This window comes from Chrysemys picta, chromosome 8 (assembly GCF_011386835.1).
Source record: "Chrysemys picta bellii isolate R12L10 chromosome 8, ASM1138683v2, whole genome shotgun sequence".
In the NCBI taxonomy this organism is placed as follows: Eukaryota; Metazoa; Chordata; order Testudines; family Emydidae; genus Chrysemys; species Chrysemys picta.
The window spans coordinates 19,492,286-19,601,212 of NC_088798.1; the positions used below are offsets into that span (position 1 = coordinate 19,492,286).

General features: G+C 42.8%; 2 protein-coding genes across 22 annotated transcripts; one reads left to right on the forward strand and one right to left on the reverse strand.

Moving 5' to 3' along the window:
- Positions 1–413: 413 nt before the first annotated feature.
- DNAI4 (dynein axonemal intermediate chain 4) lies at positions 414–30,509 on the reverse strand. 10 transcript variants are annotated; one of them, XR_010589637.1, is made up of 18 exons: positions 28,721–30,272; positions 27,289–27,478; positions 24,519–24,712; positions 23,035–23,141; positions 22,645–22,801; positions 20,482–20,621; positions 18,270–18,437; positions 16,287–16,484; positions 14,257–14,513; positions 12,681–12,767; positions 7,631–7,782; positions 6,596–6,753; positions 6,270–6,391; positions 5,311–5,409; positions 4,456–4,551; positions 4,325–4,370; positions 3,314–3,467; positions 414–645 (listed from the first exon to the last, which is right to left on the reverse strand). XR_010589637.1 is itself a non-coding variant. In XM_008166649.4 (17 exons), exons 1-17 carry the CDS (start codon positions 30,146–30,148, stop codon positions 601–603), a joined length of 2,511 nt encoding a protein of 836 aa, XP_008164871.2. In that variant the 5' UTR covers positions 30,149–30,509; the 3' UTR covers positions 414–600. The 10 variants fall into 10 exon arrangements, 6 of the variants coding, with proteins under 6 accessions (XP_008164871.2, XP_008164872.2, XP_023959615.2 ...); XR_010589635.1 differs by lacking the exon at positions 4,325–4,370 and having other exon boundaries at positions 30,093–30,283; XM_008166649.4 differs by having other exon boundaries at positions 4,325–4,551; positions 30,093–30,509.
- Positions 30,510–36,748: 6,239 nt separating this feature from the next.
- On the forward strand, positions 36,749–93,977 carry MIER1 (MIER1 transcriptional regulator). Of its 12 annotated transcripts, none has more exons than XM_042851351.2 (14): positions 36,838–36,978; positions 60,700–60,724; positions 62,657–62,695; positions 63,824–63,969; positions 67,513–67,683; positions 74,018–74,150; positions 77,263–77,327; positions 78,832–78,904; positions 83,193–83,344; positions 84,348–84,429; positions 85,330–85,424; positions 87,713–87,840; positions 88,886–89,025; positions 90,642–93,977. In XM_042851351.2, the coding sequence occupies exons 1-14, from the start codon at positions 36,970–36,972 to the stop codon at positions 90,965–90,967; spliced, it is 1,584 nt and encodes a 527-aa protein (XP_042707285.1). In that variant the 5' UTR covers positions 36,838–36,969; the 3' UTR covers positions 90,968–93,977. The 12 variants fall into 12 exon arrangements, with proteins under 12 accessions (XP_005300159.1, XP_042707290.1, XP_042707285.1 ...); XM_042851352.2 differs by having other exon boundaries at positions 74,018–74,132; XM_005300102.5 differs by lacking the exon at positions 62,657–62,695 and having other exon boundaries at positions 36,749–36,978.
- Positions 93,978–108,927: the final 14,950 nt, after the last annotated feature.

Consider the following 108,927-nt stretch of genomic DNA (forward strand, 5'->3'; position numbering starts at 1 on the left):
TTAAGGGTGAAATCTTGGCACTGGTGAAGTCTATGGGATTTTTGCCATTGACTTCAGTGGGGCCAAGATTTCACCCCTCAACCATAATTATAATGCAATGTCATATGTAGAGGAATGATCTCTTGGACTGCAATAGCACCTCCACATATGCTTGGAGAAATTCTGTGTGTTTCAAATTGTCTGTTATGAACTTAGTTTTCTGCCATTGTGACTCAAGTTTCCAGCCCTCTCTTTACTTGGAACTTTACTGAGAACTCTGGGGATCCATATGGGTAATGAAGGAGGACAGGATGTTTTGTTTGATTTATGCAATTGACTTGTGCATTGATACAGGAAAATATACTGGAAGCATAACTTATACTTAATTTGTGTGCAATGATGGGCATTTCCAGAGGAAAATTCAGGGCATTCAGTTTGATTCCAGATACATTTAATGATGGAAAAATTGTTATACTTTATTTAATACAATATAGCATTTTATGGTGATTTTTTTCTGCATAATTAAATGACCGGCTTCAGGATATACAGACACATAGGACATCATTATTTGTTGTCTTTTCCTTTGTTTACTGACTGAGAAGTATTATCAGTAAACTAGTGTTAACTGGCTAGAGCAGAGCCAATTATGTCATGTAAAGCATCCACCTGTAAAAGAAGAAAAAAGATACTGTTTTGCATTGTAATTGTGCTTAAGAAAAGAAGTGATCTAAAAAGCCCCACTTAGTCTTAGATTAATGGTATCCACATAATGGATATCAAGAAGAAGGGAGAAGTAAATGGCTAAATTAATGATGCTAGTTGCTTCCTTTTACAGACCTACTGTTTCCTAAATAGCACCTTTGGAAATAACGGGTGTGGTAGTTTAAAGCGATTTCATGGCAGGTAGGACTGTGTAGTGTGCATTTGCAACATCATACTTGACGGCATTAACTTATTCTTCTTTATAAAAAGAGGCTAGCCTGCAAGGTGGTGCCTGTTCAGTAGGGCAATGTACACCATGCTTCGAGTGAGCGGAGTCCACTGTGCTCGGCACTGTATATAACCCTAGAAGGACACACTTGTCCAAAGAGCTAACACAAGAAATAAGCAAAACAGACAAAGAGAAATAGTATCCGCATTTTACAAACAGGGACCTGAGGCGCACAGCCTAATTAAGTGACTTGTCCAAGGTCACACAGGACATCTGTGTCAGAGATGGTAACTTAACACAGATCTCTTGTCCCAATGCCTTAACTACAAGACTATCTTTCCACCTTAATTTACTGCAGAATTTTCTGTGCTTAAAAAATTTAGAGAAGTTTTGTACCTTATAGTGGTGATTGTGTAATAATTTTTTTAAGTGTAACAGTTATTCCTTACATTCTTTGGGGCAGGAACATCTTTTTGTTCTGTTTGCGTAGTGCCTAGCACAAGAAGGAGCCCATGATTAGGGCTCCTAGGCACTATGGTAACACAAATAATAATAAAGAGCTATTGTTTAATTCTCCAAGTGAGGCTCTCAGAAAGGTTCGCATTTTCTCTCCCCCAATATTACTTTACATACTGTTTTACACTGAAAGCAGTGTGCTTTACAAAGGTGGGTAATCACCCTATTTTACTAATTGGGAAACTGAAGCACAGAGCAATGAATTTACTTGCCCAGTGTTGCATGGACAGTGGGAGAGCTATGAACGGATTTAAGCAGTACAGTATAGTTCAGGGATCCAGGTAATGAGTCTGCCAGAGCACATGCAGACCCCACTGTAACATGGATGCACCAGTTATTAGAATACCCAAGACATTTGCAGACTGCTCTAGGAGGGATGAAGGAGCCAGGGTTGTTTGATTTAATTAATCAGCACATCCTCTGCCCACAGGAGAGATATGGCTGTTAAAATATAGGAGCGGGGTGAGCAGCAGAGATTCACTTCTGGGTGCATCTCACTTGAACATTGCTGCCTGTGTTAGCATGAAGTCGACAGTAGCTGTTCTGTAGGGAGATTCACTCAGTACTAATCCAAGGAAACTGGAGAGACCTGGATTTGGGGACAGGAAAGTCCTTGCAAGAGCAAGGCAATTATTTTTCTGCCAGAGTAAAGATAAGAACATAAGAACGGCCATACTGGGTCAGACCAAAGGTCCATCTAGCCCAGTATCCTGTCTACTGACAGTGGCCAATGCCAGGTGCCCCAGAGGGAGTGGACCAACAAGCAATGATCAAGTGATCTCTCTCCTGCCATCCATCTCCATCCTCTGACAAATAGAGGCTAGGGACACCATTCCTTACCCATCCTGGCTAATAGCCATTAATGGACTTAACCACCATGAATTTATCCAGTTCTCTTTTAAATGCTGTTATAGTCCTAGCCTTCACAACCTCCTCAGGTAAGGAGTTCCACAAGTTGACTGTGCACTGCGTGAAGAACAACTTCCTTGTATTTGTTTTAAACCTGCTGCCTATTAATTTCATTTGGTGACCCCTAGTTCTTGTATTATGGGAATAAGTAAATAACTTTTCCTTATCCACTTTCTCCACATCACTCATGATTTTATATACCTCTATCATATCCCCCCTTAGTCTCCTCTTTTCCAAGCTGAAGAGTCCTAGCCTCTTTAATCTCCCCTCATACTGGACCCATTCCAAACCCCTAATCATCTTAGTTGCCCTTTTCTAGTGCCAGTATATTATTTTTAGATGAGGAGACCACATCTGTACGCAGTATTAGCTGGTGAATAGAGGCTAGGGAGTTTGCTAAGGAGATGACAGCATTAATGTGAGCCTTTATTCTGGATGGCTGGGAGTGTGCATGCAATCCCTGCAGAGTCAGCTGGACATGGAGATTTACTCACTCTAGGAATAAAGAGTGTGTGTGTGTGTGTGTGTGTGTGTGTGTGTGTGTGTGTGTGTGTGTGATAAAACATGCAGACCACACCTCTGACTCCTTTCTCTATCCTGAAGAAGAAAAAAAAAAACCTTCTTTGACTCTGGCCACAGAGAATCAGTGGAATATGTGAACTCTGCAACTTTTGGGAGAAAGTCCAAACATTGTACCCAGTGGTTCCCCGCCTTTTCAATCAAGTGGAGTCCAAAGCCTGAATTGGACCTCATATATCCCTCTGGTTCAGAAATCCTAGTGTTTCTGCATGTATAAGAGCAGGAGACAGGTGTGCTTTGAATCTATTCATACATTCCATGTGTTGTTACACAAAACGTCTTTTATTAGCTAAACTTTTTTCAACCTAATTCTTTAAGATAAATGCTTAAAGAAGGAAGAGGGACGCAGATAAGTATACGGGCATCTTAGGATGAACCCACTTATCCTGTCAATCATACCTTATTACTATCTGAAGCAGTCATGTTCCTCAGCTCATACACACTGACGGTTCCATTACTGTCCCCTATTAGAATGCAGTCTGTGTTTTTAGCAAAAAGCACAGTTGTGAATTTCACTCCTGGGTTGGCAAAGGTCACAATCAGGGGGTCCAAACTGAAACCAAAAAATGAGATGATGTTAATATCTACTAGAAATGAGATCAATGGGGCATTTGTCTAGAGGACTAGTACAGGAATCAGCTAATCCTAGTATTGCTGAATCTTTACTTTTCACTTTTATTATCTGGGCAAACTAAAATCTAAAACTTTAAGTAATGGTGAAAGTGTATTTTGCTAGTTCTCTGATAAATACAACTCAAATCCCAGCCCTCGCTAACCAGGGTATCCGGGCTACCTGAAAAATCATCTGCTCTACTGCCTAATAGCTGGAGATTTTCAATTTTTTAGAATAGAAATCATTTGCTTTTTAGTGAATGATACACTGGACCTAGTTCTCTGCTGCATTGCACTTGGTACAGTCATTTACACAGGGCAAAGTGGGTGTACAGTGCTATCACCAGTGTAAGCGAGTAGATAATTCTGATCTGACACCCTTTTACACTCACTTTTCATCAAAAACTGAGAGGAGAAGACGGGGCAGGTGTCCCAACCCCCACTGGTGTCTGTTGCAAAAGTCCCAAAATGTTAAAGCTCAAGGATGTTTTTTAAAAACTCATGGAAGTGGTAGAATCCAGGACTCCTGTGGCAAAAGAGCAGCGCCCAGTTCCCTGAGCTATCCAGCCCCCAGCCCTGGATTGTCTTTAAACACTTTAGTAGATACTATCTGTTGCCTGAACAGTGAACATTTTAGAATGCAATACAATGGTATTACATCTAAATGCTTTGTAATTATAATGGTCAGGCACCAATTCCAACTGGGGCCTTTGGGCACTACCATAATTAAATATTTTATAAGAGTTAGTGTGTCTTTCTATTATTTCAGAATCCTCCCCAAGAAAAGTTATTACTTACGTGCTGACACTCATGTCCCAGATTTCCACTCTGCCTTCATTCACTGCTGCAAATACAAAGGCTGATTTTGGAGACCACATAATGTCATGAACAACATTAGTGGTGGAACTGAAAGTTAAAATGGGCCTTACTGAATCTTGGTGCCACAAAATAATACTCCAGTCCGCAGAGCAGCTTAAAAAGATGTCAGCACTGACTGGATTCCATGCTAGCTTGTACACAGGACCCTTAACGTTGGGGAAAAGGGAATTGCATGTTACTCCAAAGTTGGCAGGCTGGGATTTTCAAAATAGCTTAAGCAAACTAGGCGTCCAACTCCCCATTATTTTAAGTGCGAGCTGGGTGCCTCACTGCCCTTTGTGTCTTTGACAATCTGCCCCCCTCAGTACTGACAATACTATTATTTCACTGTCATACACAGCGTATTAGGACAGCAAAGATCCCAGGATGTGCTGTATGTTCTAAGACCAAAAATATTTTGTTGGTGATGGTGATGATTCAGTAGGGGTTTCGTTTTTCCTACTGATTCAGTGCCCTGTCAGAATGTTAGAAAAAACTACTCTTGGGAGTGCAATCTGCTGGACGAGACAAATCTGAGGTGCAGAGCAATTGGGGTTGTTAAAGCTCTTGTGGACATTTCACCATATTAACCCATGAGTTCCAGGTCAATGAGAACACTCATCTGATTATTAATTTTAAATAAAGCCGGGACTACATTTAAATTAGTTACAGCAAAGTTTTAAGAAAGGATTAGGAATCCTTAGAGAATCTATATATTGAAAAGCATAATTTCAAAAGAGTTTTGATGCTTTATATCTTGTAGCCTTCTTACTAAGCTAAGAAAAGAGGCTTTGGTTTTAAAATCTGTGTTGCAAGTGTGTCGCCGACTGAATATAACAAATTAAATAAACTGATTTCATGTAATCAAACATTTCTTCTGAGATCTAACTGATCCAATCACTTTTTCTGTTATTTATTTTACTTACCTTATGTGCTCGGTAGGTCTCTAGGAACTGCTCATTATATGAACAAGAACATTTGTGAATATGCCCTTCTTCTGTCCCAGCCAGGTATATATTAGTATTCTGAAACAAAAATCCAGATTTCTAAACTGGGATTCAACCTGTAGGATATTTATCCTGGCATATTTAAAGAGCTGTGTGGAGTTTAGGCTGTGAAATTGCTGGGAGATGCTGAGCACTCAAATTCCCACTGACTTCAATGAGAACTGTGTTTGTTCAGCTGCCCTTGGGATCAGGCCCAAAGTCAATCAAAGCAACGTAATTAAAACTGTAAAACTCACAAAATATAGGGGTTAGCTTGCCTGGTTTTCTCTCTGATCAGTTTTGGGGAATATTGTTAACGCTAATGTACATCAGAAGCATTCTATAGCTACTGCTGGAGAAACATGGGCATCTGCAGTGCAAGTCTCCCCTATACCTGAATCCTGATCTCCATTTTTGAACTGTTTGGGGGCTTTCATTAGCGAGTGCCTACAATGCAGAGATCCATGCAGTGAACTTGTGAGACAGGAAAAATTCACTTGGGGAAAAAAGAGATTTCCAAATGTGTTTCACTGGTGACGTAAACCAACCTTGAATAAAATCAGCTAAAAGTAAAAGGCAAGTGTATTAATCTTCTGGCACCAGACAGCTTCTCTTTTGAAATTTTCATTCATTCTTATGTGAATATTCACAGTTAGAGCAGCAGTTAGGGCTGGTCTAGCTTATGTCTCCAGAATCCAGGAAACTACTACAACTTAGTAGTAAACACATGAGGTGAAATCTTGTTTAAACACATGAGGTGAAATCTTCAGCTGTGATGGTATAGCTCCATCACTGTACACCAGCTGAGGATCTGACCTATAATGTTTTGTTCTAATATATAAAATTTCAGCCAACTGAATTTGAAACATTAATAATCACAATGGATTTCCTGAGCCTACCCTTGGATGAAAGTCAAAGCACATTCCAGGTGCCTGTCGAGATATCAGAGCTTCACTTTTCTTTTCTTTTTCACCAGTTAGTTTTTTCCTTTCACTTGCGGTTCGCTTCAGTTTCATCAGATCTATGCAAAGAGACAGTACATGGAATATGAATTTTGCATGAAAGAGATAGTGACATATTAGAACATTCTGAATAACTCATAAGTACTTCAGATATTTAACAATTCTGAAATGTTTTATCTATGGGCTGTTTACACAGGGAAATTGCCTGGAATAAGATATTGTGCAATAGCCCAGTGTAGAAAGTCCTGAGAGAATAGGCTTACCAGTGCAGCCTAGTCCTTTGCGTATAAGCCACTTGGTTATTCTGCCATCTGCTGAGATAGAGATTAATATCTCTCCTTTGTCATCTCCCGTTGTGCCTCTGTCCTGTTCGATCCACTTCAGCTGCCATACAGGGCCTATATGCTTATCAAAAGATTCACTGAAATAAAGGAACGCACAAACAGAGCTATAAGTTAACAGAAATAAGGGAGAATGCATTTTTTAAAAATTACTACATAAGCAACAAAACTGGTGTGTATATAACTTAGGAACAAACACTCTGGAGTGTGGGCATGTGTTAATTGGTTATTTTAATTTTCATGGGAGGTGTTGTTTTAATTTTCACGGGAGGTGGGGAAGGTCTAGATTGGATATTAGGAAACACTATTTCACTAGGAGGGTGGTGAAGCACTGGAATGGGTTATCTAGGGAGGTGGTGGAATCTCCATCCTTAGAGGTTTTTAACAAAGCTATGGGTGGGAAGATTTAGTTGGTGTTGATCCAGCTTTGAGCAGGGGGTTGGACTAGATGACCTCCTGAGGTCTCTTCCAAGCCTAATCTTCTATGATTTTATGAAAAGTCAAAGTTTTAAGACATGAATCTATTGTTTTGAAAAGTTGTTTTAAAAGTACATTTTAGAAAATATTTTTACATATTTAATTACAGAATAATGTTTAAATGACTGAAGCACTTTTCTTTAGGTATCCAAATCATTGTACTGGTGCTGCTTCATGGTTGGCCTAATCTAGTCTTTCATGGACATTTATATATATCAAAGTCTTCATGCCTGACAGTTTCTTTTCAAGTAAGTCCCAGGATTGTAGGTGGGTACAGTGTAAGTGTTTCAAATCAGAATTGAGACACATTAGCAAAGCTGGGAAGGGGGTAATTATGCAGCACTTCCCTGCCTTCACTGAATCCACTTTTTCAAGAGCACAACTGTTCACTCCTTTATTTAAATTTTAGCAATGGAATGAATGTCCACAACTAACAAGACATGAAAGAAGTGCAACAAGGTGGGGAGTTTGTAATCTTACCTGCTGTCCAAAAGTGCGGTGGTATTATGGGTCTGTACATTATAGATGGCTACTGTGCCACTGTACATTCCAACTGCTAAAAGGTTTGGGTTTGCCAGAGAGAAATCCAGTGCAGTAACACCATGATCACATTGATAAATACGCTCTGGCCACTGAACAGAAGAAAACAGCACATTTATTTCATTCTTCTATTAGCTAATTGCTAGACTAACCACTATTTTTCTAACGCTACAAATGCTTTACCAGGTTCAACTTTAAAACAATATTCTAAATAACTGAGACTATTATTTCCTGCTACGGTTGTCAAATTTGAAAGGAGCGCTGTGCAGAAATGTGACTTTTGTATTGTAAATTGAATTAGAGATGGGTTTAAAGTGAACTGTATAAGTGACTACAATTTCCCTGAACTTTGGAGGGTTGGATAAAGTGGGATAGGATCCAGATCCCCACTACAACCTAAACCTGACATTTGAAAAAAAGCAAACCACCACTTCTAATTTTTGCCCATCTCACAATTTAAAATCTAATCTTCTCTGCTTTTTATTCATGTGCTTTTCTAATCTGCAGAAGTTTAGTTGGAGGTAAACTAATGTAAGGTAACTTAGGTAGTTTAAGCCAGAGTGCTATGTTCATGCAATTTACCTTTTATAGACTGCAACTAAAGAATTGCATTGCCTACATGGACCAAATTTAGGCCGTGTTGTAAGAAGATGCAACTCTACTGAAGCCATTGAATTTAACCATTGTCATCAGGGTATTAGTCTGAAAATAAGCATGTTTCAATATATGTCAGCTCTTAATTCTGATGCTTAGGCACTCAGCTAATGTAGAGATGGGAGCCATATAAGTAACTTGAATATCGTTGATCTGTACTGTGTTAATTTCATGGTACCATAAACTCTGATGTGATAGAACATCTAAAACGTTAGAGGGAGGAAGGCACCAGTTAGAGGCTGATTCTGTACTCCTTAACTCCCTATAAAACCTTGGCTTTAGCCTGAGTAATGTTTATAACAGCACCATTATTTGAATTTGATTGTGAGTATTCATTTTTACTGTGTTTAAAAAATGAGATTTTCAAGAATCAACAATGTAAAGCAAATATTGAGCCAAATCATTTTAGACCTTTACAAAACCATCTAGTACATGGGTGGGCAAACTTTTTGGCTGGAGGGCCACATCTGGGTATGGAAATTGTATGGCGGGCCATAAATGCTTATGAAATTGGGGGTTGGGGTGTGGGAGGCGGGGAGGGCTCCAGCTGGGGGAGTGGGCTCTGGGATGGGGCCAGAAATGAGGAGTTCAGGGTACAGGAGGGGTCTTCGGGCTGGGGCAGGTGGTTGAGGGGGTGAGGGCTCCGGCTGGGGGTGCAGGCTCTGGGGTGGGACTGGGGATCAGAGGCTGGAGGTGCAGGAGAGTGCTCCAGGTTGGGACCAAGGGGTTCGGAGGGCTGCAGCAGGGGGTTGGGCCCGGGAGGGGGAACAGAGGTGTAGGCTCCAGGCAGTGCTTACCTCAAGCAGCTCCTGGAAGCAGCAGCATGTCCCCACTCCGGCTCCTATGCAAAGGCATGCCCAGGCAGCTCTGTGCGTTGCCCTGTCCGCAGGTGCCGCCCCTGCAGCTCCCATTGGCTGTGGTTCCCGGCCAATGGGAGCTGCGGGAGCCATGCTTGGGGCGAGGGCAGCGTGCAGAGTCCCCTGGCTGCCCCTACACGTACAGCCTGGAGGGGGGACATGCTGCTGCTTCCGGGAGCCATGTGGAGCGGAGCCAACCCCTGACCCCGCTCCCCGGCTGGAGCGCCGGAGTGGGGCAAGCCCTGGACCCTGCTCCCCAGCAGGAGTTCGAGGGCAGGATTCAAACATCTGAATGGCCGGATTTGGCCCCCGGGACGTAGTTTGCCCACCCCTGATCTAATATGATGCAATTATCTCAACAGTTTGGGTGTCTTCAAATTTCTCTATATAATCAGTTGTAAAGGAGCTAATAGTCACAGACACATAGGGGCAAGTCATTATATAGTGCAATTTGGATCTTGGGGTTTGAAGTGCATTTGAAGTGAAAATTAAATGTTATGGGAATAGTAAATGAATGTAACAATTCATTTCAATACAAATGTTATTGTCTTCTATCATATAGATCTGATTTTTACAGGCATTTCACCTTTTTTAGTTGCACTGCCCAGCTTACTACACTTAGGGCCAAATCTTGGTCATCTCCCTCAAAGGTAGTCTCACTGAAGTCAATAATATTTGTGTGCAAGCAAGATTTGTCCCTGAAGATGTAAGTATATAAGCATACCGGATTTTAGAACCTCTCTTCCAGGAACTGTCTAGCAATTACATACTGAAATTAGAATAATTTATAGACCCCGAGGTCCTGATCCTGCAAACTTTTAGTCATATAAAAGCTTGCAGAAATGGACAAGTGTATAAGAAATAGCATAGCTTTTAAAGAAAATAATACAATGATAATAAAAACACATTGCTTTTATTCCAATCCTAGATCTGAAATGGCGTCAAAAAGGAAAGTATGGCTATATCTATACTGACTTACAGTCTGTACTATGGGGTGAGTGTGCACCAAAATACTGCACTATAGTTCCCCAGTGTGGACATTCCAGGTGCGAACTAAAAGGTTCCTAAATTTCATTAATGTAGACCTGTTAACATAGCCCTCTTCGAGCACAAACTAGGAACCTTTTGGTTCACACCCACAGTGTCCACGCAAGGGCATTACAGTGCAGCACTTCAGTACACTCTACTATTCACATCCCCGTAATCCAAGTGTGGGGCAACGTAGACAAGGCCTACGTCTTACTGTCCGGATTTTACAGATGGGGAAATTCAGATCTAGAGAGATGAAGTTACTTGTCCAAGGTCACACAGCAGGTGCGCACAAGTGGCAGTGCTGGGAAGAACCCAGGCACATCTATGTACATCTCTCTCACGTATTGAGAAGGGAACGCCTCAGATTGGAGCAAAATTGAAAGAAGAGCGAGTTACAGCAATATCCAGTTGCCTAGCCAGTCAGGGCTGTCTTTAGACATTGTGGTGCCCTATGCAGCCCCCCTGTGGGAGGAGCGGGGAACAGTCTCCAGGCTTCCGTGGGGGGTCCCCAGGCCTCCGTGGGTGGGAGGGGTAGTGCCCAACATCTGTAGGGGGCAGGTGGGAAATCGCCCTCCAGCACAAGCCGGTGGAGCTGGTTGGGGCCGGGTCGCTCTACTTCCTGCCACTCGGTGAGTGCAGGGTGCGCCCGACCCCTGCTGCAGTCCCCAGGTATGTAGCACAGGGGAAGGGGTGGGGCAGGGGTGGGAAGGGCCAGGAGTGGGGCGGGGCTGGGGCAGGGGCAGCTTTCCTGGCCAGCTCAGCCAGCGGGGGGATCTGGCTGGAGGCTGGAGCAGCATGCAGCTGCGTAGGGCACCAGGAAATTTGGGGCACCAAATTGCCCCAAATCTCCTGGTGCCGTACGCAGCTGCATAGGTTGCATATGGTTAAGGACGGCCCTGTAGCCAGTTATTGTCTGTTCTTTACTCCCATCCCACAAGTATCTGAATAAGAGCATTTTCCCTGATAGGTTATCTTCTTTTTTATTTGATTTGGTAATGAACTCAGATTTGAGTTGGTGACATTAGAGTGTTTCCATGGAAATCTGCATCATGGCTGGGGCTGTGTGAAATATTTACAGTGAAGTTTGAAAACTTCAGGATGAGGTTTCTGCATTTTGTTTTGATTTCAGAAAATGTGATTTTTGTGAAAAATTGATAGTTTTCACATTTCTGAGTGGAAATTATTCTATATTAAAAGAAAACCCTCAATTTTCATTTTTTTTAATTCAGTCACTATTCTCACAGAAACATCACATTTTTAAATGTTATCTTTGAAATCTGCTGTTTATTGAAAATATCATGAAAAGTTACATTCTGCAGATGTTGAAATTAAATTTAAAATACTTCCTTTTTTTCATACAGCGCAAAATTTATTGCAGACGAGAAGATGGACTGGGAAAGGGAAACCCTAAATTTAAAATACAAATATCCTCAATTTGCAACTGTAGGAAGATTATGGGAAAACAAATGCAAGGTAAATAATTTTGGTTTTATATTGGAAATGCTTAAAAGAGCTTTCCCCACAGTATGAAAATCTTTATAGGAGGAACGACACACCTGGAACTAATCCAGGTAATAGCTAACCTGATTAATTCACAATCTTGGCTAGGGGATTGGAAACCAGATACAGAGCTTTTCATTCTTAGGTTGCCCAGTCTACGGTTATGACTGTGCCGCTTACAGCGGCACAGCCATGCTGCTAAAGCCTTGCCACTGGAAGGCACATAGAGTAGCTACTCTTTGTTGCCAGGAGAAAGCTCTTCTGATGACAAAATAAACCCACTCCCAATGAGGGGTGGTAGCTACGTCGGTGGGAGAGTGTCTCCTGTCAACAAAACACTGTCCACACCAGCGGTTTTTGTCATTAAAACTTTTGTCCTTTTTGGGGCGGGTGGCGGGGAGTGTTTAACGATGAAAGTGCAATGTAGACATAGCCTAAGTTGGTTTAAATTGACTGTTCTAACCAGCAGTTTGATGGTCTTTGTGACGTGAGTTCAGTTCCCTGCGGACAGATGTCCATATTACAAAACCACAGTAGAGAGGATGAATGGGCAAAGAGGCTAAGCTACTTTCTATAGATGCTTCCTCCAGGTGAAATCTGAGGCACATTGGCAGGCTACTGTGGAGGAAGTGTGCAGTACCCTTGTTCCCTTTGCTGTAACTGTCCTGTGAACAAGAGAGCTTTAGTCTCCAGTGTTTTCTAGCATCTTTCACCAGCAGTAAGGTAGTTTAGACATTTTAAAAAAAAGAAGAATTGTTAATTATTATCCATTTTCCAGGGATTTAATCTGGGCCAACAAATTAACATTACTGCTATATGTCTTGCTTTCTCAAGCAACAGGAAACTCAATGATCTGCTATTAAATCATACAAAATTATTACAGCAAAAAAAAATTATTAAAGTAACAAGAACTAAAATAAATTGTGCTTTATCTCTACTTGTGTTACCATAGGGTTCTTGAGTGACCAGCAGCAAGCCAAGCCTTTCTTCTGTTCTTGAAAACCAAACTGCCCATAACCAACAGCCAAAAGATCCTAAAACCCAAAAGTACAGATTGGTGGATATACTTCAATTAAAGCAGAAATTTAAAGCTAGAATTTTAAGTGGCAACTTTCTGCCAGCAGTTAAGTGCGCAAATCCTTCTACTTAGATAACTTAGTTCCAAGTACAGAGTACACAGTCTCAGTAATGTAGTCAGATAAGTAAAGTAAGGTAATTAAAGTAAATAAGATTACTCTGAGCGTCAAATTCTAATGTAGTAAGTGCAAGGCACTACTCATTATGCATGAATGAAAATTAATTGCAAGTGCAATTTTAGTGAGCACAAATTGTGCCCACAAAAAAGGGAGGCCCCTATAAAAATCTGTCCATTTTATATAGATGTATATAAAGTGTTTTATAAACTTATGTTAATGTGCAGTATTTGATACAATCTGGTAAATGTTTCCAGGGCTTAATATTTCAAGGAGGGAAGACAAATAATATTTTTATCATTGCCACTGCTCCTTACACCTTGTGGCTTATTAGTAACAAGCAAGAAACTTGGCAGCGAGGACCTTACTCTTCAACTCCTTTAAATTGTATTCCTCTACACAAAACAATCTTTTTTTGTGTGAAATGAGCATTTTGAAAATAAGCATCTAATGGTCTTACAATTCTTAGTTTGTGGCTAGTCAGTATAAACATATGGATCAGTACCCAACAGGCCAACAGATTTATATCAATTTACATCTGAGGATCTGGCCCAAAAAACTTTATACGTGGCCATATTTCCGCCCTTTTTCCCCTGAGGCAGTCTGATTGTTTTTATATTCCTCCTCCCCCATTTTTACCTTCTTCCCCTACATTGTTATTTTTGTTGTCACCATGGGAAAGCTAAATCAGAGAAGTGAGATGTATACTGCTCTGACAGTAGAGTGCTCTGAGGTCATTCTGACCTCCACAGGAAGTGAGTTCTATCATCTGAAAGCTGTGCCTGCCATTCTCATGAGTCTTACTCTCAAGGTTGTTGGTGTCCTCATTCCTGAGAAATGCAGTGATCTAGGGAGATCATTGTCACAGAGCAAGAGGTGGTCCCTATACCATCTTTAATCAATGCCATGAACGGTCTTAAAGATTAGTGCAGAGATTTTTAATTTGACCCAAAATTCTATAACCAGTGTAGTTATCTGAACATCCTGGTTAAGCGCCCTTTGAGACCAGTGCTGCTGAGAAGGTAAGCTACTGCATACTGAACCAACTGAAGATCTCCAAGGTAGATTTGCTCATTCTTAGGAATGGTGAGGTGCAATTATCTATCCTGAAGATCATGAAAGAGTGGATCAATGCGGCTAAATCAGCATATGGCAGAGAAAGATACAGACTGCAGGAAGCAGCCACCACCTGTCTGACCTCAGGGATGAATCCCTCCCTGTCACACATCTACCCAGCATCTGAAACCCTACTCCCAAGCTAGTATTTTACCTTGACAATTACTCATCCAATTCTACAAAAAAGGTTAGAAGAATAAATTTGGTAACTCACTGGGTTTAACTTGTTCCAAGCCATGCTGCTCACATTGTGGCCATTAGTCCATTCACATGTATAAGACCACAGTCGTTCCAGACTGGGCGGTAAGATTTCTTCTGGTGCTTCACTTAGATCTAACAAAATTGATGAACTAACTACTGTCTCCTTTTGCTCTTCCTCCTCTTCCTCTTCCTCACCCCCTTCCTCCTCCTCCTCTTCTGCTTCTTCTGTTTCTCCTTCCTCTTTGCCAGCATCAGATGTAAGAACTGGTTCTAAATGCAACAAATACAGTAGAATTGTAGTAGTACTCCACTAAGCTAATTCTGACCAGAAACACAGTGATCTCATCCCACTTCTCAGCAAAGATTTCATAGCAGAGCACTGTAATGAAGATTCAGAGAACTAATTTTTCAAAATTTGGCCAACATTTTTGTAGGATCATAGGAACTAGCATTCTGGATCAGACTAGCGATCCAGATAGTCCAATGTCCCATCACCAACTGTGTCCAGTACTGGATGTTTCATAGGAGGGTTCAAGAACCCTGCAGGAGGTAGTTATAGGTTAACCTACCCTCCCCCCAAGGAAAGTTTCCTCCTATTTACTGGTTAATCTAAGTTGTAAATTTTTCAACATTGATGCCAAATTTTATGGATCCAGGTTTGAAAATTGTCACCATAGCACATTTAATAGTTACTATGAAATGTTATAATTACAGTAAAATTGCATTTGTCAATATAAATGTGCAAAGTATACTTATATTTCATTTGTTAGGGGATTTTTTTTTCTGCTTAGTTGCCAGTTAACAAAATTTGCAAATCTGGAAGGGCTGTCAGGTTATTCTTGTGAAGTAATATGGATCCACTGTAGACTTTCAAATAGGAACTGGCACCTAACTCCCATCTGAGATTCTGAAAATCTTTCCCTTATCTACTTTCCTGATTTTTAAAGCATCAAACAAGAGCAAATACCTCTCTGGAATTTACGCTATTAGAGGATGCAATATTTGAAATTTTTGATGTGGGGATAAGTGGGGCAAAAGCTAAGTCTGCAAGCCCTTTAAAATGCAGGGTGTGTGTGGTGGTGGGTTTCCCCCCTCTCCTCCCTAAAAAATTGAATGTATTGCTTGTGGTCAGTGTTGGATTGACAGCTTGCGAAACTTGAAGCCCTCTGTCTGGTGAACAGGTATAACATAGGCCTCACTTCATATGTTTTTAATCCCTATTTTAACTGGACCTCCCCTAAGGGTAAGATGGTAGTTCAGTCTGTCCCCCGTCAGTTCTTGGCTTCTTTATTGAAGATTGCCAACGGTAGTCCAATAAGTGCCACTTATGATCTGCAGTGACTCCACCTTCTCATTTTGCATAGGCACTGAACAGCCATCAGATGATTAAACTTTTACTGCCAGTCTGGCCTGAATTTTAATCTGAGCTGAGCTGAAAGATTGTGTTTCTAGTGAAGAGCTGTAATACCAAGAAAACATACTAACCAATCATATCTAGCACTTTTCAGTAGTAGACCTCAAAGTGCTTTACAGAGGAGGTCAGTATCATTGTTCCCATCTATCAAATGGGGATAAGCCAAACCACAGGGTGGGGAAATGATTGGCCTGCAGTCACCCAGCAGGCTAGTGGCAGAGCTAGGAATAGATCCCTGGTCTTTTGAGTCCCAGCCCAGTGCTCTGTCCATGAAGCCATATTGTTTCTGGAAGCTCAAGATACAATGTAAAAACTAGTTTGATAAATACTGTGGAAACCAGTCTCAGTTTACTGCTGTTAATAGTGGAGATGAGCCAGCTCAAGAACCATTTATCCAAACCTTCCACAAAGCTCTGTGTATATTTTTGGGGGGGGTTGGTAAGATGGAGCATAGTACTGAACAACCCCAGTTTGGGTTTTGCAAATCCTTCCCCAACCTTTGTCTTTATTTAACAGAATTGGTTCCTCTGCCAAGACTTCAGAGTAGGGGCATCTTTACTTGGTATATTTGTTAGCATGCAAAATAGGCTCCTTCATATTGAGAATGACTTATCTGATGAAAAGTATACCTATAAGAACAGGAAGTTGCCGATAAGCTGCAAGTTTGGGCTGAAAAACATTCTCCATTAGAACCCTTTCCATAAAAAATAAATCCTGCTGAAATTTTTCTGATTTTAATATCGCTTCAGAATGGTCTTCCTCTTCTTCGTGGATTCTGGCAAGAATAACACTTTCCAAATCGATTATAGAACTTGAGGTTATGCTCTCTGAAAAACCAACAGATAATATTGAAAAAGGCAGGTTTAGCTGGATAATCCAATATATTTCACAGGCAAAAGAAGAAAAAAAAACCCAGAAAATCTTGTCCTCAATAAATATCTCCACTATTAGCTTTTTTTTAGTTCTTTAGTTTTGTTTTCTTTGTATTTCCAAAACTCTATCAAGTAGCCATGTAATACGAAGTGTCTACACTACAATCTCTTAGGGCTAAATTCTGCCCTAGTGTCTGTGTGCATCCCAGATAATGGGACCCATGTGCAGGTATCTAAAGGGCAGAACTTAACTAAGTTCTCATTTAGGATATACAAGTTAAACAGGTGATGGGATAGACCAGCAGCCTCTATCAGGCTAGGTTCCCATTCCTCGTTTGGGTGAGTAGGGTGGGCTGCTGGAATGGAGCCACAAGAGGCTCCACATGGTCCCTGCACTGGCTAAATTCTTGGAGCTGGGGAATGCTGGCCAATCAGCCCCTCTCTCTCTCTCTCTCTCTGGCCAATGCGTGCTAGAGATTCCCAAGGGGAAGGAACTACCTATTATCTCTTGGCAAGTGTCTCCCTCTCTTGCTACTAGGCCATCCCCCTTTCACCGCTGACCCCATGAGTTCCCCACACCCATTGATGTGCGTGGGTGGCATTTTTGTTTAAAAGAGAAAAACAAACTAACTTTAAGATTTTTTCCCACATGTTTTAAAAAGAAACTGTTTGTTTGTTTGTTTGTTTGTTTGTTTGTTTAAACTTAAATTTAAACTCAAACATTGCAACATGAGGCCCAGGACATAAAACCAATTAGAATATAACCATAAATACAAGTGAAGGTGACTATCCATTTCCATTGTCCATGCTGAGTGATGAGCAAAAGTAAACTGCATACATGGTGGAAAGTACCATGATTTTTTTTAGTTTGTTTTCCAGTTTTAATATTCTAAGGTAATATTAAAACTCTAATAAAGGAAATTTGATTTGACAGCTATTGTTTTTATTCTGACAAGTGTCCCTTTAAATAAGGTGACAGTCTTATGATTCGGCCTGTAAAGCTGCACCAGGCCATGAGAGGGATGGGTTAAGAGTGCTTTGGAGGCAGCATACTGAGCATACCCCACAGAGGAAAGTGTTTCACATCATTCAGTAGCAACATCTCTGGGGTTGATTAAAGGAACAGCCACGACAGGCTTCTAAGAGAGTCCTATCTGGGTCTCAGCTGGGAAAAAAAACGGTTAGAAGGCTTTGATGGATGTCCAAGACTCAAGGGAAGGACAAATGCTGTCCAATCTGGTTGGGTTTGTTTTGTTAACTGAGGACCTGGATGAACTGCAAGACTGCAGCCTATTTCTTGTAATATACATTATAGCCTTTATGTCTGGTAAAAGTGAGCATAGGAATTTATGGTCAATAATTGCTGAGGGTTATAAAAATTGTACAGTATTGTCTGAGAAATAGTATGTGACCCTGTTTGCCCATACCCATGTGTACCATCCTGAAGTATATGATTCTACAATGCGTAGCTAAGGTTGCAGAGAAACGTGTAATATAATATTGTATTTTTTTAGGTGTGGTAGTGACGATGTAATAAAACTCTATCATAGTTCTTACACAAAAGGGGACAGAGTTAAGGTTTTGTATGCCACCTTAACCCTGTTATTTTTTTACTTTAACTTTGAATGCTAAATTGTGCAGTTTGAACATGTTCTCAGTATAATTTTTATAAAAATACAGATAATCACAACTTTATAAGGAGAAAAACACTAGAAATTTAAACCTAGAAAGAAAAATTACCTCTATCTGTAGAAGTCGTAGACATGGTTCGTTCACGGTCTTTGGTCACATTAGATTTACTGCTACTCACACTTGTTGGTCTGCTACTTCTTTCCGTTATTGAAGATGTAAGTGTTGTTTCCAAGGCATTAAAGGAATCATACAAGTCCCAAGAAGTGGCCATTATCCCTAAAAATGAATTACACAATACCATAGCACAGTAAGTTATGAACTGACCAGTCAACCACACACCTCATTTGGAACCGGAAATATGCAGTCAGGCAGCAGCAAAGACCAAAAAAAAAGCAAATACAGTACAGTACTGTGTTAAATGTAAACTACTAAAAAATAAAGGAAAAGCAGCACTTTTCTTCTGCATAGTAGTTTCAAAGCTGTATTAAGTCAGTGTTCAGCTGTAAAACTTTCGAAAGAACAACCATAATGTTTTGTTCAGAGTTACGAACAACCTCCATTCCTGAGGTGCTCATAACTGAGGTTCTACTGTATTGTGCTTCTAAACATTTACTGTAAAGCACTAAAATGCAGGGAAATATTAGACTTTTTATAGGAGATGCCAAATCTCTTTGGTAAAATGGTACAGAAACAGTGTCAGACAAGTTTGCAACAACAGCAACTGTGGGGCTGTCGTGGGTGTACTAACGTCGACTGTGTGTGGGGTCTCCCATCAGTGTGTGTGTCCATCTCCTATTAAGAAACTTTAATAATAATACTTAGCATTTATATACCCATAAGTCTTTATGTATTCAACTTTACAAAACATCAACTAATTGGAATGTAGAATAATCAGAATTACAGATGCATATAATGTGGAGAATATACTGCTAGTTCATTTCTGTATCTAATCTATACACATATATGTGAACATCTATATGTCCTCTCTACTTTTTCTACAATACTATCCTTTTACATGTAGTTTATATACATTAAATAAATCAAAGAAATAAGATGTAGAGCACCATTCCCCACAGCCATTCTTTTGCCTTCTTCATAAAGAAAATGCCATAAGTGGGTGATGAAATTTGGATAAACATCTAAACGCCTGCACACTTGTCCAAATTTGTCTAGAAAACTGAGGCAGAAGTCTTGTAAGACAGTCTTCTCCTATGTTTGCCAGGACTTCCTGGTTTGACTGAGATTTGAAATCCTGTGAAAGAGCTTCTCCATGCTACCATACTGTGCTATCTTCGCCTAGAGCTGAAACCAGAGCCACTGGAAAAGTTAAGGACAAAAAAGGAACAGCATTTTCAAATCTCAAAAAGATGTTTAGTTTGAGTTTTAGATAGTTTTGCCTTGCCAGAAGTACTCTGCCTCTGTGGTGCTGAGACGGACAGAATACAAAGGGGGAGAGCTCTTAGCAGGAGCAACTACTATATCCTTTCAATGGATGAATGTGCTGCTCCCTGGACCAGTTTCTAAACGCTAGGAGTAGTAGGTGTAGAAGTGAGGCAGGGGCCCTGCTGATGCTGCTATCTCATCTCCTGCTGCCACATCTCTGTTGGGATGCAGAATACTTCAGGCCACTCTACCATACCTTCATCTTATGCTCAAGAAATGCAAACACTAACGTTCTGGCTGGCTGCTGCATGGGTGTATAAGCAGGGAAAGGACTCCCTGATAGAGCTGCTCAGGAACTTTTTGACAAAACATTTTTATGGAAAAAATGCTTATTTGACTGAACTAAAACTTTCTGCAGGATAGAGAAATTGAGAAATTTCTCATTGCAAAGAATATTTGTGAGGTTTAGGAAGTGTCAAAACATTCCACTTTGACATTTTCTAAACAAAAAATTTCAGTTTTCCAGTTTGAAACAACCCTTCAAAACATTTTGATGGACCCAAACCAAATTTTCTTTTCAGATTTTCAGACTGCAAAAATTTGAGACTTTAAATTTTCATCCCAATTTGGGGTAAGAAAAATTATTGAAATCACAAAAATTTTGGCAGGACAGGAAAACCATCTCCCACCCAGGTCTACTTCCTGAACTCTTCGTTAGCCTGCTTATACACCTGCACAAAAGTAGCCTCGACCAAGTCGCGTGGTCTTTCTTTAATTTTAGTGTTCTCCTGAATATGTTTCATAAGTAATGAATAATCTAAGTTTAATCACTAATAAGTCACAATAATAACAATTAGCAAATGTACAAAATGTTTAATGGGAAAGGGCTCTTAAGCAACATTTGCTATATTTATCACTTTTTTGAATGATAATTTACCTTTATCCTCCATGAGGATTTTCTCACATTGCACTTCTTTATTCTTTGGTGCTCCATTAAGCGTTTGCATCATCCTTTCCACAAAGCGATCATTACCAACTCTATTTTTACAAAGCTCAATATAATCCTTGTTCCGTTCCCTTTGAAAAATTACATACATGTTAAAAAAAACCAAATCTATCCATATTAAAACTACACATTGAACAGGACATGGTGTTTTCAACTAATGTCTACTGCTTCTGCCTGTTTCAATTAAAAAGGTTTTATTTGGCTCCAAATATTCCCTTGCAGTGGTTGCTACCCCAACTTTGCCACACTGTTTAGATCAGAAAAGTATTATAGAGATGGGCCTGAGCCAAAACACCAGATCTAAACATCCTTGAACTTTGGGGAAATTCAGATACAGTTCTGAAATTTGTAGCTCTGGCCCATCTCTACTACAGAGTGAAACTAACTAGATGCTGCCTAAATACAAAAGTGAAAGTGATTAATCTATATTGTCTAGTCTCTAATAACTGCAGAAATAGTGAAGAGGAAATGTCTTTTTTTAGTTCTTTCAGTTTTAATACTCAAAAGGCAGAAGTGGATTATACTAAGCCTGAATCTACCAACAGTTAGGTCACCCTCCCCCTGAGGAGTGGGAGATTCCTCTTCAAATTCTTTCTCCCCCATCAGGCAGAAAGGGAGTTGAACCCAGGTCTCCCACATCACAGATGAGTGCTCTAACCATTGGGTTGCTAAAACATGTATAATGGGTAGCACTATCACCACCTGCTTCTCCTTTGGCCAGATTTTGAATGGGACGCAATCTTGCAGTCAGTCTCTGAGCATGCCTACCAGGTAGGGCCTCGCAGGCAATAAAGGTAAGCCTATCTTCCCTGGTTTGGTGAATCACTCTGGGGCTTAAGTGGGAGATAAGCACCTGGACACCTACACTGAGGCAGCAGTGTGCATACCCAGAGGCAGACATTTAGGCAGAGGAAATGTTAATTCTGAAAATGTAGGTGCCAAGTTCGTTTAGGCACCTACAGGGAATGGCTGGTGTTTGTAAACCCCCAAATTTAGGCACCTAAGTCTGGGGTTTAGGCACCTACGTATCTTTGTGAATTTAGCCTAAAATGCCAAAGTGGGAATTAAGTAGGTGCAGCGGAGCCTATTTAGGCTCTACACTTTAAAAAGGGATTGGGTTACTTTAGTAGTAGAAAGAGACAGCAGCCTCAGGGAAACATAAAGATTATCTAGTTTGTTGGTTTATACATTTGTTTAGGAATTACTGACTGAAAAGCTACATGGAAAGCATACATCCAGAGTCTTTTACCAAACTTGGGGGGTGGGGTAGTGTTGTTTTTTAGTAAACCTGAACTGCTGTAAATAAACCAGAAATCCCAGAACAGTTTTTCTGTATCAAAACCTAACTCCTGTAGGCTCTCTAGCCATCTAGAACCTGATCCTCCCACAAACGTACTACCAAGCACAGCATTTACTACAATGAATAACTGCCTTAAATGCAAGTATTTGCAGAATGAGGCTCTAAATCCTTTCTACAGGTTGTTGGTAGGTTTGTTTTTTAAGAAAACAAACATCCTTTTCTGTGTTACTAATACCATATAATGTTTATCTGAGTGTGTCCCTTTAATGTTTGATTTAAAAGTCTGATTTTCCTATGTTTACATAGCACTGCTACATAATAAATGCATTTTAAGCAATAAAAACTGCTCCTGTTCTTCCTCCTGGCATGATAATGGGGCTCCAACTGATGGTAAATAATTAAAGATTGACATTTGTTTTTGAAAGCCTTTTTACTTGGGTAAAGGGAAATGATTTTTTAAAATAAAACATTCATTTTAGTAATGGGTTTTGTTGTCACTAGGATACTACCCACCCCTGCTTTTCACTAACTGCTTTATCTGCCCCAGTAGGTGAAAGGTCTAAAATTCAGTCAGCAAGACAACGTAAAGGAGACTAGCTTGTCATGTTTAGAGATGGAAGCGAGTACAGTATGGCATTTAGACAAAAGTCAACTTGTGAAATATAGGTAGTAAAGACCTTGATCCTGTATGTTCATGAGCCCTTTCAACTCTCTGAAGTCAATGGAAATTGAGGGCATTGAACATATTGTGGCTCGGGATACCGAAGTGTGTGTGAAATTGTAAATATACATACTGCACTTTTTCAGCATCTTCAGATTCTACAGACATCATGACAGTTGGCATGTCCAATAGCCAGATAGTTTCTGTCTCCGTGAGGTAAATATCCACTCTCTTATCAATGTCTTCTTTTGTCAGTTGTTCTTTTATCTCATCTCGCCTCACTTGTACATCTGTCAAATTATATAATGTGAAAATGAAAATATTTTTCTGTTCTAAGATCAAAAGAGGAAAACTTAACTGTAAAAAATAATAGTATTGACTTGGAGTCACATACTGTGGGGCACTGAGTTCCTCGAGGGGTGCTCAGCACCCCTCAATTTCTACCGACTTCAGGGTCTCCCAGAATCATGCTTCAAAGCCAACAGTATGAATCTCTGTAATTACAAAAGCACATTTTCTTTACCAGATAAGCTAATAGCTGTGTCTCGTCTAGAACCAGGCTCTACTATTTCATCTGCCATAGACTCAGTTGTAGATGATGATTTAGAAATACTGCTACTTCCATATGTCCTTTAATAACAAAGAAATATACAGAAATAAAGTCCAGATATGGCAATATTCAAAATAATACAAAAATAATGAATTACTGGTAGTAGGATAGCCAAGTCACATTACATAGTGATTGTGCATACAGAAAATGCTTGTGTCGCAAGAGAAATCCTAGAAAGACACTGGAAAGAAAATAATGAATTTGTTTAAAAGAGTTAATAAATTAAGACTTCATCTGAGAGAGTATCCTATGGTACTGAAAAGATGATGGGGAAGAATTTAATAAGGTCTGGGATCCATTCACCACAGCACGCGTAAGGCAGTGATCTCAAAGCACAGTGGTTATTGCCATTTCACAGCTGGGGATGTTGAACTCCGAGAAGCCAAGGGACTCACCTACAGTGACACCAGGACTAGATCCCTGACCTCTTGAACCCCAGCCTCATCCAATCTCCAGGCCACACAGCCAATGGTGCAGTTAGAGCGGCAAGGCTGGCTGCGAAGTGTGGAGCAGGGATGCCGGAACAGGAGGGGGCCAGGGAGCCATGCTCCCCCCACCTTTTAAAAAGGGGAGGGCTATGCCCTCCCACTTTTTACTAGCCGTAAGGGCGAGCGATGTTGCTGTGTGATGCTATGAGCCCACCACTGTCAGGTGAGAGTCTTCAGCACTTTTCACTATCAATCCTTTGAAATTTCTTTGAAATATATAAGAAAATATCTTGAAAATCATATACACTTAATTGTTTCATTGTGTTTTTTCATTTTGCCTTAACAGTGATAATCTATGTGTAAGGAGTGGTTGTGATGAAGGTTTTTTTAAAACATACTTGTGTATAACAGTTTTCTTAGTATTTTTCCTTTTCCTCAAAAGGTGTGTGTCTAAAACTATATAAGAATATAATGCAGCGTAGGAAAATAGGCTAAGGAAGGTGTGACTGACAAATTATAGATAGATTCCATTCTATTGGTTATTATTCCCAAAATTTAAAATGCAAACCCTTAAGTTTATGCAGTACTGCAATGGCAACTGAGGGCTAGACACACAAAGTGGACTGGACTGAGCCTCAGTGTTGCAACACCTAACTTTAGGTCCCTTTCCGCTTAGTGGAATCCACGGCCCTGAATTAAGCACATAGGCTCCCTGTACGATACATAGGGAGAGTTAGGTGCCTAAGACTGGGATCCACAAAAGCCAGCATGCTGAGCAGGGATCCACCTAAGCTAGCTGACAGGAAATGCCAAGGAGATTGGAGGGGCCTTAAAATAATTTGAGGAGGGACTGGAACCCCGGGCTCCAATTATTCCTGGTACTAGCACTTCTGAAGCTTACATACATGGCCATTCTGGAATCCTGTATAGCATGGGCCAGGATTTGACCCAAGGAATGCAACAACCTACCTTGAGAATGGACCTACTAAACTAGCATTAACTCCAGATGTCTGATGCATGGATAAGGAAGACAGAAAATCAGATCCAGTGGCCCCAGAGAAATCCTGCGTTGATAAGATTTTGCTTTGTCTGTGTAGCGAAGCACTTGGTTCTGGATGATAGAGTGGCCGAGGTGTTACATCCTTCCCTTGCTCATCAAATACCTGAATATTTAAATAACAATAATAAAAATTATCTTGTGTTCTCTAAACAAATGAAAATGATATGTAGCTATGCAAGGTGTGTGAGGTTAATATCTCTTATTGGAACAACTTCTGTTGGTGAAAAAGACAAACGTTTGAGCTACAAATGCAGCTATGCAACATTTAACTTTATTAGTATTAGAAGGTACAGGAACATTCACCCTAGTTGTTAACGTAGGGAGGAGCAATGAAACCTCTCTGTGCCAGCATACATTGAGAGGGTAGATGTTGTTTGTACTGACACTCTCCCTCAAGGGGTTCAACTATGAGAGGACATCTTTAGTTTCTGCCAAGAGCTTCTTAGGAACTCTGCCAGTAGAGGCTGTTTCAGGAATATGCTGAGAAACTACAGACACCAGCTACTTGAGACACACTTTCTCCCTGATCACCACTGCTGACTTTTCAGGCTGTGCGGCTTTATAGTAACCGTCCTGATGAAGAAATCTAGCGGACCTAAATTCTGGCAAAATCTGGTATAAATCAGAGGCTAGCTGGTTCACAGTGCTAATATTATGAAATTATTATGCAATTTTATTAGTCCCTCCCCTAAAAAAAATCTTTCTTCTGCAAGAAAATATACTGTAAGTGGATTGTAAGGTTTCTAAACAGAATTTTCTTGATACTTTATATTGGAATTTCTTCTCTATGTCAGCTAAACAAATACAAATGCTCCTGTCAACATATCTCATGGATTTAAACACAGGTTATTTTCAACTTAAGAAGAAAACTGTTGCTCTAAATGGCTGATTTTTCAAATCAACACAAGCCAGTAATGGAAAAAGTAAATTTCACTGCTCTATAAATATATGTATTCCTTGGCTATTTAAGGAGTTATTGCGTACCCCTGTAAGTCAGTTAAATCTCCCTACTCTAGCCTCCCATTTATAAAAAGGAGATAATACCTCCCCACGTTGAGTGCTATGAGGCAATTACGATTTGTAAAGTGCCTTGGCAATACTGGATAAAAGCTTTATAGCTGGGGTTGGCAACGTTCGGCATGCGGCTCGCCAGAGTAAGCAACCTAGCGGGCCGGGCCAGTTTATTTACCTGCTGATGCGGCAGGTTCGGCCGATCGCGGCCCCCACTGGCCGTGGTTCGCCGTCCCGGGCCAATGGGGGCGGCGGGAAGCCGCGGCCAGCACATCCCTCAGCCCATGCCGCTTCCCGCCGCCCCCATTGGCCCGGGACGGCGAACCGCGGCCAGTGGGGGCCCTGATCGGCCAAACCTGCTGCGTCAACAGGTAAATAAACTGGCCCGGCCCGCTAGGGTGCTTACCCTGGCGAGCCGCATGCCGAACGTTGCCGACCCCTGCTCTATAGTAATTCAAAGCATTATTATTACAAAATCAAAAAAAAAATGTTTTTTCAAAAGAACGTTTTCTCCACTTTTTGTTTGTTTAATTAGGAGAACAATTCTTAAATGTTTGTGAAAGATGGCATATTAACAGAACTGGAACCTGACATTCTCTAAGGGTAAAAGTAATTCCCATGCACAGTGTCCTATGCACAGCCTTAGTGTCACATTCGGGGCTAATGAAATGGATTAGATCCATGTAAGAACCCTGCACTAACAGAGAAATGCATGTATATAATATGCTTTAGCCTAGATTGACAATTCTTATCAGTCTGCATGCAAAACCTTAGTTGGATATTAATATAACATGCTGAATTTATAAAAGTTATCTTTCATTTATTTGATCTGGAATCAAGCTTTCCTTGAGCATGTAGCGGTTTGTTTCATCCTACAACCAAATCAAGGCAAGCAAGTATAGATATGCTAGATGTAGCAAATATTTGCTATATAAGAGGTGACAGAAAAAATATTTCTCTTTTTCTTTATGATGGATGAATGCATAAGATTAAGGGGGGGGAATTCTCCTTGTTTTTTCAAAAGCAAAAATGGTGGTCTCATCTACCCTGTTTTTTCCCCAAGACTCCATGGGCACGGAGAACTAGCTATCTTATGACATCAAAAGTACCAGTGAAACCTGTGCACCTGCAAAAGAAATTTATTTTAATCACTATTTTTTAAAATCAATTTAACATATATGACTGATGTCCTTTTGGGATAAAAGATCTTTTGTTAAAGATTAAACATTCCTGATCCTTAAGAGCAAGGGAATCTCCTACACTAGTTCTCCGGACTTCCAAGGAATCCTCCAAAGTGTCACCTAGAAAAAAACAGGGAAGACAAGGCAGAAACTCTGTAAGTTAGAAAATAAAGGAGAGGGAAAATCTCAGCCTTCCTCAGTATATCGTAAAGAAGCAAAAAGGGCACAGATACTTTGTTCCTTTGAGGGTCACTTTTTAAACACTGATCATCATCCATCTTTTCCAACGGGTTTTCTCACTTTCTGGAATATCTGCACTGGCTTCCCCTTTTCCTAGAAAGCTTACCCTTGTCACATTCAGAGTCAGAGTTACCCTGTCACACTGCCCTCTTTTCCCTCTGCAATCCACCCAAGCTTCTTTCCAGACAACTTTTAAGATTAACAATTAAACATAATTAGAAATATTTGGTATTGAAAAGTTCATTACCTGAATGGTATGCCTACTCCCTATGAGAGACCCCTTATCCATGGTTTTGCCATCAGAAGCCATCAGTATGCTTCTTCGACTCAATGATCCAACTCTGTTTGGGTTGAAACCACTAACATAGCTCATTCGTCTTTGGCTGCTAGTTCCTGAAATAGATGTCCTCTTCATATTTAATTCCAGCTTTGATGTCCTATTTCAACCAAACAAAATATGATCAAGAAATTTAAATTGACTATTTAGCAGATGAACAGTATAAAGCTGTAGTGAAATTGTGGATGTCTACTACAAAATGTCAACTTCACAAACACAGAAGCAAATGTTAACTGTAAAATAACAGAATAGAAGAAATGCTAAAGTTCTTGTCTCTTTACGGGGCTAAGTGTGGTGAAAGGCAACTGGTATGGAAATGAAGGACCAAGAAGCACAGTCTTTGGATTAAAATGTAGGATTTGGATTCAGGCCACATAGGTACAGTTCTCAACTCTACCAAAGATTTTCTGCTGGAGTTTGGTGAATCATATATCTGTGCTTTTGTTTCTCTATCTGTAAAATTAGGGTTCCCTCTTTCACAAGGCAGCTGTGAGGTTTAGTCCATTCATTGCTCTAAAATGCCCTGAGATCCTTGTGTGGAAGATGCTAACTGCAAAGAAAGCTTACTGGTAGCTAGGTACTCCAGGGATGGGTGCACTTGAAACATGCCACATAGATCAGATAGGAGAGAGATCTTGTAAACTAAGGTTTCAGAGTAGCAGCCGTGTTAGTCTGCATCCGCAAAAAGAACAGGAGTACTTGTGGCACCTTAGAGACTAACACATTTATTTGAGCATAAGATTTCGTGGGCTACAGCCCACTTCATCGGATTCATGAGTAACCAACAAAACCCCACATTCTCAGTGCAGATTTATAGCACTGGGATGGAGCCTGGTCTGCCAGGATTAGCAGAGACAACCACTAGCTCGAGCGCTGTCTGCAGGGCCGGTGCAAGGAAGTTTTGCGCCCTAGGCAAAACTTCCATCTTGCGCCCCCCCTCCCCAGCTAACCCCGCCCACCCCACGGCAGCTAACCCAGCCCCCCACCCGGGGAGCCCGCCACCCCCCCCACCTGGGGAGCCCCCCCGCAGTAGCTACCCCCCTCTGCAGCTAGCCCTGCCCGAGGAGACCCCCCCTCTGCGGCAGCTAACCCCACCCAGGGAGCCCCCCCAGCTCACCTCAGCTCCGCCTCCTCCGCTGAGCACGCCGGCGCCGCTCTAATTCTCCTCCCCTCCCAGGCTTGCGGCGCCGATTGGAGGAGACTTAGAGCGGGGGCTGTGTGCTCAGCGGAGGAGGCAGAGTGGAGGTGATCTGGGGCAGGGAGCGGTTCCCCTGTGCATCCCCCCCCCCCCGTTACTACGAGCAGCCCTCCCCACGCCCCTTTCCCCCCTGCCCCAGCTCACCTTCATTCCACCTCCTCGCAGGAATGGCATGTTTGTAGAAATTTTGGTGGTGCCCAAAACCCGCCCCTGCCCAAATTCCACCCCCCCAAACTCTGCCCCCCACCTGCCTAAGGCTCTGGGAGGGAGTTTGGGTGAGGGAGGAGGTCTGCGGTGCAGGCCCCAGGCTGGGGCAGGGGATTGGGGTGCAGGGTGCAAGCTCTGGGAGGGAGTTTTGGGATGGGAGGGGTGCAGGGGTGAGGGCTGTGAGGAGTGGCTGCAGATGAGAGGTTTGGAGTGTGGGAGGGGCTCAGGGCGAAAGTAGGAGTGTGGGGTGAGGGCTCTGGCTGGGGCTGGGAATGGGGGATTTGGGGTGTGGGAGGGGCTCAGGGCGAGAGTAGGAGTGTGGGGGGAGAGGGCTCTGGCTGGGGCTGGGGATAAGGTGTTTGGGGTGGTGGCGGGGCTCGGGCAGAGGGTGCAGTGGGGGGTTAAAGTTCTGGCTCGGGGTGTGGGCTCTGGGGTGGGGCAGAGCTGGGGATGAGTTTGGGTACAGGCAGGCTGCTCTGGGACAGGGGCCAGAGAGGATTCCCCCAAGCCCTTTCCCTGCCAGCAGCAGCAAGCTCTGGGGGAGGAGTCCCCCTTTCCTGCCCCCCCAGCAGCACACTCACCCCCACTGTCACTGCATGTGCTCCTAGGGTCCCTCTCAGGTCCTGGAATCTCCCTTGCCTCCCCCACGGTGGGGCGCTGCGTGTGCCTCCTCCCCTGCTGTTGTCCCTGACTGTAGCCTCACTGGGGGTGAGGGATGGGGGTGCCTCCTTGCCCAGCATGGGGCAGGAGAAGTGACTGTGGGCAGGGGGGTCCCCTGTGCTGCTGGAGGGTCCCATTGAAAAATGAAAGGGTCTGAGGGGGAAGGGCAGGCTCAGAGTCAGTCTGCCCTGGCAGTGGAGTGGGGGGGCACTAGGACCCTGCGGCAGCAGTTGTTGCAGAGAAGCAGCATGGAGGAGACAAAGACAGACAGGCTCTGCTCCTGGACAGAGACTGTGGGGGGGAGACCGTGAAAGGCGGGAGCAGCAAATCGGGGCCAGGGGACACTCGGGGAAGGCGTGGGGGGGGGGCTGCAGGTGGGGCTGGGGCGGGGACACACAGCCCCTGGACCCCGGCTCTGAATATTGCTGGTGCCCGAGCACCATGTGGATCAGCTTTTAGGTGCCCCCAACCACTAGTCGCCCTAGGCGGCCGCCTAGTTTGCCTAAATGGTTGCACCGGCCCTGGCTGTCTGAGCAGCCGGGGCTTGCGGAGATGACAGGCCCCCAGCCTGCCTGCTGTGTCCTCTTGAGCCCACTGCCCAGCGCCGGTGGCCAGTGACCGACACAGGACCCTGCAGCGGGGCACTCACAAGCTGACCACGACGCTATGCCTCTTGCCCTTGCCGGCCTGGGTGGAGGAGGACATGGTGCTGGCGGGGTTGGGGGATGGGGCTCGGTGCCCGTGTCCCGGAGGGGGCGACTCTCGATACAGCTCCGGTCCCAGCGGCCCTGCGCTCTCCTGCTGGAGCCCAGAGGCAGCGTGTTTACATGGTAACCATGGCAACCGCGGTCCAAAGTGCACCCAGTTGATTGGCTGGCAGAGAGGGACGGAAACACAGGGTAGGCGCTGCAGTGAGGTAGGTTGTTCATGACTGGCGGCCTGCCGTGGCTCGCGGCTCCCCCACACAGGGGCCAGGAACCCCCCTGCCCCCCAGTCAGAGATAGGAGCCCCACACAACAGGGGCCAGGAGCTCCCCCCAACACCGGTCAGGGTCCGGACTCCCGCACAGCAAGCGCCAGGAGCTCCCCACCCTCCCCCAACACCGGTCAGGGGCCGGGCAAGCGCCAGGACAGAGCTCTCCCCCCGCCCCGCAACATCTCAGGGTCCGGACCCCCGCACAGCAAGAGCCCCCCACCCCAACATCAGTCAGGGTCCAGATCCCCACACAGCAAGAGCCAGGAGCTCGCCCCCCACCAGGGTCCAGACTCCCGCACAGCAAGCGCCAGGAGCTGCCCCCCCCAACACCGGTCAGGGGCCGGACCCCCGCACAGCAAGAGCCCCCCACCCCAACATCAGTCAGGGTCCAGATCCCCGCACAGCAAGAGCCAGGAGCTCGCCCCCCACCAGGGTCCAGACTCCCGCACAGCAAGTGCCAGGAGCTGCCCCCCCCAACACCGGTCAGGGGCCGGACCCCCGCACAGCAAGAGCCTGGACGGAGCTCCCCTCCCCCCAACCCAGGGCCGGTGCAACCATTTAGGCAAACTAGGCGGCCGCTTCTTCGGATGCATATCTACTTGTGGCACCTTAGAGACTAACAAATTTATTAGAGCATAAGCTTAAGAAGTGGGCTGCAGTCCACGAAAGCTTATGCTCTAATAAATTTGTTAGTCTCTAAGGTGCCACAAGTACTCCTGTTCTTTTTGCGGATACAGACTAACACGGCTGCTACTCTGAAATCAGGAAAAGGCATTTCAAAAATTCACAGGGTTTTAAAGCCGGGGGGCTTCCCGTCTCCAGGAAGGGGAGTTAACAATTGTGACCAGGGCAGTCAGTGTCAGGCATTGTTAGACAGTTGCCGGAGGACTGTTAGGGTATGTCTATACTACGAAATTAGGTCGAATTTATAGAAGTCGATTTTTTAGGAAGTGATTTTATACAGTCGATTGTGTGTGTCCCCACTAAGCGCATTAAGTCGGCGGATTGCATCCACAGTACCATGGCTAGCATTGACTTCCGGAGCGTTGCACTGAGGGTAGCTATCCCACAGTTCCCGCAGTCTCTGCCGCCCATTGGAATTCTGGGTTGAGTTTGCAATGCCTGATGGGGCAAAAACATTGTCGCGGGTGGTTTTGGGTACATATTGTCAGTCGCCCCTCCTTCCGTGAAAACAATGGCAGACAATTGTTTCACGCCTTTTTTCGGTGCGGACGCCATATTGCTTTCAGCAATTGGACTGCTAACCGTCGTCATCGAACGACCGCTTCCGCTGCCACTCTGCTCTCCTGTCTCGATCGATAGCAAATTTCTCCATGTTGGCTGTCATGGGCTCCCGCTTCTGCTGCAACTCTGCTCTCCTGCTCTTATGAATTCACCTCGCAGGTCCTCTCGTTGTTCTCTATAAATATCTATTCTCGTTGCCTCTCTCTATAAATATCTATTCTGTCATCCACCGCTTCTGCTGCAACTCTGCTCTCCTGCAGATGCCATACCACAGCAAGCATGGAGCCCGCTCAGATCACCGCGGCAGTTATCACTGTTGTAAACACCTCACGCATTATCCTGCAGTATATGCAGAACCAGAACCTGCAAAAGCAGGCGAGGAGGCGACGGCAGCGCGGTGACAAGAGTGATGAGGACATGGACACAGACTTCTCTCAAATCACGGGCCCTGGCAATGTGGACATCATGGTGGTTCATGCTGTGGAATGCCAATTCTGGGTCCAGGAAACAAGCACAGACCTCAGTGAAACCAATATTCCCATAGTTATTACCGCTTGCTGTGTGCTCCACAATATCTGTGAGAGTAAGGGGGAGACGTTTATGGCCGGGTAGGTTGAGGCAAATCGCCTGGCCGCTGATTACGCGCAGCCAGACACCAGGGCAGTTAGAAGAGCACAACAGGGCACGCGCGCATCAGAGAAGCTTTGAAAACCAGTTTCATGACTGGCCAGGCTACGGTGTCAAAGTTCTGTTTTTCTCCTTGATGAAAACCCGCCCCCTTGGTTCACTCTACTTCCCTGTAAAACAACCGCCCTCCTCTCCCCCCTTTGATCACCGCTTGCAGAGGCAATAAAGTCATTGTTGTTTCAAATTAATGCATTCTTTATTAATTCATCACACAAATAGGGGGATAACTGCCAAGGTAGCCCGGGAGGGGTGGGGGAGGAGGGAAGCACCAGGTGGGGTAGGGGAGGAAGGAAGGACAAGGGCACACTGAACTTCACAACTTATTGAATGCCAGCCTTCTGTTGCTTGGGCAGTCCTCTGGGGTGGAGTGGTTGGGTGCCCGGAGCCCCCCTCCCCGCGTTCTTGGGCGTCTGGGTGAGGAGGTTATGAAACTTGGAAAGGAGGGTGGTTGGTTACACAGGGGCTGAAGCGGCGGTCTGTGCTCCTGCTGCCTTTCCTGCAGCTCAACCATACGCCGGAGCACACCAGTTTGATCCTCCAGTAGCCTCAGCATTGCCTCCTGCCTCCTCTCATCATGCTGCCACCACCTCTCCTCTTGCTCCAGCCGTCCCTCCTGTCCTCGCGTTCATTTTGTGCTTTCCTGGACTCTGACATTGTTTGCCACCACGCATTTTGCTGGTCTCTTTCAGTGCGGGAGGACTGCATGAACTCAAAGAACATTTCATTGCAAGTGCGTTTTTTTCGCCTTATCTGCGCTAGCCTCTGGGACGGAGGTGATAGGGAGAGCGTTGAAATATTTGCAGCTGCAGTAGGAAAAAAGAGGGAGAGTAGTATTTAAAAAGGACACATTTTAGAGTACAAGGTCACATTTTGCCTCTTATATTGAGGGCCTGCCGGTTTGGTGTGAGAGATCACACACACAGGGCTGGGCAACAGAATTCGGCTTGCAGGCAGCCATGGTAAGCCACAGTCTTTTGGCTTCTTTAAGTCTTCAGGGCAAATTAATCATTAAACATGCTTGCTTTAAAATCATGTATTATATTTACAAAGATACACTCACGAGAGGTCCCTTCTCCGCATTCAAGGTTCAGGAGCCCGCCTTGGGAGGGTTGGGAGGGTATTGGCTCCAGGGTGATAAACAGTTCCTGGCTGTCGGGGAGAATGGTTTCTCTGTTTGCTTGCTTGCTGTGCGCATTCTTCAACCTCCTCCTCATCATTTGGGGGAGGGATAGCTCAGTGGTTTGAGCATTGGCCTGCTAAACTCAGGGTTGTGAGTTCAATCCTTGAGGGGGCCATTTAGGGATCTGGGGAAAAAATCTGTCTGTGGATTGGTCCTCCTTTGAGCAGGGGGTTGGACTAGATGACTTCCTGAGGTTCCTTCCAACCCTGATATTCTATGATTCTATGATCATCATCATCATCTTTGTCCCCAAAATCCTCATCCTTGTTGCGTGAGACTCCCCCCTTGCAGGAGTCCACAAACAGGGTGGGGTAGTGGTGGGGGCACTCCCTAGAATTGCATGCAGCTCATCATAGAAGCAGCATTTCTGGGGGTCTGACCCAGAGTGGCCATTTGCCTCTTCGGTTTTTTGGTAGGCTTGCCTCAGCTCCTTAGGTTTCACACAGCACTGCTGCGGGTCCCTGTTATAGCCTCTGTCCTTCATGCCCTTGGAGATTTTTTTCAAATATTTTGGCATTTCGTCTTTTGGAACAGAGTTAGGATAGCATGGATTCATCTCCCCAGACAGCGATCAGATCCAGTACCTCCCATTCGGTCCATGCAGGAGCTCTTTTGTGATTCTGGGACTCCATGGTCACCTCTGCTGATGAGATCTGTACGGTCACCTGTGCTGATCAGCTTGCCACTCTGACCAAACAGGAAATGAAATTCAAAAGTTCCTGGGGCTTTTCCTGTGTACCTGGCCAGTGCATCTGAGTTGAAAGTGCTGTCCAGAGCGGTCACAATGGAGCACTCTGGGATAGCTCCCGGAGGCCAATACCGTCGAATTGCATCCACACTACCCCAAATTCGACCCGGCAATGTCGATTTCAGCGCTAATCCCCTCGTCGAGGAGGAGTACAGAAATCAATTTTAAGCGTCCTTTAAGTCGACAAAAATGGCTTCGTCGTGTGGACGGGTGCAGGGTTAAATCGAGCTAAGGCTGCTAAATTCGACCTAAACTCATAGTGTAGACCAGGGCTGAGTCGACATAGGTAACACAGTGTCTACACTTGTTCTGCATTGATCTGAGTATATCAACCATCGCTCAGTGCTACTCAGGCAGGTGGTGTTACTATGTTGGCATAATGAAGCGCTCACGTTGGTAGGAGTCAAATTTTAATGTAGACACATACACAAGTAGATCAAGGCAAGGCAGCTTATGTTGATGTAATTTGTAGTGCAGACTAGGTCTAAATGTTTGCGGGATTGAGGCCTAAATTTGCACCACTGCTTAATCTATTTGGGGGGAAAAAATGGCAGTGACCAGATACAAGTGACATAGGGAATCTAGAATAAAGAGAAATAATATTAATAGAAAATGTGAGTGTACTTTTTAGTTTGGTTATATTTAATTTATATTTGTCTGTTTTAAGCCAATTAGTTATATTGTACCTCATGTAAGGTCTTTGTTAACCTTCCATTTGTACTGGTTAATATAATCTTGTGTCAGTCTACAGAAAACATCACTGACTTCTGCTGAGGTACTATCAGGGCAATCAGGCTTTGCAGCCCTAATTGGCATTTATAGTACGTGCATGAACCAGCTCACAAAGCAAACATTCCTTACAGTGCTAATGAGCTCCCCAACAGATTATGTCACAGATCCTATACTCAGAGTATCGGTAAAATTTGAATTGTGATTTTGAGTCTGACATCTATTTAGACATTTTTTATAAAATTGATTGTCCTAAATTAAAGCAAGTTATTATAATTCTGTTGTCCTTTGTCTTAATTTATTACAAAAGTAAACAAAGCTTAGTTGTTGCAATTTAAGACAGATGCACATCCTTTTGACTTGTACCTGGTGAGACTCTATTTACTGGTGCCTTACACTAGGGAGAGGAGACCGCTCTTACCCTTTTCCTAGCTGTTTAGATGGTAAATTCTTTGGATAATGGACTGTCTCTTACTACATGTTTGTACAGTGCCTAGCACAATGACGCCTCAGTCAGGATTGGTGTCTGTAGACCAGGGGTAGGCAACTTATGGCACGTGTGCCGCCTTTTTCAGTGGCACTCCCACTGCCCGGGTCCTGGCCACTGGTCTGGGGGGCTCCGCATTTTAATTTAATTTTAAATGAAGCTGCTTAAACATTTTAAAAACCTTATTTACTTTACATACAACAATAGTTTAGTTATATATTATAGACTTATAGAAAGAGACCTTCTAAAAACGTTAAAATGACTGGCACGCGAAACCTTAAATTAGAGTGAATAAATGAAGACTCGGCACTCCCCTTCTGAAAGGTTGCCGACCCCTGCTGTAGACACTACACAGTGCTGACAATGGTTGTGGTTGTATCACAGGTATTATGATACTTTACTTATAGCCCTAGCTCCTGGAGTCGTGTTATTACATGAGACTCTCAGATTTGGTTTTTCCTTTTTGTAAAGCAAGTTTCTGGTCCTCGTGGTTGTAGAAAAGGCTTAAAAACATGCAATGAGTGCATCTTAAGGACAGAGGAACGGAAGGCAAAAAAAGTCCCTAAATTCTAAATATATATATTTTAAATCTAATTTTTAAGCCGATTGCATGATTGTTTGGGACCTGTCTCATGATTTTTGAATGCTTGATGTTGGCAGTACTGATACTGTAAATAATAATTTGCTGGTGATTTAGACGAGCATGAACCCTGTTTGCTGGTTGGTGATTTGCATCGGGAGTGTATGTGTGCTGGTGATTTGTATGGGAGGTGAATGTGTGCTAGTGATTTCACTGGGAAGGGAGAGGGGGAAGGGGAAGTATGTGTGCAGGTGATTTACAGTGCTTGGGGGAAGGTGAGTACTGTTTGTCCCGGTGTCTTGACTTGCATGGGGTCGGGTGGGATGTATACGGGCTGGTGATCTGCACCGGGGAAGGGAGAGTACTTATGCTGGTTATTCAAGTGAACCCTGTTTGTAGGTAACTGATGCCATCATTTGCGAGTGCAGTAGAGGGACCAGCTCTTTTGCTAGACTCGTGAGTGACACTGGGAGGGGGAGAGGTGCTGCTAGCTAGTGACACGGGCGTCCGGCACCATATGCCAACCGGAGCGGCCTTCGCACGCTCGTGCCTAGACGTAAGAGGGGCTCTGACGGCCAGAGGCCTGCACCGATGGGAGGGGGAAGAAGGATTTCCCTATTTGCTGGGGAGTAGAACCTGATAGGGCGGGGCTTTCTGTTCTCTACGTCAGCTGTTTGTGGTACGTCTTGGGAGCGCGCGGGCCCGGCCTGGAGTGTGCACTGGGTGCTGTCGGGGGCGCGCCCGCCGCCTGTACGCAGTGACGTTGGTGTCTTTGCCCCCGGCGGCCCCCTCCCCGGCCGCCGCACAGACCGTGACCCGCCGCCGCCGGTGCCGCTTCCTTCGCCGCGGCGGCGATGTGACCCTCCCTACTCCCTGTCCCGCCCGCCCAGTGAACATGGCGGAGGTAAGAGCCCGGCTCTGGGGCGGGGGGCTGGCCGGGAACTTGTTGCGCGGGGCTGCGGCCGAGAGGAGCTTCCCACAAGTTAGTTACCTGGGAGCTGAGGCCGCCCTGTATCTCCCTCATGGGCCTCTGCCCGGGACAGGGCCCCGCCCCTGGTGGCGGGGGGTCCTACGTCGGGACAGGGGGTTGTGCTTGGTGAGTTTAGGGGCGCGCCCCTTGCTGCCCCGGGGCGATACCGCGGGGGCGCGGCCGCCACGGGTTGGGGCGCCACCCCTATGGGAGCGGGGGGGCGCGGCCCGCCACGGGGGGTAGTGAGTAGGGGCGCCCCCCATGGGAGCGGGGGGGGGGGGGCGCGGCCCGCTATGGGGGGTAGTGAGTAGGGGCGCCCCCCATGGGAGCGGGGGGGCGCGGCCCGCTATGGGGGGTAGTGAGTAGGGGCGCCCCCCATGGGAGCGGGGGGGGCGCGGCCCGCTATGGGGGGTAGTGAGTAGGGGGGCGCGGCCCGCTATGGGGGGTAGTGAGTAGGGGCGCCCCCCATGGGAGCGGGGGGGCGCGGCCCGCTATGGGGGGTAGTGAGTAGGGGCGCCCCCCATGGGAGCGGGGGGGCGCGGCCCGCTATGGGGGGTAGTGAGTAGGGGCGCCCCCCATGGGAGCGGGGGGGCGCGGCCCGCCACGGGGGGGGGCGCAGGGGCGCCACCCCTATGGGAGCGGGGGGCGCGGCCCGCCACGGGGGGAGCGCCTACTATTAGGGAGGTGGGGAGGCTATGTGAGGGGTGTTACTCTTATGGCAGGAGTGGAAGCAGCCAACCTGAGGTTAGGTGGTTTATTCCTATGGCCGGGTGAGGGTGGGTACCTCCTGTGCCTAGAGGGAGGCACTGCTTTTCCTGGTGGGGAAAGAAGGAAGAGCTCCCCCTTACTCTGGGGTCTCCAAGTGGGGGGAATGGGGAAGAGCTATCTATAGTTCTTCTGTTTTGTGGGTCGTGTATGATGGGGATGTAAAAAGGCTCACTTGTGGTTTGTGTGGCAGGGATTTGCCTCTTCTGATGGTATATGAAAGGACAATGTTTTACCTTCCTTGGGGAATTGCTCATTTCATGTTCTGGACAGAGGCAGTAGAAATGTTGCTGAGATTTTCTTTGACTTGGAATTGGAAGTTTCAGCTAATATGCTGGTAGAACCATTTCAGTGAATGATATTGGAAATGTTCATTTGCAATTCATACAATAAAGCCATTCTTCTGTAAAGGGAGAGTGTCTTTAGAAACAACTGTCTTGCAGTTTAATCAACTCAGTGAGCCCCCTCCATCTTTAGAGTAGACTGTTTATCAGATCTGTTATCCTTTTTTAAACTATGGGTTATGAAACCTCTTTTTCATCCCTCTTATTTTGAGTTGGGGAGAGTTTTCTTTTTTTCAGTGTAAAAACAATGAGGAGTTCTTGTGGCACCTTAGAGACTAACAGATTTATTTGGGCATAAGCTTTCGTGGGCTATAACCCACTTCATCAGATGCATGGAGTGGAAAATACAGTAAGCAGGTATAAATGTACAGCACATGAAAAGATGGGAGTTGCTGTGCTTACTGTATTTTCCACTCCATGTATCTGAGGTGCCACAAGAACTCCTCATTGTTTTTACTGATACAGACTAACACGGCTACCCCCTGAAACCTTTTTTCAGTGTGTATTCCTTCTTCCCCTCCTCTGCCCCATGAAGATCTTGATTTGGCATTCAGACCCCTTCCTGCTGCAGAAGTCTGTGCTATAAGGTGCTCAATATGTTTATCATATCCTCAGTGTCACCACAGTTGGGAAATAAACACCTTAATTTTTTCTCTCAGTATCTTTGGGGGGGGGAGGGGGGTGGCAATGAAAGTCACAGATCTCCTCCCTCAGTATTTTCATAACCTGCAAGAAATTCAAGTATGTAACTCCCCTTCCCTCTCATATCTTCAAGGCCACAGAGATGTAGGGACATTTGATGTTTTGGACATAACAGCATTTGGGATCTGTGTGTTAAAATCTCACTAATTGCTTGCACATTTTGTCAATTAAATACTGGTCTTAGTTCTGAAATCTTTTGCATACTACACTGGTGTGAACTCAAGTTGACCATGTTGTTGCAGGAGCCAGTAACTGGTACTTTCTGCATTACTTTCCAAAGTTTTCTATACTGTATTTTCCATGTATATTTGCATTGCAACAGATTATACAATTTTCAGTTCTATGGGACTTCTGTTGCAGAGTGCATATAGATAGAGCTGTAGAAAGCCATCTTGGTGAAGGTGGTGAAACATGATTTTTTTAAATTTCATATTAATGTGCCTTGTTCTGGAGCTATACTTATATTCTGTTGGGCTTGATATTTTGCTAACGGATAAAAGGAAAAACTGTTCAGAGGCCACAGGAGAACTTCAGAGAGCTTTATTTTAAAACTGTTTCTAGAAATGTGGACTTAGGTGGAGATCCTCATCCTCACTCTGACCCTTTGATGGCATGTTATAGTGCTAGAGCAGCATAAAGGGGCTCCAGAAGCCCTGGATCAGGCTGTAGAAAGATTTCTGTGGTGCAGGAGCTAAGGAAGATGCTGCTGTATGCTGTCTTTGGAGGTGGTGGTAGCAGGTGTACTGGGAGCAAGGATGGAAGGTCATATCAGGATTGGGAAGCACTGGATCTGAAAGGGCAATTTTTACACTTCTGGGAGAATTTCAGATTGTATAGGAACAGTATTGAGAGATTTTGTTTGACTTCAGATTGGAAGTTTAGACTAAATTTGACTAAATGGGGGTCACATCAAGCAGCACTGTGGAGAAGGGTTGCTAATAACTTAGGCCCTGAGGGCTGTCTAAATTACACCAGGGCCAGGAAAAAGCTGAGGATCAGAAGGGCTCAAAGGTGTCTTAAAGCTACATTATCCCTCTCTTCCTCAGGCTGTGAATTCAGTGCTGACTGCAGTGGGGAATGCACTTTCCAGAGCGGATAGACAGATGTACTAGCTCTGCTTGAGCTAGTGTGCTAATAATAGCTGTGTAGCCAGGGGCCGCACAGGTAGCAACTCTGGGGAGTCATGGTGGGTTTATATCAGATGGCTGGCCCAAACTGCTGCCTGGACTACCCAAGGCTACACTGCTGTTTTCTGCACACTAGCTTAAGCAGAGCTAGTGCATTTCTGTGATCTGTCTATGTGCTCTGGGAAGCAAGCTTCCAGCTGCAGTGTAGACATACTTTAAGTGAGGAAGTATCATAAACTGTTGTGTTCAAGATACAAACAGCTAGCTTTTTAAGACCAAAATTATAGACTTAAAATGCTGAACAAATATAATATGAAAATGAAAAGACTTTGTGGATTATATTTAATTTAATGGAACGTCGGGCTTGAAATAGTTTGTTGACGGGAACTCATACCCCATTATGCTAGTAAATGGGACTAGAAAATGAAACTGATTTTTATCTGCAAAAGTGAAACTATTTTTTTTAAAGTTAATACTGGTTTGAATGTTCCTTTTTTATATTGTTTGGTTTTAATTACTAATGCCTATATTTATTTAATTTATAGGCATTTCTGTGATATCGGAGCACCTGACAAATTTTAGTGAATTTAGCCTTCCAGCTTTCTTAGAGTTAAAACTACTTCTCTATCTCAAAGAGCAGTGGGTTTAAAGAAACGTTTGGCATATACAGGAGAACCTCAGAGTTACGAGTACCTCAGGCATGGAGGTTGTTTATAACTCTGAAATGTTCATAACTCTGAACAAAACATTGTTCTTTCAAAAATTTATAGCTGAACATTGACTTAATACAGCTTTGAAACTTTATGCTGAAGAAAAATGCTGCTTTCCCTTTATTTTTTTACTAGTTTAACACAGTACTGTGCTGTATTTGATTTTTGGTCTCTGCTGCTGCCTGATTGTGTACTTCCGGTTCCAAATGAGGGGTGTGTTTGACTGGTCAGTTCATAACTCTGGTGTTTATAACTGAGGTTGTACTGTACATTCATTCGGTAATGGTATATATGCAATTTAATTCACTTTCCCTGATTATAAGCTTTTGAAGAGAAATTAATACCCCTTTGCGGTTCTGCATTTTTAATATGGGAAAAGGGGCTGACACAGGCTGGAAGGGTCTCGCTGTTAACATTTTACATATGTTTTACAAAAGGTTTTATTTTGATTGGGTATCCACCTTTTGAGTATTTAAGGTTTAAAAATAGATATGCAGTTGTTAATCAGAATTCTAGTTTAGTACAAAGGCTGTGGAGAAAGTGATGCAGTTGTGTCCAAGTGTAATTATACATGTACAGTTTCCTTAGCTAAAAAAGAACATAAGCCAGCCCGTATTAAATACCACAGCTTTTAAGACAGTATGCTTTCTCATTGATGTGCCCCTCCTTTCTCCCCTCCCCCCCCCCCCCCCCCGGGCATTAATGGTGTGATAAGAACCGTCACCTTTGCAGCACTTGGCATCTGGGACTGCCTTCCTATATGTGTTTCCCATCTATTTTAAGTCTCAGTTGAATACATGCATTTCCCCCTGCTTATGCCGCCTAACTCTGTATAATGTAATTCTGTGAAGCATTTTGTCTTCCATGGAGGGGAGAGGGTTCTAATTAACGTAACACAATATGCTATATGAAATATAGTAGTATTGTCACTTGTTTTCTTACAATCATATCACCTCTGGCTATGAGGTCTTTGGATTTCACAAGTTGAGGAGGGATGGGCCTGAACAGCATGAAGGTGGGAGACTTCCAAGGAATCACAGGATGGTACAAGAAACTTCAGTCAAGTCAGTCTTCAAGTGAAAACTGAATTAATTACTCAGCATGGTGTTCTGGGATATTGTGCTGTTGAAGGCTTGCGCTTCAGATGAGACATAAAGCAGAGGTTCTGACCAACTGTGATCATCAAATTCTTCATCACACTTTTACAAAAGTGAGGTGTCATGGGTAATTAGTTTCTGCTTATCTAAATTCCTAAGTAGTTGCAACCAGATTGGTTTGTTGAGTTTGAATTTGTGCCCATTAACTTATCTTGGAAAACTTACAATAAATATAACACAGCATTTTAAAATTTGATAACTGATAAACTGAACAAAATCTTGCCTAACCCTTTCCTCAGAAAAAGCCTAAGTAAATGGATAGTCTTTGAAAGTCATCAAAGTTGGGCTGTATCTGATCAAGGGAAATTATGTAATCAAGGGCCCTCTACTGAGTGCGCTGCATCCAGCCCCTGATGTACAAGCTCAAGTATCCTAACTGACCTCAGCTTTCTGGGAGAAGTGGTCTCTTAAATATCTGGTAACCAAATACAAAGCCTTCATAAACCGAGACAAAGACCTTAAATTTCATCTGGCGGTGACAAGGAAGCCAAATCAGACCCAAGCGTCGGAGTACTGTGTGTAAAATTCTTCAGTGGGCATCCATTTTTTGTCTTAGCTGAAATTTCCAAGTGGAGTTCAGATGTAGACCCAAGTAGTAATCTTACACCAGCCTGGAGGTACAAATCCAGCAAATGTTCAACCTTCTTGCCAAACACAAGTGGGGGTAAATGTTCTTGAACACTGCCATTACCTGAATAGACAGTAATGCACAAGGGCTCTAACAAGACTGCAGTTTGTATATCCAAGTAACAAAAGGAAGGCACACCATCTTGAGCAAAGGGTATATCGGCCATTTCAGATGGTTGTTTCCTCCAAGTCACCAATTAAGTTGTTGTTAACTCCCTGCACCAAGTACCGTAGATATGTAGTACTGTTGTAGCCTGTTAAATGGCTCCTGCATTCCATCTCTGAGGTGTCAGCAATTTAGTCATGGGTGAACTAACTAAATATAACATTAGTAAAATAAATGGATGAAAAGCTGCTATACATTCAAAACTTTGATGTGCAACCTGTTTGATGATCATATATTTGGGTATGGACACACCTGGAATAAGTCCATAAAACAGTGATTTTATTCCATGATGACGAATGAAGTGATAAAGGAAAGTGTAATTGTTACTGACATTTTGCAAGAAAAAAAAAAAACTTCATTATCGTATGCAGTGTTGTTGTAGCCATATTGATCCCAGGATATGAGAGAGACAAGGTGGGTGAGGTAATACCTTTCATTGAACCAACTTCTGTTGATGAGAGAGACAAGTTTTTGTGCTTACATAGAGCTCTTCAGATCTGGAAAATTTAGGGCATGTCTACACTTGCATTTTATAGCGCTCTAACTTGCTGGCTCAGCGGTGTGAAAAATCACCTACCTGAGCGCAGCACGTTTGAGCGTTTCAAAGGGCTAGTGTGGACAGGCTCCGAGTGTTCGGAGCTATTCCCCTTGTGGAGGTGGATTACCAGGAGCCCTGGGAGAGCTCTCTCCCAGTACTCACGCGTGACCACACTCACACTTCAAAGCACTTTGAAGTTTCTAGTGTAGATGTAGCCTTAGTGTCGCAGCTAAATATTGTTTATCATAATTGTTTATCATAAGTAGTTAACACGTTTCAAGGGACCATTCAAGCTGAAGTGGCCTGTTAACACCCCTCCAGTAATTAGGAGGAAAGGTGTGTTCTGTTCTGTGAGGAGCTTGTTTCTGATGAGGTTGGGGGATTGTTTGAAGGCCAGAATAGAGGGTTCAGTAAAGATTTCTTTCAGTATGAGGTCCCATATCAGCATGGGGACGGGGGGAGAGGGTGCAGGGACACATGGGGAGGAGGGGTGGCTTAGTGGGGGTGCAAGGACACAAGGGGACGGGCAATGTGCCTGACTGAGAGAAGCTAGGGGTAAGCCAGCATTTGTATGGTGGAGGCTCCCTAACAATCCCTCCCTGCCCAGAAAAACACCTGTTCCATACTTCTCCCACCCAACAGCCTTTCCAATTTGACACTCTGGTTCCCTCCTAGCAACCACTTCCCCCTCCCTCAGCTCTTCTGATACCCCTACCCAGCCTTTGCACTGCTTCTGAGGGGTGTGGAAAATACATTTCTGTATTGTAATTTAAATTATTATTCAGAATTCTGTATTAATATGCCTAGTAAAGAATCTGTTGATCAAAAAAACATTTCCTGAATCTTTTTTGTTGTCTGTATTGTTATAGACATAGTTGCTAACAGGTATTTTGAAATAAATTACCAAAATAATTTAAACTGGTATGATTATATTGGGTTGGTTTGAGAAATATGCAGAATTTTAAAATATTATGTTTGTTTTGGCACAGAATTTCCCCCTGGAGTAACACTTGTAATAGTCATTCTGGACTGTAGAAGAGCTTTAGTATTTCTTTTTTAGAAGCACTTCTCTTTGTGTTTCAGAAAACAGTGCAACTGGCAAGATTTCAACTAATAGGAATAGCCCTGTTTTTCTTGAAAAATGGCTGCCTTCTTTGGCCTTAGTGTTCTAAAGACTGCACCTCTGGCTTCTTCAACCTTAGCTGAATTTTGTGTGCATCCCATTTTGGATAAACGCAGTGTGTGTGGTTTTTTTTTTTTTTTTTTTTGCATCTCCTGTAAGCCGTTGGAGTCTTGGGTGTCATTCATTGTTTACTCAGAAATCTGTATCTCTTATAATAAGTATGGATACATTCAGTTTAGGATGCCGTGCCTGATTGGGCCATTTGCTAACCCACAGCTTCTGGAAACCAAGAAAGAATAGATTGCATGGAAAAGTTCTCTCTTGAATAAAACCCTCTGTTTGCCAGAAGCTGGGAATAGGTGACAAGGGATGGATCACTTGATGATTACTGTTATGTTCGTTCCCTCTGGGGCACAAGCAGGAGAGCGCAAGAGGGGAGGACTCCTGTCTCATGCTGAGAAAGAGGGACGATCATTGAGTTATCTTAAGTGCCTATACACAAATGCAAGAAGCCTGGGAAACAAGCAGGGAGAACTGGAAGTCCTGGCACAGTCAGGGAACTATGATGTGATTGGAATAACAGAGACTTGGTGGGATAACTCACATGACTGGAGTACTGTCATGGATGGATATAAACTGTTCAGGAAGGACAGGCAGGGCAGAAAAGGTGGGGGAGTTGCGTTGTATGTAAGAGAGGAGTATGACTGCTCAGAGTTCCGGTATGATACTGCAGAAAAACCTGAGAGTCTCTGGATAAAGTTGAGAAGTGGGAGCAACAAGGGTGATGTCGTGGTTGGAGTCTGCTATAGACCACCAGACCAGGGGGATGAGGTGGACGAGGCTTTCTTCTGGCAACTAGCAGAAGTTGCTAGATCGCAGGCCCTGGTTCTCATGGGAGACTTTAATCACCCTGATATCTGCTGGGAGAGCAATACAGCGGTGCACAGGCAATCCAGGAAATTTTTGGAAAGCGTAGGGGACAATTTCCTGGTGCAAGTGCTGGAGGAACCAACTAGGGGCAAAGCTTTTCTTGACCTGCTGCTCACAAACAGGGAAGAACTAGTAGGGGAAGCAAAAGTGGATGGGAACCTGGGAGGCAGTGACCATGAGATGGTCGAGTTCAGGATCCTGACACAAGGAAGAAAGGAGAGCAGCAGAATATGGACCCTGGACTTCAGAAAAGCAGACTTTGACTCCCTCAGGGAACAGCTGGGCAGGATCCCCTGGGAGAATAACATGAAGGGCAAAGGGGTCCAGGAGAGCTGGCTGTATTTTAAAGAATCCTTATTGAGGTTGCAGGAACAAACCATCCCGATGTGTAGAAAGAATAGTAAATATGGCAGGCGACCAGCTTGGCTAAACAGTGAAATCCTTGCTGATCTTAAACGCAAAAAAGAGGCTTATAAGAAGTGGAAGATTGGACAAATGACCAGGGAGGAGTATAAAAATATTGCTCAGGCGTGCAGGAGTGAAATCAGGAAGGCCAAATCACACTTGGAGTTGCAGTTAGCAAGAGATGTTAAGAGTAACAAGAAGGGTTTCTTCAGGTATGTTAGCAACAAGAAGAAAATCAAGGAAAGTGTGGGCCCCTTACTGAATGAGGGAGGCAACCTAGTGACCGAGGATGTGGAAAAAGCTAATGTACTCAATGATTTTTTTGCCTCTGTCTTCACGCACAAGGTCAGCTCCCAGATTGCTGCACTGGGCAGTACAGCATGGGGAGAAGGTGACCAGCCCTCTGTGGAGAAAGAAGTGGTTCGGGACTATTTAGAAAAACTGGACGTGCACAAGTCCATGGGGCCGGATGCGCTGCATCCGAGGGTGCTAAAGGAGTTGGCGGGTGAGATTGCAGAGCCATTAGCCATTATTTTTGAAAACTCATGGCGATCGGGGGAGGTCCCAGATGACTGGAAAAAGGCTAATGTAGTGCCCATCTTTAAAAAAGGGAAGAAGGAGGATCCGGGGAACTACAGGCCAGTCAGCCTCACCTCAGTCCCTGGAAAAATTATGGAGCAGGTCCTCAAGGAATCAATTATGAAACATTTAGAGGAAAGGAAAGTGATCAGGAACAGTCAGCATGGATTCACGAAGGGGAAGTCGTGCCTGACTAACCTAATTGCCTTCTATGATGAGATAACTGGCTCTGTGGATGAGGGGAAAGCAGTGGATGTGTTATTTCTTGACTTTAGCAAAGCTTTTGATACTGTCTCCCACAGTATTCTTGTCACCAAATTAAAGAAGTATGGGCTGGATGAATGGACTGTAAGGTGGATAGAAAGCTGGCTAGATCGTCGGGCTCAACGGGTAGTGATCAATGGCTCCATGTCTAGTTGGCAGCCGGTTTCAAGCGGAGTGCCCCAAGGGTCGGTCCTGGGGCCGGTTTTGTTTAATATCTTTATTAATGATCTGGAGGATGGTGTGGACTGCACTCTCAGCAAGTTTGCAGATGACACTAAACTAGGAGGCGTGGTAGATACATTAGAGGGTAGGGATCGGATACAGAGGGACCTAGACAAATTAGAGGATTGGGCAGAAAAAAACCTGATGAGGTTCAACAAGGACAAGTGCAGAGTCCTGCAGTTAGGACGGAAGAATCCCATGCACTGCTACAGACTAGGGACCGAATGGCTAGGTAGCAGTTCTGCTGAAAAGGACCTAGGGGTCACAGTGGACGAGAAGCTGGATATGAGTCAACAGTGTGCTCTTGTTGCCAAGAAGGCTAACGGCATTTTGGGCTGTATAAGTAGGGGCATTGCCAGCAGATCGAGGAACGTGATCGTTCCCCTTTATTCGACATTGGTGAGGCCTCATCTGGAATACTGTGTCCAGTTTTGGGCCCCACACTACAAGAAGGATGTGGAAAAATTGGAAAGAGTCCAGCGGAGGGCAACAAAAATGATTAGGGGTCTGGAGCACATGACTTATGAGGAGAGGCTGAGAGAACTGGGATTGTTTAGTCTCCAGAAGAGAAGAATGAGGGGGGATTTGATAGCAGCCTTCAACTACCTGAAGGGGGGTTCCAAAGAGGATGGAGCTCGGCTGTTCTCAGTGGTGGCAGATGACAGAACAAGGAGCAATGGTCTCAAGTTGCGGTGGGGGAGGTCCAGGTTGGATATCAGGAAAAACTATTTCACTAGGAGGGTGGTGAAACACTGGAATGCGTTACCTAGGGAGGTGGTGGAGTCTCCTTCCTTGGAGGTTTTTAAGGCCCGGCTTGACAAAGCCCTGGCTGGGATGATTTAGCTGGGAATTGGTCCTGCTTTGAGCAGGGGGTTGGACTAGATGACCTCTTGAGGTCCCTTCCAACTCTGATATTCTATGATTCTATGATTCCTGGCATTGGTCACTGTTGGCTAGCTGGACTTTTGGTTCTTATGGTATTTAAACAGCATGGTAACAGACACAATCTTTTCCAGCTGGAATCATCTGTAGATGCATAGTTTTGCTACCAAGGATGATGCCAGATGTCTAAAGTTTTGCTTGGACTGAGATCCAGGACAATGACAATCTTCTTACTTTGGAAAAGAGCCTCCTGTTTGTCATCTTTAAGATTTTTAGGTAGAAAATGAATCTAATGTAAAATCCAGGAACATGGATCCTGACTAACTCACAGCTCCAGCATGGACTCCTAATGTCTGCCACTCACACTTATTAACTTTGTCTTGAGAGCTGCTGTTCTTCTTACTCTTGGGTTCTGATAATCTTTTTCTGAGGATAGATCAAATCCTGCATCTGTGTTTTGAGTCCTTTCACCTAGCAGCCATGAATCTGATGTTTTAGCAAGGGAGACTATTGAATACTGATTTGGCAGTTAAAAACATCATGTTGCAATTTTATAAGACTGCCCAGCTTCCATTCTGAAATGGAGTAGATGGATATTCTGGATGGTTCTTTACAAACTTCCCGGTTCTTCTTTCTTAAATTTTTATCTTTGATCAAGATATTCTGTACTGTTCTACCCATAAAGCAAATTGAGCAGCCTTTGCAATTTACCAAGTTTCTCTCTAGTATTTATCTTATAATCTATCTGAAGCCTTTCCTTTAAAGGTGGTTATATTTATATTTGCCAGTTCATAAGCCTACATTGACATCCTCTTCTTCCTTTAACCAATTGAAATAACAGAGTATGAAGACTGCAATATATCATCTTCTAATTTCGGTAATTGAGTTTTCAGGGAACAAGAAGGCTTAGGATTCCACTTTATCCTCTTTCTAGTGTTCAGGTTTTTCAAAGACAGATGAGTGCTCAACCTGAAGTTCTTGAATAGATTCTTCTCAAAGTCACAGTTCAGGATTGAGACCTTTCATTCCACCATAGCAGCAATTTCCAAAGGAGATTTTTCTATTGTCAGGTGTTCTTCAGCTCAACAATTAATAATAATGTGTAGATAATTGATTTTTGCCAAACCTAATAATTTTTTTGTAATTTTGATGGATATTGATTTTAAGCATTTTAGTCTATTGATTTTTCACAATTGCAATAAACTGTGTGGGGGCGAGATAATTAATGACAGTAAGTGTTGAGATTCAAAACATTAAAACGACTGTTAAAACACAAATTATCAACATCACATGTCAAAATATCCAAAGTAAATATCCTTAAATCAAACTCTAACGTTCTCCAGCAGCATTTTTCTTGCTTTGCCAGTCTACACATTTTTGATGATCAGTGCAAATATTTTGTGTTGGTTTGTGTGAAATCAATGTTTACGGACACTTACTTATAAAAATCTAATCCTTCCAAACCTAATTATTATATGAAACCACACAGGAAGATCTCAGCTTCACATGTGGCTGACAATGTTGCTAGTATGTTGCCTTACTATTTGCCCTACCAAAATCCTAGATAATGTTGTGTTTTTCCTCAGGCAGAAAAGGATACATGTATACCCGTTCTGTGATAACTTTCTGGTCAGAGCACCCTTCCTGGAGAAAGCTCCCAAGCAGTTTTGGCACAGCCCAGATTCTCTTCTGAAACAACTCAGATTTGTCAGTCCCATCAAGAGCTGAATTACTCATATGGTTTATATTATTTATGAGAAGTTGTAGATACCAATCTCCATGGAAGTTTTTTTTCTACAAGAGGATGGGTTTCTGAAGCTGGTTGTGACAACAATAGTGTAATCGATTCTTCAGTCACATTTATTAGGGCTTTATCTCTGATCAGGATGGTAGTCTCTTGCACCATCATGCTGTTGTGAAGTTCTACATGTATCCTCTCTCTAGCAGTTTATTTTCCTGGGAGCACAGGACCAATCATCCTTGTCCTTGCTGGTCCTAGTGCCGAAGGAGTATTGACTGTCCCTCTCTAGGGGCTAAAAGAAAGCAGGTATTCAAAGGGTCACACTGTCTGAATCTGAGAGCATTGGTGGAGACCATCTATACTAGCTTCAAGAACAGGGAAGCTCCATTTCGGGACAATTTCATCCAAGATAATGTAAGAACAGAGCTTCAAAACACTACCAGTTGGTTCAAGCTTAGAGCAATCAGATATGCTCTAGGATAGGTGTGGGCAAACTACGGCCCATGAGCTGGATCTGACCCGTCAGGGCTTTGGATCTGGCCCGCAGGATTGCCACCCCCGTGGCGCTGTGGGCCCCATGCCGCTCCCGGAAGCAACCGGCACCATGTCCCTGCGGCCCCAGGGGGTAGATGGGGAGGGGACAGAGGGTTCTGTGCACTGCAGACACTGCCCCCCACGGCTCCTATTGGCCAGGAACAGGGAACAGCGGCCAATGGGCACTTTGGGGGAGGTACCTGCAGGCGAGGGCAGCATGCTGAGCCCTCTGCACCCACCCCACTTTCCCCCAGGGGCTGTAGGGACATGGTGCCGGCCGCTTCCGGGAGCGGGGCCAGGGTAGGCAGAGAGCCTGTCTTAGCCCCGCTGTGCAACGCTGCCACCCCGGAGCTGCTCCAGGTAAGTGGGGCCAGAGCCCGCACCCCAACCTCCTGCACTCCAACCCCCTGCCCTGAGCCCCCTCATACACTCCACACCCCTCCTGCACCCCTGCCCTGAGGCACCTCCTGCACTCCGCACCCCTTGCCCTGAACCCCTGCCCTGAGCCCCTTCCTGCACCCCAACCCTTTGCCCTGAGCCCCTTCCTGCACACCACACTCCCTCCCGCACCCCAACACCCTACCCCAGCCCTACATTCAGGGCCCTGCATACAATTTCCCCAGATGTGGCCCTCAGGCCAAAAAGTTTGCCCACCCCTGCGCAGGAGCTCTAACTCCTATCCGGATCAACCAAGATATACTTATCACCGATCCTAGCAAGTGTCTCTTCATAGACACCAACTAGGTCTGCTGTGAGGGGAATCCAAGCCTCTGCTGCTGAATTCCTGGGTGTTCTAAGCTTCTGGAGCCTCCGCAGCACTATTCCCTCCATTGGCCTCCCTGGCACGTTTCCTGGGCACTGACTCGTCAGCCACCTGCCCTAGGTCTCCAGGACCAGCGCTGACTCCCAAGATGCCACTTATTTGCACACACCTTGTCCCAGAACTCCATCTTAAAGGTGTGGTGCTTCTGGTTTACAGTTTAGCTGTTTCAGAAGCACAGAGCAGATAATACACACTCACATGCTTTGCACAGTCTAACACACTTATGCTCTCTTACTTGATCATGTAAAGCACTGAAGAGTACAGGTCATATAAAACAATAAATTCTAAATGCATGTTCCTGTCATTTCCTTATCACACTAGGATATTCTTTGGACTGGGGTCTGAGTCCTTTTTGTTGTCCAGAGTCCATGGGGCTATCTGTGCTCAGGAAAGTAAACTGAGTCCCTCTGCCCCGTGTCCCCACAGCATGGGGAGGAGGTGACCAGCCCTGTGTGGAGAAAGAAGTGGTTCAGGACTATTTAGAAAAGCTGGATGAGCACAAATCCATGGGGCCGGATGCGCTGCATCTGGGGGTGCTAAAGGAGTTGGTGGATGTGATTGCAGAACCATTGGCCATTCTCTTTGAAAACTCATGGCGATCCAAGGAGGTCCCGGAGACTGGAAAAAGGCTAATATAGTGCCCATCTTTAACAAAGGGAAGGAGGAGGATCCAGGGAACTACAAGCCAGTCAGCCTCCCCTCACTCCCTAGAAAAATCATGGAGCAGGTCCTCAAGGAATCAATTCTAAAGCATTTAGAGGAGAGGAAAGTGATCAGGAACAATCAGCATGGATTCACCAAGGGCAAGTCATCCCTGACTAACCTAATTGCCTTCTATGACGAGATAACTGGCTCTGTGGATGAGGGGAAAGCAGTAGATGTGTTATTCTTTGACTTTAGCAAAGCTTTTGATACGGTCTCCCACGTATTCTTGTCAGTAAGTTAAAGTAGTATGGGCTGAATGAATGGACTTTAAGGTGGATAGAAATCTGGCTAGATCGTTGGGCTCAACGGGTAGTAATCAATGGCTCCATGTCTAGTTGGCAGCCGGTATCAAGCAGAGTGCCCCAAGGGTCGGTTCTGTTTTGTTTTGTTCAATATCTTCATTAATGATCTGGAGGATGGTGTGGGCTGCACCCTCAGCAAATTTGCAGATGACACTAAACTGGGAGGAGTGGTAGATATGCTGGAGGGTGGGGATAACCTACAGAGGGACCTAGATAAATTTAGAGGATTGGGCCAAAAGAAATCTGAGGTTCAACAAGGACAAGTGCAGAGTCCTGCACTTAGGACAGAAGAATCCCATGCACTGCTATAGACTAGGGACCAAATGGCTAGGTAGCAGTTCTGCAGAAAAGGACCTAAGGGTTACAGTGGACACGAGACTGGATATGAGTCAACAGTGTGCCCTTGTTGCCAAGAAGGCTAACGGTATTTTGGGCTGTATAAGTAGGGGCATTGCCAGCAGATCGAGGGACGTGATCATTCCTCTCTATTGGACATTGGTGAGGCCTCATCTGGAGTACTGTGTCCAGTTTTGGGCTTCACATTACAAGAAGGATGTGGAAAAATTGGAAAGAGTCCAGTGGACGGCAACAAAAATGATTAGGGGGCTGGAGCACATGACTTATGAGGAGAGGCTGAGGAAACTAGGATTGTTTAGTCTGCAGAAGAGAAGAATGAGGGGGGATTTGATAGCTGTTTTTAACTACCTGAAAGGGGGTTCCAAAGAGGATGGATCTAGACTGTTCTCAGTGGTAGCAGATGACAGAACAAGGAGTAATGGTCTCAAGTTGCAGTGGGGGAGGTTTAGGTTGGATATTAGGAAAAACTTTTTCACTAGGAGGGTGGTGAAGCACTGGAATGGGTTACCTAGGGAGGTGGTGGAATCTCCTTCCTTAGAGGTTTTTAAGGTCAGGCTTGACAAAGCCCTGGCTGGAATGATTTAGTTGGGGATTGGTCCTGCTTTGAGCAGGGGGTTGGACTAGATGACCTCCTGAGGTCCTTTCCAACCCTGATATTCTATGATTCTGTGAGGTTGCTACATGCTCGGTGATCTTGCTCACTTCTGTACCATATCACCTCTTCCTATCTGGCTTGCTGTTAATCCCCACCTTCTTTCTCTACACCCCCCCCCCCAACTTCCTTTATTCTGTCTTTTGGTTAATTTTCTACGCTCCTTCCTTCAGATGAGTTAGCTAAACTGGTTTTGTAAGGTTGCAGCTCACTGGTTGTCCCAGATGTTAGCACCTGAATAGAGTAGTTTAGTCCTAAGCGCCCACCATTGTATCTTTCTTTCTGTATATCTGCTACTACATTTGCCCCATAGTAGGATGTTAACTACATTATCTGTGATAGTGCCATCTATTTTTTCTTCACAAATTGTCATCAGAGTAGGCTAGTTCTTAATAAATAGCTTGAAACAGTCAATCACTGGCTTCCTTCATGGATCTTGGGGGAGAATTAGTTTAGCTTCTCCTGCTCTCTTCAGTGAAGCTGAAACAAATAACTTGTTAGGGAAGTATTTTGTAATTTCAGCAACATTTTTCCTGTGTTCCTGGAGTTGTATTTTAGTCTTTGGGTAAAAGATGCCTCAAATGAGCACTGCAACCATTTGTCAAATTTCAGGTTCCCATCATCTTCTAAATTTCTGCTCATCTTTGCTATATTTGCAGCATTGACTGTGACAAAGCTGCACACTTGACACTTGAATTTTTCCCCACAGTTTGTTATAGCTTTTACTGCTGTTACTTTTAAGTATTCTGCTGTATGGGCATTTCCTGATGCATTGTTTGTTTCTATGAGACAAACAGCCCCTTCATCTGTTGTCGCACAAGCGCATGTTGCTGGATCATTGTGTATATTGCTCCACCCATGAAGACTACCATCATAAGACATGATAGGCAGTCCATAAAAATGGTGCATATATAAGTTTACTAATCAGTTGGTCCAGATTGTTCAGACATGTGCACATCATCTTCAGTCATTGCCTTCTGATGAGTATTTTTCATAATGTTGTTTCATTCTGACAGCGAGGCCTTCCATCTGTTTGTTCCACTGTTTGTTTGGTGCGTGTTCCTTATTTTACACAGAGGTACAGGAATTTCTTGAAAATATTCCTAGGTAGGGTCGTTTTTACGATATGCAGCCAGTTTTCCTGCAGTTCCCAGGTGTTGAAATCAACACTCTAGAGCAGGGGTAGGCAACCTATGGCACACTTGCCGAAGGTGGCATGTGAGCTGATTTTCAGTGGCACTCACACTGCCTGGGTCCTGGCCACCGGTCCAGGAGGCTCTGCATTTTAATTTAATTTTAAATGAAGCTTCTTAAACATTCTAAAAACCTTATTTACTTTACATACAACAATAGTTTAGTTATATATTATAGACTTAGAGAAAGAGACCTTCTAAAAATGTTAAAATGTGTTACTGGCACGCAAAACCTTAAATTAGAGTGGATAAATGAAAACTCGGCATACCATTTCTGAAAGGTTGCCGACCCCTGCTCTAGAGACTGCACTCTCAAGAATGTTGTCCCTTCTTCCCGCAGGGTCCTATTTTGACAATATGATGCTCCTTTCTAGTTCCACACTTTGATGCTTCTCCCTTGTTATATAACTCCCCTGCCCCGTCCCCACCCCCAAAAAAGCAAAATAACAATCCAAGACTTCGCCTCATGTAACCTGCATGCCTTTTGCACTGCAGTAGCTTTTGTTTAGCGACAGAGGAAGGCAGTTGAGAAATTAATTTGTTTGTATCTCTGTTCATGTACCCATGCAAGGAGACAGAGCAAGGCCATTTACGTGAAGTGCCCGGATCATCCAGAAGCAAGGGCTGGTGGTTACTGGGCAGATAACTGCTCTTTTTCCCATGAACTGAACAGTAAGTTTCATGGATTGTGGAATCATAATTGGAGAATTGAGCCAATCAGAGCTCAGGTAAAGAGATGCTCTAAAATAGGAGTATGAGACCACCCGGGTGTGCTCAGTGGATGAATCTGATGAGATGATACACGGTGTTTTCGAGAGTCAGAAACCAGGTTCCATCGCCTGTGATGACTTTGCCAGTCTCTTGTTCCCAGTAGCACAGTCCTAGGTCTCCCACAAGATCAAGACCTTAATACAATGCACTTACTGTGCCATATTTATAAAGCTTCATCTCAAAAGTTAGATGTTTTCCCCCGATTCATTCTTTATATAGAAAAGCAGCCTTTAACTCAGTTCTTTATAGAGATTCTCATGGATTCAGCATATTTTTTTATTTAAATAAGAGATTATATGTTTAGGCCTTAATATATTTTGTATTAAATTCAGATTTTATATTAAACAGGTTTATTTTTTTAAGAGAAACTTGTAATTTAAATAAAAAATCCTAACAAAAATCCATTTTTGGTGTGTGGGTTTTTTAACATTGATTTTTATCCACCCTGTGAGAGAGCATTCCACAAATGGGCCACTTTTAAGGGCTTAGTCTACACATTTGGCACAATGCAAAGTTGTGGATTGAGTCAAGGCAAGGGCAAAACAACGATTTTGAGTTTCTTGCAGCAAGATCTTAATATGGCCCTAAAAGTTCAAACTCTAAAAATCCAGGCAACAGCTGTTGTCTGCTTGCTATCTCTAACATGCTGAGGTAGAATTTCATCTCACTCAGGCATAATATTTCGCAAAGCTGCGTTGCTTCTCAACCCTTTGCCAATAAAGAGAAATCCTTCTTGGGACCTAAACCTTGTATTAAATGCCCAGACTAAGCATCCCTTTGATCCCCCAGAAATGCCCTTATTTTTTGTCTCAGCACACAGATATTTTGCTGAAATGGAAAGGAGCTAAAGATGGGTAGATTTTGTGGAACTTCATGGTTTGATCTGTAGTCAGTGCGTGTTCTCTTGTGGCTTATTGCGTTGGTTCCATGGTTTGTGAGGCATGGCATGTTGTGTAGATCTGCAGAGACTGTTTTTGGAGAACAGAAGTTGATTACTGGTAGCTGGACTTTTCTTTATTTATCCCCTCTTTTACCTTCAAGCAGTGAAACAGTCTTCTGTTGCAGTTCACAGCACTCTTAAGCAACACCACAGAATTTAAGAAACTGGCTAGTTTCTTTGTGTCTGAGAGCACCCTAGGTAGCATCAATTAAGCTGAGCTGTTTATTATAAATTAGACTTTGCTGCTACCTGCATTAGCCAGAGTTCCCACTTGCCACTACATGTGCCCATTTCAGATTTATACCACAGGCTCTCTTCTGTAGCTGTTTTAAGAAATGTATCCTTGAAAATGAGGCTTTTATTTAAGAAAATTCCAATCAGTAGTTTTCCCGCTCCCCTCATATTTACTTTGCATGGACTAAAATTTAATTCTGTCTACTCATTTCTTCAAGCATTGTTAACCAAGTTAAAATAAGCAGAGTTTGAATTTCTTAATATGCGGGCATACTGCAGCAGGTACACAAGGGCCTAATTAATTCACAATAATTGATGGACCAATTGTGTATTGCTCAGTTTTGCAAATTTAAAGTAGGCAATCATAAAAAGCAATATTGTTCATTGAATTTTGTAAAAGTAACGTAGTCAATAGGAAACCTCTTCCCATGCTGTGTGAAGTCCTTGCTGAAAAGTGATGGGAGAACACTGTGTTCCAGCCAGTTAAAGTATCTAACTGAAAATTAGTGAGATTCTGCTCTGTGTTTTGTGACATTGGGCAGGTGGTTTTAAAAGATGCCTAACAGTGCACTATGGATAATCAGTGGCAATCTATTGCTTAATTTGGATATTAGTAGATTATTAATTTAATTGCCATCTGTATGTGAAATATTTCAAGTGTAAAAATATAATTAGGCAGGCCAAAAAAAGAGTAACTAGCAAAATACACACAAACTAACAGCAAAAAATGAAGTACAGCAGAAGCAGGAAGCCTGCCAAACAGTCAGTGGGACTACTGGATGGTTGAGATGCTAAAGGAGCACTCAGAGAACACGGCTGTTGCAGAGACGTTAAGTGAATTCTTTGCAGTGGTCTTCACTGCATTGGCTCAGGTGTGGGAATCGCCCTCAGATCCTTTCTCTTTTAGGTGATGGATCTGAGGAACTGTCTCAGTTTGAGGTGTTAGTAAAGGAGGCTTTGGAACAGATTGATAAAATAAACAATAAGTCACCTGGACCAGATGGTGTTCTTAAGGAACTCAGATATGAAATTGCAGAACTACTGAGATATGTAACCTATCACTTAAATTAGACTCTGTACCAGATGACTGTAGGGTAGCTAATGTAATGCCGACTTTTTAAAAAAGGCTCCAGAGGCAATCCTGGCTATTACAAGCAAGTAAGCCTACCTTAAGCACCAGGCAAAATGGTTGAAACTATAATAAAGAACAACACTGTCACCAATGTAGGTGAACACAACATGTTGGGGAAGAGTGAACAGGGCTTTTTAAAAAGGAAATCATACCTCGCCAATCTACTAGAATTCTTTGACAGGAGTCAACAAGCATGTTGTTAAGGGTGATCCTGTTGGGATAGGGTACTTCAACCTTCAGAAAGACTTTGACAAGGTCCCTCACCAAATGCTCTTAAGCAAAGTAAGCAGTCATGTGATAAGAGGGAAGGGTCCTCTCATGGATCAATAACTAGTTCAAAGATAGGAAACAAAGGGTAGGAATAAATGTTCAATTTTCAGAATGGAAAATGGCAAATAGTGGGGGTCTCCCAAGTATCTGTATTGGGACCAGTCCTATTCAACATATTTTTATAAATGATTTAGAAAAGGGGGTAAACAGTGATGTGGCAAAGTTTGCAGCCAATACAGTACAGTAACTCCTCACTTAACGTCGTCCCGGTTAACGTTGTTTTGTTACGTCACTTATCTATTAGAGAACACGCTCATTTAAAGGTGCGCAATGCTCCCTTATAACGTCGTTTGGCAGCCGCCTGCTTTGTCCACTGCTTGCTGGAAGAGCAGCCCGTTGGAGCTAGCTGGTGGGGGCTTGGAACCAGGATGGGCCGGAAGCCCCCAATCAGCTCCTCTAAATTCCCTGTGCGGCAGCCGCCTAGCAGGCTATCAAGTGCTGGGCAGTTCAAGTGTCTCTCCCTTCCCCCTCCCCCCCCCCCCCCCACTGCTGTGTGCTCCTACTGCCCTCTGCCTTGGAGCCACTCCCAGGCACCTCCTGCTTGCTGTGCAGAAGGTGGGGGAGGGGGAAGAGGGGTGCTGATGTCAGGGTGTTCCTCCTCCCTCCACTCCTGTACCCCATCTCCACAGAGTGTGTGTGTGTGGGGCGGGGGGGAGAACGGGTCATGACAGGACTCAGGATGGAGGGAGCTTGCTGGCAGCAGTTGCTGTCTCAACTTGCTGATGTACTTTAAAAGGCAGTGTACTTAGAGTGGGGTCAGCGTACTTAAAGGGGTAATGCGCATCTCTTTCTCACACACATACCGTGTGTGTGTCTCTTACACTCGCGCACCACCCAGCACTTTGGAAAGTGGAGGGAGTGGTGTGCTCCAGTGGGATAGCGTGGGTTCATCATCACGTTCAGTTTCCACAGGGAATGTTTGGAGCCACTGCCATGCATCTGTTGTCTCCTCCCTGCATTTGTGCTGCCTTGTAGAGTGTGAGGCTACTTTAACAATGTGTTAACCCTTGAGGGCTCAGCTGAGTGTTAGTTCATCATTTAGCAGCAAGGCATTCCCTGGGAAATATCCCACCCTCTGACTCCATCAACCTTCACAATCATCATTGCTGTGTACAGTATTGAATTGTTTAAAACTTATACTGTGTTTATATGTGTATATAAAATTTATATATATGTCTCTTGTCTGGCAAAAACAATTTCCCTGGAACCTAGTCTCCCCCCTTTACATTAATTCTTATGGGGAAATTGGATTTGTTTAACATCGTTTCGCTTAAAGTAGCATTTTTCAGGAACATAACTACAACGTTAAGCGAGGCGTTACTGCATTACTCAAGATAAGTCCAAAGCAGACTGCAAAGAGTTACAAAGGGATCTCACAAAACTGGTGACTGGGCAACAAAATAGCAGATGAAATTGAGTGTTGATGAGTGCAAAATAATGTACATTGGAAAACATAATCCCAATTATACATACGAAATAATGGGGTCTAAATTAGCTGTTACCATTCAAGAAAGATCTCTTCGAGTCATCGTGGATAGTTCTGTGAAAACATCTGCTTGATTTCTTGACTGCTGCTGCACATCTAGCCGTGTTAGGAATCCTTAGGAAAGGGTTAGATAAGACAGAAACTATTATAGTGCCACAACATAAATCCATGGTATGTCCACACCTTGATTACTGCATACAGTTCTGGTCATCCCGTCTGGAAAAAAAAATTAGAATTGGAAAAGTTGCAAAGAAAGAGCAAAAATAATTAGCATATGGAACTGCTTCCATATGAGAAGAGATTAAAAAGACTGGGATTGGTCAACAGAGAAAAGCAACAACTAAGGGGGGGACATGGCAGAAGTTTATAAAATCATGAATGTTGTGGAGAAAGTGAATAGGAAAGTGTTATTTACCCCTTCATACACCAAAAGAACAAGGGGGTTACCCACTGAAATTAACGGGCAGCAGGTTTAAAACAAACAAAAAGTAGTATTCACACAATGCACAACCCGTGAAACTTGTTACTAGGGGATGTTATGAACGCCACAAGTATAACTGGGTTAAAAAAAAAACTAGATAAGTTAATGGAGGATAGGTCCATCAATGGCTACTAGACAAAAGGATCAGGGATGCAACCCCATGCTTTGCGTGTCCCTAAATCTCTAACTGCGAGAAGCTGGAACTGGGCAATGGGGTTGAATCACTCTATAATTGCCATGTTTTATTCATTCTCTAAAACATCTGGCACAGGCCTCTGTCAGAAGACAGGATATGGGCTAGATGGACCATTAGTCTGACCCAGGATGACCGTTCTTAAGTGACTAAAATAGACTGTAATAGCTCCATTGAAATAAATATTTGTATGTTCACTATCTTTTTTTTGGTATGTATATGTTAATATAGTGAATCCTGCTGGCCACGATAGCCCCCATAAACACACCTCCAAATCTTTTTGACCATTATAGTAAGATGCAGTTTAAGAGAAGGACAAAATTATTCAGGTAACTTTACTTGTGCACATCTGTAGCTCTAACACAAAACATTATCAAGTAAACTAACATTTTTAGCTAGTCCTTTTTAAATATTAGTATTTCACATTTGGAAAAATTGCTAATCTGAAAGTAGCTTTCTTTCCAAGTTGCATTAGAAGGTTTATTTAAATGCAATTTACGTTGGGGGAAGGGGGATGCTGGAAATGCCTTATGCAGGTCATGGGCTGCTAAAGTGAGTCGGTATGGAGATTTAACCTATATAGAGCCTCTATAATAAAAGGTCTTTGCTGAAGTACAGACTTTTTTATATTCCAGAATTCTAAAATATTGTTTGCAGTATAATGTCAATACAATTTCCCTGTTTTTCTGACAAACTAGCATTACACTAGTGCTCGGGCAGGACCAGATGCCTTTTAAGAAAACTTTCAAACTTCTCCCAGTTTTGGGTCACAGATTGATATCTAATAGTTTGTCTCCTTCCTAAGCTTTATGTGAACTTCCTGTTGCAGTTTCTTCTTTTTCTTTTTTGAAGGGGGAAAAAAAAGTTTTTAGTATTTTATCTAACTATAAATGGGGCTTTTTTGTGATGTACTACTTATGATTTGGGAGATGGGGGCTATTTAACTTGGTTTCAGAATTGCTGTATTTTATACTCTCAGGAACTCAGTTATTGCTTCACAAAATGGGGAATTCTTCCCATTAGGTTAAATATAGCAAGGCTGGAAGTATAAAGAAGGAAATGAATCTTCTTTGTCGTTTTAAACCCACTTAGAATGGCTAAGATGTTTCTGATACATTGGTGAAAAAGTGACTGTCAATTCACTGCATATTTATAATTGTATCAGATCAGCTATTGAATTCACGTATGTATGTTTGTACAGACTTAATATGGAAAAACTAATTTATTTTTTTCTTTGTAGCCTTCTCTTCAGTCTTCAAGCCCAGGTAAAAATTTTAATGTAGTATTATTTTTGAGAGGGAGGGGAACACTTCAGTCAAATGTCAGTCATTACCTTCTATTTTTTTTTAAATATTATTGCTATTGGAATTAACACTGCAAAGTTGAAATTAGAGGCATTGCACATTTCCAGTTACTACAGGTTTATCACTGTTGTATGGTTCTAATTTTTAATTAGGTTTGTTAATTGAATAATTAAATCCATTTTTAAATCTTAAAAATAACGTACACCTTTGAAAATATCTTTCCTATGCATCTTATGTTGTCTTACATAAACCATTAGACAGTGAAGATGACAGCTTCCAATTTGATTTTTAATCATTGTTATATTTTAGCATACTTTAATTATTTGTAGTGATTGTAATTCATTCTAGTTATTATATTTGTCATTTAAAAGACACAAATAGGAATATGTATACTAACTGCATTTTTCATTTGCATACATCACAAAACCACCACACAATTTGATATAATTGGCAGCTTTTGATTAGTAGATGACCAGTATTGAAAGTGCAGAAATTTATGTGGGTCAAGATTAAGGTCAATTTACAGAGCATTGTCGTTTGCATAGCAGCTACTTGTATTATGTTTAGAACTTGACTAGTACATAATACGAGACTAGTGACAGTTATATTTGTCCCATGTTTTCCATGCATAAAATTCACTCACGTTAACAGGAAAACCAAAGGCTTTTTTTCACTGATCCTGCAGTACACTCTGTGAACTGTAATCAATAGGAGCATATTTGCTTCTATGGATTACTGAAAAAAAAAAGGAATTTCCATCATCTCTTTTAAAAACTGGTTGATGTCTGATGTTCTGATATGATTAACTCATTTCTGCTGGGCTTTTTAGTGTGCAGTGTTGTAATAAATACTGAGTGCTTGCTTTTTTCACACCTTGCTACTACAGTAACCAGTGTTAATTATATAACGCTTTGTCCAAGATGATTGCCCTAGTCAAGATTAACATCCTAGTAGTTTAAATGCAAGCCTTCCAACATTAGCAGCTTCACTTTTTTGTTGGACTACCTTGTCTTGAACAGTTATACCATTTAACTATGCTTTAGCAATAAAAGCAGTACAAACCCCTAGAGTAGATGCAGTTATATCAGTATAAAGCCTTTTATACTTCTATAACTATATCCACGCTGTACTGGTATAGTTATTTCAGGAAAAAAATCACACCTACATATACTGGTGTTCCGTGAGAAACTGGAGTTTCTTTTAGAATTAGTGTCAGCAGATATTTTTGCTACTTTAGGTAATGAATATGCTGCTTTTGGTTATGAAATTATCTGTTCAGTAAATAGATATTTTCTGCAAATTATGGGGCGATCATTTCAAATGAAAGCCAGACTCTGCTCTGGTGCAAGTCCTACAAAAGATCTGTTTTTGGCGTTGGAAGCTACTGCATCAACAAAAGCAATCAAATCTTTAATTTTTAAGATTTTACAGAGCATCATTGTTCAGTAGTGTTCTTTCATGTAGTGAAAATACCAAACAAAATAATTCAGTACATTATGTAATTGTATAGTAGCATGCATGACTACCTAATAGTGTCGGGTACTATAAAAAGTTGGAAATGTTTATTAAAATAAGTGATTTTTCCATTCCTTTAACATGCAAATTCATGTTTTAAACAGTTTTTTTTTCTTGGAGATTTCTTAATGTCTTTCTGTGATGTAAATTGTCACCGGCAGTGACTTCATAACTTGAAGACATTTACTAAGCTTCTCTCTCATTGCAAAGTAGATGCTAAATTTCACTGTTAATATCCCTGGACTACAGCATATTTGAAAACTTAAATATTGCTAAAACTCATTTAATGATAGTTGATGCACTTTATATTTTAAAATGGATTTATAAACATTAATGCTCATAACACCACAGTGAGCTATATAATATCACTTTTTACAGATTTGGAAACTGAAACACAGATGAAGTTACTTGCCCAAGGCAAGTAGTTAGAAGCGCTGGGATTATAAATCTATAGTTCGTGGGCTTCAGCATTGTGCGCAGTCTGCCTTTCACTTATTTTTTCACTTATTACTGCTAATTGTTACTATATCTAGACTTTTTTACAAAGAATCATGCGAAAGGGGGGGTAAAATAGGTAGAAAATTGCCTGAATGCCAAGGTCTTGACCAAGTGTGCAAAGTCTTAAAACTTCCTTCTAATCTATAATTATGAATAACAATACTCCATTCATGTCCTTTCAGTTTTAAGAATGGTACCTTCCAAGAAGCCAAGAAAATTCCCATCATGTACATCATGGTCAATATTTGTAGTAATTTACCCAGCGTAGAACTCTGGTGCAGGCTGTCGAATATCTCAGCTTTTGAAGACACCAACCCCTAAATGATCAGTTGTATAGAGATCAAGCTGAGGGCTGTGTGTAGCAGCAGTTGGTGTCATGCAACTGTGCAGTACTTTGAAAACTGAAGTCAAACCCTCACCTTTGATTCTTTCTGTAGCTTTTGACCATCTAAACAGAGTATGAACCTCTCCTTTGAATAAATAGGACAGTTGAATTCTTTAAAACTTCAGACTTTGCAAACATCTTTCGTCTAGATTTTATTTTGGTTTGGTTATTGTTGAAATTTTTATTCATTCCAAGTAGGGCTATCAATTAATCGCAGTTAACTCACGCAATTAACTCAAAAATTAATCACAATTAAAAAAAATTAATTGTGATTAATTGCAGTTTTAATTGCGCTGTTAAATAATAGAATACCAATTGAAATTTAAATATTTGGATGTTTTTCTACATTTCCAAACATATTGATTTCAATTACAACACAGAATACAAAGTGTACAGTGCTCACTTTATATTATTTTTTATTATATTTGCACTGTAAAAATGATAAAATAAATATATTTTTCAGTTCACCTCATACAAGTACTGTAGTGCAATTGAAAATGTAGAAAAATCCAAAAATATTTAAATAAATGGTATTCTATTATTGTTTAACAGTGCAGTTAATCGCGATTAATTTTTGTAATCGCTTGACAGCCCTAATACCTAGCTAACTCCTTAAACCCATGATGTGATTGATCAAATTCTTTTCAAATTTTTTATACTAGGAGGTTCAGCAACGTCTGATGACCATGAATTTGACCCGTCAGCTGATATGCTGGTTCATGATTTTGATGATGAAAGGACATTAGAAGAGGAGGAAATGATGGAAGGAGAAACAAACTTCAGTTCTGAAATAGAGGATCTTACAAGGGTAAATGGCACTTATGGGTTATAAAACAAAAGTATTTTATGCAAGATGGTTACATTTTGTTGGTTTTTGATCACAAATACATTGGCGAACAAATAAATCCTAGGAATGGTGACCTGTTGAGGTACTTTGCAATTAAAAAATCTGTAGCAAAGAAGCTGATATGTATATAATAGACTGGAATGCTTGTTGAGGTATAGTTTTTTTGTTTATACCTATTGGTGTAGATGTTATATTTTAGACCTATCACAAACGAAGTGCTCTAGCTAAATGTTTGTTTTACATAAATTGATTATTCCCTGTTCATTTGATTAGTACATGTTAGTTTCAAATTTCTGTAAATAAACTCCTTCGTCCCATAACTTTTTTTTTTTAATTTTACATTTTAAATTCTTTATACAAACATTCATCCTCATACCAGTCCTGTGGTGAAATAAGTAGTATTCGCCCCATTCTGTAGGTGGGGAAACTGAGACAGGGATTAAGCAATTTGCCCAAGGCCACATCATGAGTTGTCAGTAAAGCTAAGATTAGAACACCAATTAATGATGACTATGCATACATCTTAAAATGTGTACTGAAAATAATTGCATTCTAAGATTTATTTTTTTTATCTTGGGCTCTTGCTGTCATTTAAATACTGCTTTAAGTGGGCTCTTGGGGGATATGAACTTGGCAGAATTTTGACTTCAGTTGCAACTGGTTATTCAGTCAGGAACAATACTTTGTGGCTTAAGGATGTTCATAATGAATTCTAAACTAGTTTAAATGTAGTCTGTGATTTCATTGGTTGAAAGGCTTTGAGCACATGTAATTATCTTCAAATTTATATCTAAAGTACAATTTTCTTCAACTACAGTAAATCACTACCAGTTCAACTTTAAAAAGCTGTTTAGCATGTTTAATCTTTAGTAGCAATAATGAATGGTCACTTACATTTGTAATTGCAGGTTTGATATTAAAGATGAAAATGAAGTTAAGTAAATCAGTTTATTACAAATTTGGAGACACTTTGTCTAGAAAGGTGAACTCTGGGAAATAGGAATCCTCAAGTATGTAGAGAGAGCTTTCAATACAATTGCTTTCCTTCCTTATATTTTATATAACTTTTTCAAGGGGCAGCTTGGTGGTATAGTTGTGTACTACCTTGTGATGCCATGGCAATGATCAAAGGTCAGGACCAGAGTTTGTTCCTTGGCAGGAGTTGGAAACTATGGTGGGTCTCCATGTTTTGGCTCTCTGCTGAGCAAGACAATGAGCAGTGTTGCTGTTTAGATCTAGGAGGGAGCCATGTGCTACCCCTCTGTAGAGGAAGGGTGTTTATAAATTGGCCCTGTATTCCACTGTACAGTTATCAGCCTGTTGTGAATGGATCCTTGGATCCAAGCCATCTAGGTCTGGGCAAAATTTAGTCACTGGTTCTAGCTCTGGAACACTCTTCCCAGGCTCAGATCTCTTGTCTGACACCCTTCCTTGAGATGTGGAATGCCACCATCCAGCTCCTGCATATCCTGAAACCAGTGTCAGACCTCCCAAGTCACATGCTCCATGAGTTCCACCTAGGTTGTGGGCACTCCGGGCTTACTAGTTTAACCCCTTCAGAGACCATGTAGTAGGAAAGAAAGGAACACAAGTTTAGCAAAGGAAGTGCTTAACCATAGTGACTTTACTTTTAAAACTTCAAGAGTTATAGATCTTTGAAAATAACACAAAGTCCAGAGACATACCATCCCCTAGTCTGAGCTCACCCCTATTTATGAGTCCATGGTTTGTCAGCATTTCAGGCTGGGCAGTCTCTCTTGAAGTTCACACGTGGTGGTGATTGGCCCCCTATGGAGAGTACATCCTCCATGGCCTTAAATAGGGCCTCAGACTCTGTGCCATGTGTTCACAATAAGAAGCTCCAGATCTAACTGTCATGTTTCTGTTCTCCCTCCCACTCTACCTTTGTAGGCCCCTGTGTAGAAAAAAAACAACATTGTTTCATGGGGGTGGGCCAGTAGCTGAGAAATGAAGTGATGGCCCTAGTCTTGATGGATCTCAGTTATAGTCCCTTCAAGGTGTCATACATCTTTCCTGGGCAGGGTAGCTCTCTGGGATACAATATCTGCCCTGGGGAAAGTTCAGACTTGTGCAGTTACAGTGCTTATATTTCTACAAATAGGACAACATAGAGATCATAATTTGATACTCACCTTGTCACAAATGGTTGCTAGAACCTGAAGCTTTTTTTGGAGTGTAATGGGGTAAGGCAGGCTCAGAGAATCCACCTAAGTAAAGAGAGATAAGGTGGGTGAGGTAATATCTTTCACTGGACTACTATTGGTGAGAGAGGCAAGCTTTCAAGCTATACAGAGTTCTTCAAAAGAAAAAAGAATATGTAAAAAATTTGCCACCTTACTCAACCAATCTGCTGCTTGTGTCCTGTCTGCTGGCTTCATGATAAAATATATTTTTACTTTTTTTGCTTTTTGGGAGCACTGTAATGCTAAGGGATTGTCAGCTTGATTCCTTGCTTCTTTGGGTACATCCAGACTACCTGCTGTATCAGCGGGTAGCGATCGATTTATCGGGGATCGATATATCGTGTCTCGTTAAGACGCGATATATCGATCCCTGAACGCGCTCCCCGTCGACTCCGGAATTCCATCGGAGAGAGCGGCGGTAGCGGAGTCGACGGGGGACCCGCGGCCATCAATCCCGCGCTGTGAGGACCCAAGGTAAATCGATCTAAGATACTTTAACTTCAGCTACGCTATTCACGTAGCTGAAGTTGCGTATCTTAGATCGATATCTTCCTCACCCCCTCTCCCCCCCCTCCCCCCCGGGTAGAAGTTCGAAGTTCCAATTACAGGGCAAACCAGATGCACTTGTGCATCACCATTTAAGGCAGTGAGGTTATATAGGTGTTAGAGGGTATAATTTGGCCAGCACTTCTTACTAATGGTTCAGGAGAATGAAAGATCCAATGCTGAATTTGCAGGGCTGACAGTTAATGTTTTGTATTGATTAAAAAAAAATTAGGAGACATATGTAGTCATCTTTCAGAGTAGAACCTCTTTTAAATATGAAGACCTAAAAATGGACAAATATTTTAAAGGGTTACTTTTAACTGTGCACATTTGTAGACAATTTTTAGTAGTTTTATTTTAAGAAGTAGTGCAACAATGTGCTCAGTAGTATTTACCTCTTGCCTGTGATGAAGAGCTGAGTGGTATCTGTGTGAACAGTGACCTGCTAGTCAGTATTGTGCATAATTTGAGAATATGTATGCAAAATCAGGTTTAAATTCCTACACTGCTAGAAGTTGGAAGTCCTGCCATATGTCATTCAATAAGTAATTTTCCCCAGATTTGTAAGGTTTCCAATTTTTTCCCAATGACCACATTTTCATGTTAGCTGAGATAGTCTTAACACATGCATTCCTCACGTATTTGCCCATGCTAGGTTACTTGTAAAATACATATCTTAAAAATGTGGAGAAGGTCTGTGTAATGTGAAATGTCTTTGTGGAAGTCAAAACTTTGCTTGGTGGATGTTATTCAGGAAGGTGAAATGCCAATTAATGAACTACTTAGCCTTTATGGCTATGATGGTACAGTCCCACTCCCAGAAGACGAAGATGACGACGATGAGGAGGAAGAGGAGGAAGAGGAAGGAGAAGATGATGAAGATGTTGATAATGATGACAACAGTGGCTGTAGTGGAGAAAACAAAGTAAGTGACTGTATTAATTGGAAAAAATTTCCCATTCAGTTGTCTAGTACTAGGTCCTGAAATTCTGAACTAGTTTGCATGCTCCTTCTAGTTTAGTCACTAATAGTTCATAAAAGCCCTACATGGACATACAAGATGCCAAACCACAGCAGAACATAAAAACAGCCATCCTGGGTCAGACCAGTGGTCCATCTACCACATTATCCTGTCTTCTGACAGTGACCAATGCCAGGTGCTTCAGAAGGAATGAACGGAACAGGCAGTCATCCACTCCCAGCTTCCGGCAGTCAGAGGCTAGGGACACCCAGAGCATGGAGTTGCATCCCTGACCATCTTAGCTAATAGCCATTGATGGACCTATCCTCCATGAACTTATCTAGTTCTTTTCTGAACTCCATTATAGTTTTGACCTTCACAACATCCCTTGACAATGAGTTTCACAGGTTGACTGTGCATTGTGTGAAGTACTTCCTTTTGTGTGTGTTAAGCCTACTGCCTATTAATTTCATTGGGTGATCTCCAGTTCTTGTGTTATGTGAATGAGTAAATAACATTTTCTCCACACTAGTCACAATTTTATAGACCTTTATTATATCTCCTCTATTCATCTCAATTCCAAGTTGAAAAGTCCCAGTCTTTTTTATCTTTTCTCCTACTGAAGCTGTTCCATGCCCTTAATCATTTTTGTTACCCTTCTCTGTACCTATTTCAATTCTAATGTATTTTTTTTGAGATGGGGTGACCAGAACTGCATATAGTATTCAGATTATGGGCATAGCATAAATTTATATAGTGGCATTTTGATATTTTCTGTTTTATCTGCTCCTTTCCTCATGGTTCCTAATGTTCTGTTAGCTTTTTTGACAGCCGCTGCACATTGAGCAGATGTTTTCAGAGAGCTATCCACAATGAGTCCAAGATTGTTGAGTGCTGACAGCTAATTTTTAGACCTTGTGATATTGTATATATAGTTCAGATTGTTTTCCAGTTTGCATTATTTTGCATTTATCAACATTTTGAATTTCTGACATTTTGTTGCCTAGTCAACCAGTTTTGTGAGATCCCTTTGTAACTCTTCGCAGTCTGTTTTCAACTAAACTATCTTGAGTAATTTTGTCTTGTCTGCAAATTTTGCCACCTCACTGTTTTACCCCTTTTTCTGGATCATTCATGAATATGTGGAAAATCATTGGTCCCAGGACAGATCCCACTATTTACCTCTCTCCATTCTGACAATTGACCATTTATTCCTACCCTTTTTTTTTTTTTTGTATCTTCTAACCAGTTACTGATCCATGAGAGGACCTTCCCACTTATTCTAAGCACTTAGTTTGCTTAAGAGCATTTGGTGAGGGACCATGTCAAAGGCTTTCTGAAGGTCCAAGTACATTATATCACCCTTATCCATATGTCTGTTGACCAATTCTGGTAGATTGGTGAGGCATGATTTCCCTTTACGAAAGCCATGTTGACTCTTCTCCAACAAATCATGTTCATCTAGGTGTCTGATAATTCTGTTTTTTACTGTAGTTTTAACCAATTTGCCTGGTATTGAAGTTCGGCTTACCAGCCTGAAATTGCCAGGATTGCCTCAAGAGCCTTTTTTTAAAAACAGGTGTTGCATTAACTATTCTCCAGTCATCTGGTACAGAAGCTGAAACAGAAATAGTTTGCACTATGTTGGGAGGCAAATCTATTATGAATACTTGCATGAATACTGCACTCTTAAACACTGCAGAATTGATTCCAAAAGGTCTCCAAATAGAAGTGTGGAAGAAGCAACAAATAGTGCAGCCAATGGATCTTTGCGTAAGACGTCCACCTGGCCCAAACCTGAGTTAATTCAGTCCTCTGATAAAATCAGGTGTTACTCCCCTCATCCCTCTTGCTTTATATCCAGTTGTAGTTGGTTAAGGATCAACTGATAATGAGCTTTGGCCCTTTTACACATGTTGAACCATAACTGTTGTCTGCCAAGTTTCTTGCCGCTTCATCTAATACCTAGTCACTGTCAGATCCAGAATAAACTTGTCTAGATGGACCAGCAGTCTGACCCAGTCCAGCAATTTCTATTCTCCTATGAAAGGCACTTTTACTTGAACTTTGCTCACTTGTTCAGGAGTGAGCTCTAAACATCTTCTCAATCCCATAAATCCTTGGTGTATTTATGCATCCGAAGAAGTGGGCTGTAGTCCACGAAAGCTTATGCTCTAATAAATTTGTTAGTCTCTAAGGTGCCACAAGTACTCCTGTTCTTCTTTTTGCGGATACAGACTAACACGGCTGTTACTCTGAAATTCATCTTTATAGCATTCTGGATGCTATAGAGACAAATTATAAATTGCATATACTGTAGCATTATATGCAACAGGATCATAGTCTGCTTTAAAGCATAGTGTCTGACTCTTCTGAAAACAATGTATTTTATATACTTGAGCCTATCATTATGGATGTGATAATTCAGTAGTTATTTTATTGATGAGGTGTGGTACTGAAATAAAAAGTCTGCCTGAATTTCAGAAATTCAGGCAATTTTAAATCACTTTTGACTGACTTATTAAAGACTGACGATGATTGTTCCTGTATAATAAATAGTTAAAAATAAATGATCAAATATTTTGTGAGAATATATCATTATAATCATGGCCTCTTTAAAATGCAGTCCTGTGAACTCTTAAGATAAACAAGCATCTTTTTAGAAGGCAGTTTTCTGCTTGCAGTTCTCCAGACCCTGCCTTTACCTATAGTTCTAATTATTCTGTTTTTGATTTCTGTACAGTCATGACATAATTATAACTTGGCCATTGTTGGTGGCCTTTTAAAGCATATAATCTTACAATATTACAGTTGTAATATAAAATCCTTTGTACGGTTAATACCAAAAGGATCAAGGGAGTTTAGGAAACTTAGTATGGATTGAAAAAAGAAAATATTGTCCTTCATATAAATGTACTGTTTATTATAGCACTCACAACTGAGGCTCCATCTCACCCATTTTATAGATATGGAAACTAAAGCATAGACAAGTTAAGTGACCTGCACAAGGTTGTGTGATAGGTGTAAGGGTAATGAGATATAAATTATGGCCAGGATCACCTGTGTCTTTGAGGTTATTTAGCATTGTTGCTGTTTTGAGAAAGAAACCAATTTGGTATGATTTATGGATTCTATTAAGATCATGTGAAAGCAAATATAATTTAAATCAAGATATCACTGTCTAAATTAATATAATTTTCCGAAACAAACAGGATGGAACAATACAATGATTAAATCTAAGGCTACAGTTGAGGTTGAATTGATTAATCAAGATATTAATCACATGAAATGGGATCTACAGTTGATCAGATGATCAAATCAACACAGTCAATCATATCAGGAGGTCAATGAAATACATGATGAATCTTTGGTCTACTTTTGATTGCTTTGGTCTAATTTCAGCTCTTAGGTTTAGTATGTGGATGAGGTGTTGGTGTCCTGTGATAAACAGGTCAAACTAGTTGATCTGGTGATCCCTTCTGGCCATAAACTCTGACTCTAACCTTACACATAGTAACCCTGTACAGTCAAGGAGGCATAGTTTTTCTCAGCTTTTGAACTATTATTACACTCCTTCAAAGCACCATTAATTGAATGATGTACTCTATTTGCTCCCCTTCTGGCTAACTTACCTACTTTAATACAGTGGTGATCAGCAACTCATGATTCCCCTAGCGGGTAGAGTAATTTAATGCTGATACCTTTAAGAATGAAGGGTTACACTCTGTGATCTGTCACCTGCTTAGAATTTGAGTTGGTATCTAATTGTGTTCTTTTTAATATAGATTTACATAGTGCTACTACTTAAACATCTACATGTTCACATATATTCACACGTTAGAAAGGTTAGCCCCCTTACCACAGCAAGAAATTAGTTACTACACAAACCACCAGTTCTCTAATTAAAAGGTTGCCTTTACTTTCGTCCAGACCTAAGGACATAAGCTAAGGATACAGCTGTTTTTTGAGCTCCTGTAATGTAAATCCTATTTAAGATAAAGGAAATTAAAGTTTATACATGCTAGGCCACATTACAGTAGACCCACTTGCTTTACTTGGGTGTTTGACTGAGCAAAGAATAGAGCTCTTTAACACACACTCTTACATGTTTGGTCTCTGTTCAACATATGAGTGAAATCCTAGCAGCAATTTTTAGTTAAAAGATTAAAATATGTTGTAAAATTCTAACTATACTTCTAAAAATAGGGCTATAGCAAAAATGGCTGAAACATGGCATTTGCTTACTACTTAAGGAGCATTAGTGCCTTACGTCAACCTCAGTTTTTTGTTAAAATCTATCAAAGTTCTGACCATTTGAAAATTGCATGCTGAATAGAGCCCCAACTCCACAAGCTCATGTGTGTGGCTGGACTTTCTGTACCCTTGTCAATATTCCATTGACACTTCCATGCCTTGTATCAATGGGGCTCTTGCCCACACGTATCAGTTTACAGGCTTGGAGGCTTTGGATGGAATGCACTGAGTACATGAGCAGCTCTTTAACGCATGAAAGTTTGTTCTTGTGATTTAAAAGCTCCCCGGTAAAAATTGCCAAGTCTGTGCAAGTTGAATAACTGAGAGAAGAAATTTTTAAGGTATGGATATTGTACTTAAGGAAACAAACAAAGCCGTAGAAAACAAATTTGAGGGCGGAGGGGGTGTACTTAATGCAACATAGAAGGTGGAAATTTAAAAGGAATGACATTAATTAAAAAATGAGAGGTTCCTATGGAACCATTGATTTGGCTGTATTGCATTTGGACCGTTTTTGATTTCCTGTTTACTTATGAAACTTGCAGCTTATATTCTGCTTTGTCATTAAAAGCATACAGGATGTCCACAATGTGTCTGAGATGTTGCAACAAATAAGTTTGAGCAAGTTGCATTAGTGATCTTCACCAAATGCATAAATCAATCCACTAACTCATTTTTTTTAACCCTTCTCATGTAACTTTCTTTAATTCTAATATCTTCCACTATGGTGGTTTCATTTCTGTACAGCATCTGTTCTTTTAATATTTGATCTTTCTACCATTTTTACTTAACTCAGTGATGTTAGAATTGGAGTATGCTGATATATTCTTCTTGTGGGGTGAAATCTAATTATTGAAGGTTTTTATGATAACCTCACACCTTGAAGAGTAACTTTTTTTTTTGGGTACATCTCCACTACAAGGTAGGGGTGTGATCCCAGCTCACATATACATACTTAGCGCAAGTATAAATAGCAGCATATTTGCAGTGGCATGGGCAACAGCACACCTTAGCTGTGCCAAATACGTGCCCACATGGGGTTCAAGCAGGTTTATACTTGGCATGGCTGATCCATGCTGCCGCTGTCTGTGCTGCTGTGGCTATGCTACTATTTTTTACTCATGCCAGCTCTCTGTATGTGTATGCGAGCTGGGAATCTCATCCCTAGCTTGTAATGTAGATGTAGCCTTCCATGTGACTAGAAATGATTATCCAGCGTTTCCTAATCCTGATATTAAAAGAACATCCAAAATTCTGGGGGAATGGTTTTAAAGATAGGGGTATACTTTAAGAGCAAGAGAGCTGTAAAGAACTCTATGCATTTATAATTTCCAATTTTTTTAGCTTATAGTGTATAACTTACTCCATCAAACACAAAAAAACCTCACTACTTAATAGTAAAGGGAATTTGTACCATTCAGTGTTTGTAGGTTCACTGACACACTGAGTGCCCAGCATGAGAATTTTTGTGAAAAGCTAGTGCTTCACACGAATAAGGTTGTGAGATTGACTTATCCCTTGGTTCTGAGATCCACAAGCTGCATATCCTTACAAACAGTTTAACAAAAAATTAGGACTGTACACCCGGAATTGCTCCTAGCAAAACATAGAATCACTCAGTAATGGCAATCCAACATCCCTGCTCAAAGCCTGTTTAGGTATACGATAATTCACGTAAGTGTGACAGTACTTATTGTTGCTCATGGTATAAAACTTTAACCCTAAATTTCCATGCTGGAAAAACTAGATACAGTGGTTAATTCTGGTTAGCTCATTTAAGACTTAATGATAAACCTGACCTGCTTAAAATATTTTTTCAAAATCTATATCAATGCTGTGTAATGCATCTAAACAATCTTTGTGGCTGTCCACAGCCTGTACCTGTCATTCGTAACACTACAACGTATACTTTATTATGTGTAGAACATCCTCTTTTGTTTGACATTTCTGGAAATATAAATAAAATGTTATCAAAAAAGAGAGTGATGATTATCTCTAATGCAGAAGGTGTAAATGGTCTCCTGTTTGCTTTATTGTATTTAAGGAGGAGACCATAAAGGATTCATCAGGTCAGGAGGATGAGACACAATCCTCCAATGATGACCCAGCACCATCTGTTGCTTCTCAAGATCCGCAGGAGATAATTCACCCACGTCGATGTAAATATTTTGATGCAAGTATGTGCTGTTTAGTACTATGCACCACCATCTAAATTGTCATAACTTTATTAAGATCTAGAATTAATGAAATATTGAGTTACTAAAAAAATCTGTCTTACAGCTTGTTTGTCAGATCTTTTTCTTCTCCCACTGCTGTTCTTTATTATCAATTCACTTAAACATAGTTTTTTGTTGTCCACGCTCCTTAGCATATGATAAAGCCTCTCTTTTTTACAAGTCATGGACTTTGTATATTTGTTTTATTAAAGGAAAAGTGTAGGATTAAATCTGGTGCACAATTTAAAAAGAAAAGCAAAACCTAAGGCCAATGGAAATGCTTTCAATAACTTCTTAACATTTCAGTGGAAATGTAGTCCCCAGTCCTGGAAACAGGTCCACCTGGGCATGCCTCTACACCTCTGCAAAGCTCCCTTGCCATCCCCTTGGGGCCCCAGTGACGTCTTCCCATGTGGACCAGCTTGTAGGATCAGTACAAATATTCCCTGCAGTGTTTGTAACCTTGTATTGCTCAACTGTAGCATTTCCCCAGCTGTGGTCTGTGGAGCACTGCTGATGGTCCAAGAAGAGTTGGTTGGCTGCAGGGTGCTGGCTCACTACCTTATTCACCCTAAAAAGACCATAAAATATTTTGTTTTCTTATATAAATATTCCAAGTAAGCAATTGCTGTAATTGCTACGTGGAGACTAAATTATAAATGGGAGAGGTGCTGGTCCACAAGACCATATCTGTTAAGTTGTGGTCTACTCCATGAAGAACTTTTTGAGAACCCTTGTCTTAATGAGTGAGAACTAGAAAATAAAATTGACAAGAAACAAAAGCAAAACTGCTTATTTTTTGGTCTAATCTCAGTAATGGAAAAATGAATAAAAATAATCAAACTAAAATAGATTTAAAAAAATTATTTCAGGTTTTAATAAGCTGCGGTGGGGATAGCAATACAGAGAAGGACATTTGCTTTTAAAATATTTATCTTGACGACGTCATTTTCAGTGCTACCATTTCCCTGCTCCATACTTCCACTCTTCGTTCATGTCTGTTTCTTAGATGTGCTTAAAATTCACGCTTGCAGCCACTTAGAACTGCTGATCTAGTGTTATGTAACCCTCCCCTTACCCTCACTGCTGTTGTAATACCACTTATCTGGGTCTCAAACCTGCATTCTCCTAATGAATAGCATCTGGTATTACCAGCCAAGTCATTTGGACAACCAAATATTTCACTGTGGGAGGTAGCCGTTTATACCAGAGGAAGGTAAAAGGCATCATTCCCAGTACAACTCTACCCCGATAGAACGCAACCCGATATAACACAAATTCGGATATAACACGGTAAAGCAGCGGGACCCCCGGGCCCTTTAAAGCGCCACCCGAGCCCTGCTGCTTTACCGTGTTCTATCCAAATTCGTGTGGAGCCCCAGGCCCTTTAAATCATCGCCCGAACCCGGCTGCCGGAGCTCCGGGGCTCCGACAGCCAGGCTCGGATGGTGATTTAAAGGGCCTGGGGCTCTGGCCACTGCGGAGAGCCCCGGCCCCTTTAAATCCCCGCACGAGCCCTGCTGCCAGAGCTTCTGCAGTGATTTAAAGGGCCCGGGGCTCCCCACAGCAGTTGGAGCACCGGGCCCTTTAAATCACTGCCAGGGAAAGCCGGTCCAGTCTGGCACAGCTTACTGGCCCAAACCCGATATAACACGGTCTCACCTATAAGGCGGTGAGATTTTTTGACTCCCAAGGGCCATGTTATATCGGGGTAGAGGTGTATTTGGAGTCTTACAATATGTTTGTTTGTTGTAAACTATATGTTTACAACAAACATTACAACCTTATAGTTAAAGGTTGTTTATAGCTCCATATACCCAGTGCTTTAAAATAAAGGAAATTAACATTTAAAATTCTTCACATCTGCATCATTAGTTATGTCATTAGAAATGTCATTTTCAAGTTTATTATTTGGATTGCGGTAGCACCTGAGAGCCCGTCATGAACCAGGACTTGTGCTAGGCACACAATAAACACAGCAAAAAAAGACAGCCCTTGCCCCAAAGAGCTTACAATCTAAGTAACATTCTGCTTTTAATGTTTATCTAACACAGATGTCCTTGGTTCCTCTGCCAGTGTTTAACAGAATGCTAATTTGCATTTAATAAAAGTGTCTGTCTTTCTACTACCTGATCCTCACGTGCTTACATTAATGTGGCTACTTTCAACACCATGCAAATGATAGTCCCTAATACAGACTCTTATCCAACATTCCTTAGAGAGACACATCCTGACTTAAGGACCCCAAAATGTTAAATTCAGTATAGCAAATGCAATACCAAATGTCACAGGTATTAAGGAATATGCTTTCTCAATGCACTACTCGTGGCTAGCTGAGCTGAGTGCACTGTGAAGTCCAGCACTTTTAAATGTCATTGTGCCCGAGTATGTAACAGCTAGATTTGGAGTGACCCACATGTTGTGCTCTAGTGTACAAACAGTTCAACAGAGGCTGGCAGTAGTGGCAGTGTTGCTGTAAGGATGAGAAAAGCCAGTGATGGATACAGGATCTGAAATGAAATGAGGGTGACTAGCCTAGCAGCCTGCCAGTTATGTTGAAAGTAAGGAGAACCTATGTTTCAGTGTAATCATTGAAGACACTGGCATGCCTGCAGAAAACTGTACCTGATCAATTGTCTGTCTATACAGGTAGAGTTGGATGAAGGGGAATTAAGTCTTATGCTGAGGCCCAAAAATAGATACTGTTCACTTATTTGCATCTTAAAAACTTACAACCTTTTTCCTGTTCGCTGTCTTTCCAATTAACAGGATATTTAACCACTCTGGGTAAGCACATTAGCTGTTCTTTTTCTTCTAAGGCACAATGGGATGTCTTTCAACTGGAAGACAGACCAAGTTGTGGTGGTCTCCTGTTTTGCTCCTCACTGAGATCCCAGCCGTATGTTAATTCACAGAAAGGTGGTTGTGACGTCACAGCTCAAGATCCAAATAGCCAGCCGCAATGGCTTTGAGCAGTCTGTCTCAAGACATACTTTACTGGCATATAATGTTGGCCTGAACAGGATTTATGGTAGTACTTCCCATGTAAATAATGTCTGAAAAATTTCTTTAGACAGTGAAATAGAAGAAGAATCTGAGGAAGATGAAGATTATATTCCTTCAGAAGACTGGAAAAAGGTAAACCTTTGAGGACTTGCTATTAAGAATATATCTTTATTAAATGTGTTATTAAATATAGTGTACTGTTGATTATTCCAGGCATAAGTGGGCATTGTATCCTATCAGCAGAAGGAGACAGGAAATAAGAGTTCACTGGGATTAATTCCTGTAAACAGGCTCCTTTTTGCTAATTTTGAGTTACAGGACTAGCTGCATCTCTGAATGCATCCCTTCAGGTGTCAGGCTTTTTGCCTTTACTTTTCCAGGGGTGAAATCACACAATTCTCCCACTCCTAGGCCAAGACTTGGGCTATAGTACCTTATGTATCAGCTGTGCTTAGCCCAGTATGTCTGACTGGGTTTGACACCTGCAGTTCTTTTGCAGTTTGGTTCCTTTTTACCAGTGATCAGTCTTCTCAAACCGAAGTGTTTAATCTTAGCCGTAGGAATAAAGCATAACACGAGAGGAAGGATTTTAAAAGTCTACATGCATGTTTCTTACTTAAAGATCTACCATCGGTGATGGTGATCCAGGGAGGCCTACCTCTTCAGATGTCCCGTGGGGGGTAGAGAGGGGTGTCAGTCCAAACAGCTTCTTGGCAACAACTTCCCTGATCTCTGGACACAGTATTGTAGTCTCTTTGATCTGCTGGCCCCTAGCTGTGTCTCTGTAACTTTGACTGTAACCTGGAGGTAGGATCTTCAGTTATAGCTCAGGCCTTGTGTTTTAACCATGCTGAAATGTTTACTGAGAAGTAGTGTATCCTGAGCTATTGTTTCACTTTCTGCTTGTTTTCCAGCAGCCTGTTATTAAACTAAACCAACATATTCATACTGTGAAATCCCGATAACCATGTCACATATAGTATTCATACATTATCGCAGAGCAGCTCTATATCCATCAGTCTCCATCTGACTGATCAGGAGAATGTAACTTCATTTAGTGAAATAAATTCTGTGATTTAAGTGAGAAATCACACTGAAGTAATTGCTATCTTTGTTCTAATTATCATTACAGATGGGGTGCTTTAATACAACTCAAGCATTATATGAAGTACATGTAATTGTTTTTAATCTCAATAAGTAGATGTAAAAGAATGTGTATTTAGTTTTCTTTTTCCTCTGCCAATATGCCACATAAAGTAAATAACCATAATACATTTTCTGCACGATGTGAAGGGTTTTTAATTCCCAAAATAGAGGAAAAGGGTTGAAGTTTAAGTTTTAACTCATGATGACTTTGAGCTTTATAAATTATCTGCTTCCTCTCCTGCTCTTCCCAACAATTAAAAATGAACAGCTTTAGTGTTAATGTATGTTTCTTTTAATACTCTCTCAAAGCCTCATAGACAAAGTAAATTTCCATATTGTTTTTTTAATTCCTATTAGTTTTTGTCACGTATTTTGTACGTTATTGGTGGCAGGACTTTTTAATGCTTAAAGGGATATTGTCACTATGTCATTCTATAGAAAACAAATAAGACTGTCAAATGCATTATATGTATAATTTTTTTTTAAACAGGAAATCATGGTGGGTTCTATGTTTCAAGCTGAAATTCCAGCTGGCATATGCAAATACAAGGAGAATGAGAAAGGTGAGCTTTAATACTGTCAACATTTCTGAAATGATTTGTTCAAGTTTCTGTACTAAAGTTTGAGGGAGGATTTCAGACAAGACATCTTAGAAAAAATTAAGCTATTAATTGAAATGGCAGATTTTTCTTTGCTTGAATTAAAAAAAATTAAAGAGATCAAGTCCAAAAAATTTAATTGCTTTTGCTATTAAAAAATGTCATTGGGAGGAATAAATCTATTTTAAATATTAATGCACCAAAAGATAAAGTATGTGCTACTAGCTGTGGAGAAACTACTTTTGGTGTTACTTTCTTTATCTGGTAGGTATCTTAACATAGAGCTTGAACTCTGTATTTCTCTGAAAGTCAACAAGGTATACTTGTAATTTGCTGCTGATTCATCCATTCTTATTGGTTTACTGTACTGTAAATGACTTGTGGCCTTCTATAATAAAACTATATAGCTGGTTTTTTACTGCAGAAGCCTACAAAAACCAGCTTTTCATGGCCTTGCATCCAATCACTGGTTTGAGAACTGAAAATGTGTGTCATGGACACAGACTGTTTTGGTGGGGGAGTGGAGTTAAAGTTTCACTAAATTGTTGTTACACTAGTGCTGGTATAATTTTTGTTCTGTACTTTTTCCTTCCCCACCCACTGTATTTTTGGATGAAACCTTTATTCACCGGCCTCAAATTGGACTAGTGTTGACATTTACAATGGGGAAAATAAATTAGGTTGACAACGTGCAATCATACCCTTTGGCTCTCAGCTGATGAGATCTTGTTCTTAAAGTATAACTTATAATGCACTGCTAATATAAACATTTGTATTTTGGGGTAGAATTACATTATTGTGACCATCTAGGAAATTTAGCACTTGGCCGAACATAGTAGCTTAATGACATACTCAGTTTCCATGAAGATTTCATAACAAATGCAGTTTTGGTATAATTTATTCTTTGAACTCTGCCTGTATGGATTTCTAGTCTGTGATGCCTCACCTACATGCTCACTCTCACACTCACTGTCACTCTCTCTTCTCTGTGGATATCCCAATCCAAGTTTAGTGACTGCTGTGTTGTTAATTGAAAGAGTTTATACCTAGGGACTCTGAATCTGTGTCCCATAAGGCAAGCACTTTTGCCCTGAGCAGAGCCCAGGACAAATAAGTAATGAAGACATGAGGTTGGTGAGTTTACCTAACACCATGTTCAGTGTAGCTCCAATTGTGTTTTGGTGTCTGATGTTTCTCTCACGTTTCACTCTTGGGTGCCTGGACAATGGAAGAGCAGAGTATGTTGGTGTCGGATCCCTTGGCACCAGGAAAATTGATTCAGTGAAAGATCTGACTCAGGTCTCTGAGGGAACTTGAGTAGATTTAAAATTTTTATTAAAGCGAACGTTAAAAAATTACATAATACACAGGTTAAGAAAAGAGTGTCTGTACATCTGGGTATAATGCTTAGATTATCCACAAATACAAAATTTGTTTTTAAAGTCATAAGATACATATAGTGCATAATCGGCAATAACCCAAATTTAGGTGAATTATATTAAAGAATACAGTTTAGATATTAGCATCCAAGTATTTGGGTACATCACTCATGAAAAGTTATACGGAGAGTTGGTTGTGGAAAGCAAATACAGCAATGAGTGAAGATTGTCCCTCGGTAATTGAGAATTTAGGGTAGGTTGTCCATTTAGAAAATACAAGACATCAGGAAAGTATTCGTTACTTTCCCGACTACGCTTCTCATCTACACGCTGAACTTCTTTACTCCTCTTGAAGAAGACTAGTCATCATTGGTCCACTGCCAAGGACAAAGGTGCAAAAGCTCCTAAACCCTTGGGGAAGAAAATGCTACTCTTCAGATGTCCATAGCAAATTACTGAGCTGGCTAAGATAATATGGCTGTTTGATTTGAGACTTCATTGTTAGACTAACTGACAGAAAAGGCAAAAGGGGCTCCCAATATATCATTGCTGAGGACCTTCAAGTTGTGAAGGATATGCTCAGACCCGTTTGATGTTTCTGACGTGACAGAAAAGTGAATTTTAACAATGATGAAGAGTTGGGTTTTTTTTTCCTTGCGAAAATCTTCAGATCGTCCCCTTGACGGGCAAGCAGAGGTGGATGATGATGATATCCAGACCTATTTGATTTGGAAATGGAGGAGTCACTCCGGGAACTGAAAGACTTCCGTATTTTATCCCAAGCCACATCCACTACCAAGAGAGGCTAAGCGGCATTGCGTTGCTGTTAAGAGGGCACGTTGTTAGTATGTGGGCAGAACTAAGTTCTGAAGAACATATAGGCTATTTTTAGAATATAGGGATAATTCTAGGGCCTGGTCTACACTAGGAAATTAGGTTGGTATAACTACATCGCACAGGGGTGTAAAAAATCCATACCCCTGAATGATGCAGTTAAAACTGACTTAACCCCCCAGTGTAGACAGTGCTGAGTTGACCAGAGAATTCTCCTTTTGACTTAGCTACCATCTCTCTTGGGACATGGATTACCTATGCTGATGCGAGAAGCCCTCCTGTCAGTGTAGGTAGCATCTTCTTTGAAGCACTACACTTAAAACACTGTAGACAAGTCCTATGAAACAATCAGTTCTCCCCGAAGATAGCAAGTGGATTAGATCTACACCCCATTTATTACAGAGTTCGGTCTATACCAGTGGTTCTCAGCCTGCACACAGCTGCAACCCATATGACATCCTAAGGGCCATACAGGTAGTGTGTATATGTGTTATTTGGGCCGCATCCACACTAAAGAGAGCTGCATATGTGGCCCACAGTGGTAAATAGGTTGAGAACCACTGGTCTATACCGTTATACTGCCCTACTTTCTAGAGTTCTTTCCATGTTATCATATGGCTGTAAAAGCTGGGAATCTACCAAACATGTAGACAGACACCTAATTGCCTTTGAAAGCAAATGTCTTAGAAAAATACTAGGTATTAAATGGAACAAAGTAGTAACAGATGCCCAGATTTGTTGGAGTTCAACAACCCTTTATTGCTTAAGTTACCCAGAAAAGAAGGTGGAAATATTTGAGATTTGTTAAGAATTAAGCCAGAGCATCTTCCATGGCAGGCATGCCGTTTGGCAGCTGGAGGAACACGCAAGAGGGGCCGACTGAAACAATCCCTTGAGATGCTACTCAGAGGGAAAACTTACAGGATTTAACATAGAGGATAGATGGGGTTCAGATTTTGGTATCATCCATTGATGTCGTAGTCATTCTTTGTGTGTCTAGCAACTTCTAATACACTCATCATGGTGTTGGTTACAAAATTAAGAAATGTACTAAATCCATAATAAATTTTGTTCACCACCATTCCTTGATTTAACTGCTGTTACTTTTTTCTTAATCAGACCTATCCATGATGTGTAAAGGCAGTTGTTTTTCAGCCTCTATTATTGAGAGAAGGTTTGAGACTTCATTGAGGCCAGTGTCTCAGCTATCTTCTCAAAATATTTATTTTTATCAGTATCTTCGGCTTGCTTGAGTTAAGCTTGAGCTAGTTCGTTTTCACTCACATGTTTCTCTCTGTTCCTGTCATCTGGGCAATGGTGGGTTGATGGTCTGCTGAGCTGGCAAGGTTTCTGACATCAGATGCTGCTTTCAAGAGGCATTTTGACTTAGAGTGGTAGGCAAAGGTGTTCTCAATCAGTAGTGGGCCTGGATGCTTTTTGCTGGCTTTCATGAACCATGGTGGCTAAGACTTCACATGTAGTAGTTCACACATCCCTCAGTTTGTGTGATTGAACCAAATGTTCTAAGGAAGCTGGAGTGATCAGTTTTCTAATCTTATCTCTAATAGATCTTTTCCAGCAAAGTAAGATGAGTTACTCACAAGGTCTTGTTTTGGAGGTTAGGTGAAGGCAGTTTGGAGGGATAGTTGACTCACTGTTTGAAACTGTTCTGCCATCTTGTGATTTTTGTAGTTTCAAGGGCAGAGGATGGGGAGGGATCTTTTGTTCCACAGATGTGTATGCGTGGGGATCTGATTAGATGCACAATATATTTGCAGCACTGCATTGTAGTCTGTGTGTATGTACATGATCTAACATAGTTAACAGTGAACCATAGAAACCATTTGGAAGAGCATTGATAGTACCATACATTTCAAATGAATATAATGCTCAGTCCTCTGGCCAATCAGATTGTCCCATTAATCATGTTCGTAATTTTGAATCTTCTTGTGTTCTAAATTAGCAATTCTTTGAGGTTGAGTAGAAGTTGGAGTCTTACAGAATATGCTTCACTTATGTTTCTGTTTTTCTTAATTTAGTGTATGAAAATGATGACCAGCTGCTGTGGAATCCTGATTATTTAACAGAAGATAAAGTGATTGAATTCCTCAATGAAGCCTCCAGGCGAACAGGAGATGAGAAAGGACTAGAGGCAATTCCTGAAGGATCACATATTAAAGACAATGAACAGGTACATATTAGAATTTGTAGTGACCATAGTGTGTTATTTGCATTGTAATTATCGCATTTGCTGCCCCCAGACCTCAAAGTCTGATTTGAGATTGCTTCTTTTTTCTCTTATCCCCATCAGAGGAACTGAATTGCTTCCACCCCTCTTGTCCCCAACAAAAGCAAATGTTTAAGAACCCAAATCACTAACACAATGCATATTCAGTTTTAAAATTAAGTGCATTAAGAAACATTTTTATCTGCAATAACCTACGTTCTGGTCTCTATCTTCCTGTTGTAGATTTTATAGCACTTTACTAACTAAAACCAAATTCTGCTCCTGCCCCGAACAAAAGAACATGGACTTGACAAATGTGTGCATTGATGAGCCCTTTGATGTGTGCACGTGTCCAATTCTCAAGTCAGAACAATGTAAATCTTGTTAATTTGCATCTTTTGGGGGGACTGGACCTGTGAAGAAATATGCATAAATTCCTTAAAGCACAAGATCACCAGTCCTGCAGATTTCCTAAGCTTTAGGATGTATGGTAAAACAAAATTGCCAGCCCAGGTTGGTTACTCTTCATGTAACTAACCATATGTGCACATGTATTGGGATATCAGAATTTCATTTCTGAGTCTCGCCACAGAATGGGCATAGGCTATACCTATTGTCACACTTCTGCATCTTAGGGAATCAATTATAAAAATGTGTCCTATAAATTAGGGTAGAGAAAGGAAACTATTTTTACAGTACATAACACTATAATATTTTAGAACAAGAAATGAAGAAGGGAAAAGTGTGTATTATACATATGCTATCCAGGAGGTGTATAACCTAAAAGTTATCTGTAAGTCTTCTGTAGACTTATATTGCTGTTTTAAAAACAGTTTCTTCTACTGGATTTTTAGAGAAATTAGACTTTTCAGAATAAGTAATTGATAATTGCACCACTGTAGCAATACGCAAATTCAGTAGTATATAGAGTTATGCATATTAAATGTGTAGTTTTTCACCTTTCTAGGCATTGTATGAATTGGTTAAGTGCAATTTTGATACAGAAGAATCATTGAGAAGATTAAGATTTAATGTGAAAGCAGCCAGAGGTAAGAATACATCAAATTTTAAATGTACTTGTGGTTTTTTTTGTTTTTTTTTTTTTAATCCCATGCCTCCTTTAATTTGGCAAAATCATTAAAATTTGGGCATTGATTGCTGCTGTCAGATACCTCCGATTACAGTAGGATTTCACATCGGCATTATGTAGCACTATTATCGCTCTTCCTCAAATCCAGGAATTAATGAACTCTGACCCCACATTCAGAGTTCACTTCTAATGCAGCCATATAGGGATGAGCTTGACGTTGTGCTTCTAAAAGTTGAGGGCCAAAATGAGATTGTGGAGGACGAAGTGATGGGCATAGTATGAATATAAGTACCTAGGCAATAACAAACAAGAAGGGGGTTTATGAATAAAATCTTGACATTTTTATTCATTACTTTGTAACTTTTTAGAATTTTAATGCACCCACCTAAAGTAGGAATTGTAGGGGGCTTATTCTCTATATTCATGCTTCTGGACTTTTATAAAATTCACTAAAGTTAATGTGTGTGAAATACACAAGAATTCAAAATTCAAAGTAAAAAGAGATTAGGCCTCTAAATCTTATTTGTTGACAGAAAAATTCCAAACTTTATTAAACTAACCTAAATATATAGAAGGTGCTTTGGCTGCATTGTGCACTTTCTGTCCTTGTACAGATCTTTCCTTTGTATCCTTCTGTCTGTTGTTGTTTCCTCTTCATTCATTTAACTTTTTACTCAGTATTAGTTCTTTCTGTTTTTCTTTATGCACTCATCTGTTAGTACTCCCTGCCTGCTCCGCTTTTGAGTCTTTAAGAAACTTAAATACAGAGTGTTCCTTGTATCAGAATCTTGAGTTTCCATTTGTTATCATTATGCTGTCACTTTAAAGTATGTTTTCTGTATTGTGTTTCTTATTTCAGAAGAGTTAGCTGTTTGGACAGAGGAAGAATGTAGGAATTTTGAACAAGGACTGAAGGCCTATGGAAAAGATTTTCATTTGATTCAGGCAAACAAGGTAAGGATGATTTTTTTTTTTAAGTAGTTATTTTCCTACTTTTTTTTGTAGCTGGAAAGATATTAAATATCTTTTGACTTCCTTCCAAATCCGTTTTTTTTCTAGTCACTGTACTATACATATCCTTCTGTCACTTAGTCTATCACAGGAGGGTGTTCTGGTTAGCTGGCATTGTATGGAGTGTTTTCATTGTGCAACGCCTCAAATGGATCTGTTTACAAAAAGGAGTTTATCATCAATATCACCTAATGCTTAACTGGTCAGAATGTATTATAATCTTGTTAAAGAAACTTAAAGATTCTGTAGAGGGTGGTAGGCATCTTCGGAAATGCTGCAACCAAGGTTGTTACAGGAATGTTAGTAGGAATTTTCATATAATAATTCTTGAGTTTCTCCACTGATTGACTACTTGGACATTTTGGAGTTGAGTTCAAGATTTGACTGTATGCTTTGTTCAGAGCCCTGAGCAAGTGTAAGTTAGAGGTTAATGAAAGCTTTTTTTCAGAACCCACTGACAAATAAAATATAGGTGGGGTCTGCCTCTAGTAAGCAACAAAAGTTCATATTGCAATCTGCAGGAATACTGGCACAACGGTGTTTTTGCTTTTTATCCAGAGGTGTCTCAGAGCATATGTAAAACCCATAAAAGGGGAACTTCAGAATCTGCTTTCTACAGTTTTCCATTTTATGTTTTTGCCCCTCACCTGCAGTCTCTAGGGCAGATCCTCAGCTGGTGTATAATGTGAAGTCAAATGAGCATTTGATATATTACATCATCTGCTCCAGGTTCCTAAAAGTTGTTCCCTCTGCCATACCTAGTGGCATGAAACCTGCTTCACAAATCATTGCCTTTAATAGTCGAGGCTTGAGGCATCCTCTGTGTTAGCATGCTCCCGATGCTTCCCCTGGTCACTAGAGTGCTCTTCCTGCTGCACACCCCTCCTGTCACCACCAGACTTATTCCAGCTCAGTACTGCAATAAAGTACTCCGCTGTTTGAAATAGATGCCAAGGCCAGAAGGGACCATTTTGATCATCTAATCTGACTTCCTGTATATCACAGGCCATGGAACTTCCCCAAAATAATTCCTAGAGGTATATCTTTTAGAAAAACATCCAATCTTGATATAAAAATTGTTAATGATGGAAAATCCACCACGACCCTTGGTAAACTGTTCCAATGGTTAATTACCCTCACTGTCAAAAATGTACACCTTATTTCTGGTCTGAATTTGTTTAGCTTCAGCTTCCAGCCATTGAATCATGTTATACCTTTCTCTGGTAGATTGAAGAGCCCATTATTAAATATTTGTTTCCCACCTAGATACGTAGGCTGTATTTGCATGATAGTTGCATGACTGGTAGTATGCCATGATTTTGCTCGTGGTGTGTCCATTTTCACCTGAACCCATGCCCCTTGTGTTTTCTTGAGCTAAACTAGTCATTGAAATGTGTGGATATGGACATGCACAGAAATTTTCTGCCATTGTGAATTAATGTTTGGAAAAAAGGCATGTGCTTGGGAAGCCCACCTTCCCTGTCTAACTTGCTCCTTTTTAATTGATCAAAATCAGGATTTGGCATTTAGCTTTATCTGGAAAAGTAACTTCCAGAATATTTCTGAATTACGCTAAAAAGGTACATCACATCTATATAAGAATTACCATACTTGGCTAGATGAACCTCTGGTTTGATTCAGTATCCTGTCTGACAGTGGCCAGCACCAGATACTGCCAAGGAAAGTGTAAAATCCCTCCTATAGGCAGATTGGGATAATCTGCTTTCCACACCCCCATCCTAATGCTCTCATCCTAATGTCTAATAGTTAGAGATGGGCTTAAACCCCGAAACATGTGGTTTAAATATCCTTTCCAAAACTTTTGTCATGAATTACAACAATCTGGGTATTTTTGAGATCCATATCAATGTCCAATTCCATTGTGAATCATGTTAATTTCTTGGCCGCAGCAAATTCTTATGTCAGTAAGTTACATGGTTTTTAATTATACATTGTGTGAATTTCATCGAACATCTCCTTGTTCTTGTTCGGAGACAAGGAGAACAAATGTTCTCCATCTACTTTCTCTATACCATTTATTACTTTATATACTTCTATCCTGTCACCCTGTTACTCATCATATAAAGCTGAAAAATCTTAAGGGAATAATTCATAGTATGCTTTGAGTCTCTGCTCTGGGGATGCAGAATCTCAAAGTATAATGTATCTCATGATCTCTAGCAAAAAATACATTTGGATTTTCAATGTTTTGCGTGGCACCTTTTTCACAGGTACGAACAAGATCAGTTGGCGAGTGTGTAGCATTTTATTACATGTGGAAAAAATCAGAGCGGTATGACTTCTTTGCACAGCAGACCCGATTTGGGAAAAAGAAGTACAATCTCCATCCTGGTGTAACGTAAGCGGTGCTATCTTTTCTTACATACATGTCAGATTTATAGTCTTTCCTTAATATTGCTCTCTTCTAAAATGGAGTAATGAATGCAGTAAGAACTTGATTACCATAATTTCGGTTTCCAGCAGGACTGTGGCCAAAGGAGAAGAGATGCAATCAGTTCCATTTAGTGTAATTGCTAAAATAGAACACCTGTTAGTATTAAGGCTAACCATTTACACTAAACAATTAATTTAATTTAGCCTGTTTTCTGGTTGTGCATTGTCTGAACAGATCACAATTTCTACAGCTACATTCATTGGTGGATGTTTTATGCAAACACATCACAATCACAAATTTTGATTTGGCTTTCTGCAAGTATTCTGTAGTAGTTACTTCAAATTTGTTGTTTTGGCAAACATTCATACTAATAAACTTTTCTCTTGAATATTCAGAGAACAAATAATAGTATGCGCACACAGGCAAAGCCTGTCTGTTTACATTTAAATGTTTGCAGGTAACTATTTTCAGTATTTGACTAGATAGTCACACTTTTTGTTGCTTCTGTATGTTGAGCGCAAGAGCTCCTTGTATTCCTCAGTATATGCCAGCCTCCCATCATATTCTTTGGTAATATATGGAGATATACCTATCTCCTAGAACTGGAAGGGACCTTGAAAGGTCATTGAGTCCAGCCCCCTGCCTTCACTAGCAGGACCAAGTACTGATTTTGCCCCAGATCCTTAAGTGGCCCCCTCAAGGATTAAACTCACAACCCTGGGTTTAGCAGGCCAATGCTCAAACCACTGAGCTATCCCTCATTTCGGGGACTCCCTGTATACACAACCTTCAAGCCAAGGTTATACATGGCCCCTTATTTCCCATGGACAAATAACAGGAGGATCAAAATTAGTATAAGGAGATTATAACATTAACTGACTGTATAAGGTACCATCTAAATACTTGAAGCAGTTATAAAAAAGTGCGTACACACAATATATTATATACACACACACACCCCAAACTTCTAAAAAGCCAAGCCAGTGCTGACTGTAGAGTTCATTTTTAGGGATTACATGGACCGTCTTTTAGATGAAAGTGAAAGTGCAGCCTCCAGTCGAGCTCCGTCCCCTCCCCCTACAACCTCTAACAGCAGCACCAGCCAGTCTGAGAGGGAGGACAGCACAACTAGCAACAGTAATCAAAATGGTAAGTAAACACTGATGTTTTTTCACCCCCATCTTGCTCACTTATAAAAGAAGTTGCCACATCATAGCAATCTTGGAAATAGGCTGAAAAGTTGTGTAAAGAATTTTTTTTAAGGAGCATAGAGAGAACCCTTGAAATATCTTATTTCCAAGGGGTTCTGGCCAAGGTATCCGTGGTAAGTTACAAAACTAAAAGACCATACTTGCACATAAATTTCAATACAAAATGTTTGGCAAGTTTAACTTTCTTCCTCTTAAGTGTTTTAGCCTTTTCATATTCAGTCCTACCTGCATCTGTGCAGGTGCTTAACTGAATAGTTCCATTGACTTTAAAATTGTATGAAAGTATGAGACATGTTAATGCTTTTCCAGCGCTTGCTTCAGGTGACGCGTTCGAGGTAGAAGGAACCAGGAGTACTTGTGGCACCTTAGAGACTAACAAATTTATTTGAGCATAAGCTTTCGTGGGCTAAAACCCACTTCATCTGATGCATGAGGGGAAAATACAGTAGGAAAAAAATATATATATATATACACACACACGAAAAAATGGGTGTTGCCATGCCAACTATACGAGAGTAATCAATTAAGGTGGGCTATTATCAGCAAAAGGGAAAAAAACTTTTGTAGTGATAATCAGGATTGCCCATTTCCAACAGTTGACAAGAAGGTGAGAGTAACATTAGGGGGGGAAAAATAGCATGGGGAAATAGTTTTTACTTTGTGTAATGACCCATCCACTCCCAGTCTTTATTCAAGTCTAATTTGATGGTGTCCAGTTTGCAAATTAATTCCAATTCTGCAGTTTCTCTTTGGAGTCTTCAGCATAGAAGAACATTTTAATTAGAATATTTTAAATATTTGTCATTGATACTCCTTGATTAAAATGATCTAATACCTTAAAGAATGCATTAAGCAACTTTGAAAGTTAAAGAACACAAGCTATCAATCATCTCTTGCTAAGTAATGTTAAGGTGTAGAGAGGAAAATTACAGTAGGATTGTGGAAAAGAAACAGCTCCTTTATTGCACGTGAGATGGACCTGAAAGTCTATCAAACCTCCAGGCAGGGTTAGGAGTATTTTTTTTTTCTCTCAACTGTCAGTCACTGTAGCTTAGACACAGAAACTTGACACTATCTTTGTGGTGGATCAGTTTCCTTTTGTTGCTTTCATCTTATACTATTTAGATCAAGTAACAATTTGGGTTTTTGATTAAGACGTTTCTCTTCACTTTAGAATGAGTGCTGCAGCCTGGAGGAAAACTGTTCAATAACGCTTCTCAGGTTGATATAGGCATGACTCTTATAATAGGATTGAGAAATCTGTGGTACCTTAGACATATGTATCCTAACTAGATTGACTGTAAAAGCTGTAGTTTGATTATCCGGCAAAACTGTGGTACCTGCTGTATTCTGTAGGATGTTGTTGTGTCTGTATATGAGCTACAGTTTACCAGAGCTTCAGGGATGGATCTATTGGAATGGCAATAAATTTGAGATGTCACATGATGAAGATACTTGTATCAAAGATTGGCTTTTTGGTTTTATGGACCTAAGGGTCTATTGTATTGATAGAAATTGCTTAAATGTCTAGTTCATATTTCTTCTGTAATGCAGGTGTATCCACTAATGGGCCAGGTGAGATATCCAGTAAAGATGAAGTAAAAATTGAAGGATTGCATGTGAATGGACCTACAGGTGGTAAGAAAACACCTCACACAGATCTGGACACAAATGGATATGAAACTGAAAACCTTTCCATTGACCCTAAACTTGCTCATTCAGCTGCAAGAAATGAAAATGATTTTGAAGAAAAAAATGAAAGACCTGCAAAGAGGAGAAGAATCAACAGCAATGGAAAAGAAAGTCCAGGTTCCTCAGAGTATTTTCAAGAAGCAATATCACATGGGAAGTTTGAAGAACTAGAGACTTTGGATGATTGAATATGGGAACTGATTTTATTCCTTGGAGTAAATTCTGGGGTGCCTAAAATTTTCAGGGTTGATGGGTTACCTTACAAAATCAAACTCCTTGAAGCAATCTGAGATTTTTCTTACACCTTTTAGTTGGCTCTGAAGTTCTGCTGTTTTTTCAGACCTGAAATGCAGAACTGGAATATTTTGTTGCACAGAACTACGGGCTATTACTGTTCTGGCAACATTTAGGTATTTTAAGGTGTTTGAGAAATGAATCCATAAACTTGTTTATATGGTAAACACATTTCCTGCTTAATTTATTAAGGAAATTTCTATTATACACATTCTTCAAATTATTTGTAGATATAGTTCTACTGTACAAATTATATTTTTAAAGAGGAGAGCTGATTCAAATTTAAATTGTCACAAGTAGTTAATGTGAAATTTTAGAATTCCAAGACACAATGGAGAAGCAGGTGTAAATTTTCAATCTAGATGAAGAGAAATGGTATAGAATTAAGGAACTCCTATGAATCCTGAAAGTTATGAGCACGATTATTTTTATATATAGAAGTTTTTAAAAAAATAAACCAAGTCAGGTTTGTATATGTAAAATTGTTGACATCAATGATGTCTTCCATATTCTTATCTGGGCTAAAGAAATACGTTCTGTATTTTTCCAGATTTCTTTGTAGCCTTTGAAAGATTTTTACAGTACTTATGTCTTGATTGAGCTGTCCTTTCTTAAAACAAAAGCTTGTATAATTTTCTTAACTTGTACAATTGGTAAACTTTTATGAGAAAATAGATAATCTGAGTCTGTCAGCTTCATTTTATTTTACTAAAGTCTGTTTCTTAAAAAAAAAAAAAACCTAACTAAAAACAAATTTTTAAGTGTTTATGTAGTTATTACCAAGTCGTGTTTTCTTCTCAGAAAACTGTAAACCATTAAAATTAGGATGGTTAAAGCAGTCACATAATTATGAGAATCTGACTTCTCAAATTTCTGTCTAAGGACAAATAGTGATTTTTGAGAATTTTGGAGTTAAGCATGATGCTTTTATTGCACAAACTTTCTTGCTTTTATTATACATTTTCAAATTTTATTTTTGAGGTAAGACAAAGCTTAATTTCAGCCAAATCCTTAAATATGTTTAAACTTTGTTAGCCAACTTCAGGTATTAGATTATTCGTTGATGATTTTTAATAATCTTGTGCATTTCAGTGACCACAGAAGGGGTAGGAAATGGGTCAAGTGATTCTGGTTGCATAAGTTAGGAATTTAATGCACAGCTGGTTACTGTGGGCCTGATCTTGCATCTCTGTGAACTGTTGGGATTCATATTATTGACTACTTCAGCAGGTGCAGAAGCAGAATCTATGTACATAGTTGGCACAGCATGTATGTAAACATATATACATGTAAGAGGCGATTGTAAGTGTTGGTATCTATTTTAAGAGATGGTGCTAGAAAGAAAAACCCTTATCAAGGGAGGGGGATGCTAAATCTCTTCTTTCTAGCTTTCCCAATAAATGTTTGAAATTTTGTTGAGGTGGGAGGTTATGTCTGTGAAGTGTAAAGTTTACAGTACCAGTGCTTTTTAGCCACAGCTACACAAAATAGTATAAAGAAACCCAGAGGAAACATTGCCCTGGTTGTCTAATTTATAAACTGTTGTCTTCTACTTCTGTGGTTTTACAAATATACTGTTAGCTTTTTTTTTTTTTTTTTAACTTGGTTATTTCTGCTGGTCTTCAAAAGTTTATATACGTCTTCAGGGCTTTACTTTGAAAATTATGGTCACGTGGTTTCAAACTAATTTGATTATCACATTGACTTACAAAAACACAACTTTTTTTTCCCCCCTTCCCACCAGTTTTTGTTTTTCACAAATGATCATGAGGCAGAGTTAGATACGCTGAGCCAAATTCAGACCTGGTGTAACTCCATTGACGTAATTAGTTAGGCTGGGTGTGAAATTAGCCCATTTTTCTCAGATGTTTTAGGAGATCTGTTTAACGAGTTCAGCAGACATTGGGGCATTGACATTAATCTAACTAAAACTAGATAGCAGTTTATACAGAGAGACATAATCAAGAGAGTGTTTAATGTATGGCCTGCATTAATCTTGTGGTGTGATTGTTTTAGGAGGAGGTCATTGTCAATTTTAAATTTTGATTGAACAGAAATCCAAAGTATCAAGTCTTCTATCAAAGATGGTATTTAGAAAGTTTCAGAATGGAGGTAGTACAGTGCTTCTAAAAATCTTTACATCTTTAATCAGAATCCTATTTTCAATTTATTATTTGTATGCATTTTTGTTTGCAAGTGGAAATACTTGCAAAAACATTTTATAGGAGAGTTTATAAGTAAATTGTCTCAGGCTTGTGTGTAAAATATGGCACTGTGTACATTTTCAGAAATGTTGATTTGTTTTTAATCTTTTTATGGTATGCCTAAAGAGATCTGACATTCCATAATCATAGAATATGTAATGCTCAGCTATTCTTAAAGAAGTATTTAATTATAATTTGCATTGTGTTTTATACAATATTTGGTTCATGTTCTTCAAAATGCAGCCACTATAATTTGATAAATCATTGCACTACTAGTACTATTTAAAATTCTAGTAATATAGTAACTTTGATTCATTTCAGAAATATTCAGCACAGTTTGGAACCAAGGAATATTTGAACCAGCTTCCAAACTGCATTGAAAAGACAGCAGCTTATGTGTAACACTTAGTATATTTTTCAAGCACTGTCACGATGTATCCGGCTGGATCAGGTGTCCTCGTTCATGAAGTGCTTTGAGTGCAGTCTGAATCAAACATTGCAGTTCAACAGAACAAACCTTTGTTGGACTTTATAAAGGATTTAAAGCGATATTTTGAAAAAAACATTACAAATTTACAAATTAGTTTTTATACATTTTTTTCACGCATAGTAATTTTGCACTGTTAGTAATTCCCTTGTCCTTTCCCCATTCCCTGTCTGCAATTCTGGAAAAGCTTATTAAAATATTTTTTTAAATGGATTGTCTTTGTATACAATTATTGAGGTGTTTTAATTCAGAGCAGAACTTTTAATTGAGTGAATAGCTGTGCTTCTGAAGTACATGCAAGTGTATAGTCCTGTCTTACAGGGGAGTTGGTAGCGATTCCATAGTGAAGATTGTGAAATTCCCTCTACTTTCCAGTTTGTTTGAGTTTAGTCTCCAAATTTTAGACTAACTACTGTGAACAACTGAATTTTCTTTGTATTTCCTAATTGTTGCAGAGGAAACAGCTGAGAAAGGTACCTTCTCAAATTTTACTTTTTCCCCCCTCTCATTTTCTGCTATATAATCAGAAACTCCAAATTTCTCTCTTACTCAGTTATTTCCCTAATTTGTGATTTATCTAATTGGGCTACACTGTGAACCAACAAACCTGTCCAGTTACATCAGCTACTTCTCTTTCCCAATGCCTCCTACCTTCCTGACTCACTAGTTCCTTCAGAGACCGTGGAGAGCCAAGGAGAGCTGTGAGGGGTGGGCTCTGAGAGAAATGTGGGAGGGCAGACAAGTTGGGGCTTTGAGGGGTGAGAGAGATTTAGTGAGGGATGTGCAGAGGGACGGAGGAGGAACAGGTTTATGTGTTGGGGAACCTGGGGTTCGGGGCCTTGGTTCCACAGAGAGCTGCTTCAGCTTTGGTTACCATACAGCAGCACAGGGGTGAGCAGGGTCTCTGCACCAAGGCATTGGCATACTAAGGGCTCCCCACCAAGATTCCCCTTCCTCCATGATGGAGACATCAAGTACAGATGCCTTAGCCCAGAGGAACTGCTTTTCCCACCTTCATCCTAGGCTATCAGCTCAACTGCAGTTCCCCTTTCACAGGCCCCTTGTTCACCTTCACTCAGTCCCCACAACATGCCTACCAAACCTCCTAGAACCCAGCTAGCCCCCCACAGGGCTGCCTACTCTGGAAGCTGGTGGTCAGAGAGGGAGGCCTGAGGTGCAAGGAGCCCAGTGTCTGTCTCCTGCCTTGAAACACCAGGCAGCAGTGTGTCTGCACTTAGTTATCTGAACATTAAGGGTTCTCATAGTGCTGCTGATCATGGCTTTGGAGGACCAATATGGCCATGCTAGGAAAGCCCTGCCATCCACTGTTGCCTCTGTGTAGAGGCATTGGGTGCCCTCCCTGATTATGGGCCCCAGGTTCCCTGCGGGAAATCAGCAGGGAAGATGGTGAGTGACTGTATGGGAAGGTGGAAGAAGAAGTGGGGATTGAGATGGGGAGGCCTGGAGTGTGAGCGAAGTGCTCTGCTCTGACATGGGGTCTTGGACATAAAATGGAATTTTGATCACATACTCTGCCTGTTTCACTGCAAGCTTCTTGCCTGGTCTCAGCCCATGGTTCCAGACTTCCATCCCATTTCACTAAGGAGTATGGAAATTGATTCATGTTCTTTTAACTATGATCTGTACAGAGGGCTTGGAAAATAAATTAATGAGTGTAATTTGAATGAACCTGATGGCTTGTGTTAATGCTAGGGCCATTGGTGCCTATTTCCCTACATAAAAATTGCTGTAATGCTAACTAGCTGTGCTGCTGATCAGCTATCACTCTCTACTGATATTTGTTCCTTAAGAGCTGGGCTGACAAAAGGGCATTTTAAAACATAGCATCAGTTTAGTTCTTTAGAGAAACATAAGCCTCAGGTCAATCACCAGTTTTAAATGCAGTTTGTGTATTGACTAGCAGACTAGTATTTACAGCTGGGCTGTTAGAGGTATACCATACATTGCGAAAATCTTAAGCCATGTCTACACTACAGAGTTAAGTCAACTAAAGTTACATCCTTGATTAAAAACCACTGTAATTACATTGCTTGCGCATATTCACACAACACTCCTTGGGTCAGTGGAGCATGTCCACAGTTGGTGCTCTAGCACTGATAGAGAGCAGTGCACCATGGGTAGCTATCCTACTGTGCAAATCCCCACTTTCTGCTGCTAGGAGGTCTGGGAATGGATCGCAGTACAGTGGGGGGTGGGCTCACCGCCCCATGATGCAGTTTTCTCTGTCTCATCATTCCATGAGCTTCTGACTATATTTCGTGGCATTTTTCAACTGCCTCTGTAAACTATGTACCCGCCATCTCTGCCTGAAAGCATGGATCCTGCACCACTCTCCCGGCTTGTGATGAGTGTTATAAACAGAACCTGCGGTTCCAACTGCAGCACAATCCGGGACCTGAGCATCTCTATTTGGTCCTCCATAAGCTTTATCATTTGCTTCTGCCAGTCTCCTTTCCTGACTGGCCTTTCTGAGTTTTTAATTTCTCTCTCCACACTCTGTGTTTAATGTCTGCATGATCAGACGATTGCAGCACTTCTTGAAACACGTCCTCGTTCACTTCCTTATGTGGCAGAGGCGCTCCGCTGGTGTGCAGGAGCTGGCCCTCATCTGCAGAAGCAAAAGAAACCATACACAGTGTCAGTACAGTGAGTGCACTCAGTCTTTAATCATACAAGTTACATACACCTCCCTTTCCTTGGCAAGCACATAGCACGGCCAGAGCACTAACCATGGTTAGTGTGGCCCGGAGGAAGGTGCAAGATGGGACAAAAGGTCTGGGTGGTTTCAGAACGGGATCACTACAAGTGCCTAGGGACATTATTCTGAATACTGGCACCATTTTCCACAGGTGGGGAAAGCTGTTATCACACTAATGAGGGTAACAGGATGCAAGGGTCCATCTCCCACGTGTGGCTTCTGATTGGCTCTGTGTGCTGCTTGCCTGTGTGCTGCTTTGGTTCCTGCAGAGTAATTGCTGACTGGTGTGGCAAAGTTTCCTGCAACACGGGAAGAAACAAAGCAGCTCTCCTAAGGTACCTCAGCAGAGGAACTGCAGGGACATTTCCTAGAGCTCTCTCGAGATAATTCCTGGGAGATTCCTGGTGTGCATTAACCAACTTTTCCGCAAGGCCCCCACCAGGTAGCTACACAGCAATGAGAAACAGATGCAAACAGTACCTAGTGTTTATTTCTGTCCCTTCTCCCATGTGCCCCATGTAACAAAATAAAGGACACCTATGTTACTGTGTACTAGTATCAAAGCAAAATAAGTACTTACTAGAGCTCCCCTCTCCTCCTTCAGGGGCACCAAAGCTGGAGTACTGGGATTGGCTAGACCCCTCGGGAGTTAAAAAGAAGTCCTGGTTCACCATGCCACTGAATGACCCTGTTGCCTGTCCCACCTCTTCCCCCTCCAACTCGATCTCCTTATCCACCACCTCATCCTCGGGATTGACTCTACTGGCTACTGCCTCCAGTCCTCCCGAAGTATCCACGGGACTCTTGGCGGTGGAGGTGAGGTCGCCACCGAGGATGGCGTGCGACTCCTTGTAAAAGTGCACGTCTTCAGCGCTGCTGTGAACTCTCCATGCTGAGCAAACACGAAGTGGAATTTCAAAATTTCTCAGTGCTTTAAAGGGGGAGGAGCTCATGCCTGTGTTCCTAGCTGTAAGGTAGCAGAGTTGAAACTGCTAGCCAGAGTAGTCATGGTCGGCATTATGGGACACCTAAAGGCCACTTAGGGTGACATAAGCAAGCGCAGCGTCTACACTGACACTGCATCGCTCTAACTTTGTTGCAAAAAGCTCTATGTGGCTCGTTGAGGTGGTTTTATTATGTCCGCAGAGCGAGAGAGTTAAATTGGTGGGAGGAACATTGCAGGGTCCAGTTTTGTAAGCTGACTTTCGTTGAACAAACTGTTTAGTATAGACAAGGCCTTCAAGTCAACTCATAAAAACCTGTTGCTTTTTCCCAATATTTACCATAAAAGTTGCACTTCAGCAGACTTGTTTAATCTTTTTCTTTAGTTTCCAACAGGTGTTTCCTCATTGCTACATCTGTCACATTTTCTGTTGCCTCCCGCGCGTATCTACTTCTGCAATGGTGTGCTAACGCTCCCTAATGTCTTTCTTATTCAGTGTGCTGTACTCTCCAGGCTCTTAGTGTGTGTCAAAAATAATTTCAAGTTTCAAATTTGCATTATTTTAACCCAGTTTCTTCCTTTTTACTGTTAACAGTATTTCAGATGGAGGTAACTATTGCATCAGCCAGGCCTGCAGGTACTTATTCTTCCACGGGCCAGACTGGTTGTGGAGCTGGGTAAAGCCCTGCAGTGGCAGCTCACATTGATTTAAAACATCACATTCAGTAAATGACCCGGGACATGAAAGGGCCATACTGCATGCTGTCCTAGTATGGTCTTCACCCTTAGCCTTGTACACTGATCTGCTAGGAGTTTCACTTTGCAGAGGGTGTCAGACAAGCCACATTTAATGGGCTAGGTTAGAGTGTGAGTGAAGGGGAAGTGGCTACACTGTCCAGTGGAACAAGAACCTATACTCCTACCCTCACCCTATGCTGCTTCAAAGCCCTGGCCTTCTCAACCCTAGTTCCCTCCCTCTCTTTTCCCTCATACCCAGACAGCCCCATGCCCATCCCTTCTTTCTCCCTCCTGCACTTCCCTCACTCACCCAGTTTCACCCTCTCGGCCGGGTGCACAATTAGTAATAAAATATGGCCAAAGAGACGTCTGTAAGTGAGCAGCAGCTGATTGGGGAGGCGGGGACAGCACCTCAGGGCTAGGTTTATAGTCATGCAGTAAATGTTATTTTCTTCTAAGATGGGAGGGATGGAGGGAAGGCAGCAAACAATCACTCGAAACGTACATAAAACTGTGAAGTGCCCCTAAGACCCGACTTATGTGAAAAATCATCCACTGAAAAGGATTGTGCTGTCTTTCGCCTCCCTAGCACCATTTGAAACTGGCAAAAGTTTAATAAGGTAGGTAAGGTAATATCGCTTATTGGACCAACTGCTGCTGCTGAGAGAGACAGATGAAGAAACGCTCTGTGTTAGTGCGAAAGCTTGTCTCACCACCAGCAGTTGGTCCAGTAAACAACATTAACTCACGCCCCACCGCCCTCAGCCAGGGACTGATAAGGCTACAGCAACCTAGCCTCTGTTTGCCAGAAGCTGGGAATGGGTGATAGGATGGATCACTAGATGATTACCTGTTCTGTTCATTCCCTCTGGGGCAGCTGGCACTGGCCACTGGTGAAAGACAGGATATGGGGCTAGCTGGATCTTTGGTCTCACCCAGCATGGCCATTCTGATGCTGCATCCAAAAGTTTAACAAATTTAACCAAACATTGTGCCTGTTTTATCCTACTTCTACTGGCTGCATGCATTCGTGATGCTTCACATCCAATCCTACACCCTGCCCCACTTTTGCTCCACACCGAGTCTTCTGATCCACCCTCACACATGGTCCCCCAACCATCCCTGTTGTTCTACATTTACGTAGCCCCTGAGTCTGTGTGTACACACATGCAGTCAGAGTGTCTAGCCCCTCGTTCTGCATAGGCATCCCTGTGCTCTAGGTCTGTCTATTCCCCAGGTGCCTCTGTCTGCTGCCTGACTTGCCAACTTCAGGGGGTTTCAAAACCTTTTATTGCATCTGCAGAGAAATTCCCACTGCACTGGCAGCTTTTCCCCATTCTTCTGGTTGCTCAAGCAAGTCAACCAACCTGTGCTGCTATTCATGCTGCTACCTCAGCTTGCATGCTCCCCTCCACCACTGTGCTTCATGGCCCTCCATCATCTGATCCCCCATCCCAGCCAGTTCCAGGTACTGCTGTCCTGCTCATCCCCACCTCTAACATGAGATCCAAACCTCCGCCCCTTGACTTCAAGGGTGTCTATCTGCCCCCCTCAAACCCACCTTCCAGACTTCAGAGGGGTCACTGTGTAGGAATCATTAAAAAGGGTATAGAGAATAAGACTGAGAATATATTATTGCTTTTATATAAATCGATGGAACGCCCACATCTTGAAGATGTGGTCTCCTCATCTCAAAAAAGATATACTGGCACTAGAAAAGGGCAACTAAAACGATTAGGGGTCTGGAATGGGTCCCATATGAGGAGAGATGAAAGAGGCTAGGACTCTTCAGCTGGGAAAAGAGGAGACTAAGGGAGGATATGATAGAGGTATATAAAATCATGACTGGTGTGGAGAAAGTGGAAAAGAAAAAGTTATTTACTTATTCCCATAATACAAGAACTAGGGGTCACCAAATGAAATTAATAGGCAGCAGGTTTAAAACAAATACAAGGAAGTTCTTCTTCATGCAGCGCACAGTCAACTTGTGGAACTCCTTACCTGAGGAGGTTGTGAAGGCTAGGACTATAACAGCATTTAAAAGAGAACTGGTTGTTAAGTCCATTAATGGCTATTAGCCAGGATGGGTAAGGAATGGTGTCCCTAGCCTCTGTTTGACAGAGGATGGAGCTGGATGGCAGGCGAGAGATCACTTGATCATTACCTGTTAGGTTCACTCCCTCTGGGGCACCTGGCATTGGCCACTGTCGGTAGACAGGATACTGGGCTAGATGGACCTTTGGTCTGACCCAGTACAGTCGTTCTTATGTGCATGTGTACCCTGACTTCCACACACAGCACCATGGTATCTGCAAGAGGAGGGAGACACCTGGTCCAACCCTGCTGGCTCAGGTAGCTCCATGGCTGGGGGTGAGGGTGGACTGTGATAGGGGATTTCCCCCTACCAGGGGTAGGCAGGGGGCGGTGGAGTGCTGTTAGGTATGCCATGTGTCCCAGGCTGGTTCCTGGGCTCATGGAGCCCATAGTGGCTGTGGTGGGGGCTTGGTACACATGCCAGCATTATGGGCACAGGAATATCCTGGGGTTTTGTACCTTAGGTGGCAACCCTAACTCCTTCCCAACCTATGGGGCAACCCTCACACCCCCAATGAGTCAGGCGGCCCATGCCCTCTGTGAGGGGGTGGGGTTCCTGGAGCCCAAGGTGCCTGAGCCTGCCCCCCAGATGAACCAGCACAAGGCTGCTTGGAGCAGTACAGCTGGGGCTAAGGCTGCCCTACTGCCCATGGGCCACTATGCACTGCCCCGCCCCCAGTGCTATTACCAGGTGGGCTGCAGGAATGGCTGCCAACCACCAGGTGGCACCTGCTCTGCCACACCTCAATACCATGCCGGCTGCTTTGCTGCTGGGCCAGGGCAAATGATTGCCGCAGGGACAAGGGAGGGGCCCAGGAGTGGCCAGGACCCCCCCAAGAAATGCCGCAGCTCTCACCACAAACACATTGTCTACGGCACGTGCCTGGTGACGCACAGCTTACCCCCGCCCCCAAGCCTGCCCTCCCCACACCTGACTGCCTCGGCTTGCCCACAAGGCCTCAGCTTCCCTCCACTGAGCCGGGGGGAGCTGGCCTTAGGGCTGCCCACCCATGTCCTGAGTGGCACTGAGCTCAGGCTGAGTGCGGGGAGCTGTCCCACGCTCCGACACGTGCAGAGTGGTCTCTGGGGTCCCCCGAAGCCTGGACAGTCGGGTGCAGCCAGGCACCTCTGAAGTCAGCAAAGACGTAATGGGGCCCAGCACTTAGATACGTGGGCAGGGGCCCAGGGAGGCTGGGGATACTGGGCCTCTCATCTGCGCTGAGCTGGAGCTGCCTGGTCAGGTGGGAACAGAGCTAGTGTAAGCCCTATGCTAAAGTGCCTTTCGTGGCCCTGCTCTGGTACAGACTTGTCAGCACTTTGAACTATAAGTTCTACAGCGCTGCTAGAAAGACTGTGACACAAACACGCTAAAGCAGTCATGCCCAACCTTGTTGTCAGTTGCCAAACCCCTTAAAAAAAATTTCATGGTGTTTTGCCACCACCCCCCTTTTGCACATCATTGCCATAGTCCGCCATAAAGGCAAAAAGAAATCTCTATTTGCAGCCACACCCAGTTACTTGACAATTGTTAGTAATTGGCCACATACACTTGTGTGGATTCCCCATGTAGGTTTGTGCACATGCACGCGTGCACACCCACACACTACTCCCCTCCCGCCCCCCGCGCCCCCACCCCCGGAGGCTTTACCCGTTAAAGTGAGGTGACCAGTGATAGGCCCGGAAGGTATGGCGAGACTGGAATTAGAAAAACACAACAAATCTGCCACACCAAGCAGGGCTGGCTCCAGGCACCAGCTTGGCAAGCAGGTGCTTGGGACGGCCACTCCGAGTGGTGGTGGGGGGGCACGTCCAGCTATTCGGCAAACGGTCCCTCACGCCCGCTCAGAGCGAAGGACCTCCCGCTGAATTGCCGCCGCAGATCGCAATCGCGGCTTTTTTTTTTGGTTGCCTGGGGCGGCAAAAACCCTGGAGCCGGCCCTGGCACCGCAGCTCAGCACCAAGCCCAAGCACAAATGGCTATATACAGCCTGACCCCTGCGTCAATTGCCCTGAGCTGGCCATGCCACAGGTCTTTTATTGACCAGATGCCCACACAACATGGCACCTACAGCCTGCAGTTTGTACAGCCCACTGCAATGCTAAGCATCTTCACCAAGCAGCACCCTGGGCACGTTGCCTTGCCAACAGGTGTGTATGTGTGTGTGTGAGGGCTTTCTGCTGGCAGCTTGTGCACAGTCACCTCAGGTCAGCCGCCAAGTGCCTAGCGTTCAAGCGTCAGTGGGCTGCACAAAGTAGTTATCCCCCCACTTGTCTCACCTGAGTCAGTGGCTGTGCTCATGAATTGCCTTAGGGCATGTGTAACCTTCTTGGGCACTGTACAAAACACAGCTGGCCGCAGTGCCAGGCAGCAGTGCCGTAACAAGGGCACACAAAGCCGGGGGGGGGGGGGGGGGGGGGGGGGGGAAGTGATGGAGAGAGAAAGAAAGCTGCTGGCATGGAGATATTTATAACCCAGGTGATCGCCCTCCCCCAGTGTCGTCCAGCCCCGACTTGCTCCTCCTCCCCCTTCCCGAGTCCCGGAGGAGCAGCGAGTCCCTGTCTTTCCCCTGCAGCAACTGCTGCCGCAGGGGCCTAGTGCCCCCCCCCCCCCCCAATTTCGACTGCCAGGACAGACTGACTCTGAGCCTGCCCTTCCCCCTCAGACCCTTTCATTTTCCAATGGGACCCTCCAGCAGCACAGGGTGTGTTCCCACCCCCCCGCCCCAGTCACCACTCCTGCCCCACGCTGGGCAAGGAGCAGCCCAATCCCTCACCCCCAGTGAGGCTACAGTCAGGGGCAACAGCAGGGAAGGAGGCGCACGCAGCAACTCCCGGCACCCACCACAGGGGAGGCGAGGGTGCAGTGGCGTAGCCAGCTTCTAAGAGGAGCGGGCGCCTAAAAAAGGTGCCCCCTTGGCTCCTCCTCTGGCCACTCCCCCTTGGCTGGCGCCTCCTCCGACCGCACTGCCCCCTCCCCCCCATGGCTCCTCTGGCCCTGCCGTGCCACCCCGCAGCCCCGCCACCACCACCACCCGCCCTCGCTCCTCTGGTTGCGGCTGCCAGCCACCATGCTGCGCCCCCCTCCCTCACCCCCCCCTCCTCAGGCTGCGTCTGCTCCTCGTTCCTCCGGCCGCAGTTGGAAAGGCGCTGCTTTGGGCAAATTTGCTGAGGGGAAGTTGCTGCTTCCCCTGCACCCCACTAGCTACGCTACTGTGAGGGTTATTCCTGGACCTGAGCCCTAGGAGCACATGCAGTGACTGTGTGGGTGGGTGGGGGCTGCCTCCCCCAGCGCTTGCTGCTGCTGGCAGGGAAAGGGCTGGGGGGAGTCCTCCTCTCTGGTCCCTGTCCCGGAGCAGCCTGCCTGTATCCCAAACTCATCCCCAGCCCTGCCCCACCCCAGAGCCCACACCCCCAGTCAGAGGCTTCACCCCCCACACCGCACCCTCTGCCCAAGCCCCTCCAGCACCCCCACACCCCAGTCCCAGCCAGAGCCCTCATCCCCCCACACCCCAACCCTCTGCCCCAGCCCTGAGCCCCTCCCACATCCCAAACCTCCCATTCCCAGCCCCAGACAGAGCCCTCACCCCCTACTCTCGCCCTGAGCCCCTCCCACACGCCAAACCCCTCAGCTGCAGCCATAACCCACAGCCCTCACCCCTGCACCCCATCCGTCTGCACCTCTCCCATCCCCAAACTCCCGCGCAGAGCCTGCACCCCAATCTCCTGCCCCAACCTAGGGCCTGCACCCCAGACCTCCTCCGTCACCGGGCAGGGGACGGGGGGAATGGGGTTCTGGGCACCACCAAAATTGCTACAAACCTGCCACCCCTGATCCTGCCCTGCAAACCTGAACTCCCAGCATTCTCAGGACACAGGCTGATCCCTACTGGCCACTGCTGATATCCAGCACCTCCCTCCTCTCTTAACCTGTGAGTCCCTCTCTGGATTGGAACCAAAGAATATCTTGGCTGCAACATTACCAGCCCAAGCAGAGTTAGACCCCCCCCCAAAAAGCGCAGGCTCTACCACCACTACTTCATTCATTCTTCGGTGGCAGGCCCTTCCCTCCAAGAGGGACTGAGGGACCCGCCACCAAATTGCTGGCCCTGGGGGAGGGCGCAATTTTATAGTCTTGCCTCGGGTGCAAAAATACCTAGTTACGGCTCTGCCAGGCTTACGGGGCTAAGCGTAAGTCAACTAAGCAATTGCTTAGGGCTCTACCTAGCTCCAACCCCCCACCCAATCATCACCATCAACACCTTTGGGGCAGGGCTGACCTGGCTTATCCGCCCAGGTGCGGGGGCACAGCCATGTGGAGGGAGTGGCATTTCCTACTGACTGTTTTAGGAGCATCTCTCCCCCCCCCCCCGCACACCCCCAATGTGCTGGCTTTTGTACCTCCCAGTCTGAGGTACCTAGGATGCCTGTGCCCCTAACATGGGGCTGCCAATGCCATGGGAAGGCAGGTGCCTCAGCAGTAGATGCTGCTCTGCTGAGAGAGCAGCTCCCTTGTGAAGCCCACTCTTGGGCTCTAGAGCACAAACTGGTCAGTGGGGGACAGGGGCAGCTTGGTTGGGGGGAGGGGGCGGGGGAAAACTCTGGCCGGTGTCTGAGATGAGAGTTGGTTTGGGAGTGCCTGAGATGGTGGGGGGGGGGGCATCCTGAGGAAACTGTGTTGTGAGGGGCATGGGGCGGGGTGTCTGGGGGCAGCTGAGGGTACGGGTGCGGGGGGGCGTCTCTTGGGCTGGATGTCAGTGGGGCATATGAGTTGGGGCTGAGGTGTCTGGGGGACAGTGCGATATTACAGAGGGGCTGAGCAGTGTTTGAGGGGGCAGGACGGGGAAAGTGTTTGTGGGGCTTGGCAGATCCTGGGGGTGGGGGTTGGGTGTATTATGGGGGGATGCTTGGGGGGGATGGGCAGTGTTTCAGGAACTCGGGGGTGTGGTGTTTGTGGGGGGTCATGGGATGCTGGGGGGAGTTGGGTGGTATTACAGGGGGCTGGGGTGTTTGCAGGCTCAGGGAACACTTGGTGTGTCTGGGGGGCTAGGTGGTGATACGGGTGGTGTAGAGCTCGGGAGACTTGGGGGGCTAGGCTGTGGGTGGTACTACAAGGGGTGGGCAGTGTTTGCACGGGGGTGGGTGGTGTTTCAGGGGTTTGGCGGGGCTGGGAGGAATTTGGGCTCGCCCTGTTTCTCAGGGGGCTTCTGGGCTGGGTCGTTCCCTTGTTCCTGGTTCCTGCAGCAGGCGCGGTGCTGGGGCCCTTTATGGCTGCTGCAGCGCAGGTGCCACCTAATAGCTGCGGGCAGGCCAGTGGCCCGTGGTGTGGAGCTAGGTGAGGGATTCAGAGGGATTTGGGGGTGCAGCAGAGTGCTGCGGCCTGGGAGTGAGGGGTTCAGAGGGTGAGCGTGAGAGCAGAGCTGATGCAGGGGGTTGGGGCGCAGGACAGCATCAGAGTGCAAGTTCTGGGAAGTGCTTACCTCAAGCAGCTCCCAGAAGCTGTGAAATGTTCCCATCTCCATTCCCCCGACTCCTCTGCGCGCTGCCCCAGCTGCAGGCGCCACCCTCACAGATCCCATTGGCCACAGTTCGTGGCCAACTGGAGCTGCAGAGCCAGTGCTTGTGGTGGGCACAGCATGGGGAGCCACATGGAAACCAGAGGAGAGACATGCCGCTGCTTCTGGGGAGCCCCGTAGAAGGCAGGGGGGCTGCCTTGTGCTGCTGCACCGCCGACTGGACTTGTAACGACCCGGTCAGAGCCACCAGGGTCCCTTTTTGACCAGGCATCCCGATCAAAAACCAGACACCTAGCACCCCTAAACCAAAGGGTTTTTTCTCCTTTCACTGCTTGAGTTTTCCAACCTTGACCCTAGTGAATCTAATCCACTGCAAGTGTCTGAAAGTGGGTACGCTGTATGGAAAAAATTGATACAGAAAATGAGAGTTGAAGTTCTCCTTCCAATTCCATTACGTCTATTGCTAACCCAGAATAAGTTAAGGCAAAAATACAGGTACAAATAGGCCCTAGCAGCTGTTTGAAGCTGGGGTAGCTCAGTTTAGTTGTCTATAGAAAAGGGCACAGTGGTCAGACTACACTTTGAAGTGGGGAGATCACAGTCCTATTAAACCCCATCACAAACGCCCCTTTAGTTAACAGAACCTATGTACTGAAAGGACAGGAAAACTCATCTATCTTTTTAAATCAAGCAGCATCACTCCAGACCAGGCCTGAGGCACCTTTGCTAGGCATGTTGGGAGCTTACAGTTATTGCTGTCCATAAGAAAGTAAACAGAGCCTTTTACAAGCACTACATTCACTATTTATAGAGAACAGTTCACATTTTATCTGGAAAGTGATGAAGTGAAATATGTGAAAAGCAGATGTGTACTAGACAGAGATCACCTCACTGCAGTTATTGATTTATCAATAGCCACTGGTCCTGAGTCTATACCCAAAAATTCCCAGCACCTGTTTTCCACATTAACAGCATGTCCCAGACACTGCATGGAGATTGAGCACCAGTATGTAGCTTCTTAGTGACTCAAGGTTTGTTTGTTTTTTTAAAGATTTAAAAATCAACATGCTTATTTATTATTTGTACTAGAGTAGCACTAGGAACCCCCACCAAAAACAGGGCTTCATGGTGCTAAACCCTGTTCAAACACATTTTAAGAAACCCTACTGCAAATATTTCACACTCTAAATCAGTAAGTTGGACAAAGTGCAAGATGGGAAATAGGGGCACAACAGTGTGAAGGGACTTGTCCTGGCTCATGGAGCAGGTCAGTGATAGAGGTGGGACAGAACCATGGTCCGAGTCCCAGTAGTGCACTGATCATGTCAGATCTCACAAGTGAAGCAAGATCAGCCATATAGCAAGAGACTCCAAGAAAACGAGATTGCTGCAGGGGTGCTGGCAATTCCTTAAGTGAAACTTTTCTCTGAAGCAATGAACCAGTGACCCCGTAGGGAGACACCGTGCTGCGATCTTTCAAATGTGATGAAAAAATAGTGATTGTAACCACTTTATCATTAGCTTTCCCACATTATTTTGCAAGAGAAGCAGTGTTAACTTCAGTGTCCTGGCCCCCTTCCATTGAGGTAATAAAATTCTCCCCATATAATTCCCACCTGCAGTTTCAGTTGAATTAGGTCAGCTTTGCTTCTTGTCATTGTAGGTCTGTTGTGTGCACATTGCACTACACAGGTGTTTGAAGTAACACATGTTTTTATGTTGTCTTTGTGACTGAAAGTGTTCTATAAAAGCTATTGTATGAACTTTAGAAGACAAGCAGAGAACTTAACTAATCATTCAGTATAGCTGAGGCAAGTGACTGCTTCTGGTAAGCAGCTGCCTGGATTCAGGGATTCATCTTCTCCTCTCAAAGATTATTGGGCTGTGGTAGTAAATGAACAGCTGACAGCCTGTTTAACTCCATCAGTAACTTCTGCTGTACTCTTCTGGTAGTGAGACAGCATGAACTGGGATGGGAGGAGCAGTGGGGAGAGTACATGACACTATATAATCCTACAGAAACCTCATAAATGCTGCTGATTGCGTCATTAGTGGAGATTTAAACCCAGGATCTCCCTACCAAAAAGTATTAGCATCTACTGCTTGAGCTAGAGGATCAAGTCATAGAATATCAGGGTTGGAAGGGACCTCAGGAGGTCATCTAGTCCAACCCCCTGCTCAAAGCAGGAACAATCCCTAGACAGATTTTTGCCCCAGATTCCTAAATGGCCCCCTCAAGGATTGAACTCACAACCCTGAGTTTAGCAGGCCAATGCTCAAACCACTGAGCTATCCCTCCCCTCATTAGTGTGTAAGGCAGTGGTTCCCAAACTGGGGTTCATGAACCCCTGGAGGTTTGCAAAATGTTACAGGGGGTTCCCAGGAAAAAAATTCCCTAATGGTGGACAGAGCTGTCCCTAGGGACCCCAGTTAGCATGGGGCCAGCAGCCTAGAGCCCCTGGACTTCCAAGAGCTAAGCAGATCAAATCAAGCATATCTATCACACTGAGGAGATTTAAACTTCAAGGCCTTGGCTACACTTACCCGGTAGTTCGGCGGCGAGCGATCGAACTTCTGGGTTCGACTTATCGCGTCTAAGTCGAACCCGGAAGTGCTCGCCGTCGACTGCGGTACTCCAGCTCGGCGAGAGGAGTACCGCGGAGTCGACGGGGGAGCCTGCCTGCCGAGTGTGGACAAAGGTAAATTCGAACTAAGGTACTTCGTTATTCACGTAGCTGAAGTTCCGTACCTTAGTTCGAATTAGGGGGTTAGTGTAGACCTGGCCCAAGACTCCTTATAAGAAATGGAAAGGGAGGTGGATTTTTTTGCTGTTTTTAAAATTAAATAGGCAGCTAGTATTGTTTTTAAAATTATTATGAAGAACAAGTTTAAGCTTTGTTGTAACGTGCGTTGTTTGCCTGGACTGCTCAAGATCTGAATGCTTGTGTAGGAGGAACTCCGAGTTGGCTTCTTAAATACCTTCATGCTGTTTCACATCTGATACTCTTTGATGAAACATAGGAGCCTTGTCCTATAACAGGCTTATTCAAAGTGATACAAGCTATGAAAGTGAGATCTTGGAAGAGTGTTGCCATTTTCATAATGTAATAAAAATACTGTAATCATAAATAATAATGTGTATGTAATAAGCATGTC

Bases quoted from the DNA above. Each gene is read 5' to 3' on its own strand.
- DNAI4 (XM_008166649.4), bottom strand. From the start codon at position 30,148: ATGTCCTCCTCCACCCAGGCCGGCAAGGGCAAGAGGCATAGCGTCGTG. The intron at 16,485-18,269 runs GTAATTTTTCTT...TTGGTTTTTCAG, and splicing joins TACGACTTCTACAGATAGAG to AGAGCATAACCTCAAGTTCT. The intron at 6,754-7,630 runs GTAAGATTACAA...CCTTTATTTCAG, and splicing joins ACCGCACTTTTGGACAGCAG to TGAATCTTTTGATAAGCATA.
- MIER1 (XM_065553996.1), top strand. From the start codon at position 36,970: ATGGCGGAGGTAAGAGCCCGGCTCTGGGGCGGGGGGCTGGCCGGGAAC. The intron at 60,725-63,823 runs GTAAAAATTTTA...TTTTTATACTAG, and splicing joins TCTTCAGTCTTCAAGCCCAG to GAGGTTCAGCAACGTCTGAT. The intron at 67,684-74,017 runs GTAAGTGACTGT...ATTGTATTTAAG, and splicing joins GCTGTAGTGGAGAAAACAAA to GAGGAGACCATAAAGGATTC.